The 143045-nt window shown below is 44.2% G+C and overlaps 3 protein-coding genes across 9 annotated transcripts; 2 read left to right on the top strand and 1 right to left on the bottom strand.

The window, feature by feature from the left end:
* Positions 1-55745: 55745 nt before the first annotated feature.
* On the bottom strand, positions 55746-68019 carry SPP2 (secreted phosphoprotein 2). Of its 5 annotated transcripts, none has more exons than XM_064660191.1 (7): positions 67868-68019; positions 67649-67773; positions 66157-66279; positions 64581-64691; positions 62249-62303; positions 61584-61685; positions 55746-56152 (listed from the first exon to the last, which is right to left on the bottom strand). In XM_064660191.1, the coding sequence occupies exons 1-6, from the start codon at positions 67914-67916 to the stop codon at positions 61594-61596; spliced, it is 555 nt and encodes a 184-aa protein (XP_064516261.1). In that variant the 5' UTR covers positions 67917-68019; the 3' UTR covers positions 55746-56152; positions 61584-61593. The 5 variants fall into 5 exon arrangements, with proteins under 5 accessions (XP_064516261.1, XP_064516262.1, XP_064516265.1 ...); XM_064660192.1 differs by having other exon boundaries at positions 55746-56037; XM_064660195.1 differs by having other exon boundaries at positions 56067-56322.
* Positions 68020-78613: 10594 nt separating this feature from the next.
* DUSP19 (dual specificity phosphatase 19) lies at positions 78614-85612 on the top strand. 2 transcript variants are annotated; one of them, XM_064660190.1, is made up of 4 exons: positions 78614-78902; positions 79003-79049; positions 80338-80490; positions 84404-85612. In XM_064660190.1, the coding sequence occupies exons 1-4, from the start codon at positions 78677-78679 to the stop codon at positions 84623-84625; spliced, it is 648 nt and encodes a 215-aa protein (XP_064516260.1). In that variant the 5' UTR covers positions 78614-78676; the 3' UTR covers positions 84626-85612. The 2 variants fall into 2 exon arrangements, with proteins under 2 accessions (XP_064516260.1, XP_064516259.1); XM_064660189.1 differs by having other exon boundaries at positions 78629-78902; positions 79003-79094.
* Positions 85613-86365: 753 nt separating this feature from the next.
* NUP35 (nucleoporin 35) lies at positions 86366-94748 on the top strand. 2 transcript variants are annotated; one of them, XM_064660187.1, is made up of 9 exons: positions 86371-86537; positions 87537-87707; positions 89692-89819; positions 91462-91522; positions 92030-92171; positions 92563-92632; positions 92724-92852; positions 93934-94101; positions 94463-94748. In XM_064660187.1, exons 1-9 carry the CDS (start codon positions 86402-86404, stop codon positions 94538-94540), a joined length of 1083 nt encoding a protein of 360 aa, XP_064516257.1. In that variant the 5' UTR covers positions 86371-86401; the 3' UTR covers positions 94541-94748. The 2 variants fall into 2 exon arrangements, with proteins under 2 accessions (XP_064516258.1, XP_064516257.1); XM_064660188.1 differs by lacking the exons at positions 93934-94101; positions 94463-94748 and adding an exon at positions 92958-93090 and having other exon boundaries at positions 86366-86537.
* Positions 94749-143045: the final 48297 nt, after the last annotated feature.

Raw genomic sequence — 143045 nt, 5'->3', positions numbered from 1 at the left:
ACCCACTTGGCTCCAGTTCTCCAGTCTGCAGCAGGATGAGGGATCAATCATAGGATCATTTAGGTTGGAAAAGCCCTGTACGGTCACTGAGTCCAACCATTCCCCCAGCACTGCCAAGCCCAGCACTGACCCACGTCCCCAAGTGCCACATCCACACAGTTTTAACTCCCCCCAGGGATGGGGCTCCACCACTGCCCTGGGCAGCCTGCTCCAATGCCTGACCTTCCTAACTTTCCCTAAAATCCAATCTAAACCTAAACCAAGATGCACTGGTAGCAGACATCTGGCTGGACTGTGTGAGGGGCACAGCCACCAGCATCCCAAGGGTTGGGTGAGGAGCACACCTCACCCAGACAGCTCCTCTGCTCTTGCTCATCAGAGGGGTTTCTCCACGGCTACAGAGCACACTTCCAAAGAAAAATAAAAATATTGCCCATTCTTTCCTGTACAAAGCAAGGAGCACACAAACCATAAGGCAGGACTAGACTGTTCTCAGTCATCACAGCCTTGGAGGAATCCAGGCTGATTTACCCCAGCAGGCATCTCCCAACTGGAGATATTTCATCAGCACACGGCTACTGTGACAGCTCCAAATGCAACCCTGCACCACAAGGGAGCATCTGCATCCCAGACCCAAACATCCTGTATTATTCCCTGCATCACAAACCAACTGCTTTTGGCTGTGAGCTTTGAGACCCTGGGATACAGCTCTCTCTTGGATAGCACACAGAAATATGTCAGCCCAAACTGCCAGGTCTGCCTCTGTTTCCCTCTGTAATCCCACCATAACACAGAATTTCAAGGACTCAATTTTTAACATAAAAAAGAAAGTTTGATTTTTCCGGCGTGTTCTTGAGCAGCCTTCATCTCCTCTGCACGATGGAAGGAAACCCAAGCTGCTCTTCTTTTCCCACCAAATTTAGATGCAGCAGAGACCTTGCTTAATTTTTCAGCACATTTATGGGGACCAGCTGCTGCCACATCCCTGCAGGCCTGGGCATCAGGCATATGAGTTTCAGTGGAAAAATGAGGCAGGAACTCCATGGCTCCAGAGGCTCCAGTCACCTTTAAAGGAGGAGCTTGTCCCAACCCTTTCCTTACACTGAACTAAAAGTTATTCCTTGCATCCAGGACAAAACTCGAGCGTCCCACCTCCATCCCACTCTGCTAGACAAGCCTCAAAGTTCATAGGAGAGCTTTAATAACAAATAAAACCCAAATGATCCCAAAACACAAAACAAGAACCACAAACAACACCTATTCCTCCTTGCAGAGACACAGGTTTGAGCATCAGCATTTTCAGCCCTTATTTCATCCTCTTCCAAGGCTGGTGATGAAAAACCTCTCCCACCCCACCAAGTGCAGGTAAAAACCACTCCACCACACAATTGTCCTGGATACACAACATCAGGAAGGCTGAATTTGCTCCCAGACTTCCAGGAAATGAGTCAATCAGCATAGGAGAAACACTGCATTGAAAAAGGGAATGGGAATTTAAGGGGATTCTTTTCAAGTCAACCAACAGAGCCGATGCAGAAGCCACTGAATTTGCCCTCGGGCTGCAGTGAATGAGTCATTTTCTTTTATCTCCTAGTATAAATGTCATTCTTTAGTGACTTTGCCTTTTCTCTGCAGGGCTGGGAGGTGAAGTGGCAGGCACTGCTCACAGACAGGTTTTTGGTACAGGGAGGGGGCTGTTGGTTGCCCAGCTAGGTGTTTATTACTGGATTTTTCTCCTGTGCCTGGCAGCAGAGGGGCACTGGGGGGGGCTTCTCTGCTGCTGTGTCTGGCTCAGCCAAGGATGGCAGGAATGTGGGGGGACCCTTTGGATGTGGTCTGCAGAGCAGATGGCTCCAGCTCTCCATGAAAGTGCTGCCTGTACATAAGCACAGCTTAATCCCTGCCCATGGCTTCATGTTTTCAAGAAACAAGTAACAGCAGGATGGTTTTTGTACCCAAGGATCTCAAAAGGAGTCAAACCCCTACAAAATAAACCAGCCAAACTGTGCTGAGCCACAGCAGCAACACGAGAACAAAGTTAGGAGCCCCATGACACATCCAGGTCCCAGGTCTTACACAAGGACTCAACAACCTCTACTCTGCTGCCACGAGACCCCACCTGCAGTGCTGCCTCCAGCTCACGAGGATGTGGAGCTGCTGCAGTGAGTCCAGAGGAGGCCTCAGAGATTCTCCAAGGGCTGAAGCCCCTCTGCTCTAGAGGCAGGCTGGGAGAGCTGGGAATGTTCACCTGGAGCTGAACTTCACCTGAAGGCTCCAGGGAGACCTTAGAGCCCCTTCCAGGGCAGACAAACAACTCCAAGAGAGATGGAGAGCCTTCGGACAAGGGCCTGGAGTGACAGGATGAGGGAGAATGGCTTCACACTGATGGAGGGCAGGGTTAGATGGGCTTTTGGGAAGCAATTATTCCCTGTGAGGGTGCTGAGGCTGGTCCAAGAGATTTCCTGCCAGCCAGTGTCACCAGAGGGCTTTCCCACATTGCTGTATTCCTACATCCCAGCGGGAAAGTGAAATAACACCGTCCTGATTTGATCTCCACGTGGGGCATTCATTTAAGAGGTGGACTCGATGATCCTGGTGGGTCCCTTCCAGCTCAGAATACCTGAATAAAACAGTAGCTCTGAGGAGTTACCAGAGGTGCAGACCCCGGCTCTGGGTGCTTTACAGCAACATCCCTCCCCTCCGTGGCCAACAGATCTTTCCCTGAGCTTTGATTTCAACCAGGCTCAGCAACACAAGCAGCTGAGCTGCAAAATACGTGTCTAATCCTGGACAAGTTGTTTCCCAGCTGACTTTTCAGGAGATGTGGTCTCTCTCCCTTAACAAGCTCCCCTTCAGGTTAACTCTGCTCCTCGCCTGATGGATTGAATCCCCCCCACAAAACACATCTCAGAAGCTGCAAAGGCATCAAAAAAAAAAAAATCCAAACCCCAAACCCAACCCAACCAACAAAAAAACCCCAAAATCCCAACCAAGCAAAAAAAAAAAACCAAACTAAAAACCCAAACAAACAAAAAAACCCCAAACCCCAAACAAACTAAAACCAAACCGAAACAGCAAAACACACAAAACCCAAACAAAACCCAACCAAACAAAAAACCTGCAAAAACCCCAAAAACAAACCACAAAAAAACCAAACAAACAAAAACAAAAAAAAAAAAATAAAAAATAAAATAAAATAATAATAATAAAAAAAACAACAACAAAAAACCCCACACCAAACAACAAAACAACAAGAACAACAACAAAAAAAAAAGCAAACCAACCAACCAACCAACCAAAAAACCCCACCTTTTCCCCCTCCACATCCAGAGCAGCTCCACAGCAGGGAGGCAGCTGAAGCCTTGGCTGCAGGGACGGGCTGGGCACTCAAGTGCAACCACACACTCCCCTCTAATTCATCCCACGTGCTCCAAGTGCGGAGCCAGCTTTGATGCTCCCGCCCCAGGAAGCCGAGCAGATGTGCCCCGGCATCGGGAATTTATCAGCACCGTGAGGCCCACGGGCAGGGAAGCCTTTGGCTGGGGATGAAGGCACCTTTCTGCCTGGGATAAGGACAGCTGGGCCCAGCTCGTGCTCCCTGCAGCCACCCTGGGCTGTCTGTCCTCTGCTCCCTGTGCACAGCAGGGCCTGCCACCCTGCTATTTCAGGGTAAATTAACCTACATGACTGCCACTCTTTTTGTAAAGACTCCTTAATAAAAGGTAACTTCCACATTTACAGGAGAATGTTTTCTAATATTTTATAAAGACAAATATTTTAGCGAAGTCAATTAAAAACTGATGCCCTATTAAAATGATAAGAGAGATGCTAAACAAGATTTTAACAGGCGAATTTACATTGAATTCAAAACGACTGAAAAGGATATTAGAGATTATTTAGGTATTAAGGAAGCTTTTTATGGAGGAAAAGTTTGCTAAGGCAAACTCTGCTCCTCCCCATCAGCTTTAGGAGGAGAGAAAGATATATTAAATTTTGAAAGAAGAGCTCTTTCCCCACTATTAATACACCATTTCAGTACTGGGGGAACACCAACAGAAATCAATGAAAATTAATTTCCCGAACTTTCTGTTTTGCTACAAAAGGCATTTTCCACAGGGAGAAGGTTCTGATGAATCCAGCACAAGGTCTCCAGTGCACAGGATGCCCCTGGAGATGTTACCCTTCCTTGGTGTCACACCCACAGGGTGGCAGATATGGATAAACAGGAGTGGACACACTCAGCTGCCCTTCACACATAAACATGGGGGACACCTCTAAAAGCACTGCTTGGCCTGGCTCTTGCAAGAGAAGCTTTAGTTACAGCACAAACTTGTTGAGAGTTTTCAGTGGGGTGGAGAAAGTGCCTTGGTAACCTTCAGAGTAATTACAGTGTTCTCTTTACCCTGTATTTCCTGAAGGCCAAGGAAATTGCTGTTGGCAATAAATAGAAAAGGGTGGTCTGGCAGTCTGGTCCCCAGCACAAAATCCATAATTTCGAACTGGCAACGAGATGTCAATCTGCCTTTCCTTTTATTTTAGCACCCTTTGAAGTGGTTTTACTTAAGAAAACCCACACCAAACATAAGCCACTCTTTTCTCCAATACAAGATTTTTTGTCTCGATGTGTCCCCTGAGCTGCTGTTCCAGCCTGTGACAACAGTGGCTCACTTGCTGCCTCAAAAAGAAACAGAAGGGTCTAAGTCTGAGCTCTCTTTGGACCACGGAAAATTCCCACTGCAAAATAATTTCATTAAATTCACACCACCATAATATTACCATAAAATTCCCTCTAGCCATCCATGTGCAGGAGCTTCCATGACACACCTGTACATGCCTTAGCACCAGAGGGCTGCCCAGAAGACTTTCCAGCTCCACAGCCCAGTTTCCTGTAGCACCCCAGATGCTGCTGAACATGAACCACCTTAACACAGAGGTGGATCCCAGGGCATCCCTATTTTCCAGGTGATAGGAAGGGCTAAGTGGAGTTTCTCCAGCTTTGTCCCACTCTCCCAGTCTTCAGCAGCACACACAATCCATAACATGAGACTAGCTCCTCAGGGAGAACGAGGAAGCATCAGAGCAGGGATTTCTCCAGCCACAAAATGCTCTTTTTCCCTCCCCTATGGTGTTTCCAAGCAGGAAAACGTGGAAGCTGAGAAGCCCACGTGGGGTTTCTCAGAACAACCCTGAACTTCAGACAAGACACAAATCTGCAGCAGGTCAGAGAGCCGTGCCAGCCCTCCAGGCAGCCCTTCCAGCTTCCAGCTGCAGGGTGCAAATGCCTCTTCTGCTTCTGTCAAGCAGGAGCCACGTGTCTCCTCTTCACACAGCAACTCCCTTGTGCCGATGGGGATGGCCTGGGACAACATTCTTGGAGCTGGGAAGGATTATACATCCATCCATCTGAAGGAAGCAGAGCAGCTCCACGACTACTGAGCAGGCTGTGTTGGAGAAATAAAAGGGATTAATTAAGGCGTTGGAAGCACAAAGAAAGCACTGAGGGATGCCAGGCCAAAATACAGGATCACAAGGATTTAACTGTCTTTCTAAAGCATCTCTCACCTTTCTGAAGGGTGCTCTGCTAGCTTGTCGTTTCTCCTGCTTGAAGATGTGGTGGCCCCTCAGGTTGCTCACGCCTCCAGCCACAAAGTGTTTCACCTGCAGAACTTCATCCCTCATTACTTGCCCATTCCTGATCCCACTGAAGTCCACAGGTATCTTCCTCTCTTTCTGTTAGATCAAGCTGACAACCTCTTTCTTACTTTACTCAGAGTGCATTCCCCCCTCCTCTGTTCCTGACTTTTACCCCTCTATTGTCCCAGTTCCATCATCCCTCATTCATGCTGGAGCTCACAACTATGGGATGTAACAATGAGCAGCACTTCAGGGCTCAATACTTGATGCAAAAATTTAAGTGACCTGCTGTAACATCAGACCTTCCTTGAGACATTTACCCCAATAAACACCCTGTAGTAAACTACCTAATCCTCCTGAAGCACTGAAAAGAGATCAAAACCCACCAGAAAAAGCCTAAAACATGCTCTGGGCCAGGCTGGTTTCAGGTGTTTTGAAAGAAGGCCCCTGCAGAAGTCCTGGTTCCTGTGTCTGGGGACATGGGTTAGTGGGGGGCTTGGCAATGCTGGTTGGACTTGATGATCTTCGAGGTCTTTTCTATGCTAAATGCTTCCACCTTAAAGCCTGCACTGTGACTCTGCCTGGCTTTAAAAAGCAGCTTGGCTGAACTGCTTTTAAGCCAGACAGAAAGTCTCACATAAACACATATTTCAGTGCAAAATATGACCCCGCTACTCTTCCTCTGAGTCTCAGTGCTCCTCAAAGTCATCAAACGTCAAAGTCCGTTCAGGTTTTGCTCCAAATTCCTAGAAACACTTGCTAGTGCTCAGACAGGATTTGGCTTACCAGGGTCAGTCTTAATAAGAACAGGCTTGATTAGAGCAGTGAGGACAGGATTCCCCCCCTCAGCCCCTGTCACTGGTCTCTGTAGCATCATGGATGTGTGACATGGAGAAGATGCCCTGGCTGGGGGAAGCATAGCTGCATCTCACCAGCAAGAGCTGCACTGAAGCCCAGCAGCGACACTGCTTTTAGCATTTAAGGCTTGTGAGCACGGCTGGGAATGTTTCCTGTCCCCTCAGCCGACTCCAGGGACCTGCAGGAGGGCAGGCCTCCTCCAGAGCCCAGCCGGGGAGATGCTCTCCAGCGCGTAAAGCACTTAACAGTCTCTGTTTATTTATTGCACTTCAACGCGAGGCGGGAGGGAGGACCTGGCCCGTTTGCTCCTATTGTGCTCGCTCTTCCCTTGTCTCCTGACTGCAGCACGGGCAAAACCAGGCCTTCATTAAAATCAAGACACGAGACACAAAGACAAAGCCCTTTTTGTTTGAAGCTGCCGGAGCAGAAAGGCCGTGGGGACCCCCTCGGTGCTTCCCGTGGGCAGCAGCGCTGGGGCAGCAGCACAGAGGGCCCTGCTGTTGATGCCTGCTGTCACAGCAGGAAGGAAGAGGGATTTGTGCTTGGAAAAGGGATACCCAGAAGGGAGAGGCAGCCTGGTTTAGTCCCCCAGGGAGCCAGTGAGCAGAGGGGGATGAGTCCTTGGCAGCAAGGGAGAAGAGGAGATGCTATAGAGGTATCTCAGGGACCTCACACTGGAGGAATGTGCTCTAGATTTGGGTCCAGCAGCACCAAAGCTGGTACAAACTGATACTGGGGGCATGCACAGAGCAGGAACCCCTCCCAGCACCTGTGTGATGAGCTGAGGTGTAGGACACAAGACCAGCAGACAACTGCTGTCCCAGCTCCTCTAGGACAGATGTTCAATTGAGATGTGACATCTTTCTCTACCTTCAAATAGAGTATTTTAGAGATTGCTGCTAAACAGGTGTAGCCTGCAGTGTTTGTGCTAAAACACACAGGAAAACCACGCAAGAAGGTGCAACATTCACTAGAACTGTACCCAAATTAACTCACTGAAGCTGCACCCCTCATGCACAGCAAGTGAACCAGGGGTGAGGTTGCCCAGGGCAACCCAAAATGTTGGCAGGAGCTGCAGCCCCTCAGCCAAGTGAGGTGGCAGTGAGGGACTCTGGTGAAGGCAGCAGCAGGATCACGAGTTGCACACACAGGTCTTCACTTCTTCCTCCCAATTCTCCATATCAGCTCCACCACCTCCATTCACCCTCCTTTCCCCTAAAGAACCCCCTGGACACACTGCCTTGTCTTCCAGGTGCCAAGAGTCAAATCTGTTCAACTCAGCTCTAGCTTGACAAATCTCCTGGGCCTCGAGGAAATATTAAAGCACACCTGGAATCTTAGTTTTCCATGAAGTTGAATGGACATCTATGTGGGCAGAAACCTGGCATAAAGACCAGCATTCCAATCAAAATTCCCCCCAAAAAATAAGATTTCTGCACTGCCAGGTTCATAGAATTCCAGAATTGTTTGGGTTGGTAGGGACATAAAAGACCATCTCATTCCACCCCCTGCCATGGGCAGCGACACCTTCCACTAGCCCAGGTTGCTCCAAGCCCTGTCCAACCTGGCCTTGGACACTTCCAGGGATGGGGCAGCCACAGCTTCTCTGGGCAGCCTGTGCAACTTGGAGCAACCTGGGCTAGTGGAAGGTGTCGCTGCCCATGGCAGGGGGTGGAACTGAATGGTCTTTAAAGTGTCTTCCAACCCAAACCAGCCTGTGATTCTGTGATAGCGAATTTACTTCTGAAGCATTCCAAGAGCTGGGAATGTCACAGCAAGAAATCAAGAAGAAAATCGTAGCAGAGTCTTGCAGGAAAATCAGAGTAACTTGCAATAAAGTCCCTGTGCACGAGGAAAGGAAGCACCAATTTTATTTGGGACAGTAGATCACTGCAATTTGTCAATATTCTTGTGTCCCTAGGCATTCTGCTCCTACACTGGGCAGTCTTAAAACCCACTGGCCTCCATAATTCCTCTTGACTTACAACACAGAAATAAAACTTCTGATACCATGAGGCTGCCCTGCCTATAGTCAAGAGCTCACATTTGCTATATCTGGCTATAAAAATGACACTTCCTTTCCACTGGAAAAAACAATTCAGCCATCAGATATGATGACCAAAGACAAGTACTATTTTTTGCACACACACAAGCTTTTAAAACCTGGCCTCAGGTTCAGACTCCTGGTGTTAACTCCAGGGACAGTAGGGGAATTGCAAACACTTTATGAACTCTGTGAACTCACATTGTACACTCCTTAACTCACTGCTGTCTACAAAGTACTGCTCAAAACTTTTGAAAGGGGAGATCTAGCACGGGCCTGCAGGGACAGGACAAGGGGGAATGGCTTCCCAGTGCCACAGGGCAGGGTTGGATGGGATGTTGGGAAGCGATTCCTCCCTGGGAGGGTGGGGAGGCCCTGGCACAGGTTGCCCAGAGAAGCTGTAGCTGCCCCTGAATCCCTGGAAGTGTCCAAGGCCAGGTTGGACAGGGCTTGGAGTAACCTGGTGTCCCTGCCCATGGCAGGCCTTTAAAAGGACCATTCCAACCCAAACCAGTCTGGGATTCTCTGCACTGAGCCCCGAGGACATGCAGAAATTCAACTCAACTGATGCTGCTCCTGCTGCTGCTGAGGCCACGTCAATTATGGGCAAATTGTCATCAATGCACTTTGAGTGCCTTTGTGTTGAGAGATGATCAATCCCTGAGGGAAACCTCTGATCCGTGTAATTAGAGGGAAGTGCCACACAGACCTGTGGCTGATGGCAAACACAGTCAGTCTCCCTCACTCCTGCAATAATCCCAGCACAGCCACCACCCTGGCACAGAATCTTAACACACAAGAGGCAACTTCCTAATGCTAATTAAATTTAGGATTAGATTTCCACACACCCCCATTTTTCCTCTCTCCACAATCTCTTGAGGCTTCAAAGGCACCTTTCACATCACACCAGGACATTTTCTCATTACAGGGAGCAAGCTTATCAAACAAGTGCTACTTAATTCCACACTTCAGCCCATCAGCAGTGACCCAGATTCCCGGTCAGGAGTTGGCCCATGAGAATTTCAGGCTGGATAACCAGACAGGGAGCCTGCCAAAACAAGGCCATGGCACAGAGGGAGGCAGAATGAGCTGAAGGAGTGCAGGAGTTTGGCCTTCCCCTTGGTCCCAGCCAGGTGAGGTGCAAAGAGACGGGCTCATTCCCACGGCACAGCTCGTGGCCCTCGGCAAAGGCACCTCCACCCCTGCCATGGAGCACCTGGGTTATCCATGAGAAAGGTGGGGACAGATCTTTTTGAGGAGGGCCTGTTGCAATGGGATAAGGGGTAATGGTTTCAAACCAGAAGGTGAACAATTTGGAGTAGATATAAGGAAGAGGTTTTTTACAGTGAGGGTGGGGAGGCCCTGGCACAGGTTGCCCAAAGAAGCTGTGGCTGCCCCTGAATCCCTGGAAGTGTCCAAGGCCAGGCTGGATGGGACTTGGGCTAGTGGAAGGTAGAGCCCCAGACACTGTGAATCCCCAGAAAGGCACAAATTTCCAACAGCTCATGGCTAATTTTATAGGAAAACTGTACTGCCCTGGGGAAGGAGCTGCACGGGATCAGCAATTGCAGGACTGGCCCCTTCATATCTGAGCCCCAGAGTATTTAATCTGCTTCTCTTATGGTTTGTCTACATTAACACTGTCTTTGAAGGCTGTTCACTGGAAGAAGCTAATTGCCTTAAAGCAGCCAGAATTATTCATTTTGAATGCTCAAACACATACGTTTTGGAAGTCAGAAAATAAACCACCATCCTACTTGTGACTGGCTCGCAGAACATGCCCAGCAGCAAGCAGCCATCCAGAGTGCTGCAATCCCTGGGGATCTAAAACATGGATATGTGGAAATCTGTCATCCCTGGGGGAACACAGAGCTGCTCCTGAGGAAGGAACTGTCTGGCTCTTGAGGACCTGGATGCAGATCCATGGATGCAAGCTCTCTGCTCCTCTCCGGGCTGCAGAGAGGGTGTTCCTCCTCCCTGCACCACCACACATTCCCAAAAAGCCCTGTAGCCAAGATTCCCTCTTGTGCCTGGAAAGAAGCCTCCATTTCCCCCCTCTCCTCACGAGGAGATGCCACTCTGCAGCCCCCCTTCCCTGAGGCCACCTGCACTCTGCTCAACAAGGCACTTGAGAAGCAGCAAATTGGACACAACTTGGAGCAGCAATAAAATTGAGCAATTCCCACGATTCCCAGTGGTAAAAGACAAGTTTCTAGAGGCATCCATAGAAATCATAACATGATTTGGATTGAAAGGACCTTAAAGCTCATCCTGTTCCACCCCCTGCCATGGGCAGGGACACCTTCCACTAGCCCAGGCTGATCCAAGCCCTGTTCAACCTGGCCTTGGACACTTCCAGGGATCCAGGGGCAGCCACAGCTTCTCTGGGAAAACTGTGCCAGGGCTTCACCATGCCTGCCAGAAACAAAACCAGCCACGCCATACCCATACTAGGATTTGTCCTTCTAGTTTGTCTGATAATTGTCCCGGAGAGCAGGGGGAAGGTTGGAGCAAGGAACACGTACCTGGTGGAAGGGGATCGGATCAAGGAACACTCAAGGAAACTAAACGTACATTTGTCCTGGGATGCACCCAGGGAGGTTGTGGAGCCAGTCTCCATCCTTGGAGACATTTCAAAGCCATCTGGGCATGGTTCTGGGCAGCTGGTTGCAGGTGACATGGCTTGAGCAGGGGGACGGGACCACACGACCTCTAGAGGCCTCTTCCAACCTCAGCATGCAATTCCCAGTGGTGTATCACTGAGACAGGAAAAATGTGAAATCAGAGCTGCCATAGCATCATTTGGGTTCATCTTAGGAAGAAAAAACGTGTCCTAACCACTCAATCTTCATGCATTCATTTGCCAGCCCACCAGCTACTGCATTTACAGTGTCCTACCAGCAATGAAAAGACAACATGTTCAAAACAGAAGTGACATTTCAGGCCTGGAGATTTAAGTCAGCCAGTACATCTGAATTCTCTTCAGCATCTGGTTTACCATGTTTTCAGTGGTTGTGCTAAATCATTAATAGAGATTAGTGCTGAATTCACCCCAGGAATGCTGAGCTGAGTTAGTGTTATTCTGCCACTTCAGTTTATCCTTCCAAATCAGCTGCAGTTGAATGGCTCCCTTATTCTGCACCCAAAAATAAAACACATGTGGAGGCTCAGTCTGGGGCTTTGTGGATCTGATTTGTGGAATCCAGTACATTCAAGATGATATGATGCGTTCAGCCCTTTGCAGGCAAAACACTCCCTGAGAACTCAAAGCTTTCCAAGCAAGAGGGAAGACTTCATACTGGGAATTAACTTCAGCCTCTGGATTTCACCTAGTGAGTCATGCAGCTCCCTCCCATCCCACTGATGCCAAGGAAGGAATAATTCCCTCTTCAAGGGGCTCTCCAGAGGGTTTGGCATTACCCATCCACACTTCGTGGCTGTTGAGGAAGGACCTTTCCGTGGCAAATCCACTGCAAAATTGGTCAAGTTAAGCATGTCTGTGGGAACAGGCAAATTGACCTGGAGAAATCAGCCATAGATAGGAGCTGAGGCATTAAACTGGCCCTGGAAAGCCAAAGATTGCTGGTGCACAGGCTCTGCCCCCACTTGCACATCTCTCCCTGCCCTACAGAGAGAACCCGACACTCCAAAGGGGGAAATTACAATAACTTCCCCCATGATGACTTTACAGGCCCTCCAAGGGCTGTGGATTGCTTTGGAAACAAATGCAACCTATTGGGTGTGCAGCTGGAAAAGTTGTCCCACCACAGACTGGTGATTGGGAAGGAATTCTTCCCTGAGAGGCTGGGGAGGCCCTGGCACAGGTTGCCCAGAGAAGCTGTGGCTGCTCCATCCCTGGGAGCGTCCAAGGCCGGGGAAGAGCAACCTGGGCTAGTGGAAGGTGTCCCTGCCTGTGGCAGGGGGTAAAACTGGGTGTCTTTGAGGTCCCTTCCAACCCAAACTGCTCTGTGCTACCATGATCTGTGCCACAAATAAACATGGTTACATGGGTCATCTCACATCAGCACCATTTTGAAACCGTGTTCAGGAGCAGCCAGAGAAGCCAGCTGTGTTCAGAGCACCTCAGCTGTGATAATCACACCTTTAAATGGCTCTTGGTGCCATTGCTCCTTGATCAGAATCCTGGCTCAGCACGGGACAATCCCCCTCCTTCAGTGGCTGTCACTCAGACATGCCACGAGCACAGAGGGGAAAAAACAAAGTCTTAACAGTCCCCACAAGAAAATGCAGAAGAGTATCTGCTGCAAAATCATTCCCTGCAAGGATGGTATCACAGAATAAGTGATCATAAGCTAAAAATTACTGTATGGAAAGTATCCATTATGGATATATCCTGACATTCTGCAGCAGTCAATGCACAGACCCGTTACACCAGAGTCTGCAGACTCCTCTCTGAAGAAAAGCTCTGTTCTTTACATGGTCCTTCATTCTCTATTACAAGTTTTGATCATTTGGGTGACTATCAGAGCAGAAGTCCAAAGATTTGACTGCCAAAGGCTTGTAGGAGTAGGAAACAACCCAGCACTAAGGCAGATTCCAGTTACTGGTAAGCAAACAATCCTCCAAACTGGGTTTTGTTTGCAGTGCCAGTCTGACTTATGCTTTGGTAAGCACAGCTTATTTTTCACTCCTCTAAAATAATCCCAAACCAAACCAAAACACAACCAAAAAAACCCAAACGAGCAACTCCAAGTGATTTTTCCACCAGGCAAAAGTTCTTGGGACACAGGAGGAATTACCAGGAGCCAGGCAGGATCATGACCATGGCTCTGCAAGAGGCTCCTGCACCTGGAAGGACACGCAAAGGATCATCCCCCAGACAGAGGGAGCTCAACTCTAGCCCTGTCCTTACACTCCAGGAGCTGCTGCAGGGACAGGACATGGGGTTTTCCTGCTTCTCCATGTCCTGATGGATGTTCAGCACCATCTGCTGGCATTCTCTCCGGGAGCCAGCTCCTCACAGCCCCGTGGCTGCTGCTTTGGCACAGGTTGCCCAGAGAAGCTGTGGCTGCCCCATCCCTGGAAGTATCCAAGGCCAGGTTGGACAGGGCTTGGAGCAACCTGGGCTAGTGGAAGGTGTCCCTGCCCATGGCAGGGGGTGGAATGAGAGGAGCTTTTAGGTCCCTCCCAACCCCAAAATATTCCACATGATGAAAAGACATACAAATGTGCTGTCAGGAACTTGGGGTCTCAGGAAGAACCAGCACAAATCCCACTCCCCGTGTTTTTTCCTGCTATTATTTTAATTCCCCAGGTATTTACTGCACATCCATGGCCAACAAGGTTTTGTATTCCAGTTTTTGTCAGCTCTCATTGAGTCGAGGCAAACCCACATGTAACCTGAAATTCACTCTTCTCTCTGGCAGCGAGATTCCTCTGAACTTCCATAAAAAGGATAAGGGAGTTTAAAATTGCAGCCATGCAACTGGAAAACACTGCTGAAGGACTGATGCATGCAACAGAATTAAAGATGGCAGAGTTACAATTGCAGAGCAGGAAAACCTGCAAAAGAAAGCAGGTTTGAAACATCAAAGTAACTCTAGAAACACAACCCACTAAACAAAATAAAAATAACACTGTGATCCAAATGGCTACACCAGTCAAATGTGAGTCACATTTACTGGGTGCTTGTCCTTCTGCTGAACCAAAGCCACGTGGGAAAATCACATTCAGCTGGCAGTGGATGATAAAGCTGGAAAGAGATCCTGTGAGAAGAAATCCCTGAATAAATAGGGGCCCTGAGCAAACAGACCCAACCTCACTTGCTCAGTGATACACCTTGGAAAGAGGACATGAGAGAAACATTGCCTCCAGCTCATTATTTCCAGGCTGTTTCAGCTGTCAAAACACTCTACAATATCCCTGTAACCTGGGAAAAGGGCTGGAGAGTTCAGTTCTGAGGGCCAGGTTCTGTAACCACACAGTGCTGGAGCCCAAGGCATCGGGGTCCCCCATCCTCTGTGCCTCCCTAGTGAGCAGGGATGTACAAACCAACACCCCCTGAAGCCCCTGGAAATGCTTCTTCTGTGGGATGCTTGATGTCCTGCCCCTGAGGTCACTCACATCTCTCAAGGTCTCAGCAGAAACAATTCTCAACAAGGAAAAAAAAAAGTGAGATAACACTCAAAAAGATGCTTCAGCAACACAAGATTTCCCACAAATCCTCCGAGCTATTTTTAGTGTCTCCTTTAAGGTGATAACACCTTAGTTTCAGGGCCCTGTGTCCTCCCCCTCTGCTGGGAACAGACCTGCAACACGGGCACGGTAAGGGCACAGAAGAGTTTTGTGAGATAAAAAATGAAATTTGGGTTCCAAGAGATGAGTTTTCATGGCTGATTCCAGCTGACAGCTCCATGGGGATGAGGTGCTTCTGGGATCTTCTCTGCATGGACTTGCAGAAAAAAATGGAGTCAGTAGGAAGGCAGGGAAGGATTTATCCAAGCATGGCCAAGACAAGCAGTTCATTTACACTCAGCTTGTTTTTTCAGACACTTTGAGCTGTGAAATGCTCTGGGACTGGTTTTAATCAGCCAGTACAGGCACAGGATGGGACCCACAGCCTTCCTAGTCCTGCAGGCACATGTTGGGATTCCTGGAGGTGTCCAGGAATTGGACTTGATGATCCTTGTGCATCCCTTCCAGCTCAGGCTATTCCATGATTTTACAGAACAGAATGACAACCATTCTCCAGGTGCTGTTCCTGGAGCAGCTCCCTGCCTTGGACAGGAGCTTCTCCATCCTCCCCCCCAGCTGAACACCAAGGTGTTCAAGATCTTCTTGGCTCAAAGGCAGAGGTTTTTCCCATCTCCCCACACTCCTGGAACAGATCTGGAGCCCCACATGGTCTGCTCTGCCTCTCCCACTCTGCCTGATGACCAGCACCCCCCACTGTGGGATCACTGCTGGGCATATCCCTTCCTGGAGCAGTGAGTGGGAATAATTTCTCCCTTATCATGGTCTGAGGGAAGTAAATGAGCCTGCCTGGAACTTATGTCCCCAGATCTCAGCACCAGAAAGGCTCTGCCTGCCAGAGCACAAGCTGGGAAAAACAGAGTTTAAAGATGCAGGAGGGGTTGTGTTAGACCAGTTGGTTCTTCTCCAAATTCACCCTTTTCAGCAAGATTTGAAGAGGATCAGGGACATCTGCAGGGAAGCAGCAATGCAGCAGGATGCTGACTCCAGCCACATGATGGACACGAGGCCACAAAAGCAGGGCTCTGGGATAGGAATTGCAGACACTGATTCTTTCCCACTGCTGAGAAGGGCAATCCAAGGTGGAGCATCTGGAAAGGGGCATCTTGAAATATTTCTATCTTGGAAGAAATCAGCTCAGGAGGTGTCTAGACTTATTCACTGGATGTGTCTGAAATTCTGCCCCAGATGTTGAGCCCCCCGGGCAGCTGCCAAGCCTTGTATTAGCTTAGGGCTAATCTGCACCATCTGTCCAAGGCTGAGAGGAAAAGAGCAACTTTTCACTCCGGGGTTGGATTATGGCACAGCTAATCTGGCTGAATGAGTTTGCAGAAGAGGAAATCACGCTTTTTATGAAGTCTTCAATCAGTAAGTGTTCCTGATCCCTACAAGAGAAGAAGCCCATCCATGCTTTGAGAGGTCTTCAAAGGCTCCCTTCTCTCACATATGGCTACTTTAATGGGAAGGAGCAGAGTAGAGATCCCTTTGAGAAGACCCCTGGGCACAGCAGCACTTGCAGATGCCCAGCCTTAAGCTCTTGAGAAGGACTGGAGCAGCTGTGCCAGGCACAGAAGGACTAGAACTCAAAACTCAAGATGCAGCTGAAGATCTTCCATCCTTAGGGATGCCTAGAAGGCTTTTTTTTTTAGGGCTGCCTGGAAGTTTCTCAGCCCACAGGACCTACATAACCATGCCCATGGCTCACCTCAGTCAGTATTCTACCGAAGATAACTGGAGCCCAGAAATCTTCCAGCACCAAGTGGTGAGGGCCCAGAGAGGAAAGCAAGCAGAAGAAAAGGTCAGGCAGCAGCAGAGATGGTCCTTCTCTCCTGACAAGCATTTCTGGCATAGGAAAACCAGCAAAACAGAGCTGTCCCATCTGGATCCTGAGATATTCTCCCCCTCCTGAGGGCTCTGGACCCAGGACACCTTTATCTGTCAGTGTTTTTCATCTCCTCCAGGCAGCACCCAGATAAATCCACACATTAAAAGCAGCTATTTTGGGCTCTTTCACCTTGGATTCACAAATGCTTCCACTGCCTTCTCTCACAAATCTGTCCTTCCCTGAACAGGAGATGCTTCAGGTTGTCATCCTGAAATGGAAGCTGCAAGACCAAGCCATCTGCATCCCCCTGCCTGTCACAGAACCGGGGAGGGGGGTCAAAAATGTCCTTCAAGCATCAGTCAGCAGGTTACTCATCCCTGCACTCAGCCCTGCCCAGCATTCAAAGCAAGGCACCCTCCACCTGGGTTCTGCATTCCCTGGCCGAAGCAAGAGCCCTCCTATTCCCATGTCTGCCCTAGTTTCCGGCCAGAAATCAGTGGTGCATTAAGATCAAGGCTGCTCTCACTACCTGTGTGCATTTAGAGAGACAGGATTTCTCCAGAGGGAGCTTTTAAAAGCTGTACTTTACTTGGGTCAGAAGCCGGCTCAGGTATTAAAACATACACATATATATATATTTATATATAAGTCTATATAATCTCCAGCAAAGTTGGAGCTTGTAAGTTACAAAGAGCAAAATAAAAACTCAGAGAAAGTTGTAAAGAGAGACAGAAACAGTTCCAGTACTGGTCAAGTGGAAGATGTCCCTGGATCTAGGGGAAGTTGTCCCATGGTCTTTAAAGTCCCTTCCATCCCAAACCATTCTGGGATTTTATGATAATCACCACGGGGTTACATCCCACATGGCACCATCCTGACAAGGGATCAGGGCAGGAGAAAACAGGAGGAATGTTCAGGTAACCTGCTGGTACCTGCACAAAGGGGCTTGGGAGCTCCCTCTGGGAGATTCAAACCACACGAGGAAGAAAGATTTTTAAGCAGGGAAAAGCAAGGAATGAAAGGAGAAAGAGGGGAGGGGAAGGCAGAGGAAGGGAAGGGACAACAAATGACTATTCATTTAGCACAAAGAAACCACGATATCAAGAACAACATTAATCAAATCACTGAGGGATGAGACAAAATTCCTTAATTGCCTCTACCCTGATGGGAGAAACCTGGGTAACAAACAAGAGAAATGGGAATTGCTCATTTACAGAGCATAAATTTGACCCAGTTGGTATCACTGAAACCTTCTGGGAGGAATTTGCATGATTGGAACATATATTAAAATAATAGTAAAAAAAAAAAAAGAGTCAGTGCTCATAACCTGTTTGGGAAGGGGAAGGGTGCTCTCCATGGCATTACCCATGGATAGAGGGACATGATCTCCAGTGTGTTCTTCTGCTCCTGAGCTGATGGGTGTCATTAGGCTCCTTCTCCACTAAACTCTTTCTGGGGGGGCAGTCAGTGATGCATCCTGACATTTCCTAAGCTTCCCCGGGACTAGAAGTCTTATCTATTTTTTTTTTCCCCCTTTTCAGAATTCCCCAGGAATGGCTCCAGAGCTGCTCCCCCCTCCCGCAGCGCGGGGCTGCCGCGGACCTTTGTGTGGGCAGGGAAATAGGGGCTGGCAGCCGAATCGGGAGGCAGCCTTTGCTTCCCTGCGAGCAATCACACTAATCTTTTAATGCACAGACAAAGCAAATGCCAAACTAATGAAATACCAGCTTATGCCTTCAAAGGGGAAAACTTCAGACCGGGCATAGCCAAGGGAACAAAGTTGTGAGGAGTTCACCAAAGTCAAAGCGAGGATGTTTTTCCTCCAAAAGAAAGAAGTGCCAGACGACCACAAATACCCTGATTTGAGGAAGACTCTTTTAAAAGGCCTGGGGATGAAAGACTAGAGTAAAGTGATGTGAGACATGTAATCTTCGTGGAGAGGAGAAGGAAAAGTAGGGAGGGATTTGATGCAAATCAGTTATTTCATTCCTAGTTTATATTCATTGGGAAGGGAGGGGGACTCAAATAATTCAACACCCAGACAACTTCACAAGAGCTTAAGGGATCTTTGCAATAGTGCTGCTATTTCTGGTATGCCAAGAGTAATCCCAAGATTAATTATTTCTTCTGAATTTAGGCAGGCACGGGCATTGCCTTCTTCCTCACCTCCTCGAGGCTGGTATTCCTGGGAATACCTTCCCTGCTCTATTTCTTTTGCACCCTCCAAAGAACAGTCATAGGTTTTCTACATATTTGGGGGCCTTTTGTTTCAACTAACACACAGGATTTTCTCAGGAATCAAACTCCATTTCAGCACCACTTGATACAACACATAAATCTTCCCACTACTTGTACCCCCAGCAGCCATTTCAGTAAAGTCCACAGAAAATCCCCCAATACTGACAGGGAAATGTCTAAAGCCTTTAGTAATCCTCTATCAAAATCCCATCTCCCAGCAGTTCCTTGCTATCTCCAAACTCCTAAAGATCTCCACCACATGGGTGTCCTTTCTGGCCACAGCAGCTCCAATTTATTTGGATTTCTTTTCCCCCATCTATTTAATGAGACAAAAAGAGCTGGTGGGTTCTCCCGACAATATCCTCTCTCAGTCTTGTTGTGGCTTAGAAATCAGCAAAAAAGCCACCTCTTCTTGGAATTATGGAATCATTTAGGTTGGAAAAGCCCTCAAAGAGCAGAGTCCAACCACTTGCCCAGCACTGCCAAGGCCACCACCAACCCACGTCCCCAAGTGCCACATCCACATGTCTCTTAAATACATTCTTCCCCTCCAGTGCCTCAGAAAGAGAGAGAATCTCTAGCTCCATGTTCCCCTAAAACTCTTGCAGCCCTTCAGTCATCTCTTATCTGCTGACAAATCTCCCACTGCTTCCTCCCTTTTCATCCATTCTTCAGTTCAATGTTTTGTAAGACTCTCAGAATCACTCCTGGGCTCAGTGCAGCAGTCGGGATTGAAACCAAATTAAGAAACATTTAAAGGATGGTATTATTTATTGCCATTAATTATGCAGGGTTGCATTAAGATAACATGATTTTCATAATTTTTGGTTTAGAAGTTGGATAAGTTGAGAGATCTCTCGTTGCTCTGAGCACCAAAGGTCTGGGAAGCAACACAGGGCCAGGTACCACCACTTCAGGTACTACTGTGTTACAATAATGTTAACACGAGCCACAGAACAAACTTAAACTGGCTAATTAGCAGGTCTCCAAGTTTAACTATCAATAGGGAATCAGCATTTGAAGGGGATATATCCAGGGAATCATAGATCCCAGACTGGTTTGGATTGGAAGGAACCTTAAACACCATCTTGTTCCACCCCTTCCACTAGCACCTTCCACTAGCCCAGGTTGCTCCAAGCCCTGTCCAACCTGGCCTTGGACACTCCTAGGCATGGGGCAGCCACAGTTTCTGTGGGCAACCTGGAGGTTATATACCCTAATTTCCTATCCCAATATTGTAGGGTTCACCTGGTTTATGATAATTGAGACTAAGCTGTGATTAAGTCTCCAGATGATGGAAACCATCGGAGAAGGTTAAATAGCAAAAACAATTTTAAGGAGATCACGTTGTGAGACAGAGGTACATTCAAATACAGGCAAACAGGTCATATCCAGGAACTAGGAATGCAGTTCATTCCCACAAAACAAGACTGTCCCAGCCAGCATAACAAACAAATAAGCAAGATAGGAATTGCCAGGTAAAACCAAAAGAATTTTCAGCCATTTCACTCGTAACCTCAGGACAATGAGGACAGCCTTTCGCTTTTAATCTTGACTCATGACTGTCCCAAGGAAGCCATGAATAGCATGAACAAGTCTATAAATTATTGGGAGACCTGGAAAACATGTTGGAGAGTTCTGATCTTAAAGGGCATCACTGATCAGAGCACACAGACACAGGAAGAGACAGAAACATCCCACAGAGGACTCTCTCAGTGCAAAGCACAAAACCCACCAGCTGGAAATTTGGTGGAGGAAAACAAGATAAGGAAAAATATGTATTGATGATGTAGAGACAAGAAAACCCTCTGCAGAGCAAGTCATGTCAAAGCTCAAAGCTGTGCTTTGTTTTCCACGGCTGGGCATCCACAACATGCTCTGGCACAACCTCAAGACTCAGGTTTGACAAAAGCCACTCAGACTGAGCTGTCCAGGTCATTTTAGAGAGGTGTCCATGCTGGAAAATAGTACTTACAGATATTCTCAGAAGGCTACAGGTTGTGAATCACAACGAGAACTTGGACATAAGCCCTGGGCTGGAATCTGCCTCGACAGCCAGTCCCCCACATGCAGATCAAAATAAGTTTAAGTTTCAGTCACTCTTTAAGGGGGGAAAAAAAATGCCAGAAAACCAAGGAAGGACTTGTACATTCATCACATAAATGTGATGCTTCCCAGGCACTTTCCCTAAATCCAGGGTGACAGATCAGGGAAACCCATCACAGTCATGGGGGTTCAGCCTTTGAGCTTGACATGTGCAACATCAATTTGTTAAACTACCAACTCCAGCGTGAAGCTCGTGCACTTCCTCTGAAGTTTAAGACCAATCCCAGCAAGATAACACTGTGCCATGCTTAATAATCCCAGGGATCAGAAATCCTTTGATGCTTATGTTTGAGTAGGAGTATTTTTAGAAAAATGCTCACTTTAGCTAAAAAAAGAGCCCACTCCACATACTATCAGTCAACTGATCACAGATCAGTCTCTAGACTTATCTCTAAATAATGCTGATCTGGAGAGAGGCTCCAGCTTGATAAAAAGGCACTTGCCAGCTGGTTTAAAGATGCAGAAGTGAACATAAGTAGCACCAGCTGCAGGAAAGATCAGCTCAAAGAATCAACATTTTAAAAAGAAAGCAAAAGCTCTGGATGGCAGAGAAAAAAATAAATTTAAAAGACATATTAAGCCTACTAAATGGACTAAGTTCATATACCACAGCAGGGAAGGTGAAGATTTTAGAGTGGTGTCTGGGTCTGGCTCTACCAAGATCCAATCCCTGTGTTACAGATGAGTTTTGAAGGCCAGGCAGCCACAGGTTCCCAAAAGAAGCCACTGTGAAAGAGGATTCCCAAGAAAACTGAGCCCAGGTGGTGGCAGCTGGGCCACGAGGGTCCCACAGCTGGAAAGGAGTAACTGAATCCCAGAATAGTTTGGGCTGGAAGAGACCTTTAAAGGTCACCTTGTCCAACACTCCTCCAATGAGCAGGGACACCAACAACAGGCTCCGGAGAAGCACCAGGAATGAAGTGTCCAACTCATAATCAGGAAAACATCCTGATTTTCACAGGTAATTTGGGTGTATCTCTGGAAGACACTAGTTTCCAGAGCTTGTCCATGTTCCTGAGAATTACACAGCAGATCCACGGAGACCATTCCTGAAAGATCTCTTTTGTTTTGGAAAAGCACAGGAATCCTGTCCAGGCATTGATTTGTAGCAAAAAAAGTGAAGTCAAAGCCTTTCTCATACGAGAAGTGACATGAAACATCATTCACCCCCAAACATCCTGTCTCCCATTAAGCACTTCCAGCAGGCATAACCATTTGTCCACAGCATCCTAGGACAGGGTTTAGCACAAGCTTAACTTATTCACCCATCTCCCAAGAGCAGCAGATGCTGGAGTCTACTGTAAGTCTCTCTCAGCCTCAAAACTCATGAACATCTCTCACTGCCATCACGTCCCAACTTTTTGGTGGTGACAGGAGCTCTGCATCTCCTCTTGTCCAGGGGATCACACTGGATAACTTCCCATCTTCAGAACTGCAACTTAAACATCCTCCTGACCTGAAAATCACTTCAGAATCAAGAAAAAGAGGGAAGACAATACAGAAAAGTCTCTTTTTTAAATTCATTTCTCCCTCGTGATTCTGTTAATGCAGCTTCATTGTTCATCTCCACAAAGTCTACCTGCTGTCTCTTCACATAAAGAGCTGGTGACAGGAGGAGCTTTATTTCTCTAATGATTTGCAGAAAAAAGTTCCTGCACATACACTTGACTTCTCAATTTGCTTTATGCAAGTTGTTCGTGAGCATGATCATTTCTTTCATCTATAAGATTGTTTAAAGAGCTCTTATCTCTTCCATTCCAATTTTTATTAAATTCTGTTTCAGTAACATTGTGAAAGAGCCCAGAGAAGCTGTGGTTGCCCCATCCCTGGAAGTGTCCAAGGCCAGGTTGGACGGGGCTTGGAGCAACCTGGGACAGTGGAAGGTGTCCCTGCCCGTGGCAGGGGGTGGCACTGGATGAGCTTTAAGATCCCTTCCAACCCAGACCCCGTTGTGATTTATGATCACCCCTAGCAAGGCTGGAGAGCAGCAAGATGATGGCATGATTTCAAGTGGAAACACAGTCACTGGGAGCTGACTTATGGCACAGAAACCCCCGAAGCTTGAGGCACTGGTGGAGTGCACAGAGCTTTTCAAGTGTGTAATAGCTCTGATTAAAGACGTCAGCACTGCCACATCAGGAGCACCGAGAGCAGGGCAGCCAAGAGACAACCATAAATATGCCCTGGGCATGATCTGTCATTCACACTGTCCACTGGCTAACAAAATGTGCAGGAAAAAAACCACAACAAAACACCCAATTAATCAAACAAAAGCAAAAAAAAGGCAGATCAGGGCAGGGAGGGGGTGAGAGGGAAGAGACAAACAAAAATACTCAAGAGGAAGGATGGCTTTCAGTGGAAGACACAGAACCATATCTGGGTGCTGCTCTGCCAGACCAGCTGTTAAAGAAAATTTTAGAGTATTTTCTCGTGCCAGTCTGCCAAAAAACAAAGTTACAGCCATGGAGCTGTATGGATGTATCCACTTGCAATCTTCCCAGGAAAGGGCCTGATCCATTCATAGTGGGTTTAAGCTGAGGGAGGGCAGATTTAAACTGGATGTTAGGGACAAATTCTTCCCCATGAGGGTGGGGAGGCCCTGGCACAGGTCACCCAGAGAAGCTGTGGCTGCCCCATCCCTGGAAGTGTCCAAGGCCAGGTTGGAGCAACCTGGGCTAGTGGAAGGTGTCCCTGCCCGTGGCAGGGGGTGGAATGAGATAGGCTTTAAGGTCCCTTCCAGCCCAAAACATTGTAGGATTCAATGATTCCCTAAAAAAATTATTTTCAATAGAGCTTTACAAAGAGAAAGGTCAAGGAAGGAGCAAGCACCTCTAGCTCTTTGCAAAGCACCATTGAAAACAATTTTTTTAGGGAATCATCAAGTCCTAGAATGGTTTGGGTTAGAAGGGACCTTAAAGCTCATCCAGTCCTACCCACCCCTCACTAACCCAGGTTGCTCCAACTCCATCCTTGGTGAGGGCAGTTCCCCCAAGACAACAAAGAGCAGCAATTCAGAGACAGCAGCAGCTCTTTGTGGAGTTCTTACTGAAAAAAACAGCAAAGAGAATGAAACCTGAATTACTGCCTATTGCTCTGATTGTCCTGGGAATACTTTACAATCCCTACAGACAGATCTGTAAGTGCTGCAGTTTCTCATCAGCATCATGGCTGGAAATGGTGTAAATACACAGTAACTTTTGCCAGAATGCAGAAAGAGCACAAGGACGAGGCAAGTTTTTGTTACAGTCAAATTCATCCGTGCCTCAGCAGATGAGGATTCTGTGCCTTTCCACCTCCCAAGACGTATATTCATGTCTCCACCAAGGCATCTTTAAACATCACTGTTCCATATTTTATGGAAGGCACGTTAAAGCTCCCCACTGAAGTTTGCTGCTCTCCATCCCCACTGTTGGGGTGGTTTATGGGGCAGCTGCTTTGAGATACAGCAGCACAGAACAACCACAATTTAGCAAGCACAGCAAGACACCAAGGTTTAGAAAGAATCAAAAAATAAAGTCTCAACAAGAAAGCTCCCTAGAGGAATGCAATTGATTTTCCAAGTCTTTCAGACCGCATATTTTAATTAATATTTATCCTACCTACTTAAATGCCATAATCTGTGCTGTGTTAAAACTGCAGTATTCAACAATTGAGGCTGTTAATTCTGCCCACCATGGCATCTCCCTGCTCCAGATGCAAAGGGAGGCACACAGCAGAGAACAGAGAGATTCTTGCAGCCTTCCACGTGTGCTGGAAAAACAACAGCTGCAATAATGTGCTCAAGGAGATAAACATTCCAACACGGGAAAGCTTCCCACGTACAGCAGTGCTTCTTAAAGCATCAATTTTGTCTTCCCTCCATTTGCAAGAAGTGCCTGTTGTCAGCTCAACTCAACAGCTATTTCAAAAGTAGCAAACAGCTAATGGGCCACTGAAAAAAAAAAGCTCTTAAATTCAGCTTGTGCTGCTCCAGAGCTGAGCTGAAGCTGCAGAAGCCCTGGAAATCAGGGCCTGGCAGGAATGGGTCACACCAGGTGTCAGAGCCACGGTGTGCTGACCACAAAAGAAGTTACATTGCCACAGGAGAAGCTTCAGTGGAGAAACAGCTCATTTGGGAGCTGTTAAGAACCAGAAAGACTGACTCTGCTTTTGAGGAGGGAGGCAGCTTTCCACAGAGACAGGCAGAGATGTGGGAGGCAGGAGAGCGTCAGCACACTTAGTGCATCCAGGGAGACCCCTGAGAGCTGACAGAAAACATCAGAACAGCCATTTGTGGCAGAAATCCTCATCCCTGGACTTAGGGCACCAGGAGTCAACTCTTTAATTGGATATGAAGCGGGAACCAGCCAGAAGTGGCCCTTTGGCTGTTTCTTTGACTTCCTTGGGGAAGGCGGGGAGAAATTCCAGAAGAGCCCTTTGGAGCAGATTCCCAGGCACAGGACCACTGCCCTGGTCCGTGAGCTCCCACCTCCTCACGTACAACAAGCTCCAAGGACACAGCTCTGGGATGCAGCACCCTGAAGGCTACTGGTTAAGGAGAGGGGTTACATCCCATGGGGGGGAAATTTGCTCCTCCACAACATTTCCATCCCAGCCAGGTCAGCAAACCAAGCAGTGCTTGATCCTCATGGCAAAGAGCAGCCTCCACCACCGGTTTCTGCCTGGCACAGACTGGAGGAGAAGGAAAGGTTAAACTCCTCCATCACTGCCTGACTTTCAGTATTGCCTCTGTTTTTACAGCAAACTCATCTTCAGGAAGGCCCAGTCTGACTCAAATTCAATTACCAAGAGGTGGTCAGCACCTGGGGGGAAGAAAAAAAATACACCCCAAACACCTTCAAGCTTCAAACTATGGAGCATTAGAAGTAGAAGATTCCTGATATGTATCTGGGGGCCCTATTAAGATCATTATTTGCTGTCAGAAAGTCTTCAGGCAGCATGCAGCCTGTTCTAAATATAGACCCATTTAAAGTTTTTCTAGGGAAAAAAAAAGGTAAAAAAAGCACCAAAGTAACTTAGAATGAAGAGTAACATGAAGACAGAGCCACAGGGGCACAGGTAACCCCAGCAAGGTGATTTTTAAAGGCAAACCTCTTCACCTGCACACACACACTCCCTGCAGAGATTCTCAGTATCTCCACTGCATCTCCAACACTTTGCTGCAACACGATCAGCAATTCCTCCTCCCTGTGCTGGGAGTTACCTGTCAAATCCCTCTCCAGGAGGGAACCTGCCAGTGTCAGGGGTTTTACAGGTTCTTACACCTTGGCCAAAGCCAGTTTTCCCTACCAAGATCTCTGCACCACAGCAGCCCGTGAGGGCTGGGTGCTTTCCTGTTGCAACTGAAGTCAGCAGGAGCATAAATCTTATGGACTGCCCTTGTAAGCAGCTAAGCAGCTGTTATGGGGAAAGGACAGCAGAATGCTGGCAGGGAAATTGGGAAAGATATCAGCAAACTGCCTGAAAGCCTTTGGCCCTGCTCTGGGGTTTTTCAGAGCATAACCAAGGGCACTGCTGCACATGCAGATGCACAACACAGAACCCTTTCCACCCACAATAAACACCTTTCAGTCCTTGAGGCAAGAGCCACAAGTTTGGTTCTCCAGGGCCTTGCCCTGTGTTTTTGGGATGGATCCAGCCTGGCCATCCAGCCTCAGAGCACCAAAATTCAGTTTGCTCACACTGCTGGAAAGCAGTCAGCTCTGACATGCTGGTGCTGCAGGACCAGTCTCACATTTCAGACACAGGGGGCAGAACACCCCATGGCTGGTGCACTGCAAATCAGAGACACCCCTGATTTCCTTCTGACCTACAGGATCCCCATCCCTTCTGGCTGGAAGTGACTGTTCAGGATGAGATCCAGCCCCTTCTGGGCTTGGGGAAGCAGCTCACGGGGTCCTCAGCCCTTCTTGTTTGAAGGGGCTGCTGCCCGTGGGTGGAGAACCCCCACAGGTCTACCTAAGCACCAGCAGTCAGAGGTGGCAGAGCCCCAGACAAGAAGGCTTAAATCCTTTTCATAACTCCATTTCACTTTTATATTCACTCCAGGGAATATTGTCATTTGTGCACATAATCCCCTTGGGAATCCTGGAGCCTTGGCTCGTCAGTAAATCCTGGGGGCTGGTTATAAAACACAGAAGTGCTTTGGATCACAGGACCAACACCAGTGTGCAGTGGTGTTTGTTCCCTCTTTGTTCTCCTGGCAGAAGGGAATACAAGCATGGAATTCTCTTTCCCTTCTCTCTGTGCCCTTGATGGTGTCATAGCCTTTTTCCTCAGTTCTTGTACCTCTGCACTAGGGTGCTGAGAACTACTGCAGTCCCAGTCCCTGCTGAGAGGAAGGTGTCACCTGCACCATTCACCTCTCGGAGCATCCCAGGTGAAAGCAAGCCTGGCAGGCATCTCTCTTTACTTACATGGAATAATATTGCAAATGTTCTGTTCCCAGGCAATCCCAAAGGACAGAGAGGAGGGTTTGCTCAGAGTACACACTCCCATAGACAGCGTGGGTATGAACATCCTTTAGAGAACCTTTGTAAGCCAATTATGCCAAATCGAACACAAAGCTCCTCTAATTCCAAAAGAGTGACTCTAATCATGTTTAGTTTCTTAAATTAATCCAGATTAATTTCTACTGCATACATAAGATACAGTATTCCTACGTCACTATATGGACCCGGCGAGTAAAAAGATCTTAATTTCCATATCATTCTTTTCCTGCATCCACATCAGAGTTTAAGCCTTTCCTGGCTCTTGGGAACTTGCAGACAGGCTGGAAGGTGACTCCAAGCCTTTCCATGCCAAACACCCACCCCATTTAGCAGGAGAGACTTGCAGCAGGATTAGTGATGCTCTGTAGGGAAGCAGGATAAAAAAAAAAAAAAATCATCTCCTGATTGTTCAGAGCGAAACAAACAACTCTAACTTGGGAGCTGCTTTTTAATACAGTTGGTTTTTTCTCCTCCTGCTTTTTAGAAGCCTGTTTGGAGCACAAATGGGAGCTTTGAAGCAGCACTGAATCTTAATCGGCCTCGCACGTGCACAGGCAGCTGTTCCCTGCCAGACTAGAGCAGCTTTGGGGAGCTGCTCAGAAACGAGCACATGCTCTTTTTTACAAAAGATAGCTGGAGCAGCCTTAAATGCCTCTCTTTTTGAACATCCCCTCCATTGCAATCAATCTCCCTAAAAGAGAATAAAGCCACTGGAAAAAAGGACAAGCACCGAGCCACTGGCAGAGAAAACCCAGGTGGATGTGGCAGAGACAAAAGCAAAGTATTACAAAAGCTCAGTCTTGTTCTCTCCCTCCAGGAGAGTCATAACCAACTGGATACCTTTACCAGGGAAGTATTTCAGACATGTCCTGTGCCCAAACCCAAGGAGCAGCATGTCCCAGGTGAGGGGCAGTGCAAAGGGAACATGTAGGTAGCAGAGCTCCTGATCTGGGTCTGCCAGCAGCAGCAGAGGAGAGATGGAGCAAAGCTCCCAGGAGAGTAATCAAAACTTCCAAGCAGATGATGAAACCTATTTCCTCTTAACAAGCTGCTGCATTGCCAGGAGCTGTCACACTTTCCCTTGCATTAGCTGCACTAACTAAAAATCAGCTCCCACAGGGCACTGAGGTCTTTCCAGAGTATAGGAAAGAGAGGAACTTGGACAGGTCACCACACCCGCAAGGATCATCCCCTCTCCATCCCTCTCTGTGCAAGCTCAGCCTTCACCCTCCTGCTGTCAGAATCCCAGAATGATTTGGGTTGGAAGGGATCTTAAAGCCCATCCAGTCCCACCCCCTGCCATGTCCAGGGACACCTCCCACTAGCCCAGGTTGCTCCAAGCCCCGTTCAACCTGGCCTTGGACACTTCCAGGGATGGGGCAGCCACAGCTTCTCTGGGCAACCTGTGCCAGGGCCTCACCACCCTCACAGGGAAGAATTTTCTCAATATCCCATCTATCCCTGCCCTCTGGCAGTGGGAAGCCATTCCCCTTGTCCAAAGTCCCTCTCCAGCTCTCTTGGAGCCCCTTAAAGGGCTCTAAGGTGTCCCTGGAGTGTTCTCTTCTCCAGGTGAAGATCCCCAGCTCTCCCAGCCTGTCCTGGAACAACAACTTGTATCTCAGCTGTGACAGCAGAAGTTCAGGGAGCAGTGACTGATTCCCAAAGGCTTTGCTCTGCTCTGTAGCTCCCTCAGGGGGTCCATCTGTCCTCAGAGTGGCTGCAGAGGCCACCAGCTGCTCAGGACATCAGCCATCTCACAGAAAGGACTTGGGGATCCCAAGTTTTTCCCAGAGGCGCTCAGTTTGCTTTCCAGAGCAGAACCAGCTCTTGAGGACACATAAAGCGGTTTAAGGGGCATCTTGGTTTCAAGCAAAACGCTCCCTAACCAGTCAGACTGAGATAAAAGATCAGGTAATCCAAGAAATCATTCCGTAAACTCTTCATGCTGAACACAAGTGTCAAAGGTTTGAGATGCTCAAGTTCAAAACCCCCTGCAAGTCATCTGTGACTGGAGTGTAAATGATACTAAGCCTGATTTCTGAGCCAAATCCCAGAGCTGGTGCTGATGACATTTCATCCATCCATAGAACCAGAGCCTAATACCACATTTTAACACTCCCTCCCAAAAACATGAGAGGAATTGAGTATTTTCTAATACTTGTACACAATAAAATTTATGAAACAGATAACAAAAGCCATCCATCTTCATTTATAAGTCATGGCTTTTGCCTTTGTTAAATTTAATTGCTTCCCCTGTGGCTTCAAATCAAGGGCAGATTCCATTAAAAGTAATTACTTTGCCGTGCAGCTGCCGTAGCAAAGTTGCTTGATAAAGGTTAATCTGCTGAGTGATGGCAGCTCCTAAATGAGGGTGATGATTTTCATTAATAACTTCACAGGGAAGATGATGCTGGAATTTACATGTGCACTGACACGATAACCACAGCGGCAGCTCCGGAGGGTTCTGTGTCCCCAGGGCGTCACCCAGGAACCAGGACACACGAGACCACGGAGTCTTGCTGCAGATGCCAAGCTGAGGACAGCATGGCCCAGGCACTGGTGGCTTGCTCCATGTGTTATCCACATGGTTTCCACTCAGGGATGTGCAGATTGCTCTATGGGCTGCTCCATCCCTGAAAGCATCCAAGGCCAGGTTGAGCAGGGCTTGGAGCAACCTGGGATAGTGGGAGGTGTCCCTGCCCGTGGCAGGGGGTGGGATGAGGGATTGGTCTTTAAGGTCCCTTCCAAGCCAAACCAGTCTGTGATTCCATGTGATTCCTGGCTTCTGGGCCAGTGTGGAAGCACCATCTCCCACATATGTTCACTTCAAGGCATTTGCTATTTCGGGTTCTTTTTTTTTTTAAAAAAAAAGGAATAAGACACATTCCAGCTGAAAGGAAAGCAGGGGCAGGAAGCTCCTAATAATCATCAGATGAAGTGGGACAAAATTCAGGAGAAAGGCTTCAAATTTCAATTTTCTTCCTTTTCTTCCTCCCACTTCATCTCTTCTCCCAGCAGAGCAGCAGCCCAGGAGCACAGCCCATCCCGATGCTGCAGCACTCTGGGCAGAAGGCCACTTGTCACACAAAGAGTGGGAAAAAGGCTAGAAGATTTAAAAAAAAAAATCCACTTTTTCCTCCCCCCTAATGCCAATTTTCAGTCCACTAGGGGTTTTTACTTCTCCTACTCACAACCCACATGTTCAGTTATGCAGCAACAGCACTGCCATTCACTCCAGCTGGACTCAAGAATCTTAGGGGGTCCTTTCCAACTCAGGATAATTCTATGATTCTATGAATTCTGTGTTTTTAGGCACCAGCATTCAATCCAGGACATGGCAGTCCAGTGCCTAACCTGGCAAATTTACAATAAATCAAATATCTTCATGGTTTTAACCATCAGAACCTGGTTTTATAAGCAAGCTGTTGACATTTCCTAGAAAGCCAGACTAGCTCTTTTCAACCACAGAGAAGTTTTACACCATAAATCACAAAAATAAGGAGTGTGAGCAAAAAAAGTTTAAGAATCAGAAGCTTAACACCAGCTATTTTTAACTTAATACTGAGAGTAACACCCTGCAAGCAACTCACACACATGCTCTATGAATAGAGTAAAAATACAGCCTTCTGCACATGCCTGCCTCGCCACGAAGGAAGCTGCCATCTGCATGTTGAAAGGATTATTTTCCACGTGGGAGGCCAGAGAAAGGGAAAAAAATAAAAAATCCCAGAAACCTGCTAGGAAATGCAGTCGAAAGGGCAGGTTATCTCCTGTTTCAGCAAGCAGAGGTGGTCCATATGGAACAGCTCTGGCAGAGGGAATTGCTGGCTTTCCAGCCTTATAGCAGTAACTGCCCTTCAGGGAATTCATTAGGGAATTAGGCACCTGCAGGGCGAGGGTTGGGGCTGCAGAGACTGAAAGTTCTGGCTGCAACCCCTTCATTCCACACCAGGGGGTGACTGCTGGACCCCAGCTGCTCCAGTATGAACACAAAACTATCTTCCTGCAAGCTGAAAACACCTTTGCACCTCTCTTTCAACCCAAAGTGCCCAGTTTTCACCCCATTAACCATAACTAGGTAAAGTTTTCCCTCCCACAATCCGGCTCAGATAGTTCCCAGATGGGACATCCAAGCTCCAGTTTCTCCCATTAAGGAATGACCACCAAGAGCACCTCAATTCCAGGCCCAGTTCCTCCAGCTTGACAAAGCTCCTCCAGAGCAGCTGCTTCCTTGCCTGCTGCTCATCCCACACCTCCATTCTCACCTTGGACTTTGTGAAGCCACTCGTGCCCATCACTGTCTCCTTCAGCCTTGGTTTCCCTGCAGAAGCAAAGCTCAGCCTCGTGTTGTGTCCGTGACAAGGGATGACCCAGGATTTGTACAAATTTGAAATTTGTTTCAATTGCCCCTCCAGAGCACTGAAAACCTCCTCTGATCAGATGCAAACAGCACCTATCTATAAATCAAATTTTACTGGAAAGCCATGGGAGGCTCAAATATTCCTGAGCCTAGAAAGAGAAAGGAGTTATTTATTCTTGCAGTTACACTGAGCGAGAGCTGAAAAGGTGTTACATTGCTGCCAGCTTAGCTACACATTCAAAAATAAATGTGTTTTCTTGGTGGTGGTGAGAGTGCAAATCTCCAGGGAAAGCAAAATCAGAATGGAAAGCTAGCAAGAGGGAAAGATATTTATTCAGACTACGGCTGTCAGAAGGGTCTGTTCTGATTAAAGGGTGTACTCTTGTCCACAGGCCACCCAGGAGAGGTGAGTAGCCTTACCTGTAATAAGCAGGAAAAGCACAGATCTCCTCACCCTGAGGAAGCCAGGCTGGGACAGAGCCCTTTTGGCACATAAGGGATGCCCAGGGAGGAGCCTCCAGCACCACTCCTGTGCCTCAGCAAGGCAGAGCAGCCAAGTGCAAGGGCTTTGTCAGGCTCCGATGAGCAGTTTGCTTGTAGTGACATGAGGGAACAAGCAGCAATTGCACCAGAGTCCTCTTGGGTTTAATCAAGCCTTCAGTAGATAAATGGAACAGTCACTACCATCCTGCCTCAGAGCCTCTGCTCCCACACTGCTGCTCCAGAGGAGATGACTGATCCCTCAGGGACACCAGGAGGATGTTGGGAGCGGGAAAGGATCAGGTCTGGTGGCACTGGTCAGCAACTGAGCAAACCCTGGTGTGGAGATCAAGGCAAATGCAAGGCAGAATAGTCAAGGTGGACTTTAGGCTGGGTCAAACTGTGATCCTTAAAAGAGCAGAGTGATATTTTAAGCCAATGTTTTAATGTGACCAGAGACCCTGGCTCTGGGGACAGGCTGGGAGAGCTGGGGGGGTTCACCTGGAGAAGAGAAGGCTCCAGAGAGAGCTGAGAGCCCCTTCCAGGGCCTAAAGGGGCTCCAGGAGAGCTGGAGAGGAACTGGGGACAAGGGATGGAGAGACAGGACAAGGGGGAATGGCTTCCCACTGCCAGAGGGCAGGGTTAGATGGGATATTGGGAAGGAATTGTTGGCTGTGAGGGTGGGGAGGCCCTGGCACAGGTTGCCCAGAGAAGCTGTGGCTGCCCCTGGATCCTTGGAAGTGTCCAAGGCCAGGCTGGGCAGGGTTTGGAGCAACCTGGGCTAGTGGAAGGTGTCCCTGCAGGGGGGTGGAACTGGATGAGCTTTAAGGTCTCTTCCATCCCAACCATTCTGTGCTTGTGTGAGCCGGAATAGCTCTGGAAATCCAATGCCTGCTCTGAGCTGGTGCCAGCTCAGCTGTACAGCTCCAAGGACGCTTCACTGCATGGGACAGAAATGTGAGATGCAGCACCAGGCTTTGTATGTGGTTCAGGAAAAAAAGCCTGCCATAACCATGCCTAGGAGAGCAATTTTGGGGTAGCAATGTGTAAATTGCAATGTAACTCACGCAGGGAGTGCTGCCAAAAACAAGGCACCCTGGTTTTCTTCTCACAGTAACAAAGGTACCAAAGAGCTGCTGTGTGTTGGCTCTTGCCCCAGTCTCAGGGTCCAGGACTTCACCCAGACACATCCCAGACACCATTCACCAGGAAGATGCCTTAAAATATTCCTGACATGCTCTGAAAATTCCAGCTCTCTTCACCTCTAGAAGTGGAAGATTTACAGGAACTATTCCTAGTGCCTCAAACTTGAGGAGATGTTACATTTTCAAAGGAATCTGACGTTAAGAGCTTTAACACAAAAGGAGAAAATAGGAGCTGAATGTTTTGATTCTTATTTTCATGGCCACTTTATCTTTAAAGCTCTTTGAAGGGCTATTAGTGAAGAGCAAAGGCAGGTACAGGAGTGGAAGAGGGTTTCTTTGCTACCATTTACTATGTAGCTCATCCCACTGTTCCTTAGAGCAGGAAGGCAGTGACCTGCTGTGCCTGCATTATAGTTGGGAATGGGAAGGCAAGGAATACCAGACACTGCCATCAATCCCCCCAAAAAATTAGAAGTCTTCCTGCACAACATTCATAGAACCACAGAATGGCTGGGGTTGGAAGGGACCTTAAAACTCATCTCATTGCACCCCCTGCCATGGGCAGGGACACCTTCCACTAGCCCAGGTTGCTCAAGGCCTTATCCAACCTGGCCTTGAGCTCATATTCCTGAAGAGGACGAGGCTGGACCTCACCAAGGATGGATCAACACAAGATGATGCTTTAGTAGTGTCCTCAAACCACAACCACACTTCAGACCTTCAGCTAAAGTGAGAATATTAGACACCACGGAGCTCCCTCTTCATCCTTCTCTGTATAAGAATAAGAGCACGTCCAACTTCACAGTCACCTGCAGAGTGGGATGCTCGTGCACAGGAAGCCAAGATTCAGAGCTAACCCAAAAGGAGAACCTCTAATTCATCACAGTTTTAATTGGTTTCAGCCCCAAAAGAAATACTTGAGTAGACATGAACTGAACCTGGCAGCCACACAGGGATGGCAAAGAGGCACACAGTGATTCTAGGGAGAGATCTTTAAACCAGCACACTAAGCCTTGGACACTGCAGAAGCAGTAATGAAATTTTATGGCTCCTTCAGAGCCACGACAGGACTGGTTGAATTTGAGCAATTTTCTGTGAAAAACATGCATAAAAAAACCTCCCCACAAAACAAAACAGAACCCCCCCTTTTTTTTTTCTTTTTTAAAAATCAAAGGGATTTTACCTCCCTTGATGCACCAGGAAGTAAAGATAATCATGTAAAAGCTGAATGAAGCAAAAGTTTTGTGGAGGTTCACATGTGGATTTGACCTAGATACAGGGAACATTCTTGTGATTAATTTGTAGGTTATAATTTTATACTACAGTGCTCCAACTCCAGCCCTAAAACAAATTGGACAGAGTGTCTTATTACTCCCTCATATCCCTTGATAGATCACTAAATATCTGCATATTTTAATTATTTGAAGCAGAGCACGAGTCATTATTTCCCCTTTGAATTCTGTTACCAAGTTGGATTTGCTTTCATGCCCTGCAAACTGCATTAGACCATAAAGGGACTGGGATACTACAGGAATATTAAACCCTTTGCCAACATCCCAAAATCTGGAGGAGGTACCAAGTGCTTATACCCACACTGCCCCCTTCACTCCACCTGCAAGATTGGTCACCCCTTCCCTGTGATACCTCAGATGCCCCCAGGACCTCCCACCCATGAGAAGGGTCCCTGTCCGGGCCTGACCCCACCTCAGCTCACTGTCAATGGAAGTTACAGCTTCTAAGTGACCACGGGTGTCTTCAGGACATCAGCTGACATTTGAACCTGCCCAGGACACGTCCCAGCCCCTGAGTTTTGTGGCAGCCAGGCAGAACTGCACAGCCAGCTTCTCTCATCCCACAGGACCCACAGCAGAGCAGACATTTGCAGGAGATACAGTGGGGAAAAAAAAGTGAAGTGGGTTTTATTAGAAAAAAATTAAGCCTCCTCAGACATATATTAATCTCCTACAAGACACAGTCTCCAAGCTCCAAGAGCAGGGAAAACACTCTGGCCTACCCAATAGGTTGATGGGTTATACATTCTCACCACACTTCAGGCAACCACCTCACTCAATTAGATGAAAAATTATAAATTACAGCATCTCTGCCAGGGCAGAGCTAATCTAAGGCTGGTTTGAAGATTAAACCCCTGCTCTGGCTTGGCAGGTGTGAGCATTTAATCACACAGCAATTCTTAACCTACTTGAGCTGGCCACTGAGGTTGCCTTCATTTTCACCAATTACACTTCCACAGATCACTTTTTCTCAGCTCTAATTGTTTCATGAATATTCTCCTGGCTACCTGAGTAGCCAGAGCTAATTTATAATGTTCTGCAGGTTTCTGCAGGCAATGAATCCGTTGATGCCAGTCTGAACAATCCCAGAATGGTTTGGGTTGGAAGGGACCTTAAAGATCACCTCATTCCACACCCCTACCATGGGTAGGGACACCTTCCACTAGACCAGCTTGCTCCATGCCCCACCAACAATGACAGAAGCATAGATCCAGAAAGGTTTGGGTTGGAAGGGACTTCAAAGATTGTCTTTTTCCAACCCTCTCTTTCCCAGCCCAGTTTTCTTATGGCCATTTGTAGGGGCACAGGAAGGTTGCTCTGAGGAGAAGGAGGCAACACAGCATCATAACAGACAAGGTCCTTCAATACCTGTGCAAATCTCTCTAAGATCTGCCAGGTGCTTTGCAGGACCTGCTGGTACTGCTTGAGGAAGCACAACCACCACATTCAGTGACTTCTTCAACTGTTGGCACTGATAAAACAAGTCAGGATTTATTGCTACCAGTTTCTGAAGCTTGTCAGTTCTGTATCGTGGCCCAGTTATTTTGTCAGCCTCAAACAGGAGAAATCCCTGAGCAAGAAGAACCACAGAAAGCCCTCGAGGCCAGGGAAGATTTTGTCCTGCAGTTCTCAGCTTCAACTACCCCTGCAAGACACAGGAGGGCTGATGTTCTCCACTGCCAACTCCAGCACAGAAAGTGCCATTTCCTACTCTTTGCTGTCCCCTGCACTGCTTGGCTTTCCCTCTTTAGCTCAAGATCCTGGTGTTTCTGTGGGTATCCCCCCCAAGGCTCTTCAAAATTACTCTCCCCCTTGAATGCTGAAGATTTTTAAAATTTCTCTGCCCCTTTCCGTGGGGAGCTCAAAAGCCTTTCTAATCCTCCAAACCCAGCACTTGCACTGTCACCTGGCCAAGGGGTGTCCCCAGACAAGCCACAGAAAAGTTCTTTTGATGTTTCCTCCGGGAGAGAGGAAAACAGTGAGATGGAGACAAGGATATCAAAAACAGCTCATAGAGGCATCTCCATCCAATTCATGCTTTCAGTATTCACCCTATACAAATCCATCCTGCCCCACAGGCAGCATTTTACATAGAATAAAGTTTTTCTTCTTGCTACTTTGTGCCCAGAAGGGCAAAATCAACGCATCCTTGCAAACAGACTGGGACAGGTACTAAACAGCTGAAGAATGTACTTTCCCCTCTAGGCTACATATATCTAAGTGACATTTGATTCCACTTAAAGGCAGATTCATTTATATTTGGAAAAGCAAGCGTGGAATGTGAGCTTATTTTGAACAGAATCAGCATCGTGGTAGCCAAAGCTCATTAATTATGAATTTTATCAACTGTTCACTGAAATTCGTTCTGCCAACACAGGGTAATTGCCTGAAAAAGCAATGCTTTCCAATGGAAAAACATCCCACTACAAAATAACCCACATCCTTCCTTTTCCAGGAGATACCCCCCATTCCAGAACAATTACAATGCCGGGAGAATATCCTTGAGGTCCTTCAAGCAACTTATCAGAGTATTCACTGCAACGAGAAGCACTGAAGGACATCATTTGGTGAAAGGTGAGTGTGGAGCACTGGAATGAGCTCTCCTGGTTGCACAGATATGCTGCTGGCACGCAACACAGCCCCACCAAGAAGTTTGTCACTGAACCTTCCCAAATTTTAAGCAGGAGGGATATCTCCTGCTGTTCAGATGGACTTTGGCACAAGGACTGTAAGCGGCACCACCCCACACCCTGGGCTACAGACAGCGAGTGAGTCCCCACTCAAAACCAGAATTCCACTCACTCCCAAGACTCCCATTACGTGCTGAACTAACTTAAAGCATCCTCTGACAGCTCTGCAGGGCACAGGCAGCATTTAACATCAGAATTATTTATAGGCACTGATTTTAATCAGCAAGCAAAACCTCTCCGCTTAATTTCCCTTTACATGCACAGCACACACCCAGACCCACCTTGGAAGAGGGAGAGCAGAGGTTTGGCAGCCAGGGAGAGGCTCATCCTCTAAGAATTAATAATAGGCTAACATTAATAGAGATGCTAGATTCATTAATCTAGTCATCAAAAATCTATACAGAAAACAAATTTCATTCAGAGCCTGATATCAAGCAGCACATTTTCAAAAACTGGAGCCCCCCCCCTGCACGGGCACACCTGCACCCTGGTATCCCTCACACAGCACCAAGGGATCAATAAATGATTTGTCTGGATTTGCTGGAGTGGTCTTCAGGGTTCCTTCCAACCCAAACCATTCTGGGATTTTGTGTTTTTATGTAGTCAAAGAGCAGTTGTTGGGCTAAATCTCACTCCTTCCCTCTCACAAGGAATAAAGGGTATTAAGTGTTATCCCATCACGTGCTAGTGAATTAAAACGAACCTGGGGAACAGAGATGTGGGAATTCTGTAGGAGTTGGCTCAGATCTTGATAGTCCACTCGGTGTGAGCAGCGGGGAAGCTCTGAGTGAAGCGAGAGCAACACCCAGAGGAGGCAACTGCAGTGCTGACCTTCACAGTCACAGTTCCCTCAGCAGAGCCACTGAAAATACACCCTGAGATTGGATTTGTCCCTTTTGTCACCCCGAGGAAGGCATTAATTCAGCTGATTATTAGAGAGGCCTCAGCCAGGTATGGTAATGACCCCGTAAAGAGCTGCTGTTAATCAGCTGTCAGGGAACAATGGGATTTCTAGGATCGTTTCCAGGTGCAAAGCTGTTGGAGGATATTCTCCTCGATGATCTGCATTACATTTCCTCCTAATCAAGTTCCCAGTGATGTTTTGATTGGGATGGAAGGAGTATTACTCTAGCTGAAAGAGGTCTCTCTCTCTTGTTAACTCCTTCAGATAAAAGCCATTTAAATGGCAGGAGATTCCAGCCACAAGCTGGGGGAAAGATTCCTGCCCTAGTATGGGGAAAAGTGCAGTGGGGAATCAAACCTCAGCAGCCAGTTGAGCGTCACTACAGAACAAAACTATGGCAGTCCTTGCCTGGTGACATCACAAGCCACAAAATGTGCTAAAATGAGATAGATTCACAAAATACCACCAAGCTCCAGCTCCTTGAAGGAAGTGACTGCAGAACGGGCAGCCATCTGTGCTTGGTCCCAACACCCAGCCTGCCAGAGACTGGGATTAACACTGTCCAGACTGATCTTCTCCTGCCTGCTGTCAGCAGCACTGTCTGCTCCAGAGCCTGCCCATGGCACTAACAGATGTCCCGAGCAGCTCAAAGCTTGTGCAGAGCTCTGAGTTTGCATTTCAATTCTTCTGGTGCAAGATCTGTCCCTGCAAGAAGTGGAAAACATGCAATTAAAAATAAAAATAGGGAAAAAATTAATAAATCCCCTTCCTAGTATTTTAGTAACTAAGCTGAAAATGCCCATTTGGCACTTTGTTGAAACCTCAGCAGAGGTACCAGGAGGTGGGAGGCAGCACAGAAACACAGGCAGGGCCAGAGCTGAGCTGTCAACTTGAAGCAAGAATCTAGTGTGTTGGACCCTCCCCCCCTGACAACTCCCAACTGCTATTTGGGAAGATTATAAAGGTTTTACCTCTTATTTTCGATCTAGGATGTCTTGCAGTTATTCTTATAAGGTGCCATACATCCCACTAGCATTGCTGTTAAAATACAAGCAAGATCCTGAAAAAGTCTCCCAGAATGTATTTTTCTAACTACAAAGCTTTCAAATAGTGCTTTTTGATTCACTGCCACAGCACTGTGTGTGTTGCCACAGCTTCAAGCCCAGCCAGGTTGGATGATTTGAGCTCAACTATCAAGCCAGAGATGGGCAGAATTAAAATTCAGCTCTGCTCTCCACTTGCACTTTCCCAGTGAGGATTTCACAACCCTCCAAATAAATAAATAACTAAAAAGGAGAACAAAGGCGGGGGGGGGAAGGGGAAATCCATCATGGAACAGATAGATGAGTAGGAAATGAATAGTCCAGAAATACAGCAACAGCTTATGCATATTTGAAATACCCAATAGCTACAGGGTGTAAACTGTGTGAAGAGGTCTGAGAAAGGCCCTCAGGGAGCAATCTCAGTTGTGGTAGCTCAGAGAAACAATCATTGAAGCAGTGTGACAACAACCCTTCCTAGGAAAAGCCTCTCCAAAGCCACTGAGAGCTGTCAGCTTTGAAAGCAAGCAGCAGGAAAGCCAGGGGCAAGTTAGAGCTCATGGAAAAGCAGAGACTTCCTGCAAGTGCTGTGTTATTAGGCAAAATAATTGTCTTACAATGCAATGGTGGTTGTTGTTGCTAATTAATAAGTAATGTACTTAATAGAAAGGTCTAATTTGAGCAGCGAGTCAGAGCATTAAACAAGGACTTGGCAAGTGGAAAAGCACCTACATGTGTTTCCAGGTACACAGGTGGGTGGTCAGATTGGTCTCATCCCAGGCAAGTCATGGAATCATATCACAGAATCGTGGGATTGGTTTGGGCTGGAAGGGACCTTAAAGCCCACCCAGTCCCCCCCCCTGCCATGGGCAGGGACACCTTCCCGTGCCCAAGGTTGCTCCAAGCCCCGTCCAGCCTGGCCTTGAGGTCCTCAGGAGACAATATCATTTTGGTGCTAAATAATTTGAAAGAACACCAAGAGTGCCAGGGATGCTGAGTTTTGCTCCTTTCTTTGTGATGTCTCTCAGAAAGCTGCCACAAACCGTGTCAAAGGTGATTTCAAGATTCCTCTCAGGCTGCTTGGCATTTGGGTCCTGCAGAACCAAGTTGCCACAATAGCTGCTGCAAAGAAAGCTTTCAAAATCCTTGTCCAAGGGCATTATATCACCTTGGCTGGGAAGTGATAGGCAGCAAAACTGACTCTGATTTTGCAACTACCAGTCAAGTTTGGGGTGTAAAACCTTAGGGTAGCTTTTTTTCCCCTTTTTTTGGTGACTTACTGGAAAACCAGCATGGGTCACATAACCCAAAATAGAGAGTTTACACATGACACAAAGTGGTTTGCTTTCAAAAAGCTGAAGAGAGATTGGGACTGGAAGTGTAACAGGATATTTGACAGTCTCTCCTCAATAGCATTCCCAGATAAGAGTAATGACAGGTACTACAGCTTATTAGAGCCTGGCTTGACTCATTCTCCAGGAATGTCAGCAAAGGATGGTACTGGCTTTGCCCATGGGAATTAACAGCAGCATTCCCTGCCCATGGCAGGGTGTTGGAATGAGATGGTCTTTAAGGTCCCTTCCAACCCAAACCAGTGTGTGATTTGATTTCTACCTCCACAACAGCACCACTACTTGCATTCAGAAGCCATAATAGGATTTCTTGGTTTATATCAAGGTTGGACTCAATGATCTTGGAGGTGTTTTCCAACCTAAATTATTCTGTTATATGCAGGGAACCACGTTTGATTTCACAGAAGTAAATTTTAACTGCTACATAACTGGGTGGTAAAAACACTTCTGGAAGCCAAGTTAATTAAAGGGTGAAATGGGAATTGCCAATGCAAGGTCATGCTCTGTGTGATCTCAACACTTCACAGGAGGACAGGGAGCCCTGGCTAGAGCTAGTTTCCACTACTTCCCATCTGGATGTATGGAGGGACTGGTAGATGTAGATGCAAGTGATGTTTTGCCCCATTCTACAGCCACTTACATTGGCCTTGTCAGGATTTGACTGAAGGCAAAGAGCAATGACTCAGATTTTGTGGCTTTGTCTACTTTTTTAAGGACACAGCTGATTCATGCTACAAGATAAAAATTAGTCTTGGGGCAAGAACAACCCTGAAGGTTGCTGAAGACAGACAACCTGACTACTTGACAGCTCTAGTGGCGTTTTTGCATAGAGCCCAACTCTGTCCCAGCTCTTTATTGAAGTCACACCATTTACGGTTGGACTAGATGAATTCAAAGGTCTTTTCCAACCTCAATGACTCCATGATTTACAGCAGCATCTACCACCCCCCCAAAAAAAAAGTTTGACATACAAGCACTACTTCAATGGCCTGGCAATCCTATGAAGAATTAACTACCACTGAAAACTTCTTGGGGCTGCAGTAGGTCAGCCCAAGACCATCCCTTGCTGCCCACATGTGGTGTGCAAAGGGATAGGAATAGGAAGAGTTGTTACTGTGTGGCTGGGGATCAGCAACTGCTGCTCACTGCCATCTGCCACTCTCCCCAAAAGATGACACTTTTCCAAACGTGGGGCTTCCAGAGCATCTCCAAAGCCACATCTCACACCCGTGTGTGGCCAAGGTCAGCTGCTCCCGCTGGAAGGGAGAGACCCCCTCCCCGGCATAGCCCAGCTCCTCCTGCAAGCACAGCAGAGCCTTTCTCATCTCATGTGTCACACAGGAACTAAATACTGGAAAATGTGGCTCCCAGCAGCCCTGGTAGAAGATGCCAACATTCACACTGTGACACTTACAGTCTGTCACTGGCGGTTACAGAGGGATGAAGGGGCAGAGAGGTTCTTTTCCTCCACTTCAGAATCAAGCAATCAACAAAATTCCTGCTTCCTCGCAGAGAATGTTCAGCTTTTCACCCTGAGTGCAGAGGCAGTTAAAACACACACTTCAGCTCGTTTACTTCTCCAGTTTCTGAGCCATGGGGTGAATTTTAGTATCATTCTCAGGGTAAGGAAACAGGAACCCTTCCTGGCTGTGCAGAAGTGCCAGCGCTGCAGCAGAGGTGATCCTGTTATGGAAGGGCAAGGGGAACAAATGGGAAAAGGCTGAGCCAAGGATGTGGACAGCCTTGGACTTCCGCTTTTCCACCCTGGCTTCGCATCAGGGTTGGGATCAAAGCTAATTTAAGCAGCCACCACCACTCCACCAGCCCTCCCTCTGCCTCTTCCATGCACAGGTCTCACTCTCTAACAGGTTTCTTGTTCAACAAGCTGCTATTCCGTTCCACCTGAATAATTTAAAATCAGGGAGCGCAAACAGCAGCAAACACTCACATGGAAGACAGGAGACACATTTCAGGCTTCTCTAAATCAGCAAAGGCTTTTGTGAGCATGCAAAAAGATTAGGGGGGGAGATGTTAATGAAACTATCACCTCACTTCAACCTCCCTCTGCTCCCTGAGCTGCTCAGGATCCGTGGCATTCTCACACACCACATTAATTCCAGCATCTCATTAGCTCACTCGTTTCCGCTTTTTAGTCGGATGCCAGCGATAGGGAATGTTCACATTTACATTTGGCATGACTAAAGGGTATGACTAAAGGGTATTCTTGGCTTGTTTTCATTCCCCACGTTCCCCCAGCTGCTGGTTTCACCTTCCCTTTTTTCGCTCTGCCCTCGCTCTCCGAACTCCAGGAGCCTCCAGGGGCACTGCCAACTCACAGCAGCTGTTACCATCCTCCTAACACATTAGCAGGGAGCATTTTCCTACAGAAATCCTAAGAAAACTCCTTCATCGCAGCTGGTGCAAAGTGGAAGCGTCAATTTTCCACATGGCAAAAAAACCTCTCTCCACTCACAGCTCTAAGGGTATCGAATCTGATGCAGGTTCACTCAGATATTTTGAGGTTAAGATTCAACTAGAGGGCCTCCAAAAATAGAAGGACCAGTTTTAAAAGAGCTCTCAGAAAGATTTTACAAAGGTGGGAAAATTGTCAGAGAGCAAGGCTGCAAATGGGCTCTGTCAATGGTGTTTTCCTGCCTGGACACCTGCTGCTTCCTAGAAATAAGCCAGGAACAAGAAGAGTTTAAGGAATCTGCCTTACAAAAGAAAAGTACCTATGTATTCACACTGAGAGATAGAGTAAAAATGTTTATTGTGGGTTTTAGAACCACCTAGATGAGGCCTGATACATCACCAGCACGGTGAGAGATAATAGGGACAAGGGGAAACACAGCTTTACACACTTGTAAAGATCATGGCCAGGTAGTCAGGGGGTTGGGGAAGAAGTTCTCCTTCAAGATTTAGAAGCTGGCTTAAAAATGCCATTCCAGAACAGTCACAGGTGAGAAAAATCTGTATAAACAGGAGCTCAACATCCATTTCACCATCTCAGAGCAGGCAGAAAGCATCTGGAGTGCCGTGAGACAGTGCCACTCCTGCATCAGCATTTGGAATTCAGGTTCTTTTGGAGCCCAGCTATGAAACCGTGGTTACTCTGCATAGTTACAAATCTCTTGGAAAAGGAACCTCAGCCAGTTCTCACTGGCATGGGCAAAAAAACTCCTTCCAAACAAAAAGCTGGGTTGACATCCAACATATTGCAGGCTGGGTTCTTAAAACACGTTCTCCTGAGAAAATGTGATGGCTCATAGAGGGAAACAAAACCAGGAGAAGGGTAGAAAGGTGCTTTACTCCAGAGATCCAGCTGAAGTACTGGCAGCTTCCAGGGATTTGGGGGTTTTGCTCAATGAGCCAGTCAGTTCAAGTTGGTATGATGTGACATGGGGGCATTTAACAGAGATGATGAATTGGGCCCAGGTTTCTCTGTTCTGGTAGATCCCAGCTGCCTGGGCTGAAGAAGCAGCTGTTGCTGCTGGAGTAGCTGCCAGAGAAGAGGAGAAGTGGGAGGACCACAGACTTCAGATACATCAGCCTGGCTCAACGAGAAGCTGCCTATTTTTACCAGAACATTCCTGCCCACCCCACAGGAAAATGAACCCGTGTGATCTACCCTCAAACCTGCTTCCTCTTGCTGGGTGAGCCAAGGAGCTCAAACTTCTGTGGTGGCTTCGTGTGAAGTGCCAAAATCCTGAATGCAGTTATGCAAATGCTGAAATAACACAAACTTGAAGTGACAAGCTATTAAGCAGCCTTTAGTTCTCAGTGTTGTAAAGGACTTATTAAACACTGCGCTGTGAGGCCAGAACAGATAGGGAAGTGGGAATTTTAAATAACTTGGCGATGTCCTTACACTCTCAAATAGGACAGTTACCAATCGAACCCCAAATATTCCACAAGAGAAGGTCGAGGTTGTTCCCTGCACTGCACTTGCAATGGAAAGCCTTAAGGATAAGTCCATTTGCCCATAGGGCAGATTTTGGATGTCTCAGCCCATGTTCTCCACTGCTGAAGCTGCTCTGTTGCCTCTGCCCAGTACTTTCCAGGGAAAAGTGGGAGGAGGAAGGAACAGTAGAGAGGAGCTGTTACAGGCTGATCACAACCATTCCCAGTCTCTCAGGGATAGAGGAGCTGGGAAGGAGTGAAGCTGGGCTTGGAAAAAGAGGGGTGGAGAGAAGATGTTGCTCTGTTTTTTGTCTCTTTCTCACTATCCAAATCTACTTTAATCAGAGAGTCACGTGGGTTGGAAGGGACTGTTACAACCCGCCCCAAAAGACAGAAGTAACTTTTGTTCTTCGCTAATAAATCCCTTGGGGTGAATCAAAGTACATCAATACTAGATGATCGATGTTTACAGATATATATATATATATGTGTGTGTGTGGTTTATTTTAGAACAATTTGGTTGCAAAGGAAAACAGGTATGTAGCTGTTTTGGTTGTTATTAGCTACAGTAAATGGCAATATAAAAGGATAAAGATGTGACCCAAAAAAAATGTGTAAGGGACCCACAAGGACCATCGAGTCCAACTCCTGGCCCTGCCCAGGACACCCCAACAACCCCACCCTGATCCTGAGGGTGTTGTCCAAATGTTCCTGGAGCTTTGGCAGCCTTGGGGCCATGCCCACTGCCCTGGGGAGCCTGGTCAGTGCCAACCACCCTCTGAGTGGAAAACCTTTCCCTGATATCCACCCTAACCCTCTCCTGACTCAGCTCCAGCCATTCCCTCAGGTCCTGCCACTGGTCACCAGAGCAGAGATCGGTGCTGCCCCTTGGGAGGAAGTTTTAGGCTTCTATGAGTTCCCCCCTCAGTCTCCTCTTCCCCAGGCTGCACAAATTTTAGCAATACATTCATTTCCTCCGAGGCAAGTCTGTTCTGCCCAGGACAGTAACTGATGAATGATCTCCCTTTCTTTATCTCCATCCAGGAGATTTTCCATCTTGTTTTCTCCCTCTGTCCTGCCAAGGAGGAGCAGTGAGAGACATCCAGGAGGGTGTCTGGCAGCTGCCCAAGGTCAACCCAGCCCCTGTGGAGAGAAAGGGACCTCTGGAACAGAAAACTGCTTTCACAGCAGACCTAATTTGGCTCAGAGTTCAGTTTTTGTCTGTTCTCTCTCTCCACACCCTTTGCATCTTATTTCATGTTAAGGTGAAAGCAATGACAGCTGAGTTTTCAAGTCTGGAGACAGAGACACTCCTCTGGCATTTGCACAGAGCCTTTTACCTGGGAGTGTGCTGGCAACAGAACTGGCTTGTTCACTGCCACGTTCAGGGGAACAGTCAGCACTGCCTTTCACTTACCCCGAGAGCAGACAAGGTGCAACCAGCTGCACTGAAGATACTTTTCACTTGGAAAAGCTTTTTCTCCTGGATAAAAAAATTATATGGTTACTGTGAGAGCAAGCAGCTGATGAAACCACCCTGTCAATCTCTTTCAGCACTCCATTTTTTTTTTCATCGTTTTCTTCTCATAACCCATCTTTTAAAAAAAATGATTTGTTTTTTTTTAGCCTTCTCTTTACTCAAAGAAACCTCAAATTGCAAGTACAGCCTGGCTTCTGAAACAGAATTCAGCAACTGTCAGGATTCCCAACACCCTGAGATGTGAATGTCACATCCAGCAGAAGGAAAGGAGGACAGGAGGGAAAAGAGCATGAGGAGGAGCTGAGTGTTACCCTCTGTATTCCCAGCATCCCAGCGGGACTGCAAGATGTGCCCTTGCAGAAGCTAGGGAATGGTTGTAGAGGAGCCTGAGAGCAAGAAATGGGGCTGGGATATTTCTCCTGAGGCTTCTCAGCCCCCAAGACCCCACAGGAAAGCAGCGAGATCCCTCCCCCCTGCAGAGCTGCCTCCACCTCTGAGGTTCCCAGCACAGGAAAGACATGGACCTGTTGGAGCGAGTCCAGAGGAGGCACCAAGTTGATCAGAGGGATGGAGCAGCTCTGCTGGGAGGAAAGGTAGGGAGAATCAGGATTGTTCAGCCTGGAAAACAGAAGCTTCAGCATGACTTAAGTGTGGCCTTCCAGGACCTGAAGGAGCCAACAAGGTAGATGGAGAGAGACTATTGACAAGGGCCTGGAGGGACAGGACAAGGGGGAATGGCTTCCCACTGACAGAGGGCAGGGTTAGATGGGATATTGGGAAGAAATTCTTCCCTATGAGGGTGGGGAGGCCCTGGAACAGGCTGCCCAGAGAAGCTGTGGTTGCCCCATCCCTGGAAGTGCCCAAGGCCAGGTTGGACGGGGCTTGGAGCAAACTGGGCTGGTGGAAGGTGTCCCTGCCCATGGCAGGGGGTGGCACTGGATGAGTTTTAAGGTCCCTTCCAATCAAATCATTCTGGGATTCTGTGATGATTCTTTAAAAACAAGAAAGATGAATTCCTTGTGTCATAAACTCTTTCCTGGTACCATCCCAGAAGAGACCGGTGCCCTTGGCTCCTCTACAGCTGTTTTTTCCTCCATCTCATGGTGATGACACATCGTAGAGATCTTTGGTCTCAAGGGCTTTCCAGCCTACTCAGCAACAATCCATTATTAAGTGGTAGGTCTTGATGACTCTTGGTAGCTTTCCATGCCCTGGAGGTTTCAGTTGAAGGCAAATACCTGGGGACACCTTTGTAACCGAGGAAAAGCAGCAAGGTCTGGTTTTCCTGAGGTCACACGTCCTCAAGGAGAGCACAGATTACATGCAGCGATCACATGGGGATCTCATTTCTGCCTCCTTGTTTTAATCCCTTCATTTTAAAAAGATTTAGATGGTGGACGTGGAAGAAACCCTTGATGTTTGGATGCCTGCCTCCTGAGGTTCAGACAAAAAGAGGCACGGCCGCAGTGCCCTGCTGGCATCTCACCAAATCAGAGCCCAAGCTCATGGCACAGCCCAGCTATTATGGGGAATGGTAAAAGTCCCAGGAGGTTGTGTGGAGGAGCCACCCAGCTGTTGTCAGCAAGAGCCAGAGAAGGGAAAGGCTCTCGTGTAACACCCCCATGGTTTCCTAAGAGTTCCTTATCTCCTGATGGCAATGCCTTGCAGAAGGTCAGCTAAATCCACCGGCTCATGACTTTGTGCTCCCCAAATTACCAAGGGCCTGAAACCCACCTCAGCATTTAAAGGGTGATGTCACCCAGCCCAAGGGTGACAGCCAAGCCATTGAACGAGCACACGCTTCCCAAAACATGGTCTTGTGAAGAATGTTGTTAAGAAGAGGAAAAGAACAAGAAAAAGACAAACACAAATACATTGGGGTTTTCCCCCCAACCTTTCTCCAAGTCATTCCAGAACTTACATCCAGCCTAGAGAGCAACCAACACAGTTATAAAAGACTGAGCAATCCTGCAGCACAGGAGTGCTTAAAAATCCAACTTTTAGTTCTCTGACAATCCATCCCATGTGAGTTTATTGTCCCTGGGGAAATAAATGACCTTCACACAGAGCTGGTTTTCCCTGTGCAGCTCTGGGAGGCTGCAAAGCCAGCTGCCTCTCTATTCAGCAGGAACAGAGCCCAGACTGGTGTTGCTTGGAATATCAGCTCAGCTTCTCCAAGCCATGTTTGAAGCAGTTGCTCATGTCAGAAAGGGGAAGGTGAAGAAATCTGCCATTTCTATCCTGGTTTCTATAAATCTGTGTCCTCCTAATCAACGGCAGCTGAAGAGCTGTGGAGCGAAGGGGGAGAAGAAAATCTACATATGAAAGACATATTTATATCTCTATATCCATTGCTACATGCACATCCATATTAGTCTCCAGCCATCCCAGCCAGCTGGCATTAAATAATCAGGAGGTGCTGCAACTTCTGGGAGAAACAGCATCTTCCTAGGGCAGCTTTTGCTGCAAGCTTCCCGTTTGATTTTGGAGGAGACGGCCACTTCTTGGGACATGCCAGCCATGGAAAGCCAGCACTTGTGTCTGCATTCTGGAAAGGAAGTCATCTGGTGGGTCCAAAGAGACTGGTTCTTCAAGCCAGCTCCTAATGAACAGGTCTGATTGGCCCTACTGTGTGCTGGAAACACTTGGATCTGAGCAACAGTGATCACACAGAATCACATAATGATGCATTTGTCTTTTAAACTGGCAAAAAAAAGAAATCCTTGAGGGCATAGTTCTGTCATTGTAAGGTCTGGATCTATTAATCTAATGGCAGATGCAACGAGTTCCCACAAGCCACTCTCCTAGTTCCAAAATCTTCCAAGAAGTTGGCGAGGGGTGTAAACACAGATCCATCTCTTATTTAGACTCCACTGACACAACCATCAGGATGACAGATTAGCTGCTATTTGAACAACTCACACCAACATCCTGCTTTCCTGAAAGAAATATCTGCCAGGAAAAAGCAGAATGAGACCTGAACACCCCCCACACCCCAAGGTTACTACCACCCCTATGCAAACAGCCCAGGAGACCCAATATTCCTGATCCACCAGAAAACCTGCTCTGCACAGTGGATGGCAGCGAAGGTAAGAGCAAACTCTGTGTGTCAAGTGCAATTCAGATGAAATTCTGTCTATTTGAGCTGCCTAAACAGAATTGTGCAGGTGGCAAATCCTGTACCAAATGATGAGTCAATCCTCCAAACAGGATCATAGCAAGGGGCATATTTTACACCCCACGGGATGCAATAAAGCCAGCATGAGGTTGACTTGAGTGATCTACTTGTCTTCTGGGAGATGCTGCCCTTGCACTTGTTGCTCTGCATCACTCACACTCACCCTTCTCCTCTCAGCTCTTGTCTTGGGGATCCAAACACAAACGCAATCCAAGGCTGATCACGCCACTTCATTAATCATTTATCTCATCAATCATTTCGAGCCATTTCCCTTGGGCCACCCAGCCTTGCCTGCAGCTGCCAAATTTCAGGCTTGTTTCATCTCTAACCTACTTTCAGAGCTGCCTTGTCTCCCTGCCTTTCATGTTCTCAGCTCGTGGTATCCTTACACATTTGAACTGCCTGTCCCTGATCCGTGAAGAGCAGGATGAGGTGGGAGAAACGAGGGGAAGACAGACTTTGTATGACTGGTTTCTTGCTAAAATCAGTGTCTTGGAACCAGATGGTGCCTGACTTGTTCAATTCTCCTCTAAAGGTGGACTCAAAAGAACAAATAACCACAAAGCGGGCAGCACTCCACACTAGCAAGTATCTACAGGTCCCTAATCATGGCAAAGCATTTGTGCTCTGTGGCTTCTTGCAGCAGCATGTCCTGTGGTTACATTAATTGGGATTTGTGCAGGGGAACCTGGCACAGGGCTCTGCCCCACGCTGGGCTCAGCCACTCAGGACATCATTTACCAGCTCTGTAACGAGCACTTGCCATATTTTTTAACACATTAGGGGCTGGGGAGGTGTGTTTGGAGGAGAGGAATCACATCATTCTCTGCACTCACAGCAGATAAGAGAGAACACACACGGAAAAGGACAAGGCAAAGTGCTCACAGGACTTTCAGCTGAGCCTTGGCTGAGCTTTGCTGTATGTCATGGGCTGCTCAAGAGCGAATTTCCCACTCTTGGCAAATCATGGGCAAAAAAAGCCAAGCTCTTCCACAGATCTCTTCTGTTTCTCCTTCTCTCTAGGAGGACAAAGGAGGCACAAGCACCAGAACCCTCCTCTTTTGCCAAATTGGCCCTTGGCTCTGTCAGTTTTGAGGTGAAACAAGCCCAGTTCCTTCCACGACTGGGACTGTGCAAAGGGTGGCAGATCTGAGAATGCTCAGGGTTGGAAGGAAAACCACTCACATCAGGTCCCAGTGATGCCTCATCCTTAAATCAACAGCCCTAGCATCAAGTAAGGAGAGAGTTTTAAGCCTCAGACTCGAACCTTGCAGCCTCTCTGGCTGCTCAGAGGAGCAGATTCCAAAGGTCACACTCAGCTCCCACAAACCAGCTCCCTGGCTTCGGGAGCCCCTGCAGGGCTATGAATACAAACCAGATGGAGTCTCCTGCACCAGCAGCATTCACATTCAAACCGTGGCAGACTCCAGCCTCCCAGCATGTCCCTGTGGAATTCCAGCCCTCTGCTCCTGCTCTTCTCCAGCAGGGCCAACACTGCAAATGTCAACTGATGACAGGCACGAGCACCACGCTGAGAATCTGTGCTCTTGTTCACAGTGGGATCAGGCAACGTGCTCAGTAAATAGTAAGTTCTCCTAAAAATAGGATTTTTTTGGGGAAACTGGTTTTTTGGCAACTTTTTGCTGAGCTATTTCAGCCAGAGAGGGATGAGAAATGCAGAAGTGTCAGAACACAGCCTGTTGCCCAACAGCAGACAGCAACTGAATAGTCATTTCATAAGGAAATAAGCAAAATGAATAGTAATTTTAAAAAAGATACAGTCATATATTCACGGCAGAAAACCAAGGCCTAACATTTCAGCTCCAAGCTTTTGTTCCACCTCTTTCAGTGAAGGAACTAAAATGTGTGATGCTCTTCGAACAGCAGCAGCAAGCCAACCATTCCCTTCTGGTCTTTCCCAGACACCCCCACTTCAGTAGGTGTATTTGCAGGCTTTGTCACGTGGGATTTTTGGACAAAAAGCTGTGTTTTGGTTCACTGAACACATTGCAGATGCACAGATCTGCTGCTCCAACCCTTTGAAAAGGGGGATCTTTCTCGATGCACAAACCTCATCTATTTGAGTCCTTTTCTCTGCTGGGAAATGTGGTGTGGGGCCTGGCCCTGAAAATTAACCAGCAAGACCAATGAATCCTTTGAAAGCTCTTAAGAGCTCAAGAAGCTAAAAAAAATACCATGGACGAGTGTTTCTTTCCGTTCTTTCCAAGTTTGCAATTAATACAACACCAGGTTTTAACCAGCTCAGAAAACCAAACAAGTCAAAGGCTCTTGCAATCAGTTCTACCATTTCTTATTGTCAGTGCTTCTTCCCCTCAAATTACCTTGCAAGACCATTCCACTAAATAGGAAAGGTCTTAAAATATTCCTTAGCAGCCCCTGCATCAGAAACTATCTCAGGGTTTTCTGTTTGTGGTGATTTTTTTTTTTGTCCTCTCTATCTACTTCCAAAATACCTGGAAAACCTGCTTAATGGAGATTCCTCACTGTTGAACAAGACTGCCTTCAGTATTCAACCACAAAAGGAAATTAAAGACCTTTAAAACATGAAAAGGTGATTGGGCTTTTGTTGCCCCATTATTAAGTTGACAGTTGGACTCAATGATTTTAAAGGTCTTTTACAACCTAAAAGCTTCAATGAGTCTATCCCAGTAACCCACAGGTGTCATTGAGGCCCCAGGTTTAAATGTTTCTGACCCTATTCTTCTGCACAGGACCTCTTCTTGATGAGATTATGGGTTTTCTTTTGCCTATTTAAATCCACAGCCCTCTCTTTGGGATGCTGATTTTCTCCTCTCCATTATTTATCCCAGATGAGGAGGCTCAGCCAACACCATCACCTTCCCACTGCTCAGAAAAAGGTTCTGCTGCCAAAAGCACATAAGATTCTTTTAAAATTCTCATTAATCATGGCCTGTAATCCCTGGGATCCTGCCAGGCTCTGTGGTTTTCCTGGTGGTCTCCTCCTTCAACTCTCACAGATAAATTATGCCCTAAGCTAGTTTGGTGCCTGGAGGCCAACACAAAATCCCAATCTCCTTCTTGGGCTGCTCCTCCCAGTTTAATCTCTCCCTGATTTAATCTCAAACAAACATCTTGATCACTTCCAGGAGCTTTACTTTCTTGGAAGACTTAAGACCCGTGTTTCAGGGCTCCCTTTCAGGGCTAACAGTGGTTTTCTAGCCCCAGACTCCCTGTTTGTCACAGAGAAAAAGCAATGCCCACGGACATGTCACGACCACCTTCTCAGAATCCTTCACCACATCATGATTGTCAAGTGCTTGTGCTCCATTTCCTACAGACAGTCCCCCCCCCATGTCATGAGACTGAGGCATAAACTTGTCCTGGGAAAAAGGAGGGGAAAAAATCAGGATTTTAAACTGCAGAAGGTCTGAAAGGAGCAAACACAGTGGCAGCTGTGAATGTCAGACAGCAGCAAATTTCTTGCTGGTTGTGGAAGCATTAATTAGCACATCTAATTATTATGAACCATTAGGATGCCCTTGCTAATGTTAACCAGCTGCAGTGAATGAGCTGAGCTCCTGAATAAGAGGAGAGATGGGAGCAGGTAGAAAACTTCAACTCTAAAATTAAACCCTCTTCACAACCAGCATTTATTTCTCTACCTTTCCTCTTACCAAAGGCACTTTACAGCCAAGGCAAAGGGTGAATGGAAAATTAGATTAAAAATTTTTCTAAAGCCATTTTATCAAAAAGGGTTTGTCATGTGGGAGAGAGAAAACTCCACTGTCCCATGGAGTAAAAAGCAAAACTGTTTTTGTGCCTGGAGCAGAATTTAAGCTCTGAGCTGCCATGGGCAAAACAAGCACTTTAACCTGGCCAGGATTTTTTGTCTCAGTCATTTCTCCTCTGCATCCCCTGCTCTCTTTACCATTTAAATACACAGATCCTCCTTGCCCAAAGGTCATTTTACCACACAGCAGGCCAGAAATCAGAAGGTAAAAAAAGAAATGGGAATAATTTGAGAGCTGAGCTCCTGCCTCCCCTTGCATTTGTTCAATTCTGACATCTAGTGGGCATCAGTGCAAAGCAGGAGCAGCGTGGCCAATCTCACCAACAGCCTGAGCACTAGCTACTGATTTATTCTGCCACAAAGGATGTTCTCCACCCTCAGCACAGCTGTGTCTCCCTAAAACCCTCCCAAGTCTCCGTGTTAAACTTGCACTTGCAGACGAACCACATGCTCAGAATGGGAAAACGCTCAGGTCCCGATCTCAACATCTCCCTGCTCTCTGAATCAGGACATGGGTTTGGCAATTAAGGCCTCTCCTTCGTTTCTGAGAGATCATCCAGGGGTCAGTCTGAATTAGCAACCTGAGGAGAGGTTGCTGACAGCAGAACATATGCCAAGAAATCTCTGCATTCCTCCAGGGTGAGCAATAACCTGCTCTCTAACACGGCTGAGGCTCCATCCAGCTCATGATCTCTGCTCTTTGACACTTTTTTAGGCCAGTTTCACACAGGACTAAACCCCCCCTTTATTGCTGGGAGTTCTACTCATTCCCAGCTAGTCCACATGAACTGAATTTGTTACAGGGCTACCAAGGCACCAGTACCAATCCTGTGGTGGCACAAACCACATCAGTGCCCAGCAATGATCATAGAATCAAACTGGTTTGGACTGGAATGGACCTTAAAGCTCATCATTTTCCACCCCTCTGCCACGGGCAGAGACACCTTCCACTAGACCAGGTTGTTCCAAGCCACGTCCAGCCTGGCCTTGGACACTTCCAGGGACAGCGTGTCCATCTGTGGTATGATGCCAAAAAGAGGGTCTGGGAAATGAGATGCCATGACACCCTGGAGCCCAAATCCCACTGTGCTTCCACAAGTCTCGGCTGAAGGGCACAAAGGGAACTGAACCTGTTTTTTCTGCAGCATCACTGGATGGTGTTGTCCTTCACCCATCCCACATCACGGGAATTCCTGCCCAGACACTGTCAGCATAAAAAGTGTTGGGGTGTACAAAAATCCCCAGAGAAAAATGCAGAAAAAGGAGTGATTCTGCCAGGTTTTACTACTTCTCACAGAGAGTAAAAAGTCAGCAGTTTCCATCCTTCCCCATGGACACACTGCAGCTCTCCAGGACACACTGGCTATGCAGGGGTTGGGAGTCCTGCCACTGCCTCTGCCCCTGCAGGCGGCTGAAACTGCTCCTGCTCATTCCCCAAATTATTACCCAAGTCCAAATCAACGTAAATCCTCCCCTTTTCTCTCACCCTACCCATTGAAGGGTGGCTATATTTCACCTTCTGGTGAGGCAACACTCAAACTGCCACAAAGACACAGCAAGGCCAGGTCTAATCCCTCATAGCTTTGCTGTCTCCCTTCAGCCATCGTTCTTTTTTTGCTGCCTCAGAGTTTCTGAGCAACCTCAAAGTCTGCAAGAGGAGATTTCTGCTCTGCACATTCCTGCCAGGGCAAGCAGCATCTCGAAGGGCGCGGGGAAAAACTCCCTCCCTGTCCCTGCTGCTGCATAAATCTCCACTCCCCGAGCAAAATCCGACAGCAAAACGCGTGATCTGCTCACGCAGACCCGAGTCTCAGCCGGGGGAGCTGGAGGGGAACATCCATAGCAACTGTCATTGGTATGCTGGAGCATCAAGTGCTTGAGTCAGCGATTTGAGACCAGGAAAACTCCACTAGTGCGGACAAAGGAAATATTACTCCCTGCTGCCAGATAAACATCTGCACAGCAGATGCCACGTCAGCTTCTAGGTGTGAAGGCATTTGCATACGTGCAGCAAGGACCAGAATTCATTTTGCTGGGGAAAAAATAAAGGGTTTTCTTTGCCTTTTTTTTTTTTTTGGTAGAGAAATGCATGTTTGATTATCATGCATCAGCAATAAATAGAATCATGGAGTATCCAGAGTTGGAAGGGACCCACAAGGGTCACTGAGTCCAACTCCTGGCCCCACATCACTGCTTTTAGGCCAAGAGAACTGTCTGTTGGGAACTGGGGAAAGCAAGAGTGAAATAGGGAGGAGCACAAACCCAGCTGAAGCTGGTTCACGTGTCAATCCACCTTATCCTTCCCAGGAGACAAAGACAGGTCTGCGGGGAACAGCCAAGGAGGTTTTTCTGCTCACTTTCCACTAGATCAGGTTGCTCCAAGCCCCATCCAAGCTGGCCTTGAAGGGCTGATTGTTCCCGGTTCTGTTGAGCCAAGCCAAGCAAAAGCACCCTGGAAAGGTAAAACATCCCTTCCTCTGTTGGACTTCTCCACCTTATCAGCACCTGTCACCTCCTTCTGCTCCCAGCTGCTGCTACAGGTGATCATCGAGGGCTCTGACTACGTATCTTTATGCTTTTGCAATAGAAATTCTGTTCTAACCTGGCCTCCTTCCAAAAGCCACTAGTACCTTGCAATCACCGTCATCAGCTCCCTCAGCTCCCCACATTAGTGGCCAAGTAGCCATTAAAGACAGATTGCTGGTGGGCTACAACTCAAGCCTTTGGTTTTGTAGCAAGAAAATGGAATTGAGTGAGTTTATTGGTTTGAATAATCAATAATTAGCTGAGGCCATTACAGAAAATTACAACCAACCAGAGAGTAAGGCAGAACAAACAGGTGGAGTAACGAGCTTTTAATAGCATCATTATGGGATGGTACAAATATCCTCCACAAGGTTTCACTCGGTGTCTGAGACTCCTCCCAGGGAGATCCCACACATCAGAAGGGGCTCTCAATGGACAAGTGTTTATTTGGCATCTCATGAGCTCATCCAATTGCCATCACAGCAGAAACTGAGTTTGGGAAAAGACTTCTTTTCATTGCAGAATAGTTTTTCATAAAAAAAAAAAAAAAAAAAAAAGGACAAAGCATCAGGTTCTGTCTTCCCATGTTGGATCTTTTAATCTTGATTCTTCGCATTCTCCAATCTAATCTGAAAAACAGTGAGAAAGGAGAAATAGCAGAGCTGAGAATGTCTCATACTTCACAGAACCAACCAAACACCCATAGCCTTGGAAAAAGGGTATCAGCTTCACCAAGTTGCTTATTAACTTGCTTAACGTCAGAGTCCCACCATGTGGAATCTGCAGAAAGAAACCTGCATATGCAAAACATATGTGCACAAATGTCATGGCAATGGCTAATTAGAGTAAAAGAAGAGAGAAAAAAAAAAGAAGCAGATTGTTAGAAAAATAAACATCAGGGAAATAAGTACACAAATCAACACATATTGTCAAGGCTCAAAAGCAGAGATGGTTGAGGCTTGGAGCTGATGTAGGGTCTGCTCTGAGATGGATCTGAATTAAAAGCTTCAATATGCAGAAGAAATTGAAGATGTGTTTTTCAGAGGGAACATGTGACTGTTTCTCCAGCATTCTGTAGCCTACACTGTGTCTTCAGCAAGTTGGTCACCATGGCAACCTGAAATTTTTCAGTAAGACAATTTTCTTGGTAAAATTTGAGGGATAGATTTGGGTCAGAAAGGAATGTCCACACATGTGGAAGTGATGAAATAGAGTGACCCTCTGAGAGCACCTGGGTCCTACCCAGCCCTGGGGAAGGGGGTGCAGGCCTAAGGACCAGGACCAGCCACTACACTCACCACTGGGGACCAAGTGACAGGAGAAGACACCAGTGGGAATATGGGAAATTCCAGCTCAGTTTAAGGAAAAAAACCTTCCCCCAAGAGTACTGCTCTCTAGAGCCCAAAGAGGATCCACATCCCAGCGTATCCAAACCTGAGCCACACAGCCTCGGGAACCTGGCCTTGCTTTGAGGGGTCCTTCCCCACCTGCCTGATCCTTTGACAAGCTCGTTTCTAGTGCTTCCAAAATCCAACCCTGAGCAGCAGTTTGAGGGCAGCCGAGAGCCCTTTCTGCTCCTCCAGTGAGGGAAGTCCCGTTGGTTTTCTCCAGGAATTTGATTAAGGGGCTTGTGAAGCCTAAGGGATCATCCAAGCTCTGCATCCTCCAGACGCAGGGACAATTTCCTCCACGCAGCTGTGGGTCTAATCCCTCAAAACAGATCAAGAAGAGGTGGACAAAGGGCAAGACAAAAATTGCTGCTGCTCAGAGTAGCAACAGGAGATTGTCACAGCAATTCCCTTCTCTGCCAGAACAGCTCTGACCTCCGCCAGGAAAGGTCCTGCCTGGCTCTGTTTCAATCCCAGTCCTTTCCCTGTGAGCAGGTGAAAGCTTGCTGTCCTCCCTGCCACAGCATATCACAGCTGCCAGGTGCCACCAAGGGCTCAGCCATCACAGACAGGCTCTGTGGCAGGAGGGATGAAACAGCAGCCTGTCATTCCCCAGGCTCTCACTCCCAAAGCTCCGACACGGAGCTCACGCGCTCTGCAACAGATCCCACTCGCCAGGGATCTTCCTTCCCTCTGGTGCTTCACTTTATTTTTTTGTTTTTCTTTCCCCAGAAAGCAATAAGCTGCTTTTTGAGAACTGTAGAAGGTGGGTGGGTGAATGAGAGAGGAAAAAAACCCAGAGACACGGGGATATGAAAGCGCAACTAAAATCAAGCCGCTCCTTAATGAGGACACTGGGGATTAATTTTCCCATGGCATTTTCCTGGGGCATTTTCCCATGCCCCAGGAGGGCTTTGCACCCTGCTCTGGTATTATATCAATAGAAGACAGATAAACAAGCATCCATTTCACTCTGAAGGTCAGATCCTGGATTTCTTGGTTTGGAAAGAGGCCCAATGCTGCCAGTTACTCTTCCATTGAAAAAAAAACCCACAACCAAACCCTAATATTCAAGGGTGCCAGTCTATTCACTTCTGCATCTGTAAGGCTGTTAATCAGCTGCTAATAACCACCATATTCCTGCCAGCAGCAAGGTGTGCCAGGTAAGAGAGAGTAATTGTAAGGAAAATACAGAAAACTCGAGGAGGAAATCACAGCCTTGATGCTGGAGGGATTTGATTTTCTGCTACAAAATGCTTTCCTTATGTGATTAGAGTAAGAGAATATCAGCATTCACCATATATGTGAATATTGCAAAGGCAACTTGCTGCTTTATTTTCCTGTTCAAGGCCATGAAGCACTGCTGGTGAGATTCCAGATAAAAGCCACAGGTCAGGCTTCCCCCTGCACAGAAAAACTTCCTTAGGCAGGTGGTTTTGGAACAGCAGAGCATTGGGACCCATTTGCTTTCTGGGCTTCGAGGTGTTTGACGAGTTTGAGCTATTTTTAGGCTCCTCTTTGCAATTCAGAGCCACAAACATCATTAAGCAGATTCCAGCTTAAGAGAACCCCAAATTCCTAGTCCTGTGCAGACTCAAAAAGCCTCTCATATTATTTGTATGCTAGACAGCATCTTTTCCAAGCACATTCCCCAGGAGTTCAGCAGCATCACTAACACGCCCTTTGGTGCTCCCACAGGCTCTGAACATCCCCAGCCAAGCTCACTGATGACCTCAACCCTTGTTGCAGGTTGTCCACAGGTGATCAGCTCTTGTATCAAGGAGCAGCTTTCCCTCCTCCTGTCGCTCCCTCACGTGCCTTTTGTTGGAAAGACTGGCCCACAGCATGCAGTGGGAATTTTAGATCTCTCCAGTTCTGGAGATACGCTAGGAAATAAATCCAGAAAATCTGATTAGGACCTGTCACTGAAATAAGCTCATTAATCATTGATGGATTTTTCATATGCAGTTTCTAACTCCTGCAAGCCCCAGCAGACCAGTGGGTCTAACAACTGCAGACTTAAAAAAGTTCTTTATGTAACAATGGCACTGATTTCAACCCCCCTTGAATATTTAGCTCACTCTAATAAACAAAAGAAGCTACAAAGCACCAGTGAGATCATTTAGCCCAGCTTCCTGCACAGAGTTCCAGGCACAGAATTCCCCTGAAATAACTCCTCTAGCCAAAAAGATGAGAAGATCTGGTTCAGAAAACCTAAAATCCAGCATGAAAAACTCTGTCAGCCACTTGCCTTAGTAATTTTTGCAGCAGCCAGTTATCCATCCTGTTGTGTAAAAAAAAGGAATCACATGTCATTTCTCACCTGAACTTGTCTAGCTTTGCCTGTCAGCACCAGGCTCTTTGAGGAAGAGATGAAAGTCTTCTATTATTAAATTGCTATTTCCCCAGCCTCCCCCAAAATATTCTCAGCTAAGCTAAGCCAGCTGAGCTGCTGCCATTTCAAAACTCTCGTTTCCCATGCCCCACCAAACACTGCCATCACAGTATGGCTTGTAATAATTCCAGCCAGGATCACACAGGTGCCAAAACCCGGGGAAAGCAGGCGGGAATAACTTTTCCTGGCCTCAAACACATGAAATCATTTGGGGCTGTGTGGCTCCAAATTAAACCCAGGGGTGAAACCCTCTCATTCTGGAAACAACTCAAACCAAGAAGACCTTTCTCCACACTTTACAGCTAAAAAGTCAAGTTGATAAAAAAAAGAGAAACAGGGAGCTTAGAGGAGTTTTGATATTCTCTCCCAATCTCATGGGGTATCCGCCTCTGAGATTCCAAAATCCAGGAGGACACTGGGATGAAACACAGCTCCACAAATGACACTTGCAACCCATCTTCAAGAGCAAGCAGAAAGTATTAAATTTCGAGCTGCTCAGGATTTCAAGAACCATACATTCCTCCCCATTTTTTTCACTTTCTCTTTCAAGAAGATTTTACAGATTGCTTTTGGCTTGGAGATTTCTTAGACATTAGATACAGGAACACAAAGCATTTGTGTTAAAGCTTAACAGGCATAGCTCTTCTTGAGAGCCAAAGGATTAAAGGTACCTGGCACTTCCCAAATGCAAAGGAAAATTAGGATTCCTATAGAAGACAGGAAGTGATTAAAACAGCCTCTTGGCTTTAGTGGCTCATCGATAAACTAAAATAGCACATGGATTTAATGAAATCATTTTTGCAAACAGAGCGGAGTGCCTGGGTTTTCCTTTCATATCTTGTTTCCAGGAGAGCAGGGGGTTTGTCTCCTTCAGCACAGGGAGGTTTACTACAGATATGCTTATGAGTAACATGTGTTAGGTTTTGGTGACTCATCGGTGTTAAATTCTGTTTAAAACTGGCTCCAGTGCAGGAGGCTTGAGCTGAGCTCAGTTCTGGCCCTCTCCAGGGACAGACACCTGCTAATGATTTGTACCCCAGCGAGTGCTTGAAGCCCTTTTAATCACAGAGACATAGCACTACCTTCCTTTCCCAACTGCTTTAAACCTCCTTAACATGCCAAAGAACGAGCTCATTCTGTGTTGCCAAAACTCTTTCAAAGCATTCCCCTTTAGATTAAATCCCTAAAATGGCAGGTAAAATAGCAGCAGCAATTAGAGTTGCTCCCACACAGAGCCTTAGAAGCAGGTCAGTAAAGGTGGATTGTGTAGGATAGGCCTTGCCAGCTCCAATAAATCATGGGTGTCTTTCATTATCATTCCCATTAATTGGGCTCCAAACATCTCCTTCACAGGTTATCTGCAACAAATGCTTTTCCTGGGCAAACAGCACTGTGGTTCTCCCAGATCCATTACACCGCAGTCAGTTTTTGTTTCATAAGCCATGTGTCAAGGTTTTTTGGGATAAGGTCCAAGGAATCCATGAAACATCAGGCAGAAACATGTGTCTGCCAATAAAGAGACACAGAATCACAGAAGAATTGCTAAGGTTGGAAAAGATCATCAAGGCCCAGCATCACCACCTTGTTCACCACTAAACCATGTCCTCAGGTGCCACATCCACAGGTTTTTTGAACCCTTCCAGGATGGCGACTGCTCCAATGCCCTGGGCAGTCTGTTCCAAAGCTTTACAACCCTTTTGGTGAATTTTATTTCCCCTAACATCCCATATAAACCTCCCCTGGCACAGCTGGAGGCTGTTCCCTCTCCTCCTGTCCCTTGTTCCCTGGGAGTAGAGCCCGACCCCCCCCGGCTCCCCCCTCCTGTCAGGGGGTTGCAGAGCCAGAAGGTCCCCCCTGAGCCTCCTTTTCTCCAGGCTGAGCCCCCCGAGCTCCCTCAGCTGCTCCTGCTGCTCCAGCCCCTTTCCCCAGCTCCGTTCCCTTCCCTGGATGTGCTCCAGCCCCTCAATGTCCTTGGAGTGAGGCAAATGAAGGCAAAAAGTCTTGAACCCTGTGTCAAACTCACACTCAGCAGATTGATTTTCTTGCACCCTGTTTGCACTACTGCACCCCAGCACACTCGTGGGAGTATGTGGGATGGCCATATACATATATGGAACTCAAAAGGGAGTGATGGCCATGAGATCTGTAGCTGGGATGTCTTCTGAGCAGTGAAGGAACAACAGCTCCTTCCTCCTGAGCAGTCACTTCCCCACACTGCCCCAAAAACTGCAGACCTAGGGTGTATAAATGCTCCACTTGGAATTGTACTCACCCAAACCAGATTATTCCATCTTGTCAGAGCTGAGTCTGTGCCAATCCCCGTGGCTGCCACCTCTTCCCCCCGAAGGCAAGGCTTCAGGAGCAAAGACATCTTCTAAAAAGGAACATGGTGAGATACATGAGCATCAGATGCTTTCAAACCTGTTCATTGTTGCCCAGAGCTGTGGCTGCCCAAGAAAGTGTCAAAGGCCAGGTTGGACAGGGCTTGGAGAAACCTGGGCTAGTGGAAGGTGTCCCTGCCCCATGGCAGAAGGTGGAATGAGATGGGCTTTAAAATCCCTTCCAACCCAAACCATTCTGGGATCCTAAAATAAATAATATTCAGCATCAGCACGACACTGGGGCACCCTCGAGGCTGCACACAAGTCCTGGTTATGAGAGCACAAATCTGGCAATCCAGACAATGTATAAACCAGCACACAAGTCCTGGTTATGAGAGCACAAATCTGGCAATCCAGACAGTGCATAAACCTCAGCGTGGCCCCGCTTGGCAGCAAAATGCCCTCCTTGTATCCTCAACAAAGGAAAAACCAGCTGCCCACGACCTAAGCAAACTGCTGATCTTCCACATTATCTTCTCCCTCAGACAAATGACCTTGAGATGCTACAAAAGGCAAACACAGGCCAAGGCAGTCCATCATGGCAGGGCTGTCTTACCTTCCCTGCGAGCGCTGCCTCCCCGGCTGGGGGTCATTTTCGGCACATACATCATCTGTAAATTAAAGACATTTCTTTGAAAAGCTCATCTGTCAACAGGTCCACCTCTCCCTTTCCTCAGGCACTGGGTGATCACTAAAGTGATTCCAAACCTCATCATTAATATTGCTGAGAACAAGTATTGCTGATAGTCCTGCGAAGTAGTGGTGTTGCTAAGGAAGTTCGTGGTTGCAGGGAGGCTCTCAGATCCAAATCCTTCGTGCCTCAAACCTTACCTCACCTCCCTGCAGTGCAGATACAGCCAGGAGAGCAGAGCCTGCAGAGCTCCTACTCTGTTGCAGCCACAGGGGGAACCCCCTGGACACATTTATCCAAAGTTGTCTTTTTAAAAGCCTTGTTTTGCTGGTCTCTAACCAAGTAAGGAGATCCCACTGGTCATGATCACTTGACTTGTTCAGCCTGGAGGAGACTGAGCTCAGCCCTCATCGAGGTCTGAGCTTCCACCAGCAGGGTAGCTCCAGTCTCTGCTCTGTGTGACCACTGACAGGACCTGAGGGAATGGCTGGAGCTGTGCCAGGAGAGATTTAGGCTGGATCTCAGGCAAAGGTTCTTCCCCCAGAGGTGGTTGGGTACTGACCAGGCTCCCCAGGGCAGTTGGCACAGCACCAAGGCTGCCAGAGCTCCAGAAATGTTTGGCCAATGCCCTCAGGGACAGGGTGGGATTGTTGGGGTGTCCCATGCAGGGCCAGGAGTGGGACTTGGTGATCTTTGTGAGTTCCCTCCATCTCAGGAGATCCTGTGATCCCAGCCTCAGTCAGTCACAATTCTTTCTCCCCAAATACCACCACAGCTGCACTGACACTATCTCAGCCAGGCTGAGGTCCCTGGAGCTGAGTTACAGCCCTCGATCAAGAGCTACAGTGCACTTGCTGCAGCCCTCTGCAGAGGGAAACACTTTCCTTTTCAAGTGCAATAATTCCCTTTGGCATTTATTCCTTATTAACATTGCAGGAAATACATTCCCCAGCAGGACTAGTGGCAGCAGCACTGAATTTTAAGTGATGGTTAAGGAAGACTTGCAGGAAGATGTCTGCTGGTAAAAACAAGTGTTTGTGCTGAGTGCCCTATTCAACAACAGTTATGTCAACCCACAGAGGACTGACTGAACATCCAATGCTGTGTTCCACATTTCAGGGTTTCACATGCAGCCTTTCTGCTCTGCAAATCAAGACTTCCTGTGGTGCACCCACTAGCTAGCTCTGAATAGAGATTTTGAGGAAAAAAAAGAATAAATGACAAGCTAATTTGGCAATTCAAGCCAAGTGAAGGTGACACAGAGTCCTATTTGTTTACAAGGCAGCTGGAGAGGGACTTTTCACAAGGGTATGTAATGTTCACAAGGGCTTGTAGTGACAAGACAAGGGAGAATGGCTTCCCACTGCCTGAGGGCAGGGTTAGATGGGATATTGGGAAGGAATTCTTTCCTGGGAGGGTGGGGAGGCCCTGGAACAGGTTGCCCAGAGAAGCTGTGGCTGCCCCATCCCTGGAAGTGACCAAAGCCAGGTTGGAGGGGCTTGGAGCAGCCTGGGCTAGTGGAAGGTGTCCGTGCCCATGGCAGGGGGTGGGACTGGATGACCTTTCAGATCCCTTCCAACCCAAACCACTCTGTGATTCTATGATTCAAATTATTAATTTAGTCCCTTACACTTTACAAAATTAAAAGCTTTCCGTGTGCTTCCTTGAGAAACTTTGTTCCCTCAAGCACAACACCCAGTGTAGAGCTGTGTTCAAAGTGCAGGCACCCAGGTTCAGGTGTCAGTTCACGGATAAAGTGGACGCTGGCATGATTTGAAAACAGCCAGCAGGAATTCCCGGGTTTGGTCAGCATTTCATCACACCCTAAAAATCAAACAAGAGCTCAAAAAGGGAACACAGAGATCTCAGCAGAGCAAACGTCCTTCAGTTGTGCTGTGATGACACGCTCAGCTGAGAGCTGGGTTTGGTGTCAGAGCCAGAGCCATCAGGATTTGTTTCTGTCCAAGACATGCTAATCACTGTTCTCCAGGCACATACTCAAGGAAGGAAGTGTTGGAGCTGGTGGGTGTGCCATGCTTCTGCAGAGATTCACACATTAGCAGGGTCAAACCCCTCAGCTGATGGAAAGGGAAGTGTAACAGGACACAGCTGGATTTCAAACCACAGTCAGTTTTCTGATCAAGACCTCCAGTTCTGGAACTGCAGTTCACACACAGACACCTGACTTCTCTTTAAAAGAGGACAAGAAGACTTTTCTCTCCCCCAGGCAGACAAAAGCAGTTTTCCCTTTCCTTACCTCCTCGCTGCTCAGCGACTCAGAGCTGAACGTGCCACGATGGCACCGCACGATGACACTGGAAATCTGCTCCCCAGAGACTTCCACAACACTCCTGCAGGAAGCAGTGGGCTGTAACAGAATGGAACAGAGCAAATCTCAGAGGGCAAACCTCCAGTACATGAGAGTTTCCTTGGGGGTGGGAACCTGTAGAAGGAGTTAGAAAACAAACTCCAAGAGAAAGAAACTCAAGCGAGATTGTACAGGACTACACAAAGGTTATTCCTCCACAACTACTTGTTGGCTGTACAAAGCCTTGAGCCTGCTCGAGGTAGGAGAAAACCTCCACATCCTTTTCACTGCCCTGGCATCACCAAGCACAACAAACAGGGGCAGTGCAGGGCTATGCCAGTGGCAGCTCCAGCTCTGAAAGTTAAATTACCTTTGTTTAAAGAAGTTGCCTCTGCAATTTGACAGAAGCTCCAGCAAAACCTGCACTCAAGTTTGGAAAACACACCCTCACACTATCTTTCACACTGTATTGCCCCAAGAGGAAAAGAGGGATGGTGTCTGTTTAGGATCCAGGGATAACACCGTAGCAGCCAACCCTTGTGTTTTTAAGGAAAACCGAGCAATAACTATCAGTTCTGTGTGGTGCCATCTACACACACACACCAGCTGCTTAGCTCACGAGTAGAGATGCTCAAAGGGACTCCTTTCCTCTCTTTATGGGGTAAACTGCCTCCCGTGGGAGTAACACTACTCATAAGCTGAGAGGAAAGCCTTTGCACCTTGCTGACCGCCTTTCCAGATCCCTGCTCTTCCCTAAAGACTGTGCCCAGGAAGGACAAGTAAGTTTGGCAGCCATTCCTAGAGGGAAAAGGGGTGAGAAGAGTTCAGCTTGGACCAGCATAAAGGCAGAGATAATCTCTGTGGAAGTCTGATGCACAGGGACTCAAGAGCTGCTCCACATGCTTTGGAAGATCTGTGCCAGCAGTTAGGATACAAGCCCTCAGAAACTCTCAATGGGAGCCGTGATTTGGCCAAAATAACTGTGCACAAAGAAGTCCAGACTCAAAGGTGACATATTTCCACCAAACCTGGTGATTTGAGAATCAAGACCAGAGCAAGAACTGCATCAAGAACCTGTTTATTTGAGGCTGAGAGTTGAAGAGCTGAAAGCCATCAGCAGAGAGAGGGAATCTGTACTGCATGGGAAGAGAAAGCTTTACCTGGTGCCCAGATGCATGATAGGCTCAAGCAGGTCAAACATCAGCTCTTCCACCATCTTATCTTAAAGAAGCCATTCCTTCTGGGATTTGGCCCCAGAACACACAGACACTTTTCCTACATTCTGCTCCAAGACACAAATCCTATTTTCAGCTCACAGCAGTCCTTGTATTCCCTGACCAGGCAAAAGACTATCCCAGCACTGACCCTTCCCACCTAACACCCACTCCATGCTGTGGGTTGTATCTGTTTAGGCTTTCAGAAAGCCAGTCATTCCTCATTTTTTCAGCACCAGTAGCATTCCCAACACACCCTGAGAGCATCCTGCAGGGAGGGGAGGGCTCCCATTCCTACCAGAGGCACTTACCACATAAGGCCCAGTTTTGAAGTCACAGGTGAAGGGATCTCTCCCTGAAGCCTTCAAGCACATGGTCTCACGGATGCTGAACTGCAGCTCTAGTCTGTAGGCATCACTGTTCCACATGTCAACCTGGTAAAAGGAAGGTCAACACAACATTTAATTAGTGCTTGTCACTCTTCTGTGCCCACTGCACGGCAACCTTGCCTTGTTTTGTCAAGCAGAAGATGACAGGAGGGCATTAGGCATCAGTGCCCAATTTAGAGCGGGTTGCTGCGTGTGAGAAAGGCTTGTTTTATTGGTAATGGCAACACAGGACAGTTTTCCATGGGCATTTCACTTGAAACACCACTCATTGGGGCTGAATCCCACTTGAATCTCACTCCACTTGAATCTTCCAGTCATTGCTGGATCCTGATACTGCTCAGAGTTGTGGGGACCTAAACTGTCAAAGGCAGATGAGCACAGCATTACCCCTGCATGTTACCCATTACCCCTGCATGTTATCCCTTCTTTTGTGAGAACCAGGGTGCCAAGAGCTCTGTTTTGGATATCCCGACTGCTGGGAGGTCTGTTGGAAACACCTGGCTTGGAAAGTAAATCCCATGAGTGCAAGCAAGTGATTTAATGGAGCTTATAGAGGCACTCCATGTCAGCTCGGGTGCTTCAAGGGGCAGCATGCACACACCACCAAAAGATTTAGAGAGCTTGACTGCTTTTTGTTATTTTTTTTTTTCTCCTTCTCACAGCCTAATCAATGTTTTAGCTCAGATGAGAGACTAAAAAAAAAGCAACCTTCCCTCCCCCAAAAAACCCCAACTAACAACAAATCAGCATTGCTTTCAAATATTTGTTTGGTTTTTCTCCAGACTATATAAATTCAGCAGTCATTTTGTCATTCATTCTCACAGAAGACTTGATACATGCCACCTACAGAAACAGTTCTGAGGGTGTTCAGGAGCATGGACATGCTAACTTTGAATTAAGAAGCTTAAACTCCTTAACTCCAGGTATCCAATACAATTCTTAGCACCACAAATTAAAACAGATAGAGGTTTCCAGCCTGCATTTAGATTGCAGCAGATTTAAACCACAATTGGTGGTTTAGACAGGTGACAAATACAGATTGGAGAAAGAATGTGTGGTGGCATTTAATCAGCTGAGACCTTGAGATGAACCAGGTTGCTTGATGCCCAAAGCAAAGGGGTTAGCTGGAGGTATTTAAAACCAGCACTTTTAAACAAAATCCTACAAGACATCCTTGAAAGGTTTCTGTTATAAGGGCAAGAAACCCGAACTCCTGAAGTATTTTTAATTACAAACTGACATACAAAGGATTTTTGTGTTCCTAAAGCCATGATTCCAGATAATGCCCCAAGCCCACCCTCTTCCAAGCAGTGAATTCCAACGAAATCTGGGTTTCCAGAGCTGAGTGGAACAGGGTTTTGCATCCCAGCAAAGCAAGTTTCAGGTAAAGGATCCCCATTGTCTGTGCACTTACTCCCGTGACGTGGCTCCTGACAACACCATACAGGTTCCTCCCCCAGGACTGGGAATTGATCCGTGCAATGGAAGCATTGAGAGCCTCTTCCACGACAGGGAGTTCATAGTCATAGGCTGGAAACCCTGAGAGGGAAGCACAGCTCCATTAGGAGTTCGTGGTGGACTTGTATTTTCTCCCCAAAACCACCTTAAGGAAGAGGACGTGGCTCCAACTTACCAGAGCATGAGAAAACGCACAGTGTGAGGAGAAAAATTAGGACCCTCATGATGTGTCTCTCAAAATTCTCCAGTCTTTTCCCTTTCTAAGCAAGGATTTCCAGTGCATATTCCTGTCTTTATATAAATGCAGCCTTGATCTCACGCCTGACCTCCCCATGCCCAAGCCCTTCTACAAACATTGCACTTTAAACAGAATTGATCCCAGGATAAATATTTGCTGTCAGCTTTTCTCCCTTTAGCAGTAGCTCCCTGATAAGGGATGGGCTGCAGTGCCTTTTTCCCAGGACTGAATTCCCAATAGGAGAATTCAGGGAGCACTGAATTCCCAATATCTCCATAGCCAAAGATAGAATATAGTTATTCTGTTCACTTTTAGCCATTATTTTTCCATGGGGTGAGACAACTCTTTCCTTAGCACTGGACCCAGCACCTTCATCAGGTTGGACATCAGGAGGAACTTCTCCATGGAAAGGGTGGTCAGGCCTTGGAAGGGGCTGCCCAGAGAGGTGGTGGAGTCTCCACCCCTGGAGGTGCCCAAGGAAGGCCTGGCCGTGGCACTCAGTGCTCTGGGCTGGGGGACAAGGTGGAGGTCAGGCACAGGGGGGACTCCATGGGCTGGGAGGGCTTTTCCAACCTCAGTGATTGTGGAATTCTAATCAGTGTCTAATCCCTTTGGCACTGCAGGTCTGATGGACACAACCTCACCCTCCACAGCTCCTACTGGTGTTGCTGGAAGTGGACTTTGAGAGTGAAGCAACAAAAAGCACAAGTTACAGCAAACAAAACCTCAGTTACACACCCCTGATGGGCATTCTGGAACACCACAGCCTGAAGCAGAACCTCAGAGGCCTCACTGTGTTACCTGGAGCCTTTGAAACTTTAAATATTTAGATTTCCTGTGCCTGCCAGGTCAGCAGGAACAGCTCTTACAGGGCCACTGGCACAACGCAGTAGCTGATGCAAGGCAAATATTACCTCCAGCCCCAAAGATTGGTACCTAAAAAGCCACAGAGCTATGTCTATTTTAAAATGTATTCATTTATTTATGTTTTGCTGACCCTACTGATCATTTTCAAGTTTTTCTCCCTATCTCTGGGGCACAGTTTCCATCTGTTCTGCTGTTACATCCTTGCATTTAGTGAACGTTACCTGCAATCACCAGTCAAACCAAGCCCTGGAAAACTTGAAATCTTGGATGAATCCAGGTAAAACATTCACCTCCTGCTTTTGAAGCCATTGGCTGTCAAGTACAGTCACTAATGTCATACCCTGTCCCCTGTGAGTTCCTTGCTGCCATTTAAAGGGGCTTGCCAATGAAAACAATGCTTTAAAATTTTTGTAATTCCCCCACAGGCATTAAGATCCTTGACCAGAAAAATCACAAGCCCAAACTTCAAGGATTCTTAAATACCAAAGCTGTTATTTTCACCTCTGGATTTCAGAGTCTCTGAGCGGTCACACAAGGTTTTAGACATTAAACAAAAAGTCACTGGTGGTGAGCTCAAGGCTTAAATCAGCATATATTTTAGATTATTACTTCAGTCATGAACAGCTAAACCAAGAAATACCCAAACAGGCTATTCAGGGCCCTGCTTTGTCTCATGTCTGGCACAACAGCAACGGGGAATTCAATGAGGGATTCAGAAGTCTCGAGGTACACATGAAACCACAAAGACTTTCAGGTGCTGCAATGGACCAACCTGGTGGCTGGTGTTGGGCTGTACAGGGCTGAGCTCAAAATATAGGATCTTACAGAGGCTGAAGGGTTATACATCCCATTGGAAGTGCCTGTTCCTAGTTCTGCGAGCCTGCAAAATTCAGCTTGAACTGATATTTTCACATTAGCTCGAAATCCATGGGGGAAAAGGTAAAGATTCTTCCAATTCTTGTGCAAGGTGTCCCTGCTCATGGCAGGGGGGTGGGAACTAGATGAATTTTAGGGTACCTTCCAAGCCAAACTGTTCTGGGATTCTATGATTCCCCAAGCTGAGAGTAAAACTACAATTTTACTCAGGTTCTCAGCTGCTGTGCAAACATTGCAGCATCAAAGGAGGTTTAAGACTCCAATTTAGCCTTATATAGACACAATACCAACTGCTAATCCCAATTTTAGCATCTTTAATGTCACTGGAGACCCTGGAATTGGTGCAAGTTCCTGATCCCGACATTAGACAGTCCAAAGGCGCTGACAGAGCCAGGGGAGCTCTCTCTTGCTGAAAAAAGCCACATATTTAAACTGAGAGAGGGTAGACTGGTTAGATATTAAGAAGGAATCCTTCCCTGGGAGGGTGGGGAGGCCCTGGCACAGGCTGCCCAGAGAAGCTGTGGCTGCCCCATCCCTGGAAGTGTCCAAGGGCAGGTTGGACGGGGTTTGGAGCAACCTGGGCTAGTGGAAGGTGTCCCTGCCCATGGCAGGGGGTGGGACGGAGATATTTTTTTAAGATTTTTTAATTTTTACATTACATTTTGTAGACCAGGAGCACCCTCAGCTCTGGGAAGTCTTGTTCATCAAGGGATTCCCTGCTGGGATTCACACACTCCAGTCCCAGCTGCCATCCCCTACCTGTGCTGTCCCCCTGCCCACACATCACATATGTACAGGGCACTCCATGATGCATCCAGACCACAGTGCTGGCCAACTGCTTCCCACATCCCCTGTCCTCCTCTTGGATAGACTCCCTGGACCACTTGGTTCCAGTGGGTGCTGGTCCTTCCTGCAACAAGGATAATGGTGGTGCTTGGTTACAGCTACAGGAGAAGCTTCAGCTGTTCCACAAGTACAGCCAAGGGGAGCAAGACAAGATATCCTGGAGTCCAAACAGCCAGCAGTGATTACTTATACCCCCACAGAAGGAAGAAATGGTACAAAGAAGATCTGTTGGACCTCTTCTGTGTCCCTCATTTTAGATTTATAGAGCAAACCAGCTCCAAGACCAGAGCAGAAAAGGCCCGAGCAGGAAAATCATGGGGGCCCTGCTGCAGCCCTCTGTGTTATCGGTCTGCCCTCATTCTGTCACCACCCAAACAAGACACAGAGACACAGCCTGATGTCCTGGGCAGAGGGCACAGGTCAGGCTCTCTCTGAGCTCAGACAGGAGGTTCACAGCATCAGGGACCACTCCTGAGAAACAGCTGCATCCCATGATCCACCTGAGGATCCAGAGTAGGTCCTGGTTGATCATGCTCAGTAGGCACCTTGCCCCATCACCTCTCTTCGGAGGCAGGGACCTTGCAGGACCATCTTAACTTCTTGTAGTTCTACTGTTTTCATCGACCCCCTTGTACATACACAAAGCTTTACCCCCCTCAGCCCCCATGGTGGCGGCAGCACAGGAGTTGAACTTTTGATCCCTGTCACCTGACGCAGCTTTAACACTTAGTCTGCCAAAGCCGATTGATCCTCTCTGGTTCACAGAGCCAGTCCAACACTTCCTCCTCCATTTATGATTGGAGGAAACCCTTGAAAAAAAATCTTTCATCAGATTTCACAATGAACTCACAAAAGTTCATCCTCAAGCATCATTTACTAGATGCTTAGACCTTGCCTCTTAGACCTGCTTACAGCTAAACCAGCCAGCCACTTCCAAGTGAACTCTCATCCCTTGCAGTGCCTTCCTGGGTATGTAATTGTTTTATCATGTTTGTTGCAGCATGCAGCTGGCTGTTCCAGCCCGTAACTTGCTGTACTGGGTTTGGGTGGGATGGAGTCAGTAACCAAGAGAATGTTGGTACCACGAGGATGTTACAGCTACTACAGCCAGGCTGGTGACGAGTAATTGCTTTTGCATCACTATTTTTCTTTTTTACTCTTCACTTGTTAAACTGTTGTTATCCCAGCCTGGAACTGCAGTTTTTTCCTTGCTTTTTCGCTTTCCCCTCTCTCTCTCATCCCAGCACGTGAGGCTTTGCTGCCACCTGGAGTCAACCTGCCGCAGCCGCGTCCGTGACAATCCATCACCCGCCAAGTGGTGCTGCCTGTTGCCAGAGTGCCTGCATTTAGCGGACAAATCTGAGTGCGGCGACCAGCTCCAAGGAAAAAACCTCAGTCACTTCTCCTGAGGATCAAAACCATCACGGACACCAGTGGCTCTTGGCATTTAAGAATTTGGGCGTCAAATCGAAAAGGCTGAAAGCCTGCAGAAAATTACAGAAGGGGTGAAGGCTGTTGTCCTTGGATTTATGGATTTTACAGTTTAAGTTTATGCCTCACTGACCGTGTTAAGGGCTTGCAGTGAGCTTTGGAGTTTGCTGGTTGGAAGTTTTTTTTGCTTTTAAGTGGAGATTCTCAAACTGCAAGAGGCAAGGCCTTAAGGGAAACCTGCTGTCGCAGGTCTTAAAGCAAAAGTTATCCAAAGCAACTAATTCCATACAAGCACAGCTCCAGCAAGGCAGGGACACCTGTGTGTTCAAGTTGGCCTGAAGACAATGTTTGTGGGATTCTGCTACCCAGTGTTTCCAATCTAAGCCCACCACGTATTTACAGAGATGAATTTTCACAGTTCCCCACCAGTGTAAGCACTAGGACCCCCAGCACGTGTACACAAGCCACGTACAAACCACTGCACAAACACCCCAAACACTTCATAGCTCCAGCTCTCCACTGACACCAGTCACAAATCAAAAAACCCCATTTCTAATATCCGAATAAATGTTGTCTATTTGCTCGCTATTTTGAGAGCAGAACAGGAAAGAAAGGTGAAGTTTGTGAATAAATTATTCATTACAAATTAGCCCTTGCTTTTGGCAACGGAGCACCTTCCAGCCCAAACAGGACATACTGTAGAAACTTGGGAACATGTCACCTTGAGCAGTTCTGCTGCAGTCAATCCAGTCATGAGGTTACAACCTCACCCTGCGTTTTCGTTCGTGCTGAAACCATCCTGAATTTACGAATCCAAGATTTCACAGAAAGCAAAAGGAAAAAATATCGCAATCAAGGGATAATTACAGCCCATGATTAATTTCTAAATTACATGAATCTCTTTTCAAAATACCTGCATACACGCCACCAGCCTAGCCAAGCAGAACACTTGCAGCCTTCCCTTACTCATATCTTCTTCTTTGAGCTGAAATTTTTAACTGTATGTGACTTTAGCATCTTCCAGACCAAACCCACACTGCAGATAAAACAAAAATGTTTTCCAGCTATTCACCACAAAAAGCAAATCTACACCTTTTAAACAAAATAAAAACCTCTTAAAAAAAAGGGGGCATTTTATATAATCTCACTGACATTCCTTGTCACAAGAAAGATTTCCCGATGGGAGAAAACTCAACATAAATTAAAAGGGAGATTATTAGATTTACGTGTTTCTTAGATGACAGCTTTACAATGTTGTTATTGGAATTACATTAGCATCCCCCACACAGAAAGAATAACAGGAATGGCATAAAGCAAGAGCTACTACCCACTTACACTGGGGAAGCCAGAAAATAACGACACCAAGTTGCCTTGAGACAGTATCATATCAGTGTCTTAAATCAAATTAATAATGGAAAAGCAAGAGACAGCCAGTGGCAAAAACATGCAAGCCACCTCCTCTGTGAGGAAATACAGACTGGCTTATTGACAAGGCCCAGGCTCTGCTTTCCTGCTGAGATTCCTTCTGCAGGCTCCGCAACACACGCATCCCTCCGGATCAAGGGTACTGCCCACTCCTCTAGGAGCCTCAGCCATCAGCAGTGGGCCACAATGCATCCTCCCTTCCCTGAGGTTCTCCATCCCATGCCAAGGAGCACTCCCCCGGGGATAGATGTAGGACATTCCACAGGAAAGCATCCTGTGCTACAAGATGAGAAAGGTATCTGTCGGGTTATGGAAGACCTGTCAGGACAGGTACATCTTAAAGTATGTCTGAAGGCAGAACCAAGTTTAAAATTGGATGCCTCAATTTCCAAGGCAGCCCAGTTTTGGCCAGCTTCCACCAAGGAGGAGACCACGACTAACTCCCCATCCATCTGCAACTATCTCCATCTGCAACTATCTCCATCTGCACAGAGGAGGCAGCACAGCCCTAGAGAGATCAGACGCTAGAAAGTGAGGACACTAAATTGATGCATCCCCAGTTTAGATTAGTGTGTAAGGGAAGGAAGAAGGATAAATCCATCACCTCCTGGGGCACAACAGCAAAAGCCAGGCAAATATATATTGACATGGATTAAAGAAGCAATGTAAAAAAACCAGTTCAAATGGGGAAAGCAAATCCACTTAGGAAACCCTGGCAAGACTGAATTACTCCTGCTCCTTGCAGAACAGGCACTCCAGTTCCAGCTCCTAGTGCTCCAAATGTGTTTCCAGGTGCAGGTTCAGACTGACAGCCCCAGGCCCTCTGCAGACACAGCCTGGCTGCTGCTGTATTCCCATCCCTGAACTCCTGCCTCCAGGCCCAGTAGCAAAACCAGACAATGGCAGAGTCAATTGCAAAAAACAAAACATAAACAGAGGACAAAAAAAAGGGCATTGTTGGGTTTACAAATGGTTTTCTATTAAGAGTTAACAATATAATAACTCTATTAAGGTATAAAAGCTGTCAGGGAATGAAAGTTCATTGGGTGTTGCAAAAGCAAGCCAAACAAATAAGGATATTACAAAAAACACTAATCGTCCCACTGGGCCAGACAGATAACTGGCCAGTGGGCAGCAAGAGCTTTCTGTGGTGGCACCTTTGGTCTGGGAGGAATCTTCATTTGTGTCAGGTTTGGGGAGTTGGGACCGGCTATTGCAGCACAGGGCTGAAATTAGGAAACAGCAGTCCTTTGCTCCAGGACAGAAAGTCTGGAACCTTCAGGTGCAGTTGGTGGCACAGCCTGGGCACTCCGTGGGCAGCCAGAGCTTTTAGTGGTGGCACCTCTTCCCTGGAAGGAATCTTCATTTGTGTCAATTTTGGGGAGGAGGGACGTGCAATTGCAGCGCAGGGCTGATCGAAGGTAACAGCAGCCCTTTTAAAATAGATATATTCCATTTAGCAACACTACTAAAACCCATTCTAGCCATCCACTGCGAGACCTGGGGTTCCTCTTCCAAACGAAGAATCAATCTGGCAACTCAGTGCTCTCTCTTCCAAGACACATTCCTTCAGAAAACTGCAGGATTAAAGCCTGTCCATCCCTTCAACACAGAGGGTGGAAGAACAAAAGATTCAGTGTTTCCATCGTTCCCACAGGTTCTGTCATGCAAGTATGACAAAATACATCTCTCATCTGCAGTTTTCTCATTTAAGATTTTGTTTGTTTAATAAATCTTTCCTTGGAGGAGCAGTCTCACATCAGCACTAGATTTAGAATACTTTAAGTGAATTTATAAACCATGTTTCAGTAGCTGCTTTTACAGCAGGGATTTCAGAGAAGACCAGAGCAGACTAAAGGCACCCAGAATGGTGTTTTGTAACTGAGGTCAGTCACTGATTCCCGTGATCCAGGGTCCCAATATCAGGCTGCACCACCCAGGGGAAACCACACAAGCCAAGATCTCTCTTAGGCTCTTTTAGTACCATTTTAATACATATTGATGTACACACACATGCAGAGGAAATAACAAGTGTGGCTGCACCAGAACCACAAAACTCACTGTTTGGAGTTTACTGCAATTTCCTCAATCTTTGACAATTAAAAAAAAAATAGGAAAACACAGTAGTAGGAGGAAAATGTGCATTTATCCTGCTCAGCATCTAAATTCATAGTGACAGCATGGACTTTGCCACTTATTCCTAATGCTAATCTATGCACATACAAGGATTTACTAGTTATATCTGCAAAACAGTTAAACAAAAGCCCACAAAATAAAACATTGCCGGTAATTTACGTGTTGATTTTCATCTCTGTTTGTGTTGTCCTCTCACAATACATAATTTCAACTGTCAAATACACCTTTTCAAATGTATTAGTGGAACATCCCTCAGTCCAGAGTCCGTGCTTACTTCTTGCTGGGAGTTACAGCTGAGTAAACAGCCAAAATTGTATCAGGTCACTTTAACCCATTTCGAGTCAATTGTGGTTGCTGTCTTTCAGTGCTGGGAAGAAAAAGCATTCGTGGCTGAGTTTCAGAATATATAAATACTTATGTCAAGCAAGGTTTTCAGCTCCAGGAGTGTGTTCATTAGGAGACAGTGAAGCATCTCCAGTAACTAAGACATGGGCTGTTCAAAATCTGAGCCATTTTAAGTTAATATTAAAAAAAAAGTAGACAGCAACATGCTATATGTCCCGGCTCTTAAGCACTGCATTGACCATAAAAACCATATTTAGCAGGAAAATTATTCTCTCTTGTGATTTGCTTGAAATTTGCTGTTTCTAGAAGTGTTCCAGCTTGTTCTCATTCACTGTAACACCCTCAGGTTGAAATGCAAGTGGGGTGTGACTCTTCCATAAGCCAGTTTATTCATACATCTGCCAAACTGACTGCAGTAATGTTGTGACTGTTCACATGCTTTACAGCCTGAACACCAAAATGCTGAATAATTAAGGAAGGCTCCAGTGAATTAAAAACATTCAGAATGATTTGTAAATACTATTTCAAAAATATATAACAAATAACTAAAATAATCAATGCAAATATTTGTTGATGCACTTAGTACCATCTTGATGCCTAAACCCCTTTGGAAAGATCAGTTTGAACTTTTTTTAGCACCTTAACCAAATGCCTTTTCCAAACACAGGAATTACTTTACCCTTTCAAGGTATGAACTCGGGTTCTGCATTTCATTGGTGCTTGGACAGACTCAAATGCACCCTCTGTCCTTACACATCAAGCAAAGCACTGCAAGTCTCTGCAAAGTTTATTTCTCCTGACTGGTTGTTGGCTCATTCCTTGCATTGTGGCAACAGGACAATGGCACAGGAACCCACAGGATACCTTTGGAGCAGCCCTCAGCCCTTGGCTACTGGCTAACCACGGGACCCTGGCAAATCTCAGCTCCAGCATTTCCTAAATACTCAGTACACTGATCTAGAGAGAATTCCCAAAACACGGGAAATTTCCTCTAACACCAGTCAGCACTCGCCAGAGTGAGCGTTCAGACAGCTATGAGCACTTAAAAAATAATCAAGGGATCGCTGAAATCAATCATTTTTACACTCTCCATCTCATCTGCTGACAAAATTATGAAAAGCAAAGCCTTTAAATTGCTGTTATGTACCAAAACCAATGAAGATGCACAAGACTCTGTATTGTGTTGCTGTAATTTCCTCCTGCAGCAAGGGGAGGACAAATTGGGAAAAGCAAACTCTTTGTCATAGCGTGGATTCATGCTCAGAGGAAAACCATTCAGGGTGAGACTGAATTACTTTCCTTTGTTCCCACAATTTGTCCCTTCCATCATCTTCTTCCTCCCTTGAAATAACAACCCTTTTGTTCAGGCAGCATTTCCACTTTCCGTATGATAAACACTTCCAAAATAACTTTGAATATCTGAGGAGTTAAAGTTGTTGAACACTGGAGCCAGGAGGAAAATAAATTAAACAAATTAGTTTAAACCCAGTGTGCTTCTGAAAATCTTTCCTTTGGCTTTCCACAGCTCCATCTGCATGATGATCTCTGTAGACTCACATACAGATTTAAACACACATACAGACTTTACACAATGTAGCCTTCCAGTATCTAAAGGGACCTAAAAGGAAGCCAGAGAGGGATTCTTCCTCAGGAACTGCAGTGACAGGACAAGAGGTTGTGGGTTCAAACTGAAGGAGGGGAAATTTAGATTAGATATATGGAAGAAATTCTTTACAGTGGGGGTGGTGAGACACTGTCACAGGCTGTCCAGAGAAGCTGTGGATGCCCCATCCCTGGCAATGCTCAAGGCCAGGTTGGATGGGGCTTTGAGCAATCTGGTCTAGTGGAAGGTGTCCCTGCCCACAGCAGGGGGTTGGAATTAGGTGATCTGAAAGGTCACTTCCAACCCAGGCCATTCTATGATTCTAATACTATGTACAGAGTATGCTACAGAGAATACTCTAGTCCAATACTCCGGGGGAGAAATACCCAAAGTATTTCATTCTAATATTTTCCATTTAGCTTGATGCCTTAAGCCCCTAATGATTTTTTATTTTTCTAATATTGGTAAGCCTTATAAGTTTTATAAGTAGATTTTAAAAGCAGCAACCCTCCCTCCTTTGTCCCTTGTCCCTTTCCCTTTCTCTGTAGCACCCTTGTTACACATTCCTTAACCCTCTTACCCCATTCTATGCTCCCTATATCACTCATACCCCTGAATATAGCAGAAATGTTTAGTCTTTTGTCAGGGTCTAAACCACAGAACACGGTCAAAAACTGGGTAACTATGTACCCTTTGTGCTCTGAGGGAGATGAAGATGGGATGAACAGGGGGTCCCGAAAGCCCCCCGACTCAATTCTCAGGGGGCGGACCCGGGGCGGACCAGAGTAAAGGCCACAGGGTGGACACATCTGGGATTGGATGGATGGTATTATGAAATGTAACATCTCAGGCACGGCCGGCGCGTCCTGTAACATCTACTGCCTTGGCAAAATGAACCGTTTCTTATCTCACCCCTAATTAACTGCTCTGGAGATTTTTTCAGCACTTAAATTCCACGGCAACAAGCTCCTTACAGTGTTTTCCCACGCCTCCCAAGAAGCAGAGGGAACAGGCAGACAGAGACAGACAGGCACTGCTGCACGGCTTGCTGACACTGAGCACGGGCATTCCGAGCTTGCAGGCTGCTTTAATTCGGACGGGACGGGGCGGTCCGGGGGGATGTCCCTGTCCGCCCGGTCCCGCCCCGGCGGGCGCGTCGGCAGCGCGGGGCGGGCGGCGCGGGGCGGGCGGCGCGGAGCGGAGCGGGCGGTCACGCCATGCACTCCCTCGCCCAGGAGATCCGCAGCTTCTCCAGGGCCAACCTGCGGAAGCAGCGCACCCGCGTCACGACGCTGACCGGCCGCAGGATCATCGAGACGTGGCGCGGCGCCTGCCTGCAGGTGGAGGAGGAGGAGGAGGGGGAGGCGGCGCCGGGCGGCGGCTTCGTGCAGGACCTGAGCGCCGACCTGCAGGTCGGGGTGGTGAAGCCCTGGCTGCTGCTGGGTGAGTGGGGCTGCGGGCCGCGGGCCCGGGGCCGCCGGCAGGGCGGGATGCCCTTCCTTCCAGCGCAGCAACCGGCGGGATGTCCTTCCTTTCTCCGCAGGGTCGCAGGATGCTGCTCACGACCTGGAGACGATGAGAAAGCACAAGGTAACTTGGCGCGGACGTGCAGACGCGCATCCCGCGCCGTGCGCGGTGGGTGTCTGTCAAGTTAAAAATTCTGAAGTATTCTCTTAGCGGCTCTGAGCAAAACTGTATTCCATTCGCATTTTCAAAAGGCTGCTCCATTTGCAGATGGATGAGTGCCTGTGAGCTTCACGGGAAGCTGAAATGCTTTCCCAGAGTCTCAGAATCTTGCAAGGGACCTCTGTAGATCATGCAGTCCAACCCCTCTGCCAAGGCAGGGACACCCAGAGCAGGTGACACAGGAACGTGTCCAGGTGGGTTTGGAATGTCTCCAGAAAGGGAGACTCCGCACCCTCCCTGGGCAGCCTGTTCTGCCACCCACAATGGAAAGAAGTCCTTCCTCATGTTGAGATGGAACTTCTTGTGATTTAGTTTATGGCCCTTGTTCCTTGTGGTGCTGGGCACCACTGAAAAGAGTCTTGCTCTGCTGCAAAAGTGATGATTGTTTAGAGCTGTTAATGGAACAGATTCCTGCATTGCTATGTGTGTTTACATTTCAGACACTAAGCAGCACCATCCCTCCTTGCCTTATGGGTACTGATGAAACTGGAAAAACAAAGCTCAAAATCTGTCCCAAACTTTGGTCTTTTTACTCTTCTCTGTTACAGTAATGGGGTGATAAGGCCTTCGGACAGTGGTGCTCCTGCAGGACAGGGAGTGCACCAGGCTGGGATCTGGTGCTATCTAAATGTCACTTCACTGTAAGTTAAAAACCCACCAAGTGGCTGTAGCCTGGACAAAGCAGAGATGGCAGGAGGCCAGAGGTGGTCTCGCCTGCCAAGGGCAGGTATGGTTTACTCTGAAATCCTTCTGCTCCAGTAAATGGTTCTAGTAACTCACCAGAAGGAACATTAAACTGATGGGTTAGGGCAGGCTTGAAATTTGGGGAATTGTTGGGTGGCCTGTGCTCTTGTTCCTATTGCTTCCTCTTTTATTTGCCATCTACGTGCTGACAACTCCCTTTTCTGTTGAAAATCCATATTTTAGTCTGTGTTTGTTTGAGCACTGATTTTTCATTTCCTGTCAGAAAAACCCTGAAATTTCTCACAGTATGTTTTAGCACACATTGAAACTTTGCTTGGAGAAAACCACACCACAGACAGCATACATATGTAAAACTGAACATTCCAGCTGTGTGAGATACAGTTTGTGTATGCCTAAAGAATAATTAACCCTTGCAACTGCTCATTTTGCTTGCTGTCTTCAGAAAATGCTTTTTTCATTTTTTTTCCTTTTTTTTTTTTTTACTTAGGTTACTCACATTCTAAATGTGGCATATGGAGTCCAAAATGCCTTCCTCGATGATTTTATATACAAGACCATTTCTATTCTGGACCTCCCAGAAACTGATATTACCTCCTACTTCCCTGAATGTTTTGAGTTTATTGAGAAAGCCAAGATCCAGGTATGGTATATCAATAATTGATGTTAGTAGTTATCCTGTTTACATTATTTATTACACTATTTTAAGAACTAAACCAGCTTCTTTTGTCAAAAGAAAATATGCTACCAAATGAATAGCTTTGCCATTGCCTTTTAGAATTTTAAATAGAGAATCCAGGCAATTTCTAAGCATTCCTAGAAACGTGACCCTGCTGTTAATCTCCATTCCCTCCAGCAATGTTTTTTTCAGAATGTCTGTCTTGAGTTTTAGAGAACTGCTTCTTTAATACAGATGGAGCAGTGGCTTACTTTAGATAAAGAAATCCCATCCTAAGTCACTACCCCTGGCAGAGGGAAAAGGAGAAAACTTACTTATCTGTCAGGGATGTTGTTTTGGATTAGAAGCAAGCCTAACGGGGCTTTTACAGATCTGTGTGGTTTGGCATCAGCTGGTCACCATCCTTGAACTTTTCATCATAGAATCATAGAATAATTTGTGGTGGAAGTGACCTTAGAGATCATGTAATTCCAACCCCCTGCTACAGGCAGTGACACCTCCCACTAGACCAGGTTCTCAAAGAAGATGCCACACGCTGAGCTATGAATCCACATATGTACCAAGGATGTCAGAGCATGTGTTAGTAGTCTTGGAGCCAACAAGTAATTTAACTGCTCCCAGAATCCTGAAAAAGATGTGACATGGGAAATGGGCTGAAGGGACTCTTTCTGGGGTTGCTTGGCAGAGCTGTCTGTAACCAGGAGCATCCCTGACTCACAGCTGTTAAATTCAGGCTTATTGTGTAATTTACAACCACCATTGCTTTGGTGGGAAAACCATGACTTGACAACCAAACCTTATTGCATGTTATTCCACCATATCTACCAAATTGATTATTCATGTAGGTTGGGATAAAAGAAGATAATCTTGCCCCAGCTTTCTTTGTGTTGCAGTGTTCTTTCCTTCTCTCATTTATCATTTACGAGCTATGTGATACACATTGTCACTTAATGACCTTTTCAAGGTATCTAGTTACGGTTTCCACTTCATTTCTAAATGAGAGTTGCCATTCATAACTGCACAGTTTTGCTTTCTGCCTCTGGTGTTTATGTCCTGGTTACTATTTTGTAAGCTAAGAAGTTTTCAGGAAAACTCTTACAGTGATATTAAGTTTTCTAATGGGAGAGGTGGGTGAAAGAGCAGGTAATTGGTGGAATAGTTGTTCTCCAGGATCAGTTGACAAAGCATGTGATAGTGGTATGCAGAGACAGATCTCTGGGTGGCTTGAATCACTTTATTTGCTTTGTCAAAATAGGGTTAAAAGGGCTTATGATAAACTGTGTTGTGAAGTGCTCTTCTGTTCAAGCAATCACAGAGATACGAGTGCTTCATCTCCTAATATGAGGGAAGGAGAGAAGTTCACTGGTGAGAGAGTGTGATATATGAGAAATTATTGTTAGAACGTGATTAACTCAATGAGAGACTATGAGAGCACTCCAGTTTGAGGATGCAAGGGAAGCCTGTGCTGTTCCTCAAGTCACTGCCAGCTGCTACTCGGAACTGGATCAACTTTTCTGAAACTCTAATGGCTCAAGTCTGTCAACACCATGGTACAAATTCTGATACCCATCAGAGCTCACCTTTTCTTCTAAGCTCCAAATTGGCAGGCAGGTTTTCCAGGACATGTTAGGTGACACATGTCAGGCCATAGTGCTACTGCTCTTTCATATTTCTGTTTAATATCGAATAATAAAACCTCTAAAATCTTTTGTTTCCAAGGAGGAAATCTCTGTTTATTCATGAACATCTCTCCTTATTGCTCCTTCTGTCTTTCCTGATGAAAAATACTTGGTTCCACTCCAAAGTAGAATGGATCCATAACTAACTACATTAGCTTAAAGCTTTATGCTTCTTTTTAATTTTTGCCCACTGTACATAACCATTGTATAATCACTTTTTCTGTCGGTGGAAGGTGATTTCGTTTCCCTTTCTATAAAAAATAAAAAAAACCCAACTTGGTCTTGAATCTTTAAAGATGTTTTGCAAGACCACAGACCATTTCTTGGTAGGCAAAGGTTACCAGAGTCAGAGCAAGGAGTTCCTGGTAAACAGAGATGAATTTCCTATCTGCAATCTGTTTCTCACTTTATTTCATATTCATAACAAATACAAAACTAGTCAAGAATGACATGTCAAATTACTCTTCATATGAATTGTAAACAACAGGGTTTAAAAAGGAGAGATAAAAGTTCTCAGTGTTAGATTTGGTTTAATGTTATTGCCCGTTTTCATTCATGTTCAGTAATTTTCAGGATCCATGGATATCACTAAATAATTTTTGACAATGTAAAACAGAACAGTTATTAAAAAAAAACAAATCAAAATTATGTGTGAAAAGAGGAAAACAAAGCATGAACTGTACGAAGGGAAAAAAAACAAAGGTCACTTCCCATGTGTATTATTTACTCAGTGCCGCTGCTAGATATTGATCTTGATTATGGTGCATTATGTCTGAAATAACTCCCATTAAAGCAGTAAAAACTGCTCCACATTTACAGTAGATAAGCTTCAGCAATTGATTCATTAGCAGTGCCATAATTTTTAATGTCATTGTTCTGGATTTACAGGTCACCACTGACACTCCCTCAGGTAGTTGAAATACATGGACAGGTCTGCTTCCCACTCTGCCATGGTCTGTGTGATGAGGAATCACGGCCCTATGACTGTGAGAAAGGGAATGAAGAGTGCAATTTGCAGCAGGCAGTGCACAGGGAATGTGATTTCCATTGCAAGAAAGGATAATATTGTGATTCATTGGGATGCAGGAGCTTAGATTCAGTGCCTAGCTCTGCCATAATCTTGTTGTGCAAGTCATTCTTCTAGTCTCAGCTTGGCATTTCTCCAACATGAATAATAATACTCAATTTCCTGCTTTGTCTTTTTACTTAAACTGGGAGATTTCTGGAGCAGGAACCATTTTCTGCTCTTGTGTGTTTATTAATAGACCAGATAATTTGCAGCTCCCAATTCTGTAACATAAACCATCGAGTTCCTGGAAAGGAACCCTGGTGCTTTTTGTCACTCACTGGTCTTTCTGTCACTGGCTAAAATGCTCCTTAAATAATTTGTGCCTGTTAAGGGCCGACAGAGCAGGCTGTTTATATCTAGAATGGATATGCTTAGTTCTAAAGTATCTGAGCAAATCATGTCGTGTTTCAGTATCTTCATTCAGAATACAGAGGTGCTGTGGGTTTGGTGGTGTGTTTTTGTGTCGCAGTGGCATCTGGCAGACAGTTTGGAGCCTCTTCCAGGGTGTAATCTGATGTACAAACATGACAGTGTTATGAAGCCTGGGCCTTGCAAACATTGCCTGAGCCACACTAGACTGTCTGGCTGTCTTTGCGTTAATTCGTGCTCGTTACTTCTTAACGAAACTTGCAGTGTCTTTTTAAAGAAGCGTGTGACTGGAACTACAAGATATTCCAAAATCTGCCTCTGTGCCCAGCTGTTTGCTGCCCTGCTATGTTTTTAACCTTTAACAAGATACTGTCAAGTTCCTTTCCATACTGCAAATAAAATCCATTTTAAAATTGGCACCCAATTAGATCGGATATCTTAGTATCCCGGGAGTCTGTGATTTGGTTTTTACATGAAGGGGCTCCTGTAAGGACTCGGGGAAAAGGACAGAGGGATATTTTTTAGTTTTAAGTGGGGAATTAAATTTGAAGTATTTGGTAATTATAAAGTGGCTTTGATTAGAAAAATACTTAATTTTGGGCTTATATATCTGTGTTTGGACTGACTTACATGTATAAATATTTGCTTTGAGCTCAGCAAGGAGCTTTCAGTAAGTCTTAATAGATTTTTATGTAAAGTTTCTACATACTTGTTTTTATGTGCCTAATATCCCACCTTATGTTTAATTTCTTTTTTGAAGGATGGCGTGGTACTGGTCCACTGCAATGCAGGAGTCTCCCGTGCAGCGGCCGTAGTCATTGGTTTTCTAATGAATTCGGAAAGACTGAGTTTTGCCAGAGCCTTTTCCTTGGTGAAAAATGCGAGGCCTGCGGCTTGTCCAAATCCTGGCTTCATGGAGCAGCTTCACAAATACCAAGAACAGATTTTAAAAGAAAATGGAAGCATAAATGATCACGACTGATCAAAAGGGAGAAGGGAAACAATCTGTTTTGACTATACAGGCACAGATGTTGGATGTCCTGTAATCTGTCATTTTGCAATCCCCTTTTCCCTTGTGCATTTTTGAGTCATTACATATTTTTTCTTATATTCCCTTGACCCTTTCTTTCAGCATGTCATCTATAGGCCAGATGATATTCCACTGACTTCAGAGAAGTTTTGCCCAAGAACCAGCTCTTCCTAGAGTGCTAATAGAAAGATAAAGTTCAGTTTTCCTTGAAACAGTAGAAAACAACAGAATGATGGTGGGGTTTTTTATGATACATCAGAAAATGCAGGCAATCGAGAAAGACAATAAAATAACTGAGATAAGTTGCCCCATTTACTTTCCAAATGTATGCATTCTATTCGGTTGTAAAATCTAGATAATAAAATGTTCATATAATGAAGTACCTTCATATTGGATTTTAAATTTATATTGCAAGTGAAGAGGATTTTATTTATTTCTGTGGGCTAGCCAACCATTAAATTTTTTTGGAAATTAAAACAGATGGTCTTTTGAGGATGCTCAAAATGTGTAGGATGCTTTCATGCTTCATGTCTTTCTACCATTTCTCATCAAGCAGGGATTTGAAGTGCACTAACATGATGTTTCCAAAGTGCTGGAACCAGCAGAGGTTTTTTTTGTAAATCATTTCGGTGGAGATATGAAAAATGTTGATAACAACCTGTCTGCTCACTGCTATTGCCTTTTCTTCACATTCAGTCCACATTTGCTGTTCCCTCACTCCATTCCACACCATATATAAAGAATGGACATCATAGGATAGGTAACTTTAGCGCTCCTGAGACATCTCAGGCGGAATTACTGTCTTAAGATGGCATGTTCAATACACACGGAAAATCTGTAAAAGATTTTAATAGTTTTTTTTGTGGCCTTCATGCCAGTTCTTAATGGTTTGTTATATTATTATGCAGTAAAATAAAAAGGACCCTGTGTTTGGATAAATTGTGTGCTGAAGTGACTTGAAAGGTTTGGTTTCAAGATTGGCGTTCTTGGTACCAACAGTCTGAACTTTTGCGTGCCACTGTGTTTGAACCACACCGTGTGTTCTCAATATTAATTGCTCATGCTCAAGACAGGGCAAGAGAGAATGGATCCAAACTGACAGACAGTTTGGATTAGATATTAGGAAAAAGTTCTTCCCCGAGGGTGGCCTTCCCTGAGGTGAGGCCCTGGCACGGGTTGCCCAGAGAAGCTGTGGCTGCTCCATCCCTGGAAGTGTCCAAGGCTGGGCTGGACGGGGCTTGGAGCAACCTGGGCCAGTGGAAGGTGTCCCTGGACACGGCAGGAGGGTGGAAGATCATCTTTACGGTCCCTTCCAACCCAAACCATCCCATGACTGCGCTGAACGCTAATGCGAGGTTTAGGCGACTCCTCTGCATCTGATCGCAGTCCCTTGGTCGCCGCCTGCGAGGGCAGCGGCCGCAGCGCTGTACCCCGGGCTCGGCGGGCTGGGGCAGCCCGGGCAGCGACCGCAGCCCTTTCCCCGGGCAGTCAAGGGGGCAGCTTTGCGTTCTCAGCCCGTGGAAACAACAACGCAGCACAAGCTCTTGTAACGGCAACTGCGGCTCTTTCAACTCTTTTTTTCACGACCTGGCCCTTCGCGGGGATGGGGGTGGGTGGGAGGGGGGCGGGTGGGTGAAGCCGTTTGCCGGGGAGCCGTGAGGGGAGAGCCCGGCCAGAGGAGGTAGCTCGGCCCGAGGAGGGAGCTCCCACCGCCCCCCTCCGCCCAAGATGTCGGGGGGCGGGTCGGAAGTGACGGAGGGAGGAAGCTCCGTCCTGTTTGAAAGCGCCCGGCGGAGCCGCCGCCGCTTCCTGCTTCCCGCCCGGGCCGCCATGGCCGCCTTCGCCATGGAGCCGCCGCCCGCAGGTGAGCCGGGCCCGCGGGCCGCCCCCGCTCTGCCGCTGTGCCGGGCGCCGCCTCACGGCGTGCTCGGCGCGTCCCCCCGCGCTCAGGTGTGCCGGTGAAGGGAGCGGGGCCGGCGCTGACCCCCTGCTCCAGGCCGGGAGGAGTCTGGATGCCGCCGGGCTGGAGTGGGCGGTGGGAGACGGCGCCAGGACGGGGAATCATAGAATCAGCTGGGTTGGAAGGGACCTTCGAGATCATCAAGTCCAACCCTGGATCCACTACCGCTGCGGTTACTAGGCCATGGCACTAAGTGCCACATCCAGTCTCTTTTTAAAAATCTCCAGGGACGGAGAATCCACCACTTCCCTGGGCAGCCCATTCCAATGTCTGACCACCCTCTCTGTAAAAAAATTCCTTCTAATATCTAACCTAAACCTCCCCTCACAACTTCAGACCACTTGATATTCCCTCTGGGGTGAAGCGGAACGGGCTTGGAGTTAAACCGAGCGGCCGCTGCTCGTAGTTGCGAAAAATGCGAGGTTGTGGTAAACTTGGCTTGCAAAACTTGCAAAGTGAATTATTATAGAACCGTCTTTGGAATCGTTAATGCATGTAAATATCTCAGGGGCAGGTGTCAGGAGGATGGTGCCGGGCTCTTTTCAGTGACATTGAGAACAGGATCAGGAGCGGTGGCCATAAACTAAAACACAAGAAGTTCCACCTCGACGTGAGGAAGAACTTCTTTCCATTGCGGGTGGGAAGACACTGGAACAGGCTGTCCGGGGAGGTCTCGGAGTCTCTGTCTCTGGAGGCATTCCAGACTCACCTGGGCATGTTCCTGTGTCACCTGCTCCAGGTGACCCTGCCCTGGATGATCTCCAGAGGCCCCTTCCAATCCTAACGATTCTGCCGTTCTGTGATCTTAATCACTTGCTCTATCTCGTGTTACATTTCTTTAACAGAAAAAAAAAAACCCGCTAGATCACTTTTCTTTTCCCTGGTTTTACGTTTTGTTTTCAGGAGCTGAGCCAATGACTCTCGGCTCCCCGACGTCTCCCAAACAAGGAGCTGGTGCTCAGTTCCTTCCCGGGTTTTTGATGGGTGACTTACCTGCACCAGTGACTCCACAGCCACGTGCTTTGTGCGGCCCTTCAGTTGGAGTGATGGAAACAAGGTCTCCGCTGCTTGCAGGTCAGGACTCTGAAAATGCTGGAAAATTGTCCTGAAAGTAGCAAATTGCTTTGTCTCGTCATTCTGCTTGACTGTTGCAGACTTGAATCCTTATAGCAAGTTTTATAACTTGCTATAAACAAATTCCACTGATTGAATAACTGGTGAACTCGAGTGTATTCAATGGAGTTTGGCTAAATTCTTCAAACTAGTCTTCAATTCAATAGCTGTTTTAAAAATGGCAGTTTTGGTACCAGGAAAAGTTTGTTTTACTGGGAAGTTAATATAAATCTCTGCTAATACAGACTCAATTTATACAGCTCTTTACAAGTCAATTGCACATACAGCCATTAGAGTTTTCTCTTTATTTAAAACAGATGTCTGCTGGCAAACTAAGTGCAGCACGTGCAAACTGCTGGTTTCTTTGCAGTGAATTCTAAAATGTCATGGATTGTCAGACTTGTAAAAACTGAGAGGAGAGAAACTAAAAAAATGCTTCTTAATTATTATCTAGTGGTTGTAGTTAGTCTTGATGTCTGCTGTCATTGAACTGAAGTAGCACTGACTCTTCCTAGCTGTAGATGCTAATTTCTTTTCAGTGACCTGATTGATTAGACTGGGAAGAGCTCTTACCCATGGTTTTAAGTTGGTATTATTGTGTCTGTGTTCTTCTCTGAGAAGTATGAGTGAGTAGTTAGCACATCATGGGTGATCTTGGCTTTTTTACTAAATCGGTTGGCATAATTTAATATCTGATGGTGTTAATAGTCATCTTGAAGGAGAAACTGAGGATTAAGGCACTGCAAGAGAATTTTAGATATTCTCTTCTTTGAATGTCAGGCAGGATTGGATTCGATGATCCTTCTGGGTCCCTTCCAACTTAAAATGTTCTGTGATTGTTGGTCTGTTGATCTCCTACTTCTTGCTGTTGTCTGCCTTTCCTGACCCCATCAAGTACAAACCTCTTAGGGAAGTATTTATGACATTGGAAGTAGTCATGGGAATTTCACCCAACTGATTTTAAAAGGCTTTATCACAGTCTCAAAGTATCAATTTTAGAAAAGGGGGACACAGTAAGGTACTAAAACAGGCTTACCAAAATGAGTGATTAAATACATCACTAAAACTGAAAACCTTGATGGGAGAGTGCTTTATATAATATACAGTTATTGCATATAACAGGAGCAGTTCTTGTATGTGTTAAACACTTCAGAGTGGAGTCTTGAAGCTCAGAATTTTAGGACTGAAAAGTACTGTGGAAAAGCTTAGTTTCTAAATGTTTTGCAAGTGAAAACTGTAAACTTTTTTTTTCTTTTCCTGAGGTAAACCCACACAAAGTGCTTAGAGATACCTCAAGTTCTCTCAGTCAGTTTAATTCTCTGTTATGCTGGGAGTCCCAAAGTTTGGGGGAGGGAAGCTGGCTTCACTTCATCCTGTCTAAAAGCAAGCTAGTCCCTGCTATCAAGAGCTTGCTTACATTTTTATTTAATGTGAAATGAGATGGGAAGCCAAGGAATTTAGGCAGTGGGAATGTAACAATCACATGGAATACATCTGTGTGCATTTTGGTATGGTTCTTTAGCATGTAGTACGTCTCAAGTCTTAAAAATCTTGCTTTTGCATCTCTACAGGCTAGTTAGTGTCTGAAATAATTAAAATACATTGCTAACCTGCCTTAAAATAGGAAGATGTAGCTATTATATGCTCATTGTAGCTAGATGTATGCTCAGAACTTCAGAAAAAGAACAAGTGCACGTTAACAGAGAGTATAAAGGGTTAATAAGAAGAGGTCTAAAATTTTTAGATGGTACTTCTGTAAGGATACAGTTTAACACGTGACACTGTGTTATGTAGACCATTCAAACCTGAACAGATGCAAATGCCCAGTGAAACAACCAACAGCTTTTTTCATGGCTGACTTTACCACTGAAGATTCAAAACCAAGCCCCAGTGGAGTACAGTGGCAGGTCTGCTCATGCTCTTCCTTCGTTCCTTTGCATTGCAGGAGGATCTCCCCCACAACCAGTGGTCCCCACACACAAAGATAAAGGCGGTGCTCCACCCGTCAGGAGCATTTATGATGAGTTGTCCAGTCCTGGGCTTGGATCAACACCTCTAACCTCAGGAAGACCAGTAAGTGTCTCTGGTACTGGCCTGTTCTTAGCAGAAGATGTGGGGCAGCTTCCTGCCTCGGCGAATTCTTCAGCCTGGGTTTGTAAACTGCTGTAGCAAACTGATGGGTGAGCCTTCTGCTCGTGCTGCTGCTCGCTCTGGGTGTTTGGTGTGCCTGCTGCTGTGCACACTAACTGAGAGCTGCTGTCATGAAGCAAACTCCTGTCATTACAGTAGAGAGTGAGAAATGCAAGTCATGCCTCAGTTGTGCTTTGTATGTACAAATGCAGACTTGTTGCAGATTTTCACCTGCTTGTAGATTTATTGAGCTGCTGATTGCCAGAAAGGCCCTTTTGCTCCCTGCAAGGAGGTTGTAGGCAGATGGGGGTTGGTCTCTTCTTCCAGGTGTAACAAATGATAGGAGAAGAGGAAATGGCCTCAAGTTGCAGCAGAAGATGTTTAGTTTGGATAGCAGGAAAAATTTCTTCACTGAGAGGGCTGTCAGGCGTTGGAAGAGGCTGCCCAGGGAAGTGTTGGAATCAGCATCCCAGGAAGTGTTTAAAAAAGATGTGGCATGTGGGGACATGGTTTAGTGGTGAAGATGGCAGTGCTGTGTTAGTGGACTCGATCTTAGAGGTCTTTTCCAACCCAGACAACTCTATGTTTCTCTGATTATCTTTTAGTGGGCAATAGGGGCACTTCCTGAAATAGAAGGAATTTTTTTCTGAGTAAAATATCTAATCAAAATTTGGGTAGGAAGGTGGGGTTAATTTTGAAAGAGGAACACTAAAATTTCTACAGGGTGATTTTTTTATAAGCTCTGCTACTTAAGTGAGTAGTCAAGCATTATTAGGTTCTTTTCTGTTGGACATGATCCTTCTGATGCAAGGAGAATGCTTTTCACTGAATGAGCAGTCTCTCTATTGAATGTTGCCTTCTGAAGAGTTTGTTCTGGAAGCTGAGGTTCCCTGTGGCAGACAGAATCCAACAGTGTCTTAAAAGACTGGAAGTTAAATTAAGAAAAAGGTATTGAGCAGGTGTCAGAACACGTGTTGCTATGTCTGCAGGCACTGCAGCTTGGTTGGGCTTGTATCTAAGAAATGCCATGATTCAGGTTAAAAATACAACTAAAATTGTTTTGGATGTTGAAATCCTGTGTTAAAAAGAAAAAAAGTACTAACAGCTAAAACTTGAAGTATACTTCCCTTCAGTGCAGTTGCACTAAGTAGTTGAGCAGGAAAGTGAGTCTAGTAGTGAGGAATACAAGTGATCCCATGATTTCTGAACCCTTTAGGAAGTGAGAATTAGATGCTGGTGCCTTAGGATGCTGACATTCTTCCCATCAGGATTCCCATCACATGGATGTGTGAATTACTGTACTGCAGCAATAAGTGAGATGACTATTTTGAAAAAGCTAAGCTGTAAGGTTTCTGAGTACTGATACTTTGCTTCACAAGTACATTTAAGTACAAATAACTTTTCATTAGTAACTCTTAATAATCTTGTATTAAATATACGTGTTCTTACTCTTAAAAACTAGGAGTAAGTTAAGGCAACAGTTAATATTCTTGCCTGATGCTTAAATCACCTGAAGATGATCTCTTTTGATCTGAGCAGTGTATACCTGTAAGAATGATTTGTTACTTTCTGTGTTTCAATGCAGGCCAACTTCTCCTTAACACAGAGCCCATCAGTTGGAATTCTGCCATCAACTCCAGGCACAGGTAGATGTCCTGTAAAAAGATATAATCTGCTTTCTTATTGCTTTCCTTAATACAGAAGAGTCATCACTGTTGAAACTACATCAATTCCTTACTAATTTGCAAAGGAACTGTGTATTTATTAGCTTTTCAGAAGGTGTATGAGTAGGAAATAATTATCCATTCTGACACTGAGTTTTTTGATCAACTTTACTTATTCCTTCTTCAAAAAGTGTTGTTGAACTGAGCACAGAGGTGGCTGTACTCTAGTGAAGCAGCTGAGATTGATGGGTTGCCTTCCATCTTCATAAGGTTTCTGATCTTGATTTAGTCGTGAGACTTAGTAGCACCCTTGTGGATATGAAGTTTGGATTGACTTACTTTTTGTCTGTGTGTGTGAGTAAATCTCCATCAGACTCCTCCATATACAAGTGAAATGCTCGATACTGAATTTATTCTTTTATTATAGACTTTTAAGCTTCTCTGTTTTGCAAAAGAAATCCGTTCAACGATGCCATTTTAATTTAACAGCTTCAAGCGTGTTCAGTCCTGCAAGTATTGGGCAGCCTAGGAAAACTACTCTGTCTCCTGCTCAGCTAGATCCTTTTTATACTCAAGGTGATTCCCTTACTTCAGAAGATCAGCTTGATGACACATGGGTAACTGTATTTGGGTAAGCTGATTTCCAGACTGTTAGAAAAACCTGGGTGAAGTCTTCGTGACATGTGAAGGGAAATACTTGGGCACTGCTGTTGTCTGGCATTCGTAGGTGTGCAGGAAATACAACTGGGGTTAAAGCAAGCAAACATAGTTTTTAGTGAGTCACCTTAACTTAAGCTAAGTGTTATTTTTTTTCAAGTTAGAAAGGCACCATTCTGCCATGGAGGTGTGTGGTGAAGTAAAAGTGCCTAGAAGATGGTATTCCTCAAGTCACTGCTTCTAAAATGTTTTCACACTACTCTCTTCTGGATTTCTATAAACCCTTCATAGGATTGTATGTTAGCACCTGAATTCTTAAACTACTAGTAATTTTTTTTTTTTTTTACATTTTTTCTGTCCTTCAGATTTCCTCAAGCATCAGCTTCCTACATTCTTCTACAGTTTGCTCAGTATGGAAACATATTAAAGCACGTGGTATGTCTTAGTTTGACACTTATTTCTGAAAACACTGGGACTCATGTATTTGAGAAGCTGCATTTCACAATTTTCACCTCATCTCCTGCAGATGTCCAACACAGGAAACTGGATGCACATCCGATATCAGTCTAAGCTTCAAGCCCGGAAAGCCTTAAGCAAAGATGGAAGAATTTTTGGTGAATCCATCATGATTGGTGTCAAGCCCTGTATAGATAAAGTAAGTTAAGAGCTGCTTTTAGTTAAATATAAGGCACTCTTCTTTTGATCTTCCTTTTTGTTTCTTCCCCTGACCTCTTTAATTTTTTTTCTTTTGGAATTGCAGAGCGTATGTAGCTGTGTAGGTATAGAATGTTACACATTACACGAGTTCTTTTCTTAAGTATTTGTCAACATTTCCTGCTCAGAAGGATCATTGTGGGCAGTCTCTGCTCCTTGGAGGTTGCAGTGCACAGAGTTATACTGCTATTGAAGGTAGTGAAATGAAACTGTAACGTGAGGCAACTGAGAGAAGTTTCCCAACTGGAATTTATGGCACTCAGAGGCTGCAATATATAGGTGAGGGCAGATTAAGACTGTTGCTGCTCCTCCTTATTGTCCTTCTCTTTTTAATGTGACTATTCATGTGTTTCTGCCTTTTGAGTTTATATTAGTACATTGAACTGAAAATTTGCCCCCCCCCAGCTAGTTGTTATTTCCCACCATGTGTCCTCTGGGTTCTTGTGGAACTCGTGGTGCCCACCAAGTCACTTGATGCCTCTTTCATTTTACATGCATTCCTTTCCAAACAAAAGCTTACAAAATGGAGCCTTCTGACTTCTTTTCTGGCATCTGCTAAAGGGAGTGAATGAAACTCTTTGGCAAGCTGAGTCTGAGCAAAAGGTGAGAGTTGCTAAAGACTTGAAGACAGTTTTGTCTGGATCAGGTCAAATATTTTAGAAGTATTTAGAAAGGGAGTGTTATGCTACTTTGTTCCACTGGGCCTGAAACAAGTTACTACTTGAAGTTTGTTGCAATTAGTACAATATATTTTCTCTACACTGTTTCAAACTTGGTTGACATTTAGTACAGACTGTGAACAGATTCCAAGCTTTCACTATGGCATAATCCAAAATATGAATGATTGCAGTGAGGAAGATGCTTGCTGGTGGTCTGTACCTGTGTGCTCTTTACTGACAGGCCACTTATCTTTGGGGTATGAATACATTTTGTCAAACAGTTTTAGATAGTAGACAATTTTAGATAAGGTTGGAATACTGCTTTTTAGCATTTGTTTACATTATATTAACCCTCTTTTTAAGAGTGTGATGGAAAACTCTGAAAGAAGCTCTACATCCTCAATGTCTTCGGTTTTCACTCCACCTACAAAATCTACTGGCACACCAATACAACTTGCAAATAATACTACAAGGATTTCTACAATGAGACCTCTTGCAACAGCATATAAAGCTTCCACTAGTGACTATCAGGTATTTTAAGGGAAAAAGAAGCCTGTGTTTTTGTGCTGTCTCCCCTTGGTTGTGTGAGGCTGTACAGACAATTAACTTCAACGTGACCTTAGCTTTTACCTTTTGCTGTCATTTCTTTAAAGATGTGCTTCAGTCTGTTCAGTCTCTAAAATAATAATAATAATAATAATAATAATAATAATAATTTAATTATTTGTCACTTTTACAGGGATTAAGGGCTTGTTTTGAAACGATTTCAAACATATTTTGTCAAAATACAGTAGTCCTTAGGAAAAGAAATAAAAATGGGTTAGTGTAAAAAGAATTAGCTGTATTGACTGACTCTTATTTTCTCTCTTCTTTTTTCTCCCTTCCCTTGTAGGTGGTTTCTGACAGACAGACTCCTAGGAAAGATGAAAGTATTGTATCCAAAGCAATGGAATATGTGTTTGGCTGGTAGTATCCCAGAGGCAGGAACACTCTCAGCTGGTCAGGGTTGGAGCTGGACCCGTGGTTAGTTGTATAACTACAGGTGGTGTTTTGTCTCCCACAGCGCCTGTTATGCCTTCAGTTCATTCAGCAGACATGTAGCTTGCACTTTAAATGATGGCAATGTACACGTGGGTTTGCAAACTGAGTTAAGTGTAAATAAAAGTGCTTTATTCCCATTTGTGCTCCAATTGCATGACTGTACAACATATGTCAGCACTGACTTCTCTATAATTACTTTCTGTGAGTTATTTCCCAGTAAGTTGGAAGTGCTTAAAATGGCAGCTACATTTACTGATGCCTTTAATTTTTTATTTTTTTCCCCTCTGGAGAGACTATGGGCTACTTGCAGGAAGAAAACTATGCACAGCTGGCTCCCAGGGACAGGGGCTGTTCTTAGTATGTGTCATTTTATTTTTTTTAAGTTCAGATTCATTGCTGTTTTATAATTATCTCTGGCATACTGTTCTAAATGTCATAGCAGCATTTGAACTCTTTTTTATTATTAATAAAGATCAAGTGAAGTTTTTTCCTTTGGTTGGTTTTTAAACAAGTATGAGTTCTGTTAGGAAAAACTGTCTGCAGTGCTCTTAACTATTAAATATGATGCTATCTAATGTTTATTGAAGTGTTATCAGCAGAGGAGGTGCTGCTGATTTTTACAAAGCAGTACAAACTGGATTTCAAACTAGCTAGTGGGTAAATGTTGTCTCTGTGGGTATTTTATAGCAGTGTGCACTTAACGGGTAACAAACTGTAGCATTCTAAACTACAAAACATTGAGTTGAAGTAGCTAAATAGGAAAATGCAATGTTTGGTGACCACAGCTGCTTTCATTTCAAGACTTTTCTAAGAAATTTTCTCTTAAGGTGTTGGTTTGGCTGAATTATTTTTACTTTTTGAATTGAACTTTCCCTCTGGAATTTTTGGAGATGAGCCTCTCAAGTAATCACGTGTGTCATTTAAGCTCATGGTCTCATTCATCTGGGAAGAGAACAATTTTTTTTCATAATACTTGGGAAACTACTATTCCTTTAATAACTTTGTGGCTGTGTTGGTGTGGTCAACATCAGCCTTTTAGTTTGGGTCAGTGGTGTGTTGGTCAGGTGAATCCAATTATACCCCTTTCCATGCTTTGCTTCACGCTGCAGTGTGGTCTCAAAGTTCTTCAGCTGCATTCCTCTGATAAAATTAGATTGCAAGACTAGTCCAGCAGCATGCCTGATGTCCCTCAGGTGCTGATGGGCATCCAGTTTACAGGATTAAGCTAGAGATGGTCCTGACTAAAATCCCCAAAGCACTTAGTGAGAAGTAAGGTTTCTGCCTCGGGGCACTTTGTTCTTCACTGAACGCTTTAGAAGGAACCTACCTGCAGGCAGATTCAGAGATTTTTGAGATGCATTTGATGGATTTGCTGGCTTATGCTTTTAGAATATTGATTGCTACTTGTCCATTTGCACTTGATCAAAGGGAACTGCTCAAACTTAACACCTGAACATGTTTTCTCAAAATACATCTGGCTTTTTTCTTGGCAAAAAATATTTGCCATGCATATGACTGGAGAAAAATAAAGGGAGTTCAGCTAAATTCTTGTTTTGCTAGTTGCTTGGCAGAATACATTTCTGGTGTGCTGGAGAGTTGTGATATGTGCTGGATTTGGTGTAGTGAAGTGATAATGTTGAACTTGGACTAAGTAAGTCTGAAGCTAAATACGTAAGGAAGGAGCTGGAGCCCAAGACAGTAGCCTGGCTGATCTGTTTTACAGATTTAAAACTGTACTGAGTTGTTTACCTTAGTTTCTTGTTTCTCCTAACTCTAGGAATGACTACAGTAATCAGTTGTTGCAGCTTCCTGTAGAGTAAAAGCACTTGGGAGTAGTGGATGTATGTAGTAAATAGGGGAAGAAGGAAGCTCAGAACATGTAAATCTGTGCACTTCTGGACAGGATCATTAAGAAATGATGTGGCTTCTGCTGGTGAAGACTGCTGGTAGGACTTAATGTGTTGTTTTAGTGTTGAGTACTAGTTAAACCCTGGTATCAATGATTTGGGCTCACTCAGTCTGAGAACATGACAGTCCCAGAGTGCACAAAGCACTGTTTGTGTTCCTGGTAACATAATTATTATGTGGGTGTCCAGGGGCCCATGTGGAAGGGCAGAGGCTGTTGAAGTACATCTGTGAAAAATCTCTGAAACACTTGCAAGAGTCTTCAAGTCTTCAACCCTTTTCCAGGCCAGCTGCTATTGTTGGGTAGCACTGCACTGGAAAATCCAGTTCTGCCCCTTTGTTATGGTGGATCTGCTGCTTTGCAATAAGGAAGAATTCTCTTCTGCTAGATGGGATTTACATTAGAGCCAAAGTTATGGACCTCAGTGATGAGAACACACTCATGAAAAGGAGTTCTGATTTTAGATGTATGGGGTTTCTTGTAAGACTGCACATGACATTTTTGTTTTTAGGATTATGGCTTTAGTTTAAAATAAAACTCGGAAATACATATTTGCTGCTGTCTGCCTGGATCACAAGCATGTTACTCAGGGATCTAATTCTCTTAGTATATAGATCTGCACAGGTTTTAAATTGTAGAAGAGTTTGTTGTATTGTTTCAATGACAATTACCCTACAATTTAAACTTATTTTTGGTGAAGACTTTTATAACTTGGAGATGGTCTTTATTTTTTTCCTTCTACCCCTCCTCAGTTTAGCTTTCTAGTAGCTTTCAAAGCAAGTAATTTGATAATTAATTTAGGTAATTATTTTGCACTAACATAAAATGAAGATACTGCATCACCTCTGCCTCTCATTTCAAGTTGTAGGCATCTGCCTCCACCGTGTGGCAGTTCTTCAGAACTGCAATGAGAGGTTTAACTGGTAGTGAATGGAATATGGGAGCTGAGTTGTACTTCAGTTAGGAAGTGTATAAACAAACAGTACTGTGAGAAAATAGTGGTGCTCAAATGTCCCTTGAAGTGTTTTTTTGTCATAAAAGAAGAAAGCACAAAGGTGAGTTTACTGAACAGCTGAATTTGTGAGTAATTCAGACTTTTAAATATTGCATCAAGGAAATAGTTCCTAAACTTCATTTAAAATCTTGCCAGTGTTCACTCATCTCCATTTTGAGATGGATTAATTCACCAAATGATATTTTAGCAGGATATGCCACAATATCCATTTCCTATGTGAACAAAATTGCCTTTTTTCTGGTAGTTTGTGTACATGTGTAAAAATACAACCCTTGCATTAGTTTCCTTTACTTTGACAGTAGGTCACTACACCACAGATGAGTCTGCAAAACTATGCTGCTTAACCATGTTTAGGAACAATAAGCTGCTCAGCTGTTGAGTGAGTGAAACCAAAATAAGCTGGCTCACAAACAACTTGGAACTGGGAGCTGGTTTACTGAATTTTGGACTGCAGGTGAGAAGGCTCTGGAATAAACGTTCTAGATCTCTAATAAAAACATCAGTCCTTGGGTTACTCCACGGTTTTGTGGTGCTGCCTTTTTGTACTGGTTTGGACAAGAGTAAAAAGTGTTCTTTTGGTGTGGTGTGTCAAAATGCAAACTGTCAAACTTCTGCTAGTGTTTATAAATAAATGTTCAGTCAGTGGAGTTACCTTTACAAATGAATACATAATTAATAACTTTGTACAAAGTGGTTTTTGCCTTTATTAAGGAATGCTGTGATGCAGGTGTGTGGTCGTGTCATGTGTATGAACTGTGCTTCTGTCAACAAAATCACATTTTCCACTTTTCTGCAAGTAGAACAGGCCTTGAAATCAGGAGAATGTCCGAGAAGCTGTAAATTGTGGTGTCCTGTGTCATCAGATGTCTTGATTCTTCAAGTTTGTCAGTTTTGTAAGTGAACTTTCAGCTTAAATAAAGAGTTTATTGCTGATGTAAGCAGATGCAGTTAAAGTGACCCCCAAAGTCTGGTCTTTGTGGATGAATTGTGGGTTTTGTTCATTACAGTCCTTTGCATGAAGTTGGAGATTCTTTTCTGGTTAGAAACATCATGTAAGTGAGGAATTGCTCTGAACTGTCACTGTTTTATTGTTCTCAGTTGTTTATTCCATCAGATTTTGGTATAGTTTACTGCAAAAATCAGAACTTATTATGAGCATATCACTCATAGGGATGAACTGATTTTCAGGATGAAAAATTGACAACTTTTCAATGATATTTTTTCCTCTCTGTTGTGTATGTCAGGCACCTAATTTTTGGGTTCTAGGATGTTAACTGGTGGTTGTTCTTTTGCCAAAACTGTTTTCTCCTGGCAACTAAATGTGTATTACGGTTATGAAGTTGTCTATAATGACAAAAAAAAGCACTGTAAAATGAATTTTTTAAGCTGTTTAGATATTTTAATATATTTATAACATACATTATAAATTCAACCAGAATCAGTTTCCAGCCTCCTGCTGAAAAATACTCATCAATCCAGACTGCAACAGAAGTCAGCCCTAAAACTGTCATTAAAAAAAGGTTTCTTTGCTGCAAAGTAACCATCTTCTTTTGCTCTACATGGTTGCTCAGCTGGTGAGTGCATTGACTTCCTGGGCTGTCTGACAGAGTATTCTTAGCTCCCCTTTTCAACTTTGCAAATGTGATTTCTTCCCTGTGTAGAATTGCACCACGGATGAGATCCTGCTGCTGACTTCAGTGTTATTCCTATGCCCTTATTTAGACTTGCCAGCTTTCCAATTTCTAGCAAATGCAGACTCTTTACACTGAGAAGTATCAAACAGCTTTCCATCCAGGTAAACAGTGGAATTGGGAGAGAATGGCTTGGAGCATCTTTCTAAAAATTCATGTTATTCGCAAAGACATGCATAATTAAGAATCAAAAATGTACTTTTAATTATGTTGTTAAGGAGACAACTAGCCTAATAGACACATAATGATTAACTGCAATAGGAGTGTTTCAGGGGAGTGGGTGGCAGTAGTGGCTGTCTCTTCACCTTTGACCATTTAGATGGTCAAATTTAGATGCTGCTGAGCATCTTAGTAGTTGAGCCTTGAAATGTTTTGGGTTTTTTTTTTTCCAAATCTAAATAAGAGTTGCCTGTGGAAAAGGTCCTGAAAGATAGTTTATGATTCATTATCTCGAGTTGGAAGGGACACATAAGGATCCTGGTACTGCAACTATGGCACTAGTACATGTTTTAACTGACTACTGCTTGCAGTACAGTGGTGGCAGCTGGTGCTCTGTGCCCCAGGAGATGAAAAAACAGTTTGCTTAGGTGAATTAAAATTGTGGTAGCTTGTCCCAGTGTGACTAGGGAGCAGCTGCCTATCTGCTTTATTTCTAGAAGGCTTTTGTGGCATCTGGCTCCAGATGGGCATACAAGGAACCTTGAGAGATGTGTGTGTATGCCAGAGAGTCAGGGTGTCACTGGTGCAATATATAATGTGACAAAGACCAGGTCAAGTATTGTTAATCAAAAATGAAGAGTGAAATTTGTCAGGCGTGAAAAATAGTTTGAAAAAGTGATTGGAAAACTTTCTACTTGAAAAATATCACCAACCTACTTGTAAAATACAACAAGTATTGGAAGCTCATGTTCTGATCTCTTCTGCCATCTCAGATGTGTTGGAAAAGTTTAAAATTCTGGCTTAAATTTAGCTTTCACGTGTAGCAATGGTGCACTTACCTATGAACCACAGAAGTTAATCAATAGGAGTAGAAAACTGTTATTCTTAAAAAAAAATGAAACAAACCCAAATCCCCAAACATTTGTTGCATATATAGACCTCAGGTTTTGGGTAGGACTGATGATTGGCCAGATCATTTGCTGTTAACTGCGTTCGAAGAGTTTATTGCAAATCTAGTTGTTCTTTTCTGAAGTCTTAAAATGTAATAGTTCCTATTCTGTGCTTTTTACCATATGAGTGTTTTCTCAAACTTCTGTCTCCTAGAGCCAGTGAGAATCTTAAAACTGAAATCTCCAGCTAGGCAATGACAGGACTAAAATAGTTGGTGAGTTTGACAGTGTGTTAAGTGATTCGTGGATATATTTAATTATTTTAATCATAACCTCATAGAAACAAATGTACTAATCACATCCAAGAAAATTCAGTAAAAATAGGGTAAACCTCACAAGCTACTGGAAAAAGGCCTCAGGTTTTCAGCACAAGTTCTTTCCTTTATTGCTGGGTCAGTGTTCAGAGATTCTCTGATCACATCTCAGGCTGACCTTGGCACAGCAGGAAAAGCCTTCTTTGATAGGAAGAGACACCAATACCTTTCAGTTCATCTGATAAACCAATGAATTCTTTTCATACATTTTAATTGCCAAGATTCTAGGCAGGGAAAAGGTCACGTGGGTCTTCGCCATGCAGGGAGAAAAAGCGTGGGAATAGTAAATCATAAAAGATGATGGCTGAGGAGCTTTAGGTTACCATTAAAATGTGTGTTTCCAGAGTTCCACTGTTGTGTGGGAAGGACCTTGCTCTTCCAGGAGAATCTCTGTCTAGAACCCAGGGATCTCCTCTCTTAATTTGCTGAAGATTGTCTTCAGAGAAGTACTCTTCTAAAAACTGCAATCTTTTAAGTTCTGTGTGGAGTTGTGAGACCTGGGACACAGAACGGTTTGTACTGGTGCCTGCGCTCTCATACTGGTCTTAGACTCTCACTCTTGTCAGAGTGCCTTTGTTAAGCACTGCAAAGACACTTTGGAAGAAGTGGGTACTGCCCTGCAGAATTTAAAACCTGGAAATGTGAAATTGGTGGCAATTGGGGTCTTTGTAGATATGGAAATTATTGAGCTTAAAGATTAAACTGCTGGTTCCAGGATTACATGGTGGATCTGGAGCAGCAGAACGCCTGTAGATCATGGCTTAGCAGTGTAATAAAGAGCATCTTAATTTTCTGCTCATGTCACTATGGAACTGGCAAATTTATTTTATTTTAAGAGGATTCAGTGTTGGGCAGCTTCTGCTAGAAAAGAGTGGTTAAGGCTGTATTAGTGCACCTTCTTTCTTGGTACGTGAACATACAGAGGTGGAAGTGCCTGCTCCCATCTTCTCCCATCTTCTCCCATCTTTCCCCCCTTTTGTGCTTGCTGTGCGTTTGCCAAGAGGAACCCAGATTTACTGAGGGGGCAGAAATAATGAGCTCCTGCTACATTTTACCTTGTCATCTCCAAATGCTGTAGCACCTCTCATCATCTAAAAGTCAAGGGCTGCAGGCAAATGTTGTCACTGCAATGCAGCCATTTTTGTGTCATAATGGCAAAGAGGAGAATAGAAATAGCAAAGAAGGGGCTGGTGTGTCATGGAGCAGTAGCAAACATTACATGCCTGAAGGTTGTCCTACTGTCGTGGAGAAACAATAGGAATCTCTCAATAAAAGAGAACAAAAGAATCTTGTGTTATGCAACAGCAAAGGGGGGAAAATGCCCCCCATAGCTGAAGTGTCAACTGCACAGTACAGCTTCTGTGAGTGAGGGGGAGAAGGCTTGTTGTATTCCCTCCTAACAGAGGGTCATGTTGGATTGAGATTTAACTGGCCCAGCTACCCTTACAAAAATGAGATCTATCCCAATATATGCATAAAGGATTTCTTAATTTTTTTTAAAGCATAAGTTTGGTAGGAACGTTTTGGTGGATTGAGATTTTGGTGACAAGTAGAAGTGATCTATCAAATTTTCCTTCCTTTCTTTTTCAAACCCTCTCAGATTTTAATAAAATGTGCGAATTACTATATGTATTTTCTTCCCAAGGACAGGGAATGTGAACTTCAAATGAGCATCTTGGCAGCAGGAGTGTAGCCTGTACAAAAGCCAAGTGTGCATGTGGACCACAGGCCTTGCAGGCCTTGGCCTCTGGAGGGGCCACGTGGCTTTGGAAGTTGGCAGAGATGATGGCAAAAAATAATGAACTCATGACCTGGCATTTTGAGGCAGAGCAAGAAACTCAGGTATTGATCAGAATATTTCCAATTGGGATCCCAGAAGTGACTGCTGCAGCTAAGATTTCACACGCTCTCTCTTACTGGCAGCCTGGATTTAGAAAAAAAGATCTCTGCAGAAGATTCCTAGGATGAGAAAGAACTTTGTGAAGTGTAAAAAGGACACCAGGCCTTGCAACACCAGTGCTGGTTGGGGTAGTCTTACCTGCTGAGTGCCTGCACTCACACATTTTTCTCCTTGACATTTTCTGGTCATACACATTAGCCTTGCTTCTCCTACTCACTAGAAATATGAGTTAGAAAATGGATGTCACTTGGTATCCAATAGTGACTTCAAAAAAGTCTAATTCAAGATTTAGGTCCTTCTAATAGTGGTGATATTAGACTTATTTTTGGACTGCAGGTCCTATGTAATTTAGAAGAGATAAAGAAACAGATCAAACTAAAACTCTCACATTGTGTTTAAAAATCAGAAATTAAAAAATATAGAAACAGATTGGCATGGGTGTGACAATATCTGTTGTTGTGTTGTAAATAACTTTATACAAAATTGAGCTAAATAACGTAAACTGTGTGTGCATCTACTCCTTTAGTCATCAGTTTAGTGATCATATTTAAGTTTATATTTTCTTTCATCAGATTTTGGTAGTGTAAGCTCTTGCTTTGCTTCTGCATCACCACGAGGGCACACAGAACCTAATTCTTCAGTGGACTGAGTCCTATCCCAGGTAAGGATGGTAGAGGAAACAAAACCAGATAAAACCCTGCAATGGTGCAAGAGTCACCATCTCATGTTGGTTTACAAACTGGATATCAAGCTGACTTAAAAGACAGGAACAGTTTGTTTTGTTGTTCTTATTTTATGATGATGGTCTAATTCTGGGTTTTATATTAGTAATATCAAGGAGACTTTCTCAGTATTGCTAGTATTTGAAAAACAAAATTTATTCTTTGTTGTTGTTTTTAAATGGGAAATCTGCTTTTGGCCCAAATCAAAAGCCAAGTATTTGATTAAATCATAATTGGCTGTAATTGCCACTCATAAATCCTTGCCTACCAGACACAGTTTTACTGGAGAAAAGTGGAATGGGCTCACCTAACGAGACTGTCAGGTACTTTTGTCATGTAATGCAGTAGAACAGCTCATTCCTCAATTGTCTGTCCTTCTAGTGCTGCAAAGAGAATCCTTCTGGTCGTGGAAATACAAGGCAAGTTTACAAAAATGTTCATTTATTAAATTCTAAAATACTTTGATGTTCAAGAGAAAACTTATAATTCAAAATGTGATTTATGTTCTGTTATCTCATGTCTGGCTGAACTGGTTTGGAAATACTGTCTGTGTTTCAACATGGAACACCCTGACAACAGCCCTGGATAATACTTTTTATTGGCAACGATCAGTTCAGGTTCATGTTGAGCCAGTCTGAGGATGAAGGTCCTAGTTCAAGGAAGGAATATGCAAGTTCTTAGGATATCTCCATTTAGAAAATTATTCAGAGATATGTTGCCTCTAAATAATGTGTTTAAATAATATGGACTTTAGTGAAGGTTTCACAGGAGGCCTTGAGATTGCTGAATAGAAAAAACCACCAGTAAACATCAGAAATATGTTAAACTGAAATACAATTTTTGGATAACAAGAAAAAATATTAATATTTTTGTCTTTTTTTCTTTTTGCATTCTAACTGTACTGGTAATACAAAACTTGCATATGCTTACATGAATTCATGTAAAACTACCTTATGTAGTTTTCAGATGCAAAACCTGGCTTGCAAAATAATGTACACAAAGCAGAGATTTGATTGCAGTCTTCAGTAAAAATTAGCAAAAAGTGGTTTATGTAAAAATTCAAATTTTTTTTTGTTTTGTTTGTTTTGTTTTGTTTTGTTTTTTGTTTGGTTTTTTGTTTGTTTTTAGGTTTTTGTTTTGTTTGTTTTGTTTTGGTTTGGTTTTTGTTTTTGTTTTTTGGTTTTTTTTGTTTTTTTTTTTCCTGTTTGCAACCTGAATGCAAGGTGACAGACTACTTAAGCAGTGTTGTTTTACCTAAAGTGTGTGGCACAGGATCTACTCTCAAGCTACTGCATTTTAAAAGCCATCCAGCAGTGGGTTAAAGTAAGCCAGGTTAGACTGGAGAAACCAACTGTGTTCTATCATTAGCCCTTGTTCATTAGTTTTAACGTTTCAAATTGGAATGCCACCTGGGTGAGACTGCATTGGATTATTTTCTGCAGTGCTGTCTGTCTTAATGTGGTGCTGACTATTATTCTTGCATCTACAGAATGCAGACTGGCACGAGTGTGAAAGGCATAATTCTCATTACATGTGCAAAGCCAGGCAGCCAGGGAAACAAGCTTGACTAAATGCTTGCATTTCAACCAGTGGTGCAGCAAACTAATGTTGGTTCTGAAAATGAAAACTGTTTCATCAGCTGAAAACACTGTGAGCTTTAAGAATCAGTGTTTATAGAAAGAAACCGAGGACAATGTTCATCAAGTTAACCCTCTTCAGTTTAAAAGCATCAGAAGGAAAATCCCTGTGCATAATGAAGGTACTTTTGACTAATAACAATTACTGATTTTATGCTGAAGGACACGTGTGGCACTTTCATTTTGACTTGATGCATTCCTTGGCAGCAGCAGCCAATAAAAATGGATAGAAATGTTCAGTACCAGTGGCTGTTTCAAGGACTCCTGTAGGTCATTTTTTCCAAATATGCTTTAAAGCTAAGTAAGTTGCATCAGCAGAGTCTCAGTTGTCCTTGAGAGCTTTAGTACCAACTTAGAGCTCCTCCCTTTCACCTCAGGATCTAATGGTCCCTCTGTATTTGTGGGCTGGCAGTACTCTTGTTTGGAGCCCTGCCCTGCTCTTGCAAACAAGCTATACCCATTTTCACTGCTCAGCTTTTATAGCTCAAAAGCATCTTCATCTATTTTTGTTTTTCTTTCCAAATGCCCACAGAGTGCATGGCTGTTTATTAGTGTGTGTGACAGCTTAAATGGCCCTTGTCAACAGTGCCCAGTTAAAGAAGTGTCAATCTTCATTTGTGACATTGAAACAAAATGATCTCGAAACAAAAGTCTCATGTATTCCTTAAAATATAAAGTTATATCTCTGGAATATATTCTGTGAGGCTGAAAACAATTCAAAGAGTAATTTGTGCTCTATAGCAGATGAATATGGAATAAAGAATGTTAAGATTTTTAGAACTTTTCTTTGGAAGACCAACTTGTGCTAACCAGCAAAGTTCTGGCCCCACTTGAATCCCAGTGGTTATAACAACACTGTTTGACAAAAGTAGTTATGACATAGAGTAAAGGGAGTAGCATTAGAAAAAGGAATATGTGTCAAATGCAAAATGAAGGGGAAGAGAAAAAAGAAGAGAAAAAAGGGGGTTAATTTCTAGCAGTTCCAGCAATATTTCTTTCCTGGAACATTGGCTTTTTTTAAATTCTTAGTGTTTTTTAAATAGAGAAAGGAACTCTGCCACCACTGAAACTAAAGGGTAAAACAAAGGGGTTAAACACTAATTCCTTGCATGATCAGGGTTTGATCCTTACAGTCCTCAAACACTGCTGACTGTGCTCTGTGGGGAAATCAGATCTGCAAACTCTAAAAATAATGATTTGCCTTTGTTTTTCCTACATAGCTTTGTGAATAACTACTGAAATCAAGGATGGATTCAAGACTACAGTGTTCAGTAAAACAGTGTGTGGGGGAAGTGGGAGCAAAGGATCTGCTTCCAGAATAGTTGATATGAAGCTTAAGTTGGGAAACATCCAGGGAAAATGTTCTGTGTGTGTGTAGGCACAAGGAGTGCAGTAGTGTTTCCCAGATGTATTTTTTTGGTAAAAGTTTAAGCATGGAAAAGGATTTCTTGAACAAACCTTTGTCCACCTATTTCAGTGTAAACCTGTTTGGTATGTGCAGGTAAAATCAGCCTCAAAGATATTCCATCTTTCTTACACTCTTACTGTTCTCTCTCTTGACAACACAACTTCAGGCTGTTTATAGATCATTCCAGAGGAGAGAAATACTTTGCTTACGTGGAGAGAGAGCATGCATACTTATTAGAGTATCAGTCTTTTTGAAGCAGATAGAGCAATTAAAATTATTTCATCATTATAATTTATGTGCATAATATGTGTATAATTTATGTGTAGACAGCAGAGGAAAAAAATCCCTTACTGGGGAAGTAGGGCTTAGAAAATTGAGAGGTGAGCTATCGGTGTGAGAGGTGACTGCAAATTTCTGTTTCATACTTTCCCTTTTCCTGTTCACTGTTGTTATTTTATGAGCCTACTTCTGTGGAAAAGTTAGTCCTAACCCAGACCTCTTTAGAGGAGAAGCCTGAGGATTAGAGTGGCAGTGCAATGACCTGTGTGGGGAAAGAATTTGAAATATCCTGCATGTACCGTGTCCTGTGGCTTCCTAGGACAAGGGGGGTTACTTGATTTTCTTTTTTTTCTGGTGTATTTTTCAGCACTCAGTGATGTCCCTTTTGATTGCTAAACAGTAGTTTAGTTTTAAGAGTTCACCAACCAAATACATAAATCCATGAGATCCAAAGATCTTGTCATGGCTCTGTTAGGGTGTCCCTGTCCTGGAGGTTTCAAGACACAGCTAGAACCACTACTGATACAAGGCTTTCATGGAAATCCATAGATTGTCCTGTAAGCCTTTATTAAACTGGAGGAAAAGGTGACCTACTTGATGAATAAAGGATGGACTGTGCTGGGCAGGCTGGAAAAGGTCAAGGAAACACTATAGCTGTTGTCTTTAAACATATTAAAATACTGCCCTTCAGCACATTTTTTATGGTGGTCTGTAGCCCAGAATTAGAGCAGTGTAAGATAACCTTTCATCCCATCCCTTGCCTTTTTTTTTTTTTTCTTTCTTAGTTTTCTTCTATTTTTCTGAAACAACTCTCCCATTTTCCAAGGTGTTTCAAAAAATGCAGAAATGTATTTTAGGTGAACTGGCATCCATACTCAATGAACAAAGTCTCTGATTTAGGAAAATATTCAAGACATGAACATCTTTCATTTACAAAATTACTTGTCTTTAGGTCAGGACTCTGGGCTATGAAAATTATGATTTATTGTGCTTCTTGGTTTTCAAGTAACTTTGTTTTAAAATAGGTAATTGTTTTTGTTGTAGTTGTTGTTTGAAGGGCACTGGGTATCTGAAGAAGCTGCCTTAGGTGTAATAAATACATGCACAGACAACCAGTGTGTGAACATATATTATCCTTTGTCTATGGGAACAGTAAACAGTGACTATGTGGTGTGTTAAGACCTAAATTAGTCTTTTGTGCCACTGGAATTTTTTACTTTAATGAAACATCAATTCACTTGGCATTTTTATGAACAGCCACTGTTTTTCTTTCTTTCTTTCTGGTGAAGCAAAAATCTTACAGGGCTGCACCTTACTACCTTTTTTACTTACTGTTTTTGGCGTGTCCTGGTGGCTTTGAAAAACCAATTTACTTCCCATTTAACTTCTCCTGCCAACTTGACTAAAAACGACGCGATTGCCTGCAAAAATAGAATAAAGGCACAGGTGAGGAGAAAATCATATTAGAGAACATGCAGGTTAGAGCAGAGAGTGACACAGCTGAGGGAGCAGGGGCTGTTGTCACAGCTATAAAAACAGCTGTATTGAGTTGCATGTAGTATAATATTACAGTATAAATATAGTATAGTCCGAAGTATAACAGGAAAGCAGAGCAGATGAAACTGGAGAATTTCAGCTGTGCCACTCAAGGCAGCTCTGTTGCACTGGGTGAAATTATGGTAACTTTTAATAAATAAGGCTTCCCTTTGAGGTACTTGCTGAAATGTGACAACCTTCTCAGCAAAGCTGTGAAAACTAGAAATATCATTAAATGTGGCTGGTTACAGCAGCTCTGCAGGGGTGCAGTGAACAAATGGATTTATTTCCAAGGGAGGGAAGGAGTCCCTTAGCTTTGCCCTAGGGCTTTGGCTTAGGATCTGATTCTGTAAAATTCAGAGTGACTTTAAAAGTGCTAATAAAACACAACTCCTCCTTTAAGTCTGTGTCTATATCACCTTTTGAGAATTTTCAGTAATGGTTTCACAGCTTTTCTTATGAATCCTAAAACAATCAGGCTCCTTCTTCCTTTTGTTTGAGAAGGATTTAAGGCTTTAGTTGGGTTCTTATGAATGTTACTGATTATTGCACTGCACTGCAATTGCTGTTTAGCTGCTGTGTTTTCCAGTGATAGGGTATTTGAACTTCAGAAATGTAGTAATAGTGACCTTCAGGATGCTTTAGGAAAGACCAAAACCTTGCAGTGATAGATGGAGGTAGCAAACAGGGAGAAATAAGCAGTCATACTGGTGTGACTATTGCTTTTAGAGCAAAATTCTCATTCTGTTGCAATATGAACCACAAAACTGAGCTGCTCAGTGAAATGGTGACATGCCTTTAGTTTTCTCTTGGGTCACTAGTAAAGAGCAGAGAATGTGGTACATGTGTATAGCCAGTTCAGTCTCTGTTATGTCAGGGAACACCACAGGTTAACAAGAAGAGCAAAGCTGTATAGATGTTTTTCACAACTGAGGGGCAACTCAGGCTGTGTAGTTTCTGTCCAGTTCATCTGGAGATTAACAAATTACAGCTGCTGCAGACTTGAAATTTATTTGCAATGGTGGTAGATGTAATTCTGTAGCCATTCTTCCCAAAGCCTAATTTCCTATTTTTTGTATGTTGAATGCAAATCCAAATGCTTGCTCTGCGGAAACATGGGTGCAGAAAACAGATTTTAGTTAAACTTCATTAAAGTTTTAAATAGATGAGTACTATAAGGCATTCTTTTTAAAGTTGGACAGCAGATGATTTCATAATTTCCTTCAGATTAGGAGTAACTAGTTTATAATAAAGCCAGGAAAAACAATCAGCTTTAAAATTGAGGTTATCTACTCCTTTATTCGCTGTACTACCTACTGTTTGATGAAGATGAATCAATTCACCCCACGTTCTGTTCTGCAAATACAGAGGCTATGAAAGCTTCTTAATCTAAGTCTGAAATACTCTTGCTGTTTCTGAAATGGGAGCTGCCACAGCTTGTCACTGAGTAGATGCACTGGGCTCATCCTTTTTCACTCTGTAAGATCTGTAGCTTTCCCCTTAGCAGAATTGGCCAAATTGTTTGCAGTGTGAATTTGCTTAGTGAGGACTCTGTGTACTGTGCCTGCATTTAGTGAACTCCTTCCACCAGTCTGGGAACTGGGAGGGTGTTGGCCATGTGGAGGGTTAGGAGGATTGATTGTGTCGGGATTGTGGTTTTTGAAGGAGATGAAGGAACTGGTGCTGAGCATCCTTCCCTCAGAGTTTTTCACTGTAATAATCCACAGCAAAACCTGGCGTTCTGATTTTAAAACTAAATATTTTAGTATAAACTCACCTTGAAGAAGGCGGAACCTTCCTCAGTTTTAAACTTCGGGTTGACAGAGTTTCTTCTTCACAGAATAATTTAGTCCCTAAGTTCTTGAGAACCGTAAAGCCCAGACCAAGCAGTGATAGCTCACTTTATTTATCGAGGCAAATTAGATAATAGGAACTTAGGTGTTGCTTTTTTTTTTTTTTTTGGCAGCTTGAAGGTCTTTCAGTCTTTTCAGTTTTTATAGATAGCTAGATCAGGGATCTATACCAGTTTAACCCAAGACAATGACTCTCCTCCACGATATGCTGTAAAGTGTTTCATACTTGCTGTCCTCTGAAAATGCTCTGCACTACTGGATCTGTAGGTTGCTGTTGAACTTTGAACTAGGAGTCAGTGGATAAAACCTCACTGCTGAGACTCTTATTTTCCAAGCAGCATTCAGAGGGAGCTGGAACTGGGCAACCAAGAGCTTATTGGAGTCCCAAAGTGAGTGGCAGTGAGTGAGCCCTCAGCCTGTAGCCACAGGCCTCTGTCAAACAGCAGAGGAGAGCCCTGAAAGCAGCACAGCAATCTGGCAAGAGGAATTTTTCTAACAGCAGGGATGGAATCTTAAAAAAAAAAAAAAAAAAAAAAAAAGGAATAAAAAAGGTTAAAAGATAACTTTTTTTTTTTTTTCCAGCTGGGTACAACTAGCACAGAAGGTCCTGGGAGGTGGGCATGGTGATGGAGGTTAAAAGGCATTTTGCTCTTTACTTTCACTGTGGTTTGAAATAGTTCTCTGTGGAGGGGGGACTTACCACCAGGATTTTGTGTTTGTCAGCTTTTTGAGGGAGAGACATGAGCTACAGAACGACCTCAGGAGAGGGCTGGTGATGGTGGAACATTATTCCCCTTTCCTTTCTGGTATTTATTGGAGGTCTCGCGTCTGTCGCTCTCCGACTCAAGAACTCACGTTTCACTCCTTCCAAAGAGACTGTAATCAGTAGTAGCCCACTGAGCTAATTGTTTGCTTGTTTCTGTGTTTTGAAACAGCAAAATGAAGAGAGAAATGGAAAGAGGCAGGCTGCCTTCTTAACAGAGTCCCAGAAATAAGTTATTTTCTGTGTGCTGAACAAGCCTGCAGCCTGAGTCTCTTTTCTCTGGAAGTGACATATTAGTCTCCAAGTTCCTTAGGAAAGAAGAAAATTACTGGCCAATGGGGCCATTTATTTTTGTTTCAGTGTGTTTAAGGAAAAAGAAACACAGTAGGTATGGTCTGGATCAAAATGAGTAGCTCACTCTAAATTCCCCCTCCCTCCCCTTCCTAATTCACAGAACGAATCCCCGTGGTGGTATTTTAAGGATGCTGCTCTAAATTTTGTTGCCCTTCCAGTTAAAATAAAATATAATTTTTTTGCAACTGTGAAGGAATTGGGTGTATAGAACTCCATGAAATAATGGATTCATAGTTGAATAGCTCTCTTAGCTATTTCTCTATTGCACCCAGGGACTCAGCTGCATATCAAAGAGCAGAAATTCATACATAGGTTATTCTTTGACCAAATTTACTCCTTTCTACAAAGAAACCTGCAAGTAAAAAAAAAGTAGATATGATTCATGTTGAGTAATAGAGCAGTGGCTAAGAAGATATTACACTCTAAATTTTTAGTAATCAAAATGCATGAGAGGAACAGAAGGGATGGGGTGGGGGGAAAGATGTGAAGAGGTGAATTAACCTGTCTCAAACAATGTAGTGGTAAAGCTGGACTATTCCTCAAGATCCAGTGTTTCTGTTGCATTTTGAGATGTATTTGTTGGGGTGACCTTGCAGAACTATTCCCCCAGGTTGGAGCTTGGGTCACTCTTTTGTATGGCAGTAGCAGTAGTAAATTGGTTATAGAGTTCCTAAGCTGCTTGCTGTTAGATGTGAAAGGAACAAACCTCTAAGTGTTGTAGGCTTGTTGTAGGCTTTCAGATTTCTTTCATTATTTCAGTGGTCTTTGCATGCCCTTGAGTGTAATTTTTTTTTCTGTGGAAGAATTCAGTTGATGAGCAGTATTTTTTTTCTGCTGCTGAGAATATATATGTTTTTAAATGCAGAACTGGTATATTTAATATATGTATCATACATACTTGTGTATATTATGTATCTATCAGAATTACAGCTAAATGCAGCCCTATCTTAAGTAGATGAAGAATGAAGTCCATATTTAAGCACCATGGGTCTCCTTTGCGTGCATTGTGACCTCTGGCTTCCCTCCAAGTCTGTGCTGATCACACTTCAAACACCTTACTGAGTGCACTGAGATTTTACATCCATGTATATAAGCATAAAAAGTCTAGATAAAGTCTGGAAATCCATGTGGAAATTGCATCTGAACTCTTGGCAAGCAGCCAGAGCAAATCTGTGAGAAAATGAATATCTTTTTTTTCCCAGGGAGCTGGGCAGTGTTTGGTATTCAGGTCTCTCCTGGGCACTTAGAGATGCACTTACATGCAGTAGAGCTTTAATTGTGTATTTCCCCATTATCCTTAGCTCTAAATTTGTCTTCCAGCAGCAGTGCTACATGCTGAGAGTCACGGGGCTTTTTACACCCATGTCCATGACAATGTCTCCTTTAATGAAATACCTTGTGTAATGAATAGTTTTGTTTTAGAGCATGATGTCAGCAGCAGGAATGGGGAGTCCAGTTCTCCAGCCTCCCAGCTGAGCACTTAATTAATAGGCCCAAACTGATGCTTTGTCAGCTCAGAGCAGCCAAAAGCACTTTGTGTTTTATTCCTTCTGGCTGTGATTTCAACCTGGATCATGTCAGTGTTCCATCTGTAGCTGTGTATTCTGATAGGCACGTAAGGGTGGCAGGATAAGAGATGTTTGGAATGATAATCACTCATATTTCTATCCAGTGTGTGTTTCCTCCAGGTCCTGCACTCGGTGACTGCTGACTCATTGCTGTACAATTTTGGTTGGATCTCTGAATCCCTTCTGAGTGCCCTCAGTCTTGTAAACCCTGGAAGCTGTTTTGTGCTTGCAGCAGCAGTAGAGTCTCTCAGCCTCTGGAGATCTCTCCCTATATGCTGCCAGTGTCAAGACTAAATTATGGACCCATACCCACCAAATTCTCCACTGAGATAAAGCAGCTGGCAGAGAGGTCTTGTTTCTGCTTACAGAGGTGTTTCTTAATAAGCTCCAGCAGATCTAGGAACAATTGGATCACTAGAGAGTTTCTCAAGGGGGCACTTGAAAGATTATGGACGCTTGAATTTTCAGGATTGATTTTCATGCCTGCAGGAGGCAGAGTGGGGTAGGATTTCAGTCTTTCCCTGGATGCTTCTTGCTTTACCTCTCTTTCTCTCCCTGTGAACTTGGTGTAACTGAAGGAGGAGGGAAGGAGAGGGCAAAGACACTCAGCAGAAATCAGTCAACTACAATAAAAACACAGAAATGTTTTAAAGCTGTCTTTACTGCTGAGACTGGAGGGAGGAAAGGATTTTGAAATTGTTAATAGGGCATCAGAGCTATTGCAGAGTCTGGTTGTCCCTGGGTTTTGAATTCCCAATCAGATTTTTGAAATAGTGTAATATTTCATGTTTGATTTCAGCCATTTTAATCTCCAACAAGGAGGAGGAATCCAGGGCAATGGTGCCAGCTGAACTGTGGATGAATGCTGGGGCTGGAGATTGTTTTCAGTGGCATTTGCTGCAATAGCCTGGGATTGCCAGGCTGGATGCTTTTCTCCCTGTTCAGAGCCCCTCTCACCAAGATCAAAGGAAATGTAGCTTTCAGGTACTGCTGTCACTGAGAAATGGTGTAAGATATTACTTAACTCTGTTCAATTGTTTATTTGGCCAGTAGTGTAAAGAGCTACTGTGGTTTTGATCCAAGAGTGACTTGCCCACAGCCTAGAAGGGGAATAATGGGGTGCATGGGCAGAACTGACTTTGAGTCCCTGACCACTGGCTTAGAGGCAAGACATACAAATGCAAGGAAGAAGGGTTGCAGGAAATTCCAGGCATGCCAACCCTTGCTGCTTTATCTGTAGCTCCAATTGCTGTGATGCCTAGGCTGTTTTACAGGGAAATTCAGTCTTTATGATGTGGTCTCCTGGGAGTTCTTAAGCAGACTTTTCTGTTCCTCATCCTCAGTAGTCGTGTAAACTCTTAATGCCTGCTTCTCAAAGGTCTAAATTTAAATGTAAAACCTGTGAATATAGTAATTACTTTCCTCATGTCTTTGCAGACTTGCTGACAAAGCATTCAGGGACAGAGAAGGCATAAAATGAACAAGCAGGTGATAGGCATGTTTTTATGGAATTCAAAGTGCAGTTGTTGCTTCTGTCAGCTGAAAAGTTGTGTCTGAAAGAAACTACTAACCGAAATGCAAGAGCTAGATAAATTTAAATGTAGAAGTATAATATTCCTCTTCCCCTTCTTCCCTTCTGTCCTTGTAAAAATAAGATGTTTGGGCATTTTGGATAGTTTGATGTCACTGTGTCAGGGCTTGGAGTTTCAAGCTGTGTATGGTTTTTGTGATTAAAACCAGCACCAAAGTATGGACTAGAAATCAGGTGAATTTTTTTTCTGGTAAACCAAGAAAAAACCCCACCTCAATGGCAGAAATTATTTTACTCCTGGAGTCAGAATGTATATCCATATGGCCCATTTAGGATTCACCCTGAGGATCCTCTGGGGATTTCAGGTTACCTGCAGGGCTTGAGGATTATGTTACTTTTTATTTTTGTCTTTTAGGACCCAGGATTTTTTGGTGACAGAATCATACTAAAAATTTATATAAATTCTCCTAAATCTGATGGTGACCTTGTAAAATTAATTCCCTAAACAGCTGGATTTGAACCATTTCAGATTTTAAAACCTATGCATTTTGACACAGTGCTTCTGCCTGAGCTTAGGGGTGGAACAAGCAGCCTGTACCTGTGGGCAGCATTGGCTTTTCCAGAACTTGCTTTATCAAGTGCCCAGAAGATGGTGCCATGGTGTTGGTTTTGACTACAGGAATGCTGAGATCTGGAGATTTCCCTTAGGTTGAAATGAAATGAAGTAATTTCATATTCTCTGATCAGAATGTAACACTTTAAAAAAAAAAAAGAATTTAAAAAATAACTGTAGAGGTAATGTGTGTTTTTGCTGCAGAAAGCAGTTGGATTTGATACACATTTCTCAAATACCTCCCCTGTCCTTATAAATGCTTCTGAAAGCCAATTTTTTAGGGAAGCCATGACTTTGCTTAATCCCTGTATGTGGAGAAGTGCAGTCATTGTCACCCATGGCTATTGCAGCTGCTGACCTGGTGGGGTTTGGCACCTTTGCCTCCTGCAAGGAACAAAAATTGCTTAATGCTGTGTCTATAGTAGGCAAATCAGTTCCTAGCAGAGTATGTCTACAGTTTAAAACCAGTTGGTAGTTTAAAACCAGCTAATTTCTACCCCAAATAGTAATTTCCTGATGTTAATACTCAGTGCCAGGCAAGGCAGCTCTGTATTTCCACTTAATGACGATTAATTACAATTCGTTAGAAGGCTGTTTTTTGCACAGATAAATAAACAGTCTGCCTGTTTGTTCTTGGTGCTGCCCTTCTCATACAAATCAAAGGGTTCATTTGGGGCTGGTAATTGCAGGACAAAATGCTGGCCAAAGCAAAGTTGAGCAACTTTGTACCCAACAGGCTGAGATACCACTTGTGTGGATGAGCACAGTTGGTTACATCCCCTTCACAACTCCTAGGCAAAAAAACCTCCAACAAACAAACAGATAACCCCCACATGTTGTGTTGGGTCACAATTAGCAGAAACCACAGTAACAAAGAGTCTTACTAGCAGAGCAGTGCAAAGATCATATAAATTAGTTTTTCTTCCCTGATTCCCTTAAGATGTGCCCACCAATTTGTCAGAGCTTCTGGGAGGCTGCAATGTTGAAAAATGCATGCTGAGAAATGGAGAGAAGTTGTACAGCTCTGCAGAGAATCCTTTGCAGCAGATGTTTGCTGCTTCTATGGTCTCTTTTACTCCATTTCTGAGTAAGTCACACAAGTTGAGCTTTGGAGCCAGAAGCGATGAGTAAGGAGAAAATCATGTTGCCTTCAGAGACAAGAGTCAAACTGCATCTAGAACAGGATGCACAAATTCCTTCCAGGGTTACACAGGCTCGCTTCAAAAATTTGTTCATGGTGTTTAAAAGAACCATTAAATTACTTGCCAACCTCCTGTTAATAATGGAAAAGTCCTCGTAGAACTTGAATACCTGAACAATGGAGATGGCCCAAAAGTGCAATAGGTTTTATTGTAATTGTGAAACCACAGTCTATAAATATTTTAAATCTCTTAAAATTGTGTTCCTAACTCTCCCTTTTGTGGGCTCCTGAATGCAGCGTTAATGTGAGAGAAATGCTTCTGGAAAACCCAGGGAAATGCAATCAAATCCAATTTAATATTGACCTACCTACAGCCTTGTGCCTGCTGCTGGGTTTTGGTGGTAAATCAGCCATGAGCCACTTAGTGTTTGTTTTAACAAATGTGAGCACTGGAATCCAAGTTCACATCCAGAGTTCAAATACTAACTTGTTGAGGCTGCTGTGGGGTGGAAGCATGGAAGAAGCAGTGAGCCTAGTTCTTGGAGGGGGAAATATAACACTTGTTGTGTTCTTATCGATATTCTTTTTAGTTTAGCAGCCACTGATGCAACTCCTCTGTTGGGTGACAAGTCACTCAGTCTGATGTGTCTTACCTGGCAAGTCTCGTTGGCACAGACCTCGTGAGGTAGCAGGGAAGAACATCTGCCACATCCTGTGGGCTGGTGCAGAGTATGTGATGCCACTGGGTTTTGAATCATTTTCCAACCTTTAATTCTGTGACTGTTTTTGACTTAGAGAGTTTCTTGCTTGCCATACGGGGGGTTAATTTACAACATAACATCAGCTGGCCTTTCACTGAGAGGCAGTGTCGGATTTGCTGACTGATGTGCTTTTTGAAAGTGCTCCCTGCTAAACTGGTCCTGATTAATAAAATATATGAAGATAAAAGAAAAATTAGTCCTCCCTAGTTCAGAGTGGGGTTTTTTTGTACTTATGACTAATTTACATGTGTAGCACCTTTAGTGCCTCTATGCTCTTTTTTTTCAGGTGATTCTGCTTGCATTTTTGGCCTTCAAACGCAGAGTTGGTCTAAACTGGAAACTCTGTAGTTGCATTAGTACAAGGCTTTTTCTAAACTAATAATCCTTGGTGAAAGGCAGTGCTACAGCAATGCAGCTGAATGACTTTTTGATTCTTACAGAATCCCAGAATATGCTGAGTTGGAAGGGACCCACAAGGATCATAAAATCCAACCCTCAGCCCTGCCCAGGACCAGCTCCAAGAGTCACACCCTGTGCCTGAGAGCGTCATCCAAATGCTTCTTGAGCTCTGTCAGCCTTGGGGCTGTGCCCACTGCCCTGGGGAGCCTGGTCAGTGCCCAACCACCCTCTGGGGGAAGCACCTCTTTCCAATATCCAACCTAAACCTCCTCTGACACAACTTCAGGCCATTCCCTCAGGTCCTGTCACTGGTCCCCCCAGAGCAGAGCTCAGTGCCTGCCCCTCCTCTTCCCCTCACGAGGAAGTTGTAACTGCAGTGAGCTCTCCCCTCAGTCTCCTCCAGCTGAACACACCAAGTGCCCTCAGCTGCTCCTCACACGGTTTCCCCTCAAGGCCCATCACCATCTTCATTGCCCTCCTTTGGATGCTCTTTCATACCCTAACATCTTATATTGCAGTGCCCAAAAGTGCCACAATATTCCAGGTGAGGCTGCCCCAGGTCAGAGCAGAGCAGGACAATCCCCTCCCTCAAGTGGCTGGCGATGCTTTGCCTGATGATTGGAGATGTTGACGTTCTGATGGATTTTCAGGATAAGCTCTTCCACAGCTGTGGCCAAGAGGCAGGAGTCCATCATGCTGGGATCCTTACAAAGCTATGAAAATACTTTAAAAACCCAACCAATGCACTTCTCAAGGTGTAATTCTTACCGAGTCAAATCCTGAAGCCTTGTCTGCATAAAGGTAAAATTAATATCTGATGCCCCTAGCAAACAAAATCTGAGAAGTCTTAAGTTAGTCCTTCTTTAATAAAAGATATGTCACCATTTTCTTTCCTTCTGTTTTGTCTCCCAGGCTGGTAGCAACACTGGAGTGTACATCAAAGGGAGTGACACGTGGCCTACCTGGGCAACCTTCATGAGCAAAGAGAAGTGCTCTCTTCCTCCAAGCACGTGGTTTCTCATTCCTTGGAAGAGCTGCAAACAGATATTCAGTACAGCAGGATCTTTAGCAGTATTTAAAGAGGTGAGCATCTTCCCCTCACCCTGCACAAGTTAACAAGGCACAATAAGGTGATGGGCACGCTTGGGTTCAGTGCACGTGAGCATAAATGGGCTGTCCGGTGTGTGAATTAGCCTGCCTTCATTCCTTGGTTGTTCCTTGAGATATGTCTTGCCATTTTGCTCCTTGGCTGGAGCCAAGTCCCCATGTTTCTCCCCTGGGCCAGCATTGTGCCTGCAGGGCTGTGAAGTGCAGCTGCTGCAGGTGGTCTGGATTTCTCTTCTGCGAATGATTATTTGAGGAATTGTTTTATTTCGTGCTCCACCTGGGAATTCGGTCCCACTGTGTTTGGGGTAGTCAGCACAGACCAATCAGTTTCCAGAGCTCTGCTTTTCGACTCCTTCAGTGTGATTGCAGCAGGTGTTCCTGCTTTTTAAGGCTGTTAAGATGTTTTATGGACTCCTCTACTGCACAGGGTCTTTTCCTCTCCCCACACTCTGCAATGAAGCAAAAGGCACTTGCTGATTATCCCACAGTGCAATTAATGGGGATCAGTGACTGCAGCAACTGATTAAAGTTAGTCAGGAAGAGTAAAACCAAGTCAGAGGCTTGCAGGGTTGTGCTACTTGTTAGGTACTCTCCTAATACTCAGAAATCAAGTCTGTTGATCTCACATATTAAAGCCTCAGGTATTACTAAATTAAACAGATTATTTACCTCTTTGGTTTTCATGTTTGGGAATAGCACAGCTGATATATCTGTTGAGAAAAGGAGAGAGAATGGTGCACAGAGCCCGCTATTTCCTGATAAAAGGTACATAGCATCTTATGTTTATAGTTATAAGCCTGTCAGTGTCACTCAAGCTCAACTTCCTAACATGCCAGTTACGGTTAGGAAAGCATATCCACTCTAAACAAGAAGTAATTTAAGAGATAATGGAGTACCAGAGTTTTAAGTATGTTTTATATCTGTAGAGCAAAGCTGGAAGCAGTGAATGAAAGCCATCACTGTGCATTATTTTTTATCTTTTTGCTTTTAATGGTATGATTTGAATTTTGAATGCTTTGGCTAAGCAGCAGTGCTGCAGGGCTAAGTAGGACCTCTCCTGACTCTTTTAGTTAAATAAATCTGAGCTAACTTTTTCAGGGGAAATAATCCAAGATTTCCCATCCTAAAACTCCAAATTTTTTTATACATCTGATTTCTTTCAGCTGAAGTACCTACTGTATTCTCAAATTCCCCCTCCCCTTTTCTTCCTTCCCAGGCAACAGGAAACTGGCATTTTGGGTCCTGGCCTTCACCACGAGTGATAATGTGGCTCCTTGACTCTGCTGGAAATGGGACAGGGATGGGATGGGCAAAGTCCTTTCACAGGCTGGGTCTTGCTTGAGACTGTCCTCTCTACATATCCTGATGCCACTGCAGAACCTGGCAGAAACAGGGCAGAAGAGATTTATGGAGGAGGCCTCTACAGTCAGGGCTACTCAGGTTATAGCAATCATCATAATGAAATTTTTATAATATGGAATACTGAGAAAAGGGCAAGTGTCTAATCAGAATAGCACTGAATCCCAAAGGAAAGATAAAATTGGTAAGACAGGAGTTGCAGCTTGATTTTTGAAGATTTATCGTCCAATTTATTCACTTTAATTCAGGCAGATTGAAGCTTAAACCCCACCTATCACTATGCAAATATCAACAGGATTAAATCATGGAATCTTTATAGACAAGTATTTAAGTTGACTGATTTAACCAATCAGTTAAACTTTTCCCCCTCAAACGTGCCTTTCACCTCCCTTACCTGCAGTGCAGATCACTTGTGTTCAGTTTGGCCTGCATGGATAATTTCCAGCAGCAGTTCAGGATGTGAAAGAAGGCAAGAATGCCTGCAGAGCTCTATAGTGGGCTGAGGGAATTGGACATCTGTACCTTGGAAAAGGGCACTTCTGTACCTTCAGTGATCCTATAAGAGTATCTATAGGTAACAATTAGCCCCCTGTGTTTGTGCCTTTTGTTCCACTGAGGTGTTGATGTCACCTGTTGCTGGTGTTTCTTGGTTTGGAGGAGGGTCAATCACTGCTTCCCACAGGCTGTTTCAGCCTGAAGAGATAACTACCACAAACATTCTGCCTGATCAGTAGCGTATTAAAATCTTTGCCAGACTCAAAAAGGAAAATGTTAATGTAGTTGCATTAGAAACCAGGGTAAGTGAAGCCTTTGTGACCATCTGCTGCATGTTCAGTCCCTTCCTTCTTGTGATTTTTGCTTAAGGGTCATAGAACATAATGATGGAATCATAGAATCAAAATAGTAGAAGAGACCTCTAAGGTCCTTGAGTCCAACTGTTAACCCAGCCCTGCCAAGGCCACCACTAAACCATGTCCCCAGGTGCCACATTCACATGTTTTTGAATACTTTCAGGGACAGCCATTCCACCACCTCCCTGGGCAGCCTGTTCCAATGCCTGACCACCTTTTCAGTGAAAAAATTCTTCCCAATATCCAATCTAAACATCCCTGGTGTAGCTTGAGACCACTTCCTCTTGTCCTATTGCTTGTTAACTGGGAAAAGAGACCAACCTCCTCCTCCCTATACCCTCCTTTCAGGCAGTTGTAAAGAATGATAAGGTCCCCCTGAGTCCCTCTTCTCCAGGATAACCACCCCCAGCTCCCTCTGCTGCTCTTCACCAGACTTGTGCTCCAGACCCTTCACCAGCTCTGTTGCCCTTCTTTGGACATGCAGGTGATCCCACTGAGTGAGCCAACTGGCCAAGCGCTTTTTTTCCTGCTGTGTTTTCCCCAGCAGGTCCCTTCAGCAAGCTCTGTGCCAGTGAGGCAGCCCCAGGGGCTGTGTGAAGGTGGTGGTCCTTTACCACGGATGGGTGATGTGATGTGTACGTGGAGCTGCAGGATTGGTACATGCCCCTATCTTGGCCTCGAATGTAAATGTGTTTTGGTGTTTGGTTTCAAACAAGTCAAACCACTTGCATCTTCTCAGCTCAAAACTGATGTGGGGAGGCAGCTCTCCTGGCCCCAGCCTTTCCACTTCCTTATCCCTCTTTTCATCCCTGATTAAGCACCTTCCACTTTTCTGAAGCAAACAGCTCCTTTGAATTGTCTACTGAGTGTTGCAGTTTTCAGTTTCCCCTTTGTTGTTATTCACGTTGCTGCTGCTTGGGTTGCTTTTGTTATTACAGCTGTTAATCTTGCATGATAAAAATGAATTGTTAATTGCTGAACGGCTGAAGAGCAGACACGGGCTGTTCACTGCCTACAGGAGATATGGGAGGCTGTCAAGGACGTCTGGGACCTGGTGTCAGATCAATCATGCACTGGAGGTTATGCCTCAGAAGGTAGTTTTCAAAGTGAGGAAGCAGATCCAGCTAAGAAGTTCCTCAGACTGATCTGTTCTCCTTGAAGTGTCAGTCCGGCTCAGCTGTACGTTACTTGCTGGATAGAAGTGGTACCAACTCGTGTTAGTGCTGCCAGGAGCTGCTACAAATCCTGTTTCTCTTGATGTATTTTTCTATCATAGGATTGTCTAAACCCGTGTCCCACACTGTGGGAGCTGTTTAGAGAGGTTTACCATGTACAAAATGAACTGTGTCAGAGCTCAAGGATGCTGATTTCAGTCTTTGCCTCTTTCCCCTCCTATTCCACCAAGGCCCAGCTGTCTCTGTGAGTACACAGTGCTGCCTGTCATTGTGTGCCTGCTGTTATTTAAGGAAAGTTGATGCAGATTGGTTGTTTTCACTTATTTTTGTGAACACTGAGGATATTTTGCCTCCTGGGCAACACACTCCTCATCCCCCCCCAGCTCATTTTTAGCTTTCCCAACAGTATTAGGGAATACTACTTAGAAGCAGAGAAGGGAAAAACTGGAGAGCAGCTTGATGGGTCCTTTCATTTGAGAGCAGACAAATGACTCCATATAAATTTGATGTGATATGACAGTGTAAAGAGCAAATGTAATTTCATGTTGCATTATTATTTATTAGATTTATAACAAAACTGCAATTACAGGGGAGCCTTGCTCGTTCAGATATGCTGAGACAGGATCAGTTTGCACACTAGTTTGACTTAATATTATTGCAGTGAAGCTGCTGCTAGCACTAAAATGCATTCATTAGAGATAGTGGTGAGGGTTTACTTAAAAACAATGAGTCTGTGACTTAAAAGCACGTGCACTGAGTTCTAAAACCCACCTGTGGTAGCAGTGGCCTCAGAACAGTGGAGGTGGCAACAGACCTTCAGCACAGTGACATTCCTTTAAATCTCTTCAAGTCACTTCTATGTCACTCCTAAGAAGGAAGCTCTATTTACAGATGGATGGCCCATCTACTGCTTCTGCTGATAAACAGAGTTGGTGAAATGTCAGACCCTCTTCTACCTCTGCCAAAAAAAACCCCCAAACCCTCTACAGTATCTATTTGCTTGTGTCACAGTTAGGGAAAAGGTGGCATAGTAGCAGACCAGTGAAAAGGTGACATGAATTAGTTTTTCTTCCCTGATTCTCTTAAAATATGTCCACCAGTTTTTCAAGAATTGAGAGATTGCAATGTTGCAAAATGCACGAGCAGCCAAAATAACTTATTTTTGGAAATACTCATGTCCACTGCCTTCCATTTTTCTCCTTGAACCTTCCATCTTAGACAATAGGTAGCAACAGAGGAGGATGGAGAAGGATCCTGGAGAAGATCAGCCTGCTAGCCTTTTAATCTGCATTGATTTTATTTCAAAGACATCTGTTTCATCTACAGAAATGAAAATTGCACTGATGAAATACAACAGTGCTATCTGACAGCTGGCTTTCAGGAAGACAGTCATTCACGTGCTCAACAGAGAAATACTTGCTAGTCCACTTACTTTACTTCAAAAGGGCTGTAAGGGGAGGTGATGATATGCTCTGGTGTTTGGTGATTTGATTTTTTTCTTCTGAGAAATTGCACCTGAAGAATATTTCACTTAGAAATCAAGAGAGCAAGAAACTAGAAGGAGCTTGCAGAAGGATAACAAAAGGCTTCCAACACTAAAGGTATCCAGATCTCCCTTTTCTCACAGCATGCAGTGTTTTTGGATAGCTAAAACAAGACAAATGCTGTGGATAGCAGATGTCTGGGCTCATTCCCTTGTTCCCCTGACAGCTCACTGCCAGAAAAGCAGTGCTCCCAGGTGGACCTTGGTGCACCACTGCAGACACTGGAGGACTGTTGGCATGTCCTGAAATCCACTTCCAGGCCAGAGTGGATTCACATCCAGACAGCCCAGAGCACGGCTTGTGCCTGCAGCCAGGCCAGATAATGCTCCCTGGCCTTTCATTCTCTGTGTTTTTTCTGTTCTTGCTAAAAAATCAGCCCAATGTGTGTATTGGAAGGGAAGAACATCAGCATGAAGGCAGAGTGAGTAGGCTGTGCTGGAACTGGTCCATACTTGTAAGTATAAGTTAATGATCAAATGCAATTGTAGTGGAACTCATTTTCTTGAGAGCACACGTTTAAAAAGAGATATTAACGCTGTGGTGTGGTAATCAGACACTGTGATATCCATGGTAAAATGCCAATGTTCCAGAGATCTGACAAATCCAGCATTTGTTATTTACCTATCCAAAATGCTTGGCTTGGAAAAAGCAGTGCTGAGTGCCAGCAGAAGGGTGTTCATTACAAATTCAGCACAACATGCAGTCAGCTTCAGCAGGGAGCTTGCTGTGGCTCCGCTTATGAGGTAGAAGGTATATTAATTGGTCCATAATTCAAGCTGAAATAAGGGAAGGAGAAAGATAAGATGAGCTGTCAAGGGACAGCTACATTCACTGGTGAATTTTGGGTAGTGAATTGAGGGAAAGGAGCACTTACCCTTGAGAACTGCACAAGATCATTTGTAAAGTCATTAGACTTATGAATTATTTTGACTGTTATTGTTATTAATTATTTGTACTGAAGTAACACTTGGAGAAAAGAGTTATGCTAAAAATCCTCCTGACTTCTGCAAAAGCACACAATAAAAAGGTAATCCTTCCCTGAAGAGCTTTCAATCTTAATGCCACTCTGTATTCACACTGTTCATCATTGCATCTGATATTTCCACCCTCTCTTTTATTCTGGTACATGGCACCTGAACCTCTTCCTCAGAGCTGTGTTGGTGTTTGGCAAATATGAAATTCATGCATCTGTACTCTCTTATGTCTGACTATTGTTTGGTTTTCCTCTCCTCAGCAGTGGTTCCTTTTCTCACAGTTAACATTCCCCTTTCTTTATTTCTCTCATTTTCTACAACTTCTTCTGTTGTCTCAGTCTCCATTTTTAAACCTTTCTCACAATTCTCTTATGTTTTCCATGGACTCTTTTTGTCTGCTATTTTCCCTCTTGGTTCTCTTTGCAGAGATCTGGGAATAAGCAACTCCTGTCTTTGTTTGTCCTATTGCACTTTTTCTGCTGAATTGTTCTACCCCTCCTCACTTTCCTTATCCAGCAAGACTCTGCCAATGAGAAAGGTCATTTGGGGAAAGCACACCTTTTAATAGAGAAGATGATTGCATTGCATTAGGAAGAGCAGGTCGAGGGAGATGATCCTGCCCATCTACTCAGCCCCAGGGAGGTGCATCTGCAGTGCTGTGTCCAATTCTGGGCTCCCCAGGACAGGAGAGACATGGGGCTCCTGGGGTGGGTCCAGTGAAGGGTTGTGGAGATGATTAAGGGACTGGAGCATCTCTTTTAGGAGGAAAATCTGAGGGAGCTGAGCCTGTTCAGCCTTGAGAAGAGAGAACTGAGAGGGAACCTCATTGATGTCTATCAGCACCTTCAGGGGGGTGTCAGGGGATGGACCAGGCTCTGCTTGGTGGTGCTGAGCAACAGCACAAGAGGTAACAGGCAGGAACTGATGCCCAGGAAGTTCCACCTGAACATGAGGAAGAGCTTCTATACTGTGAGGGTGACTGAGCACAGGATCAGGCTGCCCAGAGAGGGTGTGGAGACTCCCTCACTGGAAATACTGTGGAATCATCTGGATGCAATCCTGTGCCATGTGCTGTGGGATGACCCTGCTTGAGCAGGGAGGTTGGAGCAGATGACCCACTGTGGTCCCCTCCAACCTGACCCATTCTGTGATTCTGATGCTGCACCATCACCCAGGGCTGTGTTGGGTGCCACCAGCTGCTAGAAGGCCCAGCTAGGGGTCCTGGTTCTGGAGAGTCTTCCATACAAGACAGCTGCGCTGAATTTACTTGGGATGCAACCTGGATTTTATGGAGTTTTATCAATACTGAGTGTTGGGGGCTCCCTGACAAAGTCCCGACGTTGTCTGTTGGGTCATGGTGAAGAATCAGAAACCATGCAAAAAGGACCAAGGTAACAGTCAGCAGTTTGTCCTTCAGCTCTGCTGTTAGTTGTGGTGACTTGCCATAGTTTGTTTGCAATAATTCCAGCTGTGTTGCCAAAGTAGCCTTTAAACAGGATTGTTGTTTCTGTCAGAACTGTTATTGTTTAAGAACTGCATTTTTCAGTTAGGGGGAATACATGAGATCTATTATCTATAACAATCTCTTTTAATGATAACAACGGATATGGGAATTAGTCCAGGGTATGAAATTAAAGATATTTAAATAATTATAGTGTAATCAAGTCAAAATTACCGATGCCTTTATTTGAGGCTAGATTGTGTGGAAAACAGCACAAGAAAATAAGTGCTTTGAAATCTCAAAGGCATCAGTATTTGATAGCACATTTGCATATATTGCATGGAGTGGGTTTGGTTTATGTCTGCCAGAGATTTAAAACATAAATAACAGTCACTAGGCCGGGTTTCAGAGGCTTGGGTATGTTGACAGCAACTGTTGTGGTTCAGTTTGCTGGCATGTCTCAGCTGGTTTGGTATGGTGGATTTGCAGCATAAAGGTGAATTTAATGGTGCTCAGCAAAGGTGGCTCAGAAATGTCTGCATTCTAAATGCCTGTTTATTGGATTTTCTTGCAAAAGTTTCAACTTCTGTCACCTCCCTTCTCCCCTTTCTTATTTGATGCTACACATACTCTATAATGAAAGACAAATGAGTAAAAAGACCAAGGGAGGTCAGAGACATCAGTTCAAGGGACAAATGCTAATTTTCCTGTTGGTTCCTTTTCAGGCTTTGACAAAAACAACCTCTTGTGTAATTCTTTACCTTTAATAGCAGGTGCTGACTCACCAACCCAGAAGAAGGCATAGTGCAGAGGTCTGGAAGAACTACAGCTGGTGGGTCTCAGTCACTGCCTGTTTCAAAGGAGAACTGGAACCAGCTGTGAACTCCAGCCTGTCTATTTATGTGCAAAAAAAGATGGCAAGAAAGTATTTGTGTCATTTGACTTCATTGCAGAGGGTGACAGAGGCTATATTTACATTTTATTTTCTTGAGGGATGTAATTCCCAAAAGTAATGTGAAACATTGATGGCAAAACCTCAGTTTTGGAGCTGTGCTCTGAATTTTGGAGGGAGGCTCCTGAGAGAAGGTGCCAGAACCCTTTAGCTGGCAAGACAAGCACCCAACCCACGTTGGTGGTGCACAGATGCATTTAAAATGAAAGGCTCTTTGCAACTTGCCCATACAGACAGAAGTGAAAGACGACCCTAAAGAAGGTAACAGGCAGCTCTTGATCTACTGCAGAAGAAAGTTCATTCTTTTCCCTGACAGAATAACTTTCATAAGTGCAAAGGGACTGATTTAGGAGGGACCAACCCATTAACTGCAGTTTTTCATCCACTTTTTCACACCAGCAGCAAATTTACCTTTTCTCTGGGTTTGATGTGGAGTATTTGTAGTGTCCTGAAGGTCACAAGTGTTTTGTCCCTGCTCCCCCAGCTCCACGCTTGCAATTACCAGCAAGGAGAATAACACATGCAAGATTTTCTTTCCATGATACAGGGGACACTGGAAAAACAGCAGGCTTCTTTACTGCTGATGTGGTTATTTAATGTCCAATTTATTGTGTAGTTATTACTAAAAATAATTGCAAGGTGGAACAAGTACTAGTTTTATGGTAAAGACAGCGAAAACAAACAGGAGCATAGTTTTAGGAAATGAGATAAGGCTTTAAAGCAAGATGATTCTGTGTTTAGACAATGTAGTTTGTTTTACATGAGGATCTTCTCTCTGAGGAAGACCCCCCACCCCACCTTCAGGCTTTTGAAAGCAAGATGAATCACTAGTTTTCTCACAAACACAGTCTGCAGCTTTTGCTAGGTGCAAGTATACTTCCAGAAAGCTTTGAATTACTAAGAGATGATTTGATCAAATTCACCCTAAATGCCCCTTTCTGCAGGTTAGAAAATGGATCCCCTGGTTTTGGTGTGTCACACGGAATTGTCTGAGACCTGACCTTTTAATGAGTTTTTTCTAAGCAATTGAATAATTTTTATTCAGGATTTATTTACTTTTGCAGTGTCTCGCTTAATTTGATTTGTGAATCTTTTTTTTGCTTTAAAGTCGTGGTTTTTTAATTTCAGTTTTTTAAATGCCTCAGCAGTAACTTCTGTTATCCTTGACATTTCTGTGTCACCATAATATGAACTGCTGCAGTGGGAAACTTAATCCTCTAATCTGGCTTGCTCAGATGCATTGTTCGTATAGAGACATTTTCTAATTCTGTGTATTTATTAACAGCTCTGAACACTCTGTTCACTCTGGCAGCTGCACTGGGAGCACTTTTATTAATGGAAACTGTAGCCAAAGAGTGAGCTTGTGCCTGGGACTGATTCCACTGGCTTGAATAACAGTGCTGGCCCATATGATTGTAGGATTCAACGCTCTGCCTTTTGGTTCAAGAAGCTGTAAGATGTGTGTGTGTGTATACATATATATGTGTGTATATATATATGTGTATATGTTATATATATATATATTCAGATTATTTTTTTTTTTTGGTAAGACAGATCTGAATATTAATCCAAACTCTCCGGAGTTTTCAAGTTCAGTTTTCAAGTCCCTAAAACCTCAGCTTTAGGAAACGAGACGTTTCTGGCCACTCTTAGTATTTAATTACTTTATTTCTCATCTATTTACCCTCAAACCCGAGTTGCTGTCCCTGGGTACCCTAACTGTGAATTTGATGGACATTGGCTGTCTGGGATACACAGACTGTCACAGGATCTGGATCAGGATTTGGACACTTGGATTTGTCACAGGTTCCTGGTGGGATATGGGTTGGTTGGATACATGTTTCAACAGCATCTTCTTTCAAACATCTGAGTAATTTTGTTCTTTTTGTGTCAGTGCAGTGATGTTATATAAAGCTGTCTGCAGGAGGTGCTTTCAAGGGTGGTGCCTGAGTTATTAGTCCATTAATGAATAGTTTGCCACTGTTGGTTGTGGCCAATAGTTGGGTGCTGTTGGAGTCTGGATGCGTTTGCAGGATAACTGATCTGCCACTTGGGCTTTCATTTGAGTGCTGAAAAACACCCATAGCTGTGTGAATATATAATATATAGAAATAAACCTATTCTTAAACATTTAAATCAATTAATAATGATGATAATGATGATGATGATGATGATTATGATGATGATTATGATGATGATGATGATAATAATAATATCTGGATCTGCAGGTGCTTTTAGTAAAGTCAAACCAAATTGCTTTATTTTATGTAGAAAATCCTGGGATGGGGTGGAAGATCATTAGTGATATGATGTAATTTAGACAGTCATGCAGTTGAATTAATGGCAAATACCATCATGATGTTTAGAAAGGAGACTGAATTGTAAATATAGGAAATCAATACTGCACCTCCATGAAACTAAGATTCATCTCACTTAAGACTATTTTAAAAGTACCTTTATTTCTGTTGGAGCAAAACTTTCTTCACTCTCTCCTTCCCCTCAGAAAAGCCAAATAAAAAAAGGTTTAACACACAGTTTCCCAAAAAGAAACACAGGATGAAAATATCTCTCAAGCTGCAAAGCAGGAAGGTTCACAGTACTAATAATGTTTTCTATTACCAAATACTCTGTAATCTGAAAATTAAAAACAAGAGCAAATATTATTTTTATTTATCTATCTGTATATGCTGTATTATAAACACATGCTCAAAGGTTTAAATTATTATTTTTTTTAATAATACTTGTTAATGACTGTGATTCACTGTCAAAAAATTATAAACTGATCAGGAAAAAGATAAGTTTACAATGTGCAATTGTTTTGAACAATGGAAATTTATTTTTCTCAAAAGTTGGCACATTTATTAGGAAACCTTTTGATTTTTCTTGGAGAAATAAATCAGTGCTAGTTGATTTCATCCTTTATTGACTACAGCATTTTGGATTTGGCAGTGTCTGGAGAACTGTTTTTGGCTGAAGTTGTTGGCACAGTCACTGAATGATGCTGTTGTGGAGAGAAAATAATTTCATTGTGAGGCTACTGAGAGCTGCAGTGAAATCCCAGAAGAAATATCTGCATGCCTTGCAACATAACATGCTAAAAACCCACAAGGAAATGACTGCAAGAAGGTATATTTTTGCAATCTTGGAAATAAAGTATTTCTGTTTGAGAGTCCTCTGACACCCATAAGAACCAGAAATACGTGATTATATATCTCTACAATTTATTAATATATTTGGTGTCTTTGTACAAAATGAAAAACCACCAAAGATTCACAGTGCAAATCCATTAGCATTCAAATATTTCCTTTTGCAGCAAATTAACAGTAAATAGAGATAGGGTGTGAAATTCACTGGGCATGAGTACTCTGCACTTGTCCATTGTATTTATCATTTCTGTTCTCACTGACCCTTTCTAGGGGGTCGCTGAGCCCAGTGCAATAATTTGCTGCAAATAGTCCTTATTCAAATGAGGAATTGCTTGCAGAATAATGAATTCATATAGTGATAGCTCTCACAAGATCAGATCTAATAAAAGGTCACCTGATACAATTTCTTAAGTAAATGAGTTTTCCAGACCATTTTTCTCTTTCTAGTTGCTCTGTTACCTGTGCTGTCATCATACTTCAAAGAAATTCATTATTCTTCCAGCTCTTGACTTTAAACGAAATGTTTGCTGAACTTAATTGATGCTGCAAAATGTCTCTTTGCAGGGCAAAGAGAATTGTACAAGAGTAATTCACTGTATTGAGCTCCTCACAGCCATTGTGTTTGACTGTGCCCTACCAACATTGTATTTTTTTTTTCTGAAAAGTATTGGAAATCATTCTCACTGATGGGGAATAATGAGTCAATCACATGAAAGAGTGGATTCAGTAAGCTCGATGCAAACTACCGTAAAAAGTTTTAAAAGTGTCTTTGTCCATAAAATGTCAGTGCTTTCTTTTTTTTCTTCCCCCCCCCCCCTTCAAGGTCACTTTGAAAGCAAATATATTTGAAGGCTGCCACACACTCTTGCTTATTCTGAGAGCCAGTGAAGAAACAAAACAAAAATATGTACAGTAACAGACAAGCAAGCGATGGAAATGACTAAGAAAAGGTGAAGGGAGGTGCAGTCACTTTTGTGGATTCCAGGTAAGCTGGTGTAGGGATTTTACACTTGCTTCTGTAAAATGGGAGCTTTGTTGGTTTTAGAGACCCTGATGGGTTTTTCTGATCGAATGGGGAAACAGAAATGTTGCCAGCTTCTTGCTCTTTCACCCTGGCAATCCACAGGAGCAAATGTTTCGTGCCAGTCAGCAACAATTCCTGCAATGCAATTAAAATTCAAGTGCACGAACGAGCCCACTGGCTACTCTGACCATCCCACAGAGGATTTAATTTTGGCTGCTGCTACTGTGTGCCCTGTTAGAATTTGGTCCCATCAGTGCCATATTGATCTCTACTTGCTCCAGTGTCAGTGTCCCAAGGCCTTGTCCATCTTTCTGTCCTGAATCCCCCTCTGTATGAATGAATGCCTCTCATTTCTTTCTGAAGTTTGCCTGCGTGGTCTTGGTCCACGAGCAACTCGCTCTCCTCTGCTCTTCAGCAGTTTGGTTCATTCAGGGCATAAATCTGAGTAAATTTTAATTATTTTTTTTCTGGGATGACTATAGCATAAATTGCTTAAAAATATACTAGCTATTAATTGTGAATGTTAGTACCAACTGTACCTTGGTCTTTATAGTACTACTGATTCATAAAGCTAAAGGATTACATTCTTATCTTGGCAGCATGTAAGGACTGAGTAAGGACTCCTGAATGTAAACTACAGTCTTAGAGTGAGATTCTGTGATAACAGAACAAGTTTAATTTCGGTGAAGAGACTGTCCCTAAGGAGGTTGATTAGGGAGAAAATTGTTAGACATGAGAAAAGTACTGTGGTTCATTTATCCCCACTGTCTACTGGAGCAATCCTTGTGTTTGTGACCAGTGTAATACATTCACAAACAAGGTATTTCGTGATGTGAAATCTTTATTTTCTTCTGATTACCATTTCTCTGCTCTTTGCAGCCTTAAAAAAAGAACCCCCAAACCTCAAAACTGATGAGACTCAAACTACAAAACATGGGAAAAGCTGAAAGCACGCCGCCTTTCTACAGTTTCCTGACAAATGCCGTACTCTGCTCTTGAGCCTTGATTTTTTTCAGACAAAGGCTGTGAGAACAGCAAGTGCTGCAACATGAATCTATTCTGGTGTCAATAATTGGAGTGAAAATGGAACGTGGTGGTGCTGCAGCCCGTGAGTACCCTTGAAATGGTCAAGAGCTGCCCAGGCAGGAGATGCTGTGCTCAGCACTGCTGGCTGGAGAGCACACACCAGCTCCCAAAAACCACTCTGCTGAGCTCAGTGATTTTCTTCCCACCGTGAGGGGCTGTTAAAGAGGGTTGTTTATAATCAACTGTAATAGAATCAAGAGCCAAAGTCTATCGACACCTTGTATCACAGACGGCCTTGTGAAGGAAGTGCACGGCACTCCTTGTTCGTGGGGTATCTGAATACAGAATTCAGCATTCAGTGTAACAAGGCTGAACCACCAGAAATAACACGCTCTCCAGCCAGAAAAAAAAAATACACAAAATATATAAAAAGCAGGCAATTTAATGTGCACTTCTGACTTCAGGCCTGCTGCTGTTCCTTTACAATAGCAGGCTGCCTAAGAATACATGAGATTAACCTGCTGTTAAGCAATCTTTCACAGCTCTCTTTTCAAATTGACACTGGTATCAAGGGGCAGACATGAAGCACGGGTCCTGCTGCAAACCTGCAAGTCTGTAATCTTATGATGGTGTTGCGTGATCATGTAATTTTCTGTGCTGGAGTTCCTTAATCTTGTCCTCTCACTTAACAAAGACATAAAGCTTACGAATCTTGTAGGCAACCTTGTCTTGGTGCACGATCTGATCTTTTTCTTTGTAGTCTCTCCTTTCTGAAATTGGATATGCTGGGTATGAAACTCTTGCTGGCCTTTTAGAAGTAAACCCTGTCTCAGAGACAGAGCAATTGTGATTTTCCTGGTTAGATGCTGATATCAAGTCACCCAGTGAGCAACAGTCAGCTGAATTAACACTTGGGCTCCTGGTGCCTAAGAACTTAAAATTTTATTGAAGTAATACTTTCCTAAGGATCACTAAGAAGTAATTCTGACAATGTTTCTCATTTTATAAGATGTAGGAGGGAAGATAGGTTCTGTTATCAAAAAAGTTTCCAGCACAGATTCAGACACCACCCTGAAGTTCAAAGAAGTCCATCGGCGTCCCCCGTGTCTTAAGGTACCTAAATTCTGAAATAATAGATCCATTAAAGGCAATTTTGGAATTACCCTACTGGAACCAAAATCTTCTCATCTTTCAAAGCTCAGCCACCTTTGGCCTCAGCTTGAATCTTTTTTTTCCCCGAAGCTTTTTCCGTCTGCTGCACGAGATGAAAAGCTGTGAGAGAAAATGCATAAGGAGAGGACGACGGATAAAGCGCAGTCACGCGGCGGTTGAGTTGGAGACATGCTCTGCCTTTTAATCTGCCTGCTTTCAGAGCTGGGAAAGAATCTCCTCCACAACAATCTCTTAAGTGTTTTATCCTGACACTGAGTGTTCACTGGTACAAACAGTGCAAATATCTTGGTTAAACTGATAGTCGGCAGGTTCTGTTAAATGCGGGTCCTCTGCTGAGCACAGAACAGTGGAGGAGGGCGGTGGGTGCATGTACCAGCCTCAGGAATGCTTGTTGAATGTTGAACCAGTTCAAGAAGTTCATATTCTCAAATTAACAAAAGAATAATTTCTGAACTGCAGCAAAGCACACACAGGAGTTCTGCTGAATATACAACTCCTGCCTACACCTGTCATGTCCTGAGGCAGTACTTGAATGCAATTAGAGAATTGTATGCAGCCTTCTGGCTGTGAAGAATGGATTTTAAGCATATGATTCCTGGTCAGAAAGTTCTTATGAGGACTTCATTTATGGCAAATAGGGATTTTAGAAATGACGACCATTTTCCTCCTCTAAGAGGGCATATTTTGTTGTGCTACTTCAGCTAACTGGTGTTGTGAAAGGAACACACTTGGAGTGGTGGCAAGAAGTTAGACCCCTTTTGAAAACAAAACTATCCTGTGATTACAATATATGGGATTTGTTTATAAACTGCCAGCAGTTTTGACAGTACTGAATAGTTCATGGTGAATTCCTTTTTGTGATAACATTAGTCCAAATTCCCTGCCTGTATCAGGGACTGAAGGTTTCCTGAGAGCTTTGGGCCATCATGGATTGTGAAGAACCTTACTGAAGTATCTACATTTATATATATGCTTAAACACAGGGATTTTATTAGACCAGTATAGGCTTTGAAAATACTAAAAATAAATTATATTCCTGAGGGTCTAGCCCATTCCTCCTTCTTGAGGATATTATCTCAGTGGACCTTAGGTACTTCCATAAAAATACGGTTTTCATAGATCACCATAAATTCTATTCTGATTAGATAAATGGGGGACACCCCACTGAATAAGAATGTATGTCTTTTTGTACAGTCAGTGTTCAGTGTGGCGAGTTTCACTGCCCAATTCTGTAGCAGAGAGAAATGGAGGTAATTTAGACTTTCAGAAATTAGGTCTGGTTTCAGACATTGCACTGCTCAGCTGAACTCAGACTTGAGCTTTATACAACTGGGAATGACTTGTACTTCAGCTGAGACCTGTGCATCTTCTTGGTGAACTGGGATTTTTGCCCCATCTGCAGTTGCTTGTATCTTACAGCTGTGTGTCTTGGAAGTACATCATGGCTTTAAAATTGTCCTAACTCAGCTAACTGTGGTAATGGTGAGATGGAACTCTATGAAACAAAACAAGGAGATCAGGTAGCTCGGACAGCATGGCAGTTTTGCTGCACTTCATTCTTTTCACAGCACTGCATACTTTCCTTTCTCTCCCTTCTAGCTGACACTGGGGTGTCTGTTCTGCTTTAGTCTGTGATACATCTTCTGAGATGAGCTGTGCCAGAGAACTCATCCTGATGTAGATATTTGAGATCAAACATGTGAACAAAAACACCTCAAAACCAGCTCAGTACATAAAAGAAAATATTACTCAGCCAACAACAGCAGTTTTCACGTAGAATGCAGTGCGAGGTGGTTGATATGACTACAGCACAAATTATTGCACTTTATGAAGTGGACTGAGTTCAGGAACATAAAAAGAAATATGTTATGCTGCTGTGGTGAGTACTAAACAGCCCTTTCAGGTAGTTTGCACTTGCAATCCTCCTTAGAATATGTGATGTAGGAAATGTTCCCGTTGCTCAATTACATTTAACATGGCAAATAAGTTCAGACATTCAATTCTGAAGTTAACTTTTCACGAAGTATCAAAGTGGTGCTAGTAAGTCCAGGCTACTCAGTCTAGTGCATAAAGAAGAGCTGTAATGCTCTGAATAAATTCACTGCTCAGATGTGCACCATAGAGAAGGTATAGCTCATTAGTGTTTGCCTGAGTTTGCTGTTAATCTTAACAATATAAACAGTCTAAGCAACACTGCAAACACTACAAAATCCCAAATACTTCAGAACGAGGATTGAGAAAATATTACCTGTAAAGTACACCCTGGATAATCTGCGTGGATAAAATGTGAGCTACAAGTGTAGCTTGTAACTTCTTTCAAAATTTTTTCTTTAATTTCTTTCTTTTTATGCACAGCAGAGAAATAAGCACAGAGAAACAGAAGAATTCCTGATATCTCTTCCTGGATGATCGTATGGGACTAGCTGGAATTTAGTCCAGCAAAAGTGCTTCTCATGATGCATAAAGAAGTGTGATATCCCAACAAAACAGGAGAGAATATTATTGATCTTTGTTAAAAAAGACTAAGGAAATGGAGTATGATATCCTGCCAGCTGTGGCTTAGAATTCTCCCTTCTTTCATTTGAATTAGAAGCAGGAAAATGAAAACCCATAATCAAGAGTAGGGCCTAGAAGTGCTAGGGAAGGAAGTAATTTAGAAGTGTTTTCTTCCATTTCTCAAATCTGAAGGGCCTGAGGGATTCAACTCTTGGTTTTAACAAGAGCAGCCATCTGACATGCTGTAGCTCTTCAGAAAATAGGAGTCAAAAAAGGTTTGGGCTGTGGGAATAAAAAGCACGTGGGTTTTGTTTTTTTTTTTTTTTTCCTTTCATTTAATTTTGATATTTACCATTTAGGAATTTACTAATGCAGGGAGATTTATTCCATGCCTTGTGGTAGATGAGCTGTATGGGCACACCACAATCCTGATCCTGCATCTGTGAGTCCACTGATGCTCAGCAGGAACTGTTTCTACACCTTTTGGTCATGGCACTTCATGGTCCTTGCCTATGGCATTAAAATCACATTTAATATTTTAGTGATTCTGGACCTCAGCTGTGTGCTTTGCCATCAAATAATGGCTTTCAGAACGGCAGCCAGTACGAAATGCTGATGTAGAAATTGTTTCCTGCACAAAAAGTCATGATACCACTCCTGAGCATAGCCATGGTGTGCATTTTGAGGTGGTCTTGCAAATGTACTTAATGGTATTTGCACACATCAAATAGTTGATATTGAATATAAAAACCCCTTCATGTTCTAATATCCTTTTCCAGGTTGTCCCAGTATATGTGTATATGAAGATGTACATCTGTGGGATTTTCCAGCTCAGTTAGAAACACATTCCTATCGAGATTCCAGAACAACCACTGGTAAGGAAAGCAAAGTACCTTCCTGTGTCATGAAAAAATAAACAAATCACAGCTGAGTGTTCCCCTTTCCTGAGAAACTGAGCATCACATTAGTGCTCAAAACTATGAAAATTTATTTCACTTTATTATTGCAACAGAACACCAAATCAAGATTTAGGACAAATTCTTTATTTATGTGTAATGACAAGTAATCCATAACGTTTATTAGCGTTCAGATGACTAAAATGTATGGGAGAAGACATATATTTTATGAGCATTTAGAAAGAGAATGTGTTTCACTGAAATGTTGAAACAGTAGGAGCTGATTAGACGTGCCTGCCATGTTTTCTAGGCATGAACTTGAAGACCTCAGGGAATCTGAGGAGTTGTGGTGCTCCTGACATTATACCTGGCAATGTAGTAACTCAGAAATTAAAACTATACACACCCCTTGTTTTCAAGTTTGGTGTCTCACCCTTTATCTAGAATATAATTAGTAGAACCAACAGCAACCCTCCCTTCCAAAAAAAAAAATTAACCATGTCTACATCTATATGAACTTAAAGATGTTTATCTTGAGCAAAACCATTTGTCTTTAATTTTACTGTTTTTAATTCCACTCAAATCTGAGCTTCTGATACCAATTGTTTAGATCTAGAAGTAAACTTGTGTTTCTAATGGATTACTTGTGGAGCAGAGCAGGCTGTAAAATGAATAATGGAGGAGAATTTTTAAAAATTGCAAACTGACCTTTAAAATGTCAGAATTTGGATGTTTGCTGTAATCAACATTCTGTGATAAATGAGAGCAGCAAATGTAAAGATCCCTGGTTCCAAGTGTGTGTAATCGAAATCCAATGAGAGATCGATGGCCTTTGGGTGACCTTTCCTGAAAAGGTCAAATGACAACATTTGTGGGAAACTTTTCCTGTGCTTGGAGGATGATTATAAATGGATTTATTGCATTTCAGTGTTCTAGCTGTGGAGAAAAACTCTGCCTGTTTGTCTGAGGTCCACGTGTTTGTGTGTGGATGTGGGTCATTCTCAGTCATTCACACTGGTGAGGTCAGAGAATTTTATACATCAAAATATGTACAGACGTGCCTTGACGTAGATATTATTTGAAATTGTAAGTTAATATTGTTATTGATGTTCATAAACAACAGAAATGTTACTTCAAACATATAAAGTGTTGCCTAGTTATTTTTAAGCTCTTGGGAAGGCAACAGGAGGATCTAAGATGACTTCAGCAGAAAATTGGTTTCATTGTGCCAACAGTGGCAATGCACTGGAAATGAAATAATCCACAAAAGCTCCTATCACATCACCAGAATCCACGACACCACGGGAAGTGAGAGTCTCCCTTTCAGAGGTACCTCTTAGGAATAAATCCACCGAGGCATTTTGGGCTGAGTAACTGCTGGAGAATGTTTTTGTGCTGATCTTATGCACAAAAATGTCCAAAGTGATCCCCAGTTCAGTTAAACACAGTCATCACCAGCTTTTTGACATCTGCCCTGAAGTTTTTGTAGTTCACATGATGAAAATGTGCTATTTATTTTTCTGAATGATTGATACAATAATTTTTTTGGTGCTGAAATTATATAAATGTGTGTGTTCAGCTTTCTGTGAGGACCAGCACTACTTGAATTGTTTTTTATCTCCTTAAAAATTTATTCTTGAAGTAGACCTATTTTCCGTGTTTCTGTGGAAAAGAATTAGTTATGAGCTTTTATACTTCATTACAAAAGCTTCATATGCTTGTAGCTTAAATAGAATTGCTTTAAAAAAATCAATTATTACATCAGTCTTATCATTAATTACTGGGAAATCATGTAGATGACTTTACCTTTCACTGGCCTGTGTTTTATTGTGTGTGAAAATTAAAATCAGGTACACTATTGGCAGGAAATTAACATTTATTGAAATGTATGAAGAAATCATCAAACTAGTTAGTTGGATATTTGACTGCCCCCTGTTGTAATTTGTAATTACATGCTGCTGCACTTTTATAAGTTCAAAACTTCTCCAGATTCTCAGCTCTTCAACGCCAGAGCATCCACACAGAAATGCTCTCTTATCACTGAGGAAGCTCAAGGAGAATTTTCACTTTTGGACAACCATGGGACATAAATCCACAGGGACACACTTTTGGGAGTTTTGCTGCTCGTGGAACTGTTTGCTTCCTTGGTGGAAATTCAAATGGAGGGCAGAGAGCCCAACTCAGTTCTTCTCTCCTTTTGCATCATTCAGCATTAACGAATCCAACATGGATAATGATGTGATTACTCTGATTAATATGAACAGGTTTGGTGGCTGTGGTGACAAGTCATCTGCTCACACACTCCTTGCTCTGCTGGTTCTGTGCTTGTTCTAAGAGGAAAAATGGATGAGGAAGGGAAAAGAAAGGGATTTAATGGTGTGAAATATCAGCTGTACCTGGACATAGAAATAAATCTGTGGAAAGGTAAGCAGTTTTTACTGTGACCCCATTCAGAGCTGACCTGCAGTTTAAATTAACTGAGAAAGACTCTTTCCATATAAGAAAATAGTAATATGTGTTAAGTGACGTATTTCATTGATGTGCAAGTCTATAATGCCAAATCACAGTAATAAAATCACTCTGATCTGTCAGTGGCCTGTTCTCTTAGTATTTCTTTACAGTCTGCAGCACCAGCTATTTCTGGAACAATTCTAAACTTAAATATGCCACTTATTACTTCACATAATTATTCTACAACCCGAAGCTGGAGCTGCAAGCTGTGATGTGTTGTGTTTTTATTTGCCTTACCAGATGATTTGATATTGCAAAGGGGAGCTGGAGTCTCATTTTTCTGACATGGCTGACTGATGCATTTTCTATTAAATACAGTCAGGTGAAACAGCCCGGGAATATTCGATCTCATCATGACTAAAACTTGTGATTAAAAGATGGGTTACACTGAGACAGCTTTGTCACAATCTTCCTTTGAAAGAGAACCTAAATAGCTTTAAATTCTGGCACATCAAGCTGTTGTCTTTCAAAGCACTGGAAGGAATTGCTCCCTTTCTTAATAGTTTTGGGCTTCCTGATGAAATGAGCTTTCAATAAATGACTCCTTTAGTGATAGCATGAGTGAGGAAAATAAATTACAAGAGCAGAAGTCAGTGAATAGTTGAGAATGCAACTGTTTATTCACTTATTTTTGTAGTTTGGGTAAATTTTCAACCCTTTGTACGAAATGCCTTCATTATACTAAGGAGATTTGCATTTTAATTCACTGCACATAACAAACCTTTATAAACCTTTGTGTTTTGCCAAAAATAACAAATGTCAGAAACTTGCAAGCTCCAGTCTCTTGTTTAAACAAAAAAGGGATGAATATATTAAGACCTTAAATCTATCACAACGTTAGGTACCTTGGCTTTAACATGGGAGGTGATGTTAGCAATGATACATAAGATATGTTGTTTATGCATTTAATCCTTGGACTGACACCTCAGGTAAGGAGTAAATATTTGGAAGAAAAATTACTTTCTTCATTTGAGTGAGTGTTTTGCCCATACTTTCGTGGTTGCTTTTACAAATCTTAGTTTGTTTCTAAATATCAAAATGTGAATTGTGCACATGGCGATGCAGACTGAATTTTACCTTCACAATTCAGTTTGCAAATGTGTCTTGTGTTTGCTGATACTGAGGTCAGGTCTCGACTTAGCTTTGAAAATACCTGCCATGGTGAAGTATTTGTCCTTCCAGCAGGACAGAAATTGTTCAGCTGCCAATGGAAAAGATTAGTTCAAAGACTTTTTTTGGCTGATGAAATCAGGGTAATGTTTACCTGAGATGATGTTCCATCAGGGGTATATTTTGAAGTGAGGTGGAAACAAAGAATTCTAAAAGTACTTAAGAAGTGCTAATGCTATGAAACAGATTTGGAAGTTCTCAGGAAGTTGCCTCCATTCACACATGAGAGAACCTGATCTACTTTATCTCAGTTTTGATGTTTGTCCCTTGTTCTTTCCTATTCTCTTCAACCTCAGGGAACTCAAAGTTAAACTCCTCATGATGCCCCACATAAAAATTTGTTTGTACTAGAATAAGCACCAGCTGCTCCATCAGCTCTGGGGGACTGTCCTGTATTTGATGAACAAATCTTGGGCTATTAGATGCTGCCAAGAAAGACTGTAACAATAATATACAAATTCTTCTAAAGTTTATTTATTTTTTTCTAAAATGCCATTTTCCTGATCCAGGCTGGATCCTGGCCCTGATCCTGTCAGGACAGCACAGTCCTTGCTGCAGAAAGTGGACACATCTATGGTTATGTGGTGACTCGATGTTTGAAAGGAGATTTGGAAACGTGTTCAGGAGATGCACTGAATTCTCTCAGGACCTCTTCATAAGTTCAACCCACAGAAAAATTTCTCAAAGGAAAATAAATACTTCCTGGCTCTTTTATGCTTTTACCTCTGTGAGCACCAGACTCAGCCCAGCTTAGGTGGGAAACATCAGCCTGACGTTTATATAAATTTTCCATTAGCACAGAAAAGTTGAAGAGACCCCTGAACAACTTTTGGCAAGTGGTTTAGCACACAAAGGAGGCACAACCAACGCAAAGGGAAAATGGCCAAACACATCTATGCCACAAAAAAGCTTTTGCTGCTTCATGGCCATCTACTTTCAGCTCAATTTAGTATATACATATGTCTTTGCATGGGTTTTTTTGCATGAGTGTCAGTCCTGGAGGGTAAAAGAAGGGTTTTATTCAGGTGAAAGGCAAAAGGAAGACTGTTAACCCCACAAGGTTTGTGCTTGGCTAAGAGCAGGCAGCAAATCAACACTAGCAGAGCCAATACAAGAGAACTCACCCCTCTGTAGTCAGAATTTAGCCCAGGCAATATGCTTTGGTGTGAAAGGAACTGCAGCTGTTGTTCTACGTTTTAATCTCCATTCTTGAACTACTGGTGTCCAAAATAAAACAAAAGTGACCTTCCCTAGTTTGTGCCTCTCATTCCTGAAGGTGAAAAACGACAAAGCAAACAAAGCAAGTCAATAAAAATCATTCTGTCAGGTCTGATAGAACTATTCAATTTGACACTTTTACTGGAATCTTGATTCGGAAAATACAGCTACGGAGAACTAGGAAACACAGGCGAAGTCAGGAGACAACTTTGGAAGGAAAGTTAGGTTAGGAAGGAAAGGAAGGAAAAAGTAGGTTTCTTACAATTTTTATCTTTTCTTGGATGGGCCACAAGCAATGTTTATGTGGCCACATACTGCTGGGGTGGGGGCCAGTGCAATGTTTGTGGCCACGTATTGCTGAGGTGGCAGCTGCTGGTGGGCTGCCAGCAGGAATCCCAGGATGGATCAAGGCTTGGAGGACTGCAGAGCACTGCAGTGTCATCAGGGACTAGTGGGTGCTGATAAAATGCTGCAAATTACTGCGTGGGAGACTTATGGTGGTTTCTTTTGAGCACTCCAAGTTCAGACCTGGCAGTTGAGTGCACGAGGCAGATGTTTGACTGCTCCTGTGATCTGAGAGCAGGGTGGTGATAAACAGCCTGACATCAAACCAGCAGCACTGCATTCAAACAGGGTTCATGGCACATATGGATACAGTAGCATATTATGTGTGGAATGAGCAATTTATTGGAGATTCAGAGCTCAGAGCTCTGACACTCAGATATCAATCACATGAGATCAGTATTGAGAGTTGTTTGCTTTCTGCCTACAGATAAACATCTCCTGTGAATGACTTGAGAGATTTGCATGTAAACCTGCTCTGCAGCCTAAATGTGAGTCACAGGCTTTTCTTTTCTGCTTTGTCACGAAAAGCATATTTAAAATACACTCGTAGGTACTTTATAACAAGTATATTTGTGTATGCTTTATATATATATTTGTGTACATAAAAGCATATTTAAATCTTGGCTTGGTTACATAGGTAACTACAGTGGTCTTTGTTGTACAAAACACGAAAATTTTTTTCCTCAAGTCTGCTGTTTCTCTAAATATTGTCTCTCTAAGATATACCATTTCAAACCTCAGTTGTTATTCTGAGGCTGTGATGGAATCAGACAGTATAATGCATCAGGCTTGGTGGACTCCGAATCTGAGTATAAAGGAAAATCAGATGTTTAGTCTTTCTCTATCCATGTAAAACTGTGGCATCAAAGTGCTGAAAATTTGGTAGGATGACATTTAATTTTTCCTTTGGTTCAGGGCTATTTCTGCTTGGGACTGAGAAAGTCTTCGTGTTCCACTATTGCAGTTCTTAAATTTTCTCTTTAAATCATTGATTCTGTGTTTTATCTCTTTATTTTATATTTTGTCTGTGTACACAATAGAGTATTTGGAGCTCAAGGCATTCTCTTAATGTATTCAACTGTAGAAAACAGAAGCTATTACATTACTGGATTTGGTGTTAGGAACACTGACATCTATGTTGAAGCACAGATAATAAAAATAAGTTATTCTAAATTGTAAAAGATGTGGTAGATTTCGTTGACATAAACCCTAGAAATTGGCATTGTTATATAATGGCAATTAAAAAGCACTATAAAGAATTAGGTCTGATCCAAAGACTACCAACAAGGCTGGCTGGACAAGAAAAAACAGATGTCCTGCGAAGAAAAGGTACAACATGCATGGAAAGAAGAGAATATTTGATACACAGTCCTGGAGAACACACAGCATAAGCAGAGCTTTCTGAGAGCTACAGCAGTTTGAAACTACAGCACGGAGAAATCCAGGTGAGAAAATCTATACACAGATCTGAAATACCAGACTGAAAAGTGTATTTACCCTCAATTTTCCCATCTAGTTCAACAGGG

The sequence above is a fragment of the Pseudopipra pipra genome, chromosome 7 (assembly GCF_036250125.1).
Source record: "Pseudopipra pipra isolate bDixPip1 chromosome 7, bDixPip1.hap1, whole genome shotgun sequence".
Classification (NCBI taxonomy): domain Eukaryota; kingdom Metazoa; phylum Chordata; class Aves; order Passeriformes; family Pipridae; genus Pseudopipra; species Pseudopipra pipra.
The sequence above is the reverse complement of the archived record's forward strand: the minus strand, read 5'-3'. Positions and strand labels throughout refer to the sequence as shown.

Excerpts from the sequence above, each read along its gene's own strand:
- SPP2 (XM_064660191.1), bottom strand. The coding sequence starts at position 67,916 with ATGAGGGTCCTAATTTTTCTCCTCACACTGTGCGTTTTCTCATGCTCT. Across the intron at positions 62,304-64,580 it reads AGTCGCTGAGCAGCGAGGAG|ATGATGTATGTGCCGAAAAT; the intron begins GTAAGGAAAGGG and ends TTTAATTTACAG. Across the intron at positions 61,686-62,248 it reads AGGCAGCGCTCGCAGGGAAG|AAGATGTCTTTGCTCCTGAA; the intron begins GTAAGACAGCCC and ends GTTCCTTTTTAG.
- NUP35 (XM_064660187.1), top strand. The coding sequence starts at position 86,402 with ATGTCGGGGGGCGGGTCGGAAGTGACGGAGGGAGGAAGCTCCGTCCTG. Across the intron at positions 89,820-91,461 it reads CTCTAACCTCAGGAAGACCA|GCCAACTTCTCCTTAACACA; the intron begins GTAAGTGTCTCT and ends GTTTCAATGCAG. Across the intron at positions 92,853-93,933 it reads TCAAGCCCTGTATAGATAAA|AGTGTGATGGAAAACTCTGA; the intron begins GTAAGTTAAGAG and ends CCTCTTTTTAAG.
- DUSP19 (XM_064660189.1), top strand. The coding sequence starts at position 78,677 with ATGCACTCCCTCGCCCAGGAGATCCGCAGCTTCTCCAGGGCCAACCTG. Across the intron at positions 78,903-79,002 it reads GAAGCCCTGGCTGCTGCTGG|GGTCGCAGGATGCTGCTCAC; the intron begins GTGAGTGGGGCT and ends CTTTCTCCGCAG. Across the intron at positions 80,491-84,403 it reads TTGAGAAAGCCAAGATCCAG|GATGGCGTGGTACTGGTCCA; the intron begins GTATGGTATATC and ends TCTTTTTTGAAG.